The 143,402-nt window shown below is 43.5% G+C and overlaps 3 protein-coding genes and 2 long non-coding RNA genes across 10 annotated transcripts in view; 3 read left to right on the top strand and 2 right to left on the bottom strand.

Annotated features, from left to right (window-relative positions):
* The window catches only part of MRPL42 (mitochondrial ribosomal protein L42), an 8,210-nt gene extending 7,685 nt beyond the window's left edge, over window positions 1-525 (top strand). For both annotated transcript variants that reach the window (XM_075748589.1, XM_075748578.1), the window contains exon 6: window positions 410-525. In XM_075748589.1, the coding sequence (XP_075604704.1) occupies window positions 410-455 (46 nt within the window). In that variant the 3' untranslated portion in view covers window positions 456-525. The remainder of the gene's footprint in view (window positions 1-409) is intronic.
* Window positions 526-8,268: 7,743 nt separating this feature from the next.
* On the bottom strand, window positions 8,269-16,194 carry LOC142601044 (uncharacterized). Its single transcript, XR_012834600.1, has 2 exons — window positions 12,308-16,194; window positions 8,269-9,137 (listed from the first exon to the last, which is right to left on the bottom strand). It is a non-coding gene; the product is annotated as an uncharacterized LOC142601044 (long non-coding RNA).
* A 470-nt stretch (window positions 16,195-16,664) lies between these two features.
* Window positions 16,665-28,050, top strand: SOCS2 (suppressor of cytokine signaling 2). Of its 3 annotated transcripts, none has more exons than XM_075748610.1 (3): window positions 16,665-17,795; window positions 18,717-19,018; window positions 19,939-28,050. In XM_075748610.1, the coding sequence occupies exons 2-3, from the start codon at window positions 18,865-18,867 to the stop codon at window positions 20,385-20,387; spliced, it is 603 nt and encodes a 200-aa protein (XP_075604725.1). In that variant the 5' UTR covers window positions 16,665-17,795; window positions 18,717-18,864; the 3' UTR covers window positions 20,388-28,050. The 3 variants fall into 3 exon arrangements, with proteins under 3 accessions (XP_075604725.1, XP_075604734.1, XP_075604720.1); XM_075748619.1 differs by having other exon boundaries at window positions 16,910-17,161; XM_075748605.1 differs by lacking the exon at window positions 16,665-17,795 and having other exon boundaries at window positions 18,608-19,018; window positions 19,939-20,381; window positions 26,415-28,050.
* Window positions 28,051-31,818: 3,768 nt separating this feature from the next.
* CRADD (CARD and death domain containing adaptor protein) lies at window positions 31,819-113,808 on the top strand. 3 transcript variants are annotated; one of them, XM_075748551.1, is made up of 4 exons: window positions 31,819-32,403; window positions 35,897-36,202; window positions 104,310-104,666; window positions 111,667-111,804. In XM_075748551.1, the coding sequence occupies exons 1-3, from the start codon at window positions 32,226-32,228 to the stop codon at window positions 104,615-104,617; spliced, it is 792 nt and encodes a 263-aa protein (XP_075604666.1). In that variant the 5' UTR covers window positions 31,819-32,225; the 3' UTR covers window positions 104,618-104,666; window positions 111,667-111,804. The 3 variants fall into 3 exon arrangements, with proteins under 3 accessions (XP_075604666.1, XP_075604682.1, XP_075604676.1); XM_075748567.1 differs by lacking the exons at window positions 104,310-104,666; window positions 111,667-111,804 and adding an exon at window positions 36,305-37,130 and having other exon boundaries at window positions 31,821-32,403; XM_075748561.1 differs by lacking the exon at window positions 104,310-104,666 and having other exon boundaries at window positions 31,829-32,403; window positions 111,667-113,808.
* LOC142601046 (uncharacterized) lies at window positions 102,936-119,338 on the bottom strand. The gene is made up of 3 exons (XR_012834603.1): window positions 118,725-119,338; window positions 109,571-109,701; window positions 102,936-103,200 (listed from the first exon to the last, which is right to left on the bottom strand). It is a non-coding gene; the product is annotated as an uncharacterized LOC142601046 (long non-coding RNA).
* Between the last annotated feature and the right edge of the window lie 24,064 nt (window positions 119,339-143,402).

The raw sequence follows: 143,402 nt of genomic DNA on the forward strand, positions 1-143,402 counted from the left end.
TTTGTCTGCAAAATATTACACTATTTAACGTACAGTCTGGCATAACTCCTTTAAACATCAAGTCTCTTTGTTCTGTAGCAATCATTTTAGCCATAGGAAAAGCTGACCATGTAATAAAATTAACTTTACACAAAGCATTAAGAATAAACAGCAGCCTTTGTACCTATTCAGCTGTAGAACTGATTGGACTATTGCGTGCTTGTAGCAGATGTAGCAATAGAAATGAGTAGCGTTACGTAACTCCATGAACAACGGAGTTGACATCTAATGAACGGTGATGGGTTGTGGTTGTGTATCTTGTGTTTTACTTACTTGTGTAACCTCCAGACCACTCTCTGGCGGGGGGAAATATCAGAAGAATCAAAGACTGTCCAAAGCTTCCATTCACTGCAGCCTTTTTTTCTTCCAGGTATCATAGAAGACGCAAGAATCCTAATCCTCCTAAAGACAGATAATTAAGATAACTTCTTGATCATCAGTGCTTTGCTATTAATCTGTACTGGAAATAAAAATTACAGAAAGTGAGGTGTTTGGCAATTCTGTGTGAGTGCTGTAACGAAAACATGCATAACTAAATTTGACTGTTATTTCCTACTTCAGCTAGTTTGACAGAAAACCAGCAGAACTGCACCACTGAAACAAGGATCCGGTGAAGGCTTTTGTACGCGTGCGGTCAGCAAATGTGTGACTCGTAGAACTGTGCGTAGCAGGTGATGGAGCACTCCGATTAAACTCGGTCAGAGGCTTATGGTTGGTAAAGTGAATGCATATTAGAATGTCAAAATGGGAAGTTTAGAACTGGACACGTTAGGGTTCAGTGTTATTTTGAGGGGTTTTTTTTTTTGGTTTTTTTTAGAAATCTAGTAACTGAAATGCAGGTCAGCTTGAATACTGAGGTATCAGTGAAATAGTATTGATGAAAAGTATTATATGAGGTATTTATGAAAACAGTAACATAGTTTTGCTGCTTCTATTATGCTTTTAAGATATCTGATTCCATGTTTAATACTACATCAGCCAAGTGATTGTATGTAAGGCTATTTTCACGTACTGAAAACTGGCCAACTTGGTTAAATTGTGGCTTCCAAGGCATAGTAACTCACCCTTCTAAATCACCCAGCATTCCCAAATATCTGAGGTAACTTGTGTGCATTTGTGGTTCATTGGGGGGGCTCAGTTTTGTTTTTTAACCCCACCCCAGCTACCATTCAGTGAGGATGCTGTATTCATTATAAATCGGAATAACTGTAGCTGGGGTCATGGTCAGCTTTTCCTATGGCTAAAATGAGGAAGAGTTCTTGGTCTCAGCAAGAAGGTGGAGACTCCCAGCTCTTTCTAGCTTACGTAGGGGGAAGGATTGGCCCTTTATTATATAAAATGCTTTAAATAAAAGGAATGTGGATTATACTTCATAGCTTTAACATTTTGCAGTGACTCTGCTATTATAACATGCTGTGTCATCTAGCATTTTTTTCCTCAGGAAAAGGAGATTCTTTACTCCAGCCTACAGTTTTAGGCATCAGCCTTCTGATAGAAAGGGCTAGTTTGGAACATAGTGCTTCTGCAGAGATCCCAGTGACTTAATTATTAAGTCTTCTTAGCAGATCCTAATAAATAATCAGAAAATAATTATCCCATATGTGTCATACATTTTGATTGTATTTCCTTTCCAAAGCAACTTGGATAAGCTGGGAACGATCTTGTTTCTTCCGTTAGTCTAGTGTCATTTTGTCAGTGTGTGTTATCTACAGATTTTGCTAGAAGTCTCTAATCCTGGTCATCGTTAGCATAAAGAACACTTACTTTTCTAAAGTTATTACTAAATAACCTTTTTTCCTTGAATTTCCTTTAATCGTGAAAAAAGCAATGTTGGATGTGTGTAAAAAGACTGCCTTTAAATACTTCTGGATAATTTTACTCAAGTATTTATCTTGGTGTTATTGTTAAAAATGCATTTTTAAATCTGAATGCCAGTTAGCTGATAACGGTTTATCATGGCAGAGCATGAAATCGTTTTGCTTATTCTCTCTGTTATGCTTGTAAGATATCTCAGTCCATGTTTAAGCCCACAACAGCCAAGTCATTTTGGCTCCGTATTAGACGATGCGTTGCTCGTGTGATAACAAACATGCTATCATGAAGGAATGTCTATTGTGTCTAGGAAAAGGATTGCTGCTTACTCTGCAAGTTCAATCACATGAAAATAACCATTTTTTTTCTGCCTATAACTTTTAAAATAGTTTTTACTAATTTGTAGTACAAATTTTAGTATTTTCATCAATTCATGATACCTGATACTGGTCCGTAAGTGAGCAGCTTACATCTCATCTTTAGTGTTTTGTTATGTTCCGCTGCATAAAATTGAGCTCCCTTTGTTTTTTGGAGAGCCGAGACCTAATTTGTCATTGGTTGACTTTACTCCAGTGTAAGAAAAGATATCCTTGGATTAATTTAAACTTTCAATTATTTCCCCCTGTTCTTCTCCCCAATACTTTTCCTTACTGCCTAATGCCTAATACTATTAAGACATTTTGCTTTACAGAAACCTTCTGTTATCACATTTTTCCGCTCTTGCCTGTCAAACCCTGTTTATGATCAAACAGCCACGATCACTGTAGAAATGTTTGATTTCTCAATGTTTCCCAAAAATTTTTGGATGCTTTTCAGGCATTTTGAGGGCTGAGAGTCTATGATGTGCTGGACTGCTATCGTTAAAGTACTTCCTCTCCTGACCAGTTACTGGAAACTGAGTCTAAAACACATGTTCACTACATGTACCCTCTGCCATGGGTACATCAATTTACTAAATAAATTGATAAAACTGATATTTAAAAATCTTTCCCTGCCACTCTTAATCTATGTTCTCTTATATGAATTCTTTCTCCTGGGTCACCTGAAGCATAGCCTAATTAAAATCCTACTCTCACAGTAATTCCAAGCTGTCCTAATTTTCTAGGCCTTGAACAACTACATAAAGCTGTCTTTACCTGTTTCTTTTCACTTGAAAACTTGGAATTGGAAATCCATCCATTTGATTATTGTCGCACTTCTATGCAAAAGAATAATCCATTTGAAAGTTAGTTTGGGATTTCTGTTTTCTGTTGCTCTTGTTCTTCGTAATTGAAAACTTTAGTTGCATAGAATTCACTGAATGTTAAGTCTGCTCTGGTGTCTTTGTCTCCGCTTTTAGGCACTTAGCCATTTGCTTTGGATCCAGTACTTACTAAGTGTTTTCAGACCTTACTAGGCTCATTGCTGTGGATGGTATACAGTTGAGTGCATCTTACTGGGCTTTATTTACTCTCTTTTTTTTTTTCTTTTTTAATGTCTCACTAAAAGTTTTCTCAGGCTTTGCTTGCTAGCATGCCATTAGAAAACTCTGCTTCAGTCAAGTGTCAGAATGTTTGTCCTCAATTCGGACCATTTAAATCGCAGCTCAATTGATCTTGATGTCTTTGTGAAAAGAAAATTCTTTCACTTCCTCTAGTTAGACCGGAATTAAAAAAGGAAGTATGCTTTTAAAGCAGGTTTTTGCCTTTTCTCTGCAAATTATGTTGTTCTGCAGATTCTTGGTACTACCACCAGGAGGCAATCTTGCACAATAACAACTGGATTTGTCTAAAGCCATAGAGGATTTAGCTGTATCATCAAATTTAACCCTATCAACCAAATTTAACCCTGCTCTTTAATTAAATTTGTAAGTACTTAAGAAAAAGGAACTTCCTTGCGGGTCTGAAAGTGGTTGGACTCAAAGGGTCACAGGTTCTTTTGCCCGTTTGCTTTGAGTGATGCGACTTTTGTGACGTGTACCGGAGATGTACACACTTCAACAAAAAATGCCCCACCCACCCAGTTTTATAAAAAATGAGCCAACAGTGGAGCAGTAATGGGGCCCAACTGCCACAAAGCTCATGTCTTTGTGCATCTGTTCTTTGTCACTATAATGGAGGGAGCAGTTACCCACCCATCCATCCATTCATTCATCCATCTCTCCCTTCCCATGCCTCCAGTTATTCAGCCCTATAGGAAAGTTCCCTTCTGGTCCATTTACTGTCTTAATAGGCCTGAATTTCAGCTGCCATGCCTAAATTCTGTGCCGGAACAAATCGCTGCTGCTGTAGTCACAGTGATGATTGCTGTTGAAGGCCAACACTGCATTTGTCCGTTATTCCAATCTGCTCTGCTGTAACTCCTCACACACTCATTCCATCCTCAAAACCAGTAACAAGTTATATAATGAAGAGATCAAATAGATATACACTGAATTCCTCTTCTCTAATAGATGATGTATATTTTGGTTTAATGCTACTATATAATAAAATTGACCTAAGGCCCACCACTCACTAGAATAAACATCAGTCAAATAGTGTACCTACAATACATAAAAGCTGGATTCATCTCTAAGATTGAGATAGCTACTAATTAGACATCTATGCCTGAGTTAATCTTTGTGGGCTGCTCTTATGTCAACTGACACAAAAAAAAAGTACCTACACAAGGCAGTTGATCTTATTTTAAGATTTTATTGTCTAGAGTATGTCACACATTGTTCTGTGGAGGTGCTTTTTCCTTCTCGTCTGTGAAGGGAGGATGAAGCTTAGCTGAGATTCAGATTACTGTATCATAGCAAATGAAAGCACTCTTAGCTTTTTATTTATTTAAGAGAGCATAAATGTAAAAGAAAAATACTCCACTTAATTTTAAGATAAAAACATTTTTGCTGTTTCTGCTAGCCTTCAATAGCATGTAGTCCATATAAAGGAACTCTGTTTTCTATATAGAGTTATGCACACACATTTAATTTTTAATTTTGAATAAATTGTGTATAGGATTTTAATCTCACCTCCTTAATGACCCCCCACAATGCTAAAAGATAATATTTAAGCTGTTATATTTTTGTTTCATCCAGTGTATAGTCACAGGAGAAGTAAGATAGTTACTTATTTTATGTACCTTTATATGTACCTCTTCTCATGAGGTCATGATCCCAACTGTTACCTCTAGGTACTTCTAGAAAAATGAACACAAAAATGACAACTACCTGGGTAATTTGCACAGAATTCTCTGAAAAATTAAAAAACATTTACACAGAATGTTAGTCCAACTGTATTTAAGTACAGCTTTTAGGACACTGCATGTCCACAGGTGGGAGCCATGTGGAAGCTGCATGAACCAAGCAGGCCATTTGGTCAGCAATTTTGCATTGCATGGCTTCTAGAGAAGTAAAAGTTTATGGCCTGGATGGAGCACCACGTTATTAAGTGTCATGATGTAGATGAGAAATTATAATTAATGTATCAAAGTTTTTCATCACCTGGAGGCACCAGGAGGTTGGAATGGCCAACAGACCTGAGAAACTTTGCCAAGTGGTCTTTCTGAAAAATCCAGTAATAAATACAGAAAACAGTTGCGCTTACATTCAGCTTTTCTGCTTGTCAAGATGGAAAAAAGTCTTGGGTCAGAGGCAGTTTACCATATTAAATAAGGCCAGTTTTGATTGCTACTAAAGTTTACAATTCCTCAGCAAAAGAATCTCCCTACCAGCAAAATATGAGATAATCATAGAAAAAGAATTCTGGAAGAGCTGTTTTTTAGCATCTCTCCTGCCAAAACTAATGAAAGCTTAACCATATAAGTATCTCAGAAAATTCAAATGAACAGTGAAAAGTGACTGTTAAATTAGGCTACTGCCTTAAACCATTATCACGTAGAATAAAAATTAACTTAAGCAAAAGATTAAGCTATTAAAGCATGATCCTACCATACAAACGTATTTCCTCCTTGCTAATGCTAACAAAACAGAGCTTTATAGTTTCATGTAAAGATCAGTGTTTCTTAAACACTGCTAGTCTTTCTTATTATTCAATTTTACGTTGCATTTGTTCAAACAAATAATAAGCTAGTAGCGTTCCTCTGAAGTCAACACCTGTAGGAGTTACACTGGATCAGAGCTGTGCTGCAGCACTGATCTTCACCTTCTGCTTCACCCTCAGACGCACTGAGGATTTCAACGGAATAATAAACTAACACCAGGAAAATTTTTTCTTGACACCGAATTAGTTAACCATTGGTTAGAAGCGTAAGGCTTCACATCCCTTTTCATATTTTTTGTTATTTTGTAATTTTTAATCCTGACTGGTTTAAGTGTGGGTTCACTTGTTATTTTCCAAGAATACCTCCTATCTTTATACAACTCCCTTTCCCCCACACCAGTTTTCACACAGTTAAAATCCTGGCATTAGCGATAGGGAAACTGAGGGTGGCAGCAAGTTCCATAAATTTTAGAACTGTATTAAGAAAAATGATTTCCTATCCAGAGTAAAGGCAGAGTGCAAACAAAATTCATGGCAAGTTCACCATAAGCAGAGATAAGAAAAATGGCAGAGAAATTCTAGAGCATGGATTTGCATGTTCAAATCTACTAAACTAAACATGCTCTATGTTAGCTGCGTGGGTTACAACTTACTGACTTTATATTTGTTGAAGACAAAGATGTGAAATGAGCCCAAGGAGGCCACTGTTAAGGCTGAAAGGTAACAATGGGAAGAGAAGAGCAGCGGCAGGCCTGATGGAGAGCAGCTGCGGTTAGTACCTACAAGCTGCTTAGCCAGTCCTTGTCCAGACTGAGGGCAAAACCTTGAGTCGCTGGAACCCAGTGAGTGTTTTGCTTCAATACGACCAAGATTTTAACTCATGACTTTGTGGAAACGATACACGAGAAGCCTTATATTTCTTTAAGAGTGAAGCATTTATCATGCAGTCAAAATACCTTGGTCTACACTTTGCCTGAGCCAGAGGTGGTCCCCAGCAGCAGACTGATACGCTGAGTCCCTCTGAGCATGTCCTCACTGCTGCAGGCTGGGGAGCCAGCTCCAGCTGTTGATCCCCACACCTCTTCCTTACTTCCCCCCGCCGCCCCGTTCCAGCCTGCCCCCTTTAAAGCAACAGCTGCACAGCCCTGCAGGGAGAGTTCTGCTCCCAGGATCACGTCCTGGTGGACTTTACCCTACTGCTCTTCTAAACTGCTCAAGCTGACTGCGCACCCTCGAACATTACTGCTTCCCAAAACGCCTAATACATACCCTCACCTTCATGCTAGAAAAGCACCATTCTCACAGGCTGCAGTACGGTTTCACATAATTTCAGATACTCAAACTGCAAGATACACAAAAAATCAGAATTACATGTTGGGTCCGTAGGGGCATGAGAAGTTCAAGGAGTGCTGTGGGATGTGAACATAGCAGCCTGCTCTCAAGGGAACTAGCCCCAGCTAGAGTGAATATAAGCCAAACCTCTTGGCATCAGGGACTTTATTTAGCAATACAAGCATGCCCTCTGAAATCAGGTACTTGGGATGCACATCATTTTTACAGACAAACTGAGCTCAGATTGTGTTTGTCTGTTCAGACCTACCAAGTCTGAATAAGGCTTCTCCAGACATGCGTAATTACTGTTCTCTCTAAACAACCTGAGTCATCAAGATTGTCCAATCCAGTTAAGAGATGCCACAGTTGAGACTCCTGTAAAAATAAAAGGATTTTTCCTCTGGATAAACAAAATTAAATATGCAGAGGCGAAAGTGCATTTCCATAACTTCAAACAAAATCTGGATTTAGGAGCAAGCATCTTCTTCAACAGCCCACATCGGAGTAAATGAACCGTACCAAAGGTCACTAAATGTCAATGTTCTGTAACTCTCAACCTTCAGAGGATCAAAGAAATCTAAAGAAATGGTTCAAGTTGAGGCATTTGGCAGAATAATGAGGTGAAAAGCTTTCAAAGTTTTCTGGAGAAAAAAACAGTAATTGGACATAATTCTTAAAATCTTCACTTAGGCATTACTAAATAAAAATGCTGTGTTTCCATTTCATGGCTAGTGAAATGTCAACAAAAGAAAATAGTGGTATAAAAACCAAGCTGTTTTTCAGTTATTTGCAGGACATAAGGGGTTTATTTATTTAAAAATCTGTGACACTGGCAAATAAGCTATTCACTTTAAATAGCTTGCCAGGTGTTGTTTTGTTGGTTTTTTTTTTTTTCCTTTTCAGCTGTATTCATATGAGAAATTAATTTTGCTAGAAATACACTACCAGTTCAGCACAGATTTTTTTAACAATTCATCTCCTTAGCTGGCATACTCTCACCCCCTTAGCACAGCCAAAGGAACTGATCCTGAAAATGCCCAAGGAGATTAAAAGATATGCTTCAATTGATTGTTGAAGTATAACTGTCAGAAGCATAACTGATCAGTCTTGTTTGGGGAATTTCGTTGTTGCTGCATCTTTTCCATCAGCCAGTCCAAAGAGATTTCATTAACATCTCACTAGTACCTCTGACTAAGTAGGAATTTTGACTAGATTGTGAAAGCTTCTAGAAATAATCTATTTTGAAGTGTTAAGTAGATAAATGCAAATTGAGTGGAAACAGCTGTTATTTACATTCTCTGGATGCAGGATTCCACTCCCTGATGGATAGAAAAAAAAAAAAAAAGCCATTGAAAGAACATGAAGAAATTGGAAAAATATGGATATAGTAAAAATATATGCAATCGACCACATTGTCAGGTGGTATAAATTGGTATAGCTTCACAGGTTTGCCACCATAACAATATATAGCCCACTTGCCAGGACAACTTGAAGAGCTTCATGTATTTCTTGGAGGAAGGGGGCGCAGGGGTTAGAAGGAATGAACATGCTGAAAACAAAAGCATATGAACAAATTCATGTTTCAGCCTTTTATGCAATGGCTAACAGAGAGCCAGGCGTTTTCAGAAATAGTCTCACAGAACAAAGCTCCCGTTCACAACAAGATTTTGCTATGGACTTCTGTTAGTTTGAGATTATGTTCTGGAAAAATTACAAAAGGTCCTGAAAAATGTACGTAGTATATTCTAGACCAGTATGCCTGAAAGTGGAGGACTGTGCTGGAAGGAAAAGAAAGCAGAGTGTGAAAGCTCACCCCTACAATGAACCCAGGCTTTACCTTTTTACTAGCCTGGCAGAGGCCCTCCTGCATGTCCTCTCTACACGTCCCCTCTCACTTACCTGGAGCAGATCCCCACTGTCACGTTTTCCACTGCAAAGTTCACGCTCCCTCCTACCATACCTGCTTCTATCTGTAACGTCCCTGGCAACCACCTGGAGTAGAATGGACAGTAATAGACTGTCCTCAGAAAAGGTTAGGCATGTTTAAAAATGTACACAAAACGTGGCTGCTGATTTCATTTGGACCAAACCCACTCAGTCAAATCAGCATTAGGAACCTATACTGGGGAATTAAAGGTGGGATTGTTTTGCTGGGTTTTGCTTATAGAAGGGAAAAGGAGTTGATACAACCAAGGCAGCTAAAGCTCAAGTACCATGGAAACACTTGAATCTTAGAGCCTGTAGAGTGATTCCCTCCAGGATTAGTTCTATTTGACTTAGGATTGCTTTGTGCCTGCCAGCACACAAAACTGTCATAACACAGGCAAACATGGGACAGGAATTTTGTTCCTGTTCCATTTTAGATATAGACTCTTGCCTGCTGGTCTGTCGTACGCAAACGATACATCCAATGGCTAAATGCATCCTTTAATTCCTTCCCAGAACAGAGACTGATCTACAGCAGCAGGTTATGCAGCTTCCTTCCCTCTAGCATGATGTGGCCTGAAATGCTGTGGAAAAATTCTGCTGTGCCTCAAGCATCTTTCTGGATCAAATTTATTCCCAGAGGGGTAATTTATCAGAGAAGTGAGCTCTGAAGAGAATGCTAAAAATAGTGTTAAAATTTTGAAATACAGGACAATGGCACTGAAAGTCAGAAAAGATGTCTAGCCCAAACTCACACTTCATAAAAGACACTGCATATTTTGTAATAATTATGGATATTATTTCCCCTCCCCCATTCATTTACAAAGACAGAGTGATAATAACAAACTTCAGCAAATCTGAATTTGGTTACACAGAGCCATCTGTTAATTCTGGTATATGACAGTAGAGGGCATCTAAGGACTTCAAGTCACATATGGTAAGGGATTAAAATCAGATGGCTGAAGGAGTTACCACTCTCATCCCCAACCGTTCACCCCACCCCATGACAGAATCTGCCACCTCATGACCAAACAGCTCATGAAGCTGTTCCTGAGCAACTCCAGTTTTGAGCCACGCTGAAACTGGCATTGATTTTAACACACCAAACTGAAAGCTGAAGTAGTTTACGAGGAGATGCACAAGTTAATTTCTCATGCCTGCTGCAGGCAGAGCCACGGGAAGGATGGTTCAGGTACAGTATGAGGGGCAATGGTAACTGCCTTAAGCAGTCTATCCAATTTTATCTACTACTGTTTGAGCTTTAATATCCACACACCTGGCAAAACTGCTTACAGGAGGGGCAAGCAATCCTGGGAATGGACAGGCAGTGCCAAGAAAAGGCGAGCTGTGGACCAACGCTCTTTCCTTAACCAGGAAGAGTAGCCTTGTGTCTGCTTCCTCAGCTGAGCCCAAAAAAATGCCAGTCTCTGTCTGGCCTGTATTTGAGTTTACATGCCAGCCAGTTACAGGACGACGCCTTGAGCCTTCCTCACAAAAACCAAGCACTAATCATGATAAATAAAGAGAGAGAAGGTAGTTGGCAGCTAGCACTGTTTTCTTGTCATCTGTTCAGGTTTATATGACATTCAACGTCCAGCCTCTCTTTATACTGAGGCAGGGAAAGCAGCCATGCCTATCTTGAGCCAAAAGAAACCAATACATCAGGGGCAGGTTAAGTTCATTACCTGACACTAACACTCAACGCACTAATCTGAAAAAGGTATTTGATCCGAGCAGCATATACATATACCATGGGCAGCATATTTTCATTTAACTGCAAGAAGTTTAAAATCATATTAACATGTTAGTAAGTGTTGATTATCCTGTTATTCAAACTCCTAAATACAGCAACACATCAGGCCTTATGCTGAAGTCTATTACAGCCTTAGTCGGAAATTTAAAAGCGGCTCATGCCCAGGAAAAGATTCTACAACTCACTTAATGATTCACAGTACTCCTGAAATGATATTCATCTGTCTGCTTTCCATGGCAGCACTTTCAATCATAAACACTTAATTGTAGGAATTCATCCTCAAGGCCAAATAGCTCTGGGTGAATTAAACCATCTTTAATATAAGAACTAGAACAGCAATTTAAAATTAATCTTTTTCTGATCAGAGACCATTTATTCAGAGACATATAACCTGGTTTCTTCTTCATCTTCATTTTACTTTGCACTCAAAACTCTCTCCTTTGGAGAGATAGCCACTGTATCACCTGTTTTAATTTTCCTTATTAGTTTCAGAACTGACTCTTCACCGACAAAGGAATTTTAATTACTTATGGCTTGACAGAGCACAGGAGAGCTGCCTGCATGCCGTCTGTCACGAAAACTTTTTTCACAGACATTACTTGCTCTCTTTTGCTTTGAGAAGTAGGACTCGTAACTGGCAAGAAAACATCTCAAGCCTCCTCAAGCATAAAAGGCTTGTTTTTTCTGGCAGCATGTAGGACGAGAATGGAAGATTTCAGAGTGCTTTCAGCTGTGCTATCTCTAGGATTTTTCTAAAACAAAGACAAGAGTGTGTATTTCTCCAAAAAACCCGGAACTTCAAAGACCATGGTTGTGAACAAGTGTATGTATAGGTGTATGTGTATATATACACCTATAGGCTCTTTCTCAGGCATATACACATTTTCTCAGCCAACAAACAAGGTAAATAAATATTACAGTCACAGTATCTTATGCTATAACCTGAATATTACAATCTGTAGCAAATATTCTCCTAGTAGCTGTTTAAAATGACTGCTATCAAAACAATTCTTGCCAGTCATCTTTTTTTTTTCTAGCGTGTTCATAGAAAGGAAGTGTGACACAGAAGAAAATGCTGTCAAAGCATGTGCATTTACAAATTATCCTCAGGTAACTTTCAGCAATATTTAGCTAGTTCTAGTCAGAGTGAAATCGCATAGTTCACAAAATAACAGCGTGACAGAATTCTGCTCACTTAAAGAAGGTTAACGTGGTATAAGGTGAAACCTGCTGTATAAATTACCATTTTTATACTTAGTACCCTGTGTCGCCACATTCCACTTTTCCTTAACAAGTCCAGCAAAATTATGGTAAATAGTAAATTAGAGAAACTATAAAAGCACTACACTTAATGTTATTAATTAAAGATCCTAAGTATGTGTAGATAACCTCTTACTCAATGCAGTTGAGGCCTTTAGATGCTACCGTGAGCTTTGCAAAGTATAAAGCACATGATGAGATAAGAGAAGGATTTAAATGCCACCTTTTTATGGTCAGAGTTTCATGCTTGCTGATGATTATCCATCTACCTATTCAATGAACTAAAGGAAATGATCCTTCTTTTTCTCAACCGTCCCTGAAAGAAAATAATCTGGATGTTATTTCAAAGTACTCCTCTCTTAGTGCTATTTCTCGATGGTTTGCTTTTAAATTACAAGTGCTGGTTTTCTTTTAGAACACAACTGTTTCATAGAAATTATTCACTGAATTTTTGATTATTCTCCTTTACCAAATGTATTTTCTCAAGAAAGATAAAGCAACCACATCTGAATAGATTGAAATGGCAGGAAATAAGGTGGCAGCTGGTTAAGAGTAAAATTGTTTGGTATACATCGTAATTTATTTCATCAAAACATTCTGTTCCTCGGGTAGCTGGAAAGAGCAGAGTGATCCCATTTATGAAAATACTTGTCTTCTCTCTGCTGTATTTATTATGTTTTAGGAACTCTTTGTGAAATAAGCAAACCTTCCTCCTGACTGCTGAGTGAGAAAACCTCTAAGGGCTCGCATTGCGGACCCTGTTCATGGTGCGGAGCTACAATTAACTTGTTCTAATTCGCTTGGGATAAAGGCTCAATGTTCATATTTCTTTGCTCAAGAACCAGACATGCTGCCTGACCACTGTAATCATGGGGCAGGGAGGAACCATGGCAGTTATACATTGTTATTTAGGTCAGTTTGGGTAAACAGTTGTCAAAGTATGGTCAATAAACAGACATATGTGATAAGCAACAGCTGGCCTTTTAACTAAAGTGGATTTTATCTGACCAAATGGTATGTCATGGATAATGGATATACTGTGCTGCATCTTCAGGTAAAAAAGGATGCAAAGAGCAAGGAGAGGCCCCTTGTATTCTTTCAGGTAGCTAGATAAATCAGGCTAAATAAATCACAAACCTTTTCAGCAAATCAAAGCAAATTTAGCAAAACCAGCTGGGCCAAAAATGGATTACCCCCTCCTCCACTCACGTCATATTGTACGAATAAACCAGTGTGCTAGCTATCCAGTAAATTTGGCATACTTTTCAGGAACAAAGTGAAAATCATTTCTAGCAACAGGCACTTCACAGTATTGTAAAAACGTTGCTGCCTCCTTCCTTGGTCATGAAAGGGATTTTTGCCTAAAGGAAAAATAAAAAATAAATCCACTCATCACTCCCCTTCTCTTTTTGAGCACATACATTTGAAAACAAGTCAGAAACAATATATTCTGCTTGTGATTTTTGAGAGCTCTTTAATGTTCACATTTTCACTACTAATATAAATCTCGATTTAAAATACCTAATATATGGATGATATACTGTCCAAATCAAAACATTCATGCACGGTAGAAAGTATCTGGAAAAGAAATCAAAGACTCCTTAAGTTTGTGCCTTTCATCTCTAGTCGGATGATACGCCTCTAAAACTGGCTCAGAAGAATTCATAACTGTATACATCCAGGCACGATTTTTCCTAGAATTGCTACCCCAAAACATACAGACTGAAAATAAATAAAGCACTTGGCTTGAATTGTACTTACAAATTTAAAATCCCCATTTGTATAAACTAATTTTCTCTTCATATTAGTGAGTCTGTTTAGAAGAATTAGTTTGTTACATGGCAAATTAAAAAACCTTATTTTGTTTACATGATGGAAAGCTAAGTTTTCAGAGTCTGAGATCTCCATGCTGCTTCTCTTCTCATTCTCCATTTCTCATCTTTCTCCTACCCCACTCTATTTTTTATATAGTAAACCACTTAAGGCAGACCAAGTATGTATTAAACATCCTAATGCCAAAGCAGCTAAAAAGTAGCTTGAAGTAGTTTAATGCACCACATGTGGCCCATAATCCCAAAAGTAATTTAATTTAATCACCTTTTCTTACACTTAAAATTATTTTTTTTCTCCCCTGTGACTGTGTGAAAGACTCACGCACACAGAGGAGAAAAACAGCTAACTAACATTGTTGAAAGAAACAGTGAAATACTAACTTATTCCACCAAGCCTATAGTGCTTATGGAAGTCTTATACCAGAGAATAAAGGTAACTGTGAACCAAAGTACTCTTATGAGGTACCAAAGTGTCATTTACAGATCGATTTGCAGTTTTTAAGTTTGAATTTCATTACTCTTGTAAATTTATCAGATCTTTAGTACTATTTTTAAAAGACATTAACTTCTCATGAAAAAAAAATAACAGAACTCTGCTTAGGAAAGATCCTGCTGATATACTGCCTATTTTTATTCTACCTTTTTCATAACAATATCTGAAGTTTTAAGTAACAAGTATTTATTACATTATTCTGTTCTTGTTTCTCGTTCACCACATAAATCATAGTCTTCCTCTCTCTGCCTTTATAACAGCCAGCTGTGGTTTTAGAAACAAATTATTATGACTTCAAGTGACGAATAAACAGCAGAAGCAAAGGAAGTCTTGAGATACTATCCACATAAAAATGCCATTAATAAATAACATCGGGAAAGAGAACTACAGCTAAGCCGTAAAAAAAGCAGCTATCTAGACAAGATGCATTCCATTTGTCTAAGATGAATTAGTGAACTTTAAAGGAATTGCCCTAATTTGAACACTATTGTATCAAAATAAGATAATTTTGAGCAAAAGCTCTGTGCCTGCATATACATGTAAGGAATTATTTTAGTAATAAGAGTAGATCTGTATTCCTTTTTTTTTTTCCTCTTCTGAACTGAGTGAAGCCAGTGCAATTCTGAAAAAGTAAATCAGATTTTATGCAAGATCTCACATAATCGGTAGCAGAACTGTCAACTAAATTTCAAAGGGCACAGACATATTCTCCCCCCTCTTCATATCTATCCAACAAAAAGTTACTGGGGATTCCACAAGAGTCACTGGAGGCTGAATCTGAGGTTATATCAGAACTGCATGGACAAAAAGAGGAACAAGAATGACCTTCAAGACCTAAACTGTTTTAAACAATTTCTGAGAATGCTTAAGTAAAAAAGACTATGTTTGCTCCTCAGACCTAATTTTAAATCTGTGGTGCTGTCAGTGATTAAAACCACCTTTTTTCATAAACTGAATAAATTAAATTCAAAAGCACCCAGGCATTGCAAACAGATTAAACCATATTCACCAATTCACTTAACAAAGTAGATTTTTTCTCAGATGCATCTGCTTAATTACTACATATAGCACTTATTTTTAAAGAGAACTGTTAACTCTAATGCTCTTCATCCATTCCCTTATGTTTAAAAATTATAAATAACATCTATTATAAAAGCCTTCAAGAACTGTTCTCCACGGTCCTTTTTTCCTTTTTTTTTTTTTTTTTTAAGAAACGTCGAATTTTCGGAGTTCCTGGGGAGTACGACCGAAAGCAGGAGCTTCCCTGTGCAGGGGAACTGACGTGCTGGTGCTGCCCCGCTCCCTCAGGCAGACCGTCCAGCCTCATACATATTCATTTATCTCTTTGATAACAAAGGCTTCCCCCCACCTCCTGATTTTTAAAGATATTTGTATTATTTTACATTTTGTTTTCCTGAGGACTTTAAAAAGACACCCCTTAATCCTTCGCCCGTCAAACCCGAAAAATACTCCCTCCCAAACACGGCCGTGCAATTTGCAGAAAGCTCTGACCTGCTGCCAGGGGCTGGGGTGAGACTAATACGGCTACTATTGCTTTGTTTCCCCTCTTTTCTTTCCTATTTCTTTTTTTATCTTTCTAAAATCGGCTCGAGGCCGCCCAGGCAGCGGCGGAAGGTGGCTGGTTACAGAACAGCACCGTAGCGCAATCAGTCATCTTTACGCCGAAAAACAGCTTCGAGTTTATATAAAAAAAAAAATAAAAAAAAAAAATCGCGGGGGGGGGGGAGCGGCGCGCGCATCGGCGGGTAATGGCTGTTTGTAGCAACGAGGTATTTAGCGCCGGAGGGTGAAGGGGGGTGGAGATCAGGGTGGGGTGTCCCAGGAGCTTCGGCCGCCGCAAGTCCCTGGCACGGAGCTCCTGGCACCGGCTCTTGACTCGCTCCCGGCCCTGAGGGCGGGCCCCGCCGCCGCGCTCAGGTGCCCGAAGCTGACGGCGCCGGGCAGGCCGAGCGCCCCTCGCCCTTAACCCGTCGCCCCCGCTCCACCGCGGGGGAGAGGGGGGCGACACACCGCGCTCCCGCGTTCGTCCGGTTACCTCAGGAGGTACCGCGCGGCCCGCGCGCAGGCGGCCGTTGGAGCCCGCCGGCGCGCGGGCCGTGCCTCGCGGGGCGGTGCGCCGCCCCGCGAGGCACGGCCCGCGCGCCGGCGGGCTCCAACGGCCGCCCGTGCGTCGGTACCTCAGCGGCCCCGGCCACTGACCTGCTCGCCGCGCGTCTCCCGCGGCTCCGCGGGCGGAGGTTAGGGGAAAAGGGGAACACGGGCGGGGGAACCGCAGGGAGGGATTAAGCGACCGCTGCCCCGGCGTGACAAGGGGCGGCGGCTCGGTGCGTCGGCCCCGGCTGGCCGCGATCGCAGTGGAGGCGCCGGAGCGGGTCCTGTCACATGATGCGGTTCCTGGAAAGTTCCTGGAAAGCAGCCTTTGTATGTAGCCATCCCGGGAGGGGGGAGCGGCGGGGGGAGGATGCCCTCGCTTCGCAATCAAAGGCGAACAGACCGCCCGCGCCGGGGAGACGGGGAGGGGGGAAGCGGAGGGTGTTGTTTCCCCAGGAGCACCATCCTCCTCCGGCAGCGGCAGCCTGTCTGTCTGCCCGAGCACAGCCCCGACGCTTCTCCCCGGTGGCGGGTGCCGTGCCCCACCGGCCCCCAAACGCCGCCGGGAGCGAGAACAACCTGACCGCGCCACCTCCAGGCGGCGGCAGCGGCGGCCCCAGCCCCATCCCGCCGAGCCCTGGTGAGTCCCGTCGTCGTCGTGGTACCCCCCACCGCTTGCGCCCGGTGCCCTGCCGCTCCTCGAGAGCAGGGAGCCTGCCGCCCGGTTCCCGGGACGGAGCTGCCGACAGGCGGGAATGCAGGCTCTTCCCGAGGCGGGCTGCTCCGGCGCTCCTCGTCCCTGCCGGGGGACGCCCCGCTGCAGCTAGCTGCCACCGCCTCGCAAACCCTCCATCCCCGCCGAGCTCCCGCGGGCGGCGGCACTTGGCGGCCAGGCGGTCCCGGCGCTTCTCCTTCACAAGGGGTCGCGCCCGGGCCAGCTCCGGCAAGCCGACTCCCACCTGCGCTGGGGCTTTACGGCCGGCGGCCCGGCGCCCGCTCCGGCGACAGGCGCACCTGCGCCCGGTCCCCGAGCCGGCGGCGGGAGGTCCTGCGCGGGGGATAAGGGGACGGGGATGGGCTTTGCCGGGAGGCTGCCGCGTATGTGCCCGCATATGTTGCGATAGAAACCCGGCAGAGCAACCTATCAGCTGCCAGTAAAGTTTACTTTGGAAAAGTTTCTGAGCTCCGCCGCGGAGCTTGTGACGGGAGGAGCCACCCCGGCATGACCCCTCACCTGGCGGCTGCTGCGCACCTGGAGGCTGAGATTCTGCACGGTTCGCAAGCACCAGCGGGGGTCTCGGTCTTCCCCGTGAGCCCACTCCCCGCCCCCGGCCAAGCCGGCTAGGCTCCCCCTCGCTGGCGCTGCTCGACTTCGTGTCGCTCCCGGCGTGACGGTGGGCGAGCAAGAGGCTCTTTTTGTCCCTCCCGTTCGCTTCAGCGGAGCGGAAAGAGATTTTTTTATACTATCAGCATTTAATGGAACGGGAAAAGCACGTTTCCTGCCCCCCCCCCCCCCCCCCCCCCCCGCTAAATATATCGCGCCCTCCACCGCGCTGCCCCTTCCCGTACCCAACCGGCCAGCGAGCCGCGGCAGCCGGCGCTACCCGCGCACCCGCCCCGCAGCCCCTCGCGTATGCCGTTGCCTGGGAGAGGCTCGCTCCCACCCCGGCAGCACGGCCCACGGCGGGCTCCCGTTCCTAGAGATACGACTTCGTGTATGACCTTACTGAAAGGCGTACCGTGTCGTTCCTACGCACAGCAGCGTGCAACCCGGGCAGCACCGGGTCTGGGACCTGCCCCGCTCCGTGGTTACCCCTCCCCACTCGTACCTTTACGTGGTCGGCTCTCCCCCGCGACCTCCTCCCTTCCTAAACGCCCTCCCAGCGCTGCCGGCCGGGCTCGCCTACCCTGGCCGAGGGAGCGGCGCATCAGCGGGTCTGCCCTCGCAATAAAGCGAGACCACCTTCGCGGGCCGCCGCCTCCGAGTCGTCCCCGGTTCCCCTCCGCCGGGGACGGGCTGGGGGGTGGGGGGAGGAGATGTCCCTCCCCCGCTCCGCCGGGAGGTGATCTCTCGTCTCGGGTCCCTCCTCTGGATGCTGGGAAGTTCCGAAGCGGGAGCGCCAGAAGCGCACGGGCTGCGTCGGGAGCTTGTCTTGCGGGGCTCGCCGCTAACCACGCTCTCTCTACGCTCACAGGCGGCGCCCGGGCCGGGGGCCGGGGCCATGCACCCAGCGCGGCGCTGAGCACCGCGGCGGCGGTGGCGGCGAAGCGGAGTTCTCTCCCCGCGGGAAACCCCCGACCTACGTGCGAGCGGGGCCGCGCCCGCCGCCGCCGCTGCCCCCCATGACCCTGCGCTCCGCCGAGTCCCTGGAGAGCGCGGAGGGCGCCCGGGCGCGCCGAGAACATCCCGGGGCGGCGGCGGCACCCGCGGCTGTTGCCGAGGAGCCCTGTGAGGCGGCGCTACTGGCCACAGCCATGGAGGAGCTGCAGCGGGCAGGTAAGCCCGGGCGGCCAGCCGGGAAGGGGGGAGCGCCCGGGGCGGCGGCGCTCGCCTAAGGTGGCCGTCTCGCCGCCGCACCGCGGTCCCGGGAGAGGCGGAGTGCGGCGGCCGGGAGCTCCGCCGGGCCGAGAGGGGAAGCGGGCGGTGGGGCGACGCTTGCCGTCGCCGCCAGGCGCTGCGGGGTCGCGGCCCCGCGGAGGCGAGGGGCGGCGGCGGTTCCGACCTTCCCCGGGTTGCGGCGGTCGAAGCGAAAGCACCGGCAGCGCCGCGCCCCGGCGGCAGCCCAGGATGGCCGGCCGAGCGAGGGCCGGGCGCTGCCGCCGATCGGGGCGGCTGCCGCATCCCCGTGGCCCCGCGTACCTGCGCTCCGCTCGTGGGGCTTGGCCGCGGACGGAGGGAAGGGCTTTTGTCTTCATCGCCTCCCTGCCAGGACGGCAGCCGCGCTGCCGAAGTTGTTTTCTTATCCCTTTCTGCTTCCGATTGCTAGATAAAGCTCATTTCAACAACAGCCTACCTAGAGTTACCAAAAGCGGACTTTTTGCGGGTTGCCAGCGTGTGCCGGGCGGACGCAGCGCTCGCCCCGGCGTGTGCGCAGCGCGGAGCCGCGGGGCGCGTCGCTGCTACCTCACGGGCGGCCCGTGGAGTGGGAGGCTTCGGCGTTAGCCTTGCAGAACCTGCAGGGAAGTTTGTGCGTGTGTATGCATAGATACGAAAAAAAACCCAATGACCTGGAAGGCTCTGTCAAAACGGAACGCGTTGCAAAGCAAATGAATTTAAATAGCAAATAAAAATTTACAATACCTGCAGGACTTTAGCTTTCAAACAACAAAGGAAATGGGCTACTACAACAGCCACAGAGCAGCTTTTCAAACAAACAAACGCAAATAAACAAGCCCCTTCTTTCTCTCTTTTAACAGGATGGTACTGGGGCAACATGACTGTTGCTGAAGCCAAAGAGAGATTACTGGATGCCCCCGAAGGGACCTTCTTGGTTAGGGACAGTTCACATTCAGAGTATCTACTGACTATTTCAGTAAAAACATCAGCAGGACCAACCAATCTACGTATAGAATATCAAGATGGCAAATTTAGACTGGACTCTATCACTTGTGTCAGATCTAGACTTAAACAGTTCGACAGCGTTGTGCATTTGATTGAATATTATGTTCTTATGTGCAAGGACAGAACCGAAACACCTTCAAATGGAACAGTTCATCTTTACTTGAACAAACCTCTCTATACGTCCGCTCCATCTCTGCAACACCGCTGCAGAATAACTATAAACAAGTGTACAAATCAGATCTGGGAGCTGCCATTACCAACAAGACTAAAAGAGTACTTGAAAGAGTACCAATACCAGGTATAAATATCTTTTCTAAACACCTCCAATGTAGAGTAACTTTTAAATGCAGTTCTTAAAATCAGCCAAAGAACTGTAACTAGTTGTACAACTCAGCATGGAATTCACTATCAAAACAGTGGCAGTTCTAGGGGAAAGGTTTTTATTTCAGATGCCACAAAGGGAGACTTTATGTAGAATAATCCCAGTTTGCATCCTCGGGGGTTTGACAAGGTGGTATGCTATTCTTGCGAGGAGAGAGAAGCCAGGAATCTGTTCAGATTGTGTTGCTTTGTCAATGGCATAAAATATTGCACTATCAAATGCTACCTGAAGCAGTGGGACTGGGAGAGACTGCAAAAGTGGTCAGAGACGAATGAGAGTTCATAAGTATCTCAGTTGTTTGAGTCCAAGATTAATTTGGTGCTGGTGTTCGTATAATCCTGAAAGCTTAACTGGATCACATGGTGTTAATCTTGCCAAAGTTATGCAACTAATCAAATCCAGTCAAAAAAGTGATCATCTATTCAGTTTTTATTGAACTATAATTCTTGTGCTTTTCTGCAAGCGAAGGAATACTGTAAGTAATCGGTTTAAAACATTGTTTTTTGAAGTTCTCTAAAAGCTGACCATAAGGAGGAATGCCGCATCTTTTACAGGACCCCAGTATGTTGCTGATTATACCAGATTGGTATCCCAGAATCTTTGTTAACATGTTAACATCTTCCCAGTGGTGATATATCCATGTTATTACTATTAAGTCTCTTTTGGTTGAGGCTTTGGGACTGTACACTGCAGACTTGCAGTTGCTCAGTTCCAATGTCAGAACATGGATATCAGCAGTTACAGCTGTCTTCTACAGTGTAGAATGTTTTCTTCAGCTTGTTTCCCAAAATGTGGGGACATACGGATTTGGGGGGTTTTTTTTGGAGGGGGTTGGTTTGGTTTTTTCTTTGGGTTTTTTTTTTCTTTTTTCTTTTTTCTTCTAATTCACCATTGTAGCGATCAGACTATTACTCAATAAAGTAAATCAAATTGCACAATGATTTCCCAATCTTTGTATGTATGGATTTGCTACTATTCAGGAAACAGCAGTCTTAGGAACCTATATAATTTCCTAGCTAATACTCAAATAAATGCATATATATCAGCGAGGATGAATACCCCTGCTTTGCCTTTGTGATGCTGCTCAAAGGTATAGCTGGATTATGTTCAGATTAGTGGCTTAGAGGCTGCCTGCTGAATTCCCATAGTTAGGTATTAGCATAGGACATTGCTTTTTCTGTTACAACAGCCCTCCAAATGGGAAGGAGGGACTAAGACCCTCAGTACCCATTCCTCAGTCTAAATGTAAAGTATTTAATAGAATAAATATCCAGGATGAGAGTAATAGGAGAGCAGTAAAGAGAGAAACAAGGACATAGATTCATCCTCAGTCAACAATTTCATAGTTTTAACTCTTTCCCTAGCTTACTTTTTAATTAAAGCAAATAGACATGTGTTTGAACAAGGAGGGTTGTCAAGACTTGCTGTAATCTAGCCCTGCCCAGACCGAAATAAAAACGACATAAAATAATCTCCTTGTTTTCCTTGTGACTTAACTGCTCTGTAGCACTGTCAAGATGCTGTCCCTTCCCATAAACTCTGGGGCACTGACCAACTTACTGTGTTGCATCCAACAAAATATGCAGTGTTATGCATACAGTTTTGTCATTAACATGCTGGCAAAAATGAGTAGCACAGCCGTCGAGACAAGGAAGACACCAAGAACCCAACGCAGAGGGGATGGTCCCTTGCTGTGGCAAATACTTGATATGTTGTTGTTCTCTGTGGAAAAGGTGGCTTTTCTCCCTCCTTCTCCACGACTTCAATTCTCTCTCCCTTTAGTATAGAAATGGGGGGAGCTTTATCCTGAAAAACAAAAGCTTTTGTTACGTAAAATTTTTCCCCATGCCCTGCCAAAACATAGCAGATTGTTGGAAGTTTTTCACATAACACAGCAACCACTCTCTGGTTCCCATCCCAGAAGAGGTCTTCCTTCTCTTCCTTCTATTCCAGGTGTGTGCCTGGTTCTTCTGTGCTTGTCATCTGTCTTGCTAGGATCTGCCATCCTGAAGCTGAGGAGCTTTCCCTGTGATCAGTGCACGTGAAAGAACCATATCCCTGGGAATATTTTTCATTCTGATGAATCTCTTCTCTTACAGTTCTTGTCTAGCTCTACTTTCGATGAGATAGCTGCTCTTTGGAATAACTTCTTTTATAGTAAGGAAACTCTAACCTGCTGCTATGTTAACCTTCTACTACTGGGCATTTTTAGCTAAGGTGATACTTAGCCATGATATGCTTGGTGTCTCAGTGGTGAACACGTTATACTAAGGTTCTTTAAAATAAGTTTCCTCCAGGCTTGCCCCTGGCCTGGGGAATTAAAATCACGAATACTGATGCTGGAACAAGCAGACTGAGAAGATAAGACCTTTGGAGCGCAATGAGACAGTCGTGCATATCAGAAATGATTTATGGCTCCTTACTGGTAGCCTCCTGTAAGCAGACACAGGCCAGGTATCCCCCAGGGCAGAGCCAAGCTCTGAGGAATGACAGGGGGCAGATGCAGGGCAGCTCGCTGGGCTTGCTAGTGGTTCTCCAAAGCACAAGGGCAAGTGGCGGGCTGAAGACAAGGAGTGCTAGTAAAGCGAAAGGTGGTCATTCTTGTAAATAATCAAGAGTAGTTACTGTGATGTGGAATCAAGTCACTAAAAGTTGAGCATACTGACTTACACTTCGTATTATTCGTATTAATTACTGTGAGGAAAAGTAGGGTCTGTAGCTGTGGTGTGCTCGAAGCAGTGAACAATATTTTGAACAGACTGGAGGGGGAACTAGTCCTCTTTGTATGAAAGCATAGTTCTTGTGCTCATTAGGATGCCAGTCCTAGGGTTGATGCATTGCACTAGTAAAACTAAACACGCTATAGCTTGCTGAAAGCTCGGCTTCATTCTGAGGCAGCACAGAGGAATGACTTGTTCTGGTACAAAAAATCCGAGGATAGCACATGATTAGATTACAGTGGTGCAAAAATTTTGCATGTAGACCTCATGAATTTTCAGGCACGATCATGTTGTCCAAACATTTTTTAAAAAGTTCTGGTGGTGTTTTTTTTTTTTTTTTTACTTTATGGATGTTGCTGCGGCTTGTTCCCAGCACTAGCTTGTAAACTGCTGGCCTTCAGACTCCAAAAATTACTTCTAACTGATATATGTCATCTTGAATTGCTAGTATAGTGTTCAGTAAAGGCAGTTTCACAGTTTCAGTGCCCAGGAGTCAACTGAATATCATGATAAAGACTTTAATCCTAAGCTTTTGGTTTTTTTTTTTTTTACCCCATGTGAAACACCCCATGTGTTGGTTTGGTTTTTCATTTTTGAGTCTTGAGGATTCAGATTTTCCACCTTATACCTGGAATGTTAGTTGCTGAAAACCTCTTCATTTTCTTTAAAGGAAAGCTGAGAATCCCACAATCCTAAAAGGTGATGCTTGAAAAAAAAAACAATAAAAACTTGCAAGATGAATGATGAAAGTGGAATTGATGAGTGTATTTAATTTAGCACTAAACCTAGCAGAAGTGTGAACTATAGCTCCATTTTAATTGTATGAGTATTTTCCTGCTGCTAGTATTATCACCAGAGATGGAAAATGGTTCAAGTGCAAAATGGGTGGGTAGAGTGGAAATGTAACCAAGCAGCTGTGCCCATTGCATGAGAAGTAATTTTATTTTACTCTGACCTTGTCACTATTGTCCTAATTATATTTTATGTAGCCACATTCTAGGCAAACAATATATAATTATTAGCAAGAAGGAAAAATTGTTCACTAAAAATGGGAGGAGAGGGGTTTATTTTTCTATCTGAAAACAATCTGGAACTTATTCCTCACTAAAAACTGTGGAGCTCTAGAATCTGAGACTCTTATTAAAATAAGTCTCATTATGTTAAGAAAACAATCTATGTACGATACTATGGACAGGGTTCTGTAGTTGCATGAATGCCTGTGTCTTAGCCATCTCTCCTGTCTTAGCAAAGTGTTCCTGTAGGTAAATTACCATGTTAAAGATCATAAAAAAGCTTTATTTACTTACGTGTTCTATTCAAGAGGTTTTTTTCTTGTATTCCTAATAAAATTCCTATGGATTTTTCCTTTGGCTATGAGCTTAGGCTCTAGCAGAAAGTAAGTAGAGTGGTGTCAAGGCTTTGTTCTTTTTAAGCCAAAACACGTGATGGAAACAGAGAGATACCTTTAGACGTGGGTGTCATGTCTAACAGTCATTTAAAATAAAGTAAAATAAAACTTGTGCTGACTTTGCTGTCATTAAAATAAATCTAAGTATCATATTGACTGCTAGAGGAAGTAATAGCTTGAGGGATTCTAACAGTTGTATTACTGAATCTCAATAATTATAAGCAGCTTTTCTGTTGAAAGGAGAAATTTTATTTAAAAAAAAAAACAACAGAAATAAAGGAAACTTTTTGTACATAAACCATAAAATTTCCAAATAGAAGAACTAGAAATTACTTGAAAGGTCTGAGCTGGTTAGTGCTGTGTACAGAAAGCTACTTTGGTATCTCAACCTAGCTCCTGAAAACCGCTTCTTTGTTAGTGTTAACTTCAGCGGGTCTCAGTATTTTGCTAAGCCCTCAGCATGACTGAAAGTGCCTGGAAACAACATTCCACCGACACGCAACTTCAGATCACCAACGTCTGAGCTCGCTTTACAACAAATGGCGGTTCGCCACAGTATTGCTGAAATTGGGTAATTTCTACAACGGGCTGAAGATCGGTCAAAGGAAGTGGGAGGCAGCATTGACGCTGCCAGGGGCTGTGAAGGACATCGGTGCCGACCATTGCTGGTCATTATCTGTTGTCTTGGACAGAGGGCATGCTACAAGCTGGGCAAAATACCACCAGGAAACCAGATGAGAAGCTATTCTGCTTGCTGAGGAGGGAATTAGCTGTCTGGCTTTTGGTGTCTGAGAAGGGACTAAAGGGAAAGAACATGGAAAAGTCTGCAGCTCCTAGGAGAGGTGGCACTTCTCACAAGGTGTATCAAAAAACTAACCATCAGGAGCAGTATGACACCGGAAGGTGTATTAGTAGAGCTTAAAGGTCCAGGGGAGTAACTAGTATCAGCACACAATTTGAAACCACATGTAAACAAAGTCTGGCTGGGTAACTGAATTTCAGGAAAAAAACCAAGCTTATAGCAAAATCAGTCTGTCCTGGTCCCAGGGTTACCAAGGGGGGGGGGGGTAGGAGGGATTAACTGTGTTTATTAATTGGGTTATCTACAGGGCTTTGAAATAGCCAGTGCCTCTGAGAACGTCTAGGGAAATGTGAAAACATATCACCATAACTATGGTGTTTAATCTCCCTGATCAACTGTGGATTTTACTCTACTTAAATCCTATTTAAAAAAAAAAAATTGCACCTGTGGTGGTTTTTTGTTGCAGTTTTTTTTTTTTCTTCCAGAGTTGGAGTCACTAACTCTCCAGGAACAGAAGAACCAAAATAATATCATTACTTTCTATTATATTAAGAAGTAAAAACATGCAGGAGCAAAAGCTATTTACATTAGGATAAGAAACAAGCTGGCATTTAATAGGAAAAAGTTCAAACAGATTATACCCAGGAAAAGTTCAGTGCTGAGTGCTGCAAAGAACAAAATACATGTAAAAAATGCCCAAATTCAATGTGCCTGCCTAAATTTTTCTTTCACTGGCAGGCAGGGTTTATGTAAGTAAATCCTTTTGTTTTCAGTCAAACTGTTTCATAGCTGATGTTTCATAACTGAGAATTGCAATTTGGTGCACTGTTGCTGAACAAATAGGAAACGCAGAGGTACATTAAACGTGGGAAAAGATTCAAAGCCCAGTGAAAATTCTTCTTTTGCCTTTATTGAGGTTATTTGGATCTGGCTTGATAACAAGAATTATAGACTGATATCTGCAGGCTGTAAAATCTCTTTTCAAAATGCTTTCTTACAATTTAGTTGTATCCCTTTAGGTTGCAGCCCTGAAATAGTTGTTCAGCTGAATCTCTGTCCCCTCAGTTTGTCTCGGGGGGGAATCTCCAAATTTGAGGGGTTGCTCTGGACACCTGTATTACACATCGTACATTTGCTTTTTTCTTACTTAATGTGCTGCTTATTGACAGTCTGGGGAACAGAATAAGTTGTGGATCGACTGTTGCTGTCTATGGGATTTTAAGCCGGTTCATTTTCTTTTAGGTATACAATATTAAAGAAGACTGAGTCTATATTTACCTATTTGTAAAGTGGGCAGTAGACTTAACATTTTGTAATTTATCAGTGTGGGGTGAAAAGTCACTTATATTTCAATTAACATTGATATGAACCTAAGCTGCAATGATGGTAATATCTTTGAATGGCTTCATTGCTGGGAAGAGAGAAGACAGTAAGTTAGGAATGTGAGATTCTCGTCTAACTAGATTGCAGTGGAAGTGTCATCGTAGCTCCTTCATGAGCTGAAGCACTTCAGGCGCGTGTTTTCTGCGAGGGAAACTGCCTGCGAGAAGATAACTGTTTTGTGGAAATTCATCTGTCTCTTTTAACTCCCCTGATGGAGGATGCAGTCCCTGCTGCAGGCTGCTTAACTAGCCCACTGTAACCAGGCATGTAGGCAGGTTTCACTTTGAAAGGGAACAAAATAGAGTAAGTGAATTTTTAATAGAAGGGTATTTTTTTGTTTGAAAATGGGATATATGGAAAAAGTATAAGCAGTGGCAAATCTCTTGCTAGGCTACTTGTAAACACTTTCCACGAATCATTACTAGCTCCTGAAAAGCTTAACCTGAAAGTAAGAACCTTTAAAAATATAGGTACTGTATATGAGTTTGTCCAGTTCAAAGCCTGGGAAAAAACCCAGAAGATTACAAAAAGCAGTAGTTATTCTCCTCCTAAATAAAACCAACCTTCCAGTCTTTTATCTCAAATGCTAAACAACCATTTTGTATGCTGTAATTTGCAAACAAAAAAAGCTGGGTTTGTGAAAAGGTTTTAGACTTGAATCTTAAATTCCTCTTACTTATTTCTCAATGTTTGATTTTCATGCTAATTTGTGAATTTTCTTTCTTTGTTCTCATATTATTAAAATGATTGGTTTACATTTAAAAATAGTTTCATATGTCTGGAATGAATATTTAGAGGCTTGCAGTATTTCATCTGTCTCCTGAAAGCATCTTTAAATTGAACTTCAAAAACAGAGAACTACATTAATTTATATATTTAAAGAAAATGGACTAAAAATTCTGAGAAATACTGAGTCACATTTTGTAAATATTAATTGCAGGGGTTTTATTAGAATTCATTGCAGAGGTTCTTTTTCTTTTTTCCTGGAATGAATACAAAAGTTTCACATTTGATGCCTGCTTCTTTTCTTCTAACTATTCTGTATTCACCTTTGGCTAGAGATGATTTGTATCAAAGTAAACAGCATTAAGAATTAATTCATTTTAATTCATTACAGTACTGCTAATAAACACTTTTATTATTGAAATAAATGTAAACGAATAGACAATACATAGTCACTTCAAACCCTATGGTTTAAGATGTTTTGAAACTTTCTGTGCTGTATTTTACCTACATGCTGGACATGCCTTTTAATAAAATGATACTTTTAAGGAAGTTCATGACGTGTCGCCTACATTTTATATTCATTGCTTTCTTCGAACTGCATTTAATTTAAAGCCCTTATAATTCCAACGAATGGGAAGTGACAGAGTACCAGAACAATCTAAGCGGCACCCAGGGGCTGATCCCCTTCAGTGCCGCACTTCAGTCCCGCCCATCATCTTTTCTCAGGAGCGACAAGGAACCGCTTTTGGAGTAGCAAATGCCACCTGACGAGTGACACCCCCTCCCAACGCACTGTCCGGCACCCGGCGCAGCACACCTAAACTCGCTCTACAAGTTGGGCAGCCTTTCCATATCAAAACCTTCCCTGCCTTGGCATCAGCTTGGTTTTCAGTGGGTGGTGCGGGGAGGGCTGGATGTTGGCGTTGGGGAGGGCTATGCTTGGGGACCGGGGTGAGGATGAAGAGGAGAGGGAGGAAGGGAGGGGATTATTGCTTGGGGCGGCAGTGGACGGCAATGGCTTGCGAGCCCTTCATCTCTTCAGGCCACCGAGTTTGGGCCACCCTGACTTGTATTTTAAGAGTGTTTTTGAGATACATGACATTCAGAAATGTTTTCTGTGCTCTTCTTTCTAAAAATGACAGGCAACCATGTAATATATTTTTCTTTCTTTTCATCTTCATTTCAGAGGTTTTGTGGGAGATTTAACCAATTAGATGTGTTTTTAATAAACAAACCTAGAGGCTCATATTTCTTTTGTCCTTAAAGTTGGAATGCTGTCCTACAGACAATTGAAAACAGCATAGTCTTAATAGATTAAATCTGCTTGCACTAGTTCTAAAAGCACATTTTGGCTCTTGTTATCAGCAGAAACAAATTAGTCTGTAGAAAACAAAGAAAATACATACATGCTAGGCTATAGCTTGACTCTAATTAGCATAAAGAATCCTCTCAAAAGTTGTGGGTTTTATTTTTTTAGATCTCATATTTGTACAGTTTCTAAAAAGATTTGGGACTTTTAAGTGAGCTTTAAAAAAGTATATGGTAAACGTAAAAATCTGTATTCTGACCCAGAATAACCCACATGTAAAGAGAATAGCATTGTCAGAAGAGACGTCACTTAGCTTGGTTCCCACAGATTTGGAGTTGCTACCCCGAATTCAGCAGTCCTCAAGTGTGGCTTGACAACCACCAGTGATTCCCTAATCCACAGAACCAGAGAGAACAAGGTTTCAAGTCTAACAGTCTGATGATACTGATGTGTGGGATTGACCATGGTCCACTGATCTACAAAGTCTAGGAAATACTTTTTTAATCTACGTGGTTACCTTTGAGATTTGAGCAGAGTTAGCGGGGAGCTGAGCTGAACTCAAACTGGCTAAAATACACACACACACATATATACATATATATATACACACACATACATACTTGGACCAGAACTGAACTGGAAGAACTTCAGTCAGGGCTGAACCTAGACAGAACCGAAATGAAAAGTTTAAGGGCTTCTTTCCTTTGATTTACAGTATTACCTGTGTGCATCCTTATCCTGTAACTGCAGAGTACAATCAACACCTGGGGTGCATTGCTAAAGAAGAACCTAAAACACCAGTAGCACATTTACAGTTTCCGCTAGTCAATTTGCAGCACTAGTTCTACAGTAGTGGAAGGAAAAGGAAATGCCAGATTTTTCCCTTTAATCAGACTTGGACCTCTGTTGTTATCTGCTTCCTTCCCAGGCTTATCTGTTTCCTTCCACTGCTTTCCTTCTTTCCATCTCTGTTCAGACTGCAAGCAAAGATGTGACTAAACGCTGACTGTACCACTGCTACCATTTATTTGGGTGGGAACTGGAGTTGCTCTGTGCATATCCATATGTTTTGCTAACTTTCTAAGACATTCTTGGACAGTCTAAAATAAATAATCCTAATTGTCTCATCTGGCAAAAAAATATAGTAAATGCAAGTGATGCAACTGCTTGTCTTCATTTTCTATTTTAAAATGTAGGCACATTATCTGCAATTAAATGCAGCTGTCAGAATCACAATAACGTGGTATTTGAAGTCTCCAAGTTTCGTCACTCCAGTTGCAGATATAATACAGTTCCTTAGATCGTGACTGAAAGAAAAAAGCTGGCAGAAATACAAGAAGCTAAGAAAGGAAACTTTCAGTGGCTGTACAGTGCTGTGCTGAGGAATGACCATATAGATGGGTTTGTGGTGTCCTCTGCTCCCTTGTGCTGGTTTGTGTTGTTTACAAATGTATTTTCTCACAACTGGTATTACAAACTATCCATGACATGAAAATTTAAAAGCACCTCAGCTGTATTTCGGCTACAACAGCAGCATGCTTTCTGTCTTCCGGTTACCGATGATGACTTACTTATGTGGTTTCCAGTGTTGTCGAGCTCATAGTAAATATTTTAATGCATCACTCTGAACAACCTATAGGAATATTTCAATGGTTTATGTCTGTGTTCCTAGAAGACCAACATGTGTGCCTAAGACACAAAAACCATTTACCTTGGTTTGATAGATGTATTGGAATAAGATATTATTTATCAATTATGTAAGAGCAATGTATCAAATTTATTATCTGGAAATAATCCTAGATAAAAGCATTATGTCAATTAAACCAAAATATTGCTTTAAAATTGCCAAATAAGTAGCATCTCTGCAGAAGCTGGCCACATAATAAATGTATATGTATTTTTTAAACATTTCTTAAATCCAGCATACAAACTTTGCTTTTAAGATTGTGATTTATATTCTGTGTCCACAGAAATTCTCAGCTTTGCTGTCAGCCACAGGAAAAATCAAATGAAAAGGATCTAAGCTTTCTGAGCGTGACTAAGCGCCTATCTTTATGCAAAATCTTGTAGATACATATGTTGAGCATATACTGTATGTGAGCTCTACCAATAACACTGTTATATTTTTCCATGGCAAATATTTCCTGGGTACAATATCTAGGCAAGGCATGTAAAGGTTTCCATAACTTCCAAATACCCTGAAATCTTCCAAATACCAGCGTACAAATGGGATTCACACAGTGGCAACATTTCTAGCAGCAGCTGCAGCAACCACCTTTCCTGCTTTTCCAGAGGGTACGCATTAGTGAGCCGAGCAGATCACTGCCAGCTCGCTGCGGCTGCCTGCAGCTTCAAGGTAGCGCGTTCCAACTCTGCAAGATATTTTTTTTTTCCTTTCATCACTATTGTGGTCCTGACATGAAAGAAAAGGGCTGACATTGCTTAGGCCCGTGTGACACCTCACACCTACGTAAGGATGGAAAAAAGTTCAATGATACGTGATAGGAAATGACACCACCTCATTTTTATAACTCTATGAATCACAGTTTTCTCTCTTCTACCATACTTTGGTCTGAAATAATCATATAAAATGATGTGAAAGAGATGTTTTTGTATTCAATAACAGATGAATAAAACTACGAGAATGTGCATAGCACTGTGGTAGACACAAGCTGGATCGTACTTTACTAAATGGTTTTCATCTATGAATCCTTTTTCATTTTTAGGCCGTTCAGATGAAAGTAATGAAGCTAAATATGTATAGCACTTGATATAATATTGCTGTGTGTTTGATACGATGATACCAGCACCTGGATGAAGTTTGGCTTAGCATATACTCGCAAATACGAACCATCTTCCCTAGAGAGTAATGACATCAGCTGTTTCTAATGCCACAAAAACTCCTTTTTTTGTAATTTCTAACTTAATTTTAGATACAACCCCTCCACTCGCTATCCCCCTCTCTCCCCCAGATGCTGAGAGCCAGCAGGTCCTTTAAACTCCCGGAAAGGAGCCTCCTTCGCCGACACCCCCCGCCCCCGGCAGCCCCTCGGCACCGAGCAGCGGATGGGACGCGGCCGCAGGACGCGGTGGGGTTGCGTGGCGGCTTCTCTCCCTCAGGCCGTTCTCGATCTCGCGTGGGACCGGCTACACGCCTGCTGACAGTCCTGTCGGGGGTTGTTTCCCCTTGCCGGACACCCACTCGCGAAGCTCGCCGCCGCCGGGCGCTCCAGCCAGTCCCGCCGCGGACGGGGGCCGGGTCCGCGCTGTCAGCACTCCCGCACCGCAGAGCCCCGCAGCAGACCCCCCGCGTCCCCCGCCCCGAGGCTCACCTCCCCGGCCGGGAGGCGAGTGGGACGCGGCCGTGCGTCCCGACCCGCGGGGCCGCCCTGCACCGCTGCCCACAGCTGACATGGCGGCCGCGGCGCTCCCCCCCCCCCGCCCTCAGCGGCGGCCCTTCCTCGGCCGGCCCGCAGCAGGGCGGCGGCGGCCGCTTCCGGCGAAGCCCTCTTGCCTTCAACAAAGATGGTGTTCCCCGCGCAGGCTCCGCGGGCGCCAGGACGCCCTGTGTAGTTCCCCACTTCCCTCTTGTAAGTACGGGGCGAGGGTGGAGGGGGCTCTCCCCTCACAGCGCTCGCCGCCCCGACCGCTCTCCCGACCGCTCCGCCGTATGGTGCCGGCGGCACCGCTCGGCCCGATTCCCCCCGCCCGCTGTCCCGGGCGCCGCCGAGGGGGAAGCGGGAGTAAAGGCGTCAGCCCGATCGGTGCCGAGGGGCCGTTCGGCGGCGACCCCCCGCGCTGCGGGGCCGGGGTGGGGGACGGGCTTCCGCGGGGCGGGCCGGGGCGGTGAGGGCCGCGGGCCGGCGGCAGCGCCCGCCTCCGCTGCAGCAGCCGTACCCGGAGAGAGGGCGGAGGGGAGAGGGGAGGAAGGCCGGGGTGCTGCTGCCTCTCGGTCTGGAGCCGCGGCGGGAGGCTCGGGGTTTGGGTGCCAGCAGGTCGGGCAGCCGGCCCCTGACTGCGGCTGGAGCAGCAGCTTCCAGACCTCGGTTACAGGGGAGAAATTAAAAGCAAAACTTGATTTTTTTGGGGAAGATTTTTAACGTGTAGGCATGCTGTGAATAGCCAGAATCGCTCACGGATTACGCAGGGCGGACCTTACTCTTAGCTAAGCAGGCACATGGGGACATACTCGCAGTCGTAAGCAGCCCAGTGCAGTTGGTGTTTGGGAAAATGCCAAAGTGTTTCTAGCCAAGAACTAAGCGAATGTTCTTTTTAGGATCAGAAGGGGTCTTTTTAGGGTCAAGGCTTTCAAAACGTTTTATCCCCATTCATGGACAGATTCTGTGTCAGATCCAGAAAAATGCAAACCTGCCTGTGTTGGTGTGGTGGTAAGTCAAGGACTTGCTCGTTTAGCAGGATGTGGGGCTATATTTCTTAAAATTTGGCCCTGCAATGGAAAGGACACATTTTTAGAAGTATCTGGGGAAGGTTTGAGCCATGTCATCTTTTGGGTGAACGACGTCTCATCTTTTTGCTTTCCCTCTAGCACCAGCATTTCCAGAGAAAATTTATTTTAGAGCTTACTTTGGATCCTTAGATACAGACTGCAATTAATATGAATTTAAATTAATCCGGTGTTGCACTAAACTCTGTCCCTATGCTGTTACGCACCAAAATCCTGATACATTTCCCTATCTGGCTACTTAGTTCCTGACTCAGACATTTCCTTCTCATGGTAAACACATACGAAGAAATACTTAATCTTTAAAAAGACCTTAAAAATCAATATGCTTCATCCTACAAGTTTACTGGGCCGGTTGGTGTTAGGGGCCCTTTGTGTTAAGCACTTTAAAACCTCAGTTGTGCTCACTCTGCAGTCAGTGAGCCAGAGGCCTTTTTCAGCAGAAATTTCCCCTTTGGATTCATGGCTTGATAGGCATTTTTCAAGTGCATGAAGGTGCAAACTGAGATGGTTTGAAAAGGCCTTATTTTTAAAAAGTGTTGACTACTTTGGTGGTGAAGAAGGGGAACTCATCAAATGCTCTACAGTGACTGGAGAAGTCGATGTTCCTCGTCTGGCATATGAGGGAGGAGGCTCCTGGACAGGGACTCTCAGTGGCCCGTGCAGAATGTGAAGCACAAGAGCTTTGTCACATCTGAAACATTTTTCTGCCTGGGTTGAGATAACACCCTCAGAGCTGCTGCTGGGTGCCTGTCTTGAACTCTGCAGGCGCTTCATGAGGTCAGGGGGGGTCAGGGAATCCTGGAACAGAGAAATGGATCTGCTGCTTGAATTTTAGCTGATTTTGCTTTAGTCCAGTGATTGCTCCCAGTGGTGTAAAGGTAGTGCGTGTTAGAGACCAGAATCTTCAGCTTCATCTGTCCAAAATGAGCATCCTAACATCAGATGGGGAAATCCAGTTCTTTTTCCTTGCCTGTTCTTTTTCCATCTCCTTGCTTGCACTATCATCTCACTCCATGATGGAGTTTGAGGTATGCTTAGCAAACTAGTATTGTTTAAGGACATGTGCTGGGATAGCTGTTGTTTGATTCCCAAATGAGCCCTAGACAGAAGGTAGGTGCCTCAGAATTCACTTCAGTGTATGAAAAACATACTGGGTAACCCAGGAAAGCTGGAGTCCTCCTGGGAAGGTGCCATCCAGTGATGCTTTCAGCACTCAGGGGAAGCGTTTTCAGAAAGTGGCTTTATCGGAGGGTGTCACAGACAGGGTTTTCCAGTCTCTCTCGGGGTCCCAGGCCCTTGCATTCTGTGCAAGATGCCATTTACATGCCTGTATGTTCTGTTGGTTGCCTGCCCTGGATTTTAACAACCAGGTCAACTAACCAGCCATTGATGGGGCCTTGGGAGTCAGTAGGCACCTCTCACAATATAAAGATTTTAGCAGGTTTCCTACAAAAGCTTTGAAAATCTCTGTCTCCTTATATCCTCAAGCTAAATGAAGTACAGTTTCTGCAAGGTCTAGCTGTTTGAGCAGCAGCTTCTAGTTTAATTATCAGAAAGTCTCTTGGTAATCACACTCAACACCTGCTGCAGTTTTTTTACTTCATTATTTAGTCGTGAGAAAGCATTTAATTGTGTTAGTCTGACATTTTCCTTTTCAAGTGCCATTAATAGGCCTAGGGATATGTTTGTTGTTAAGGTCTAGGCTAGACATCTTGATTCGGTTCATAGGTCTGGCACAGACTCCCGGTATGATCTTGGATGAGTTGCTTGGTCTCTCTGGACCTTGATTCCTCTTCTGCAGAGTGGCTATAAAATGCATCTTTTCCAGCTTTTGTCTAGTCAGAGTGTTAGTCAAGTGAAATGGAAGCTGGCAGAGGGCATCCGATTGCTTCCTGTGAACACATTAGAAGGGTAAATACCAGGGAGGGAGAAGAGCTACTTAAGCTAAAGAACAGTTTTGGCAGAACAAATGCCTATAAATAGAAGGTGGATAAATTTGAGATGGAAATTTGAAGAAAGTTTCTCATCACCAGATCAGTTGAGTACCAGAGCAGCCTTCCAGGATGAGTCAGGGGGAAGGATGACCTGGTGCATAAGGTACATTTCCAGCCCTCCTAAAATGAAAATGCATTGCCTAGGCCAAAGCTACCTGCTGCCTCTGTCCCTGCCGCCTGGCTGTGGTGCTTCTACCAGTCCTGCTGCTGCTATTGCACTGCTGCAACAGCAATAGCATCAGAGGCATCAGTAACAGAGGTCATTTGGGACATCTCTCTCACTTTTTTTAAGGACTGGCAAATGCTGTAGCTGCCTTTAGTATGGACCTTGACCAGTTAGCGAGTGGGATTATTTGGCATGGTTTTTATTCCAGCAAAGGACTGGTCTTCACAATGCCAAAGGTTCTCTTCCCATCTAATATTTTCCAGAAGTGGCTGCATTTCAGCTTGTGAAATCTGAGTGGAAAGAAGGTGGTGGGGATCAGTAATAATTTTCCCAGGTTGGTAATTCTGAGTTTGGCATTCTTTCTAAAGGTTGCCAGGTATCAGACATCACTTCCGGATGTTAAAGGTTGAAGTATTTAATCTTCACGCGTTTCCCTACTCCTTTTTCTCATGCTTTAGGTTGCCAGATGGATGCCAGAGACAAGCAGCTTTTACGTTCCCTGCGCCTGGAGCTCTGCACAGAGGTGCTGGTGGATGGAGTTGTTATTCAGTATCTCTACCAAGAAGGGATTCTAACGGACAGTCATGTTCAAGAAATACAGTCCCAAACCACCAGTCAGAGGAAAACCATGATGCTCCTTGATATTCTCCCCACCAGAGGACCCAAGGCTTTTGATGTGTTCTTGGATTCCTTACAGGAGTTCCCATGGGTTAAAGACAAGCTGATGGTGAAGCGTGAGGAAATGACAATACAAGATCCTGCAGGTAAGGCCAGGATTTTTGTTGCTGATGTTTTGAAGCTTGCTCTCAAGATGCAATTTTGAAAGTATTGAATGTACCAGTAATTTCAAGTTATGCATGGTGTAGATATGGAGCAACATACAAACAAAAGGGGACAGCCTGAATTTCCTGGAAGCCAGCCAAATGCCAGGAAGTATTGCAAAGTTTGGGGAGCAAGCAGGGCTGAGTTTCAGGATACCAGGAGACAGCAGGAGAGGCTGCCTTGGGAGAGGCTGTGATGTAGGAGGACCTAGACTCCATTACCTCAAAGGGAACAGACTATAAAAGTGTTTTTGACTAGCTGCAGAAGAGTTTCTTCACTATTCCTTCCCTAATTATTGTTTGGCTTATGTATGTTTTACAGTGGCTTGTTTCTGGAATGTTCATACTGACAGAATTTTTACTTATTTACTTTTATTATGTTCTTAATGTCATCTTGATTTAGCACCATATGCTAATTTAGATTTATTTAGTTTATTATGTTTACTGGATTACAATTATCTAGGATCATTACTTCCAAAATTACTAGCCATTGCTTAGTTTTAAAACAAATTTAGAAGCTAACCAATTTAGTGGGTGTTACATAATCGTATTTAGTCAAATCTCTGTCTTTCTGACATTTAAATGTACTTCTCAAACTAGTTTTCTGGACTTGATGTTTGTTCGGAAGTGAGTTCTTTACCAATCCCCGCATGCAATTGTTGAGCTGTTTTGAGGTCAAGACGGCTGCGTAAAACGCACGTTTCTTGCCCTAGATTTTGGCAGCATGCACTGGCTGCTAACCTCCTGTTACCAGCGGGGTAGTGAAATAGTCCTCACTTGGGAGCATCGTTTCCAGGCAGTCTGATTAACCTTTCCCCAAGCCCTCCACCCCACCCCGCCCCATTTGAGTTTGGTCATACGTATTTTGATGTACACGATGGGTGATTTTTCCAGTGTCAGTGTGCTTTGCCTGAGACTGAAAGCCTGTGAAGATGGGTAATTAAGACCCGTTGACCATCACGTGCACCTGCCTCCCAGTTAGCTGCATGTTCAAGAATGTTTTGTCAAGATCTGCTGGACAAATCTGACGTTATCTTACCTTAGGAGATTTTCAATGGAATATCATGACAGCTTGTCTTTCTGTTGGGTCTCTGTGGAGGTTCCTTTATGCTTGCTTTGAAATGGGTAAATAATTTTCAGAATTTGGGAAATAAATGTCCTGTGCTGCCCATAGGGGAAAACACTGCAAGTTCTCGGCGCAATGCAAACTTGCGGCATTGACTGCGTTGGAAAAGACCTTGCTCGCTGTTATGACAAATCCTGTCATGCTAATACTCTTTATTTGCCTTACAAATCAGCCTGTTCATTTGCTAATTGCTGGTTAAGCTGTTGAATAATACTTACAGTTCCAGAAACGCACACACAGCCATGAGTACAGTCAGGATCGCACAGTTTGTTACTAGAAAAATTGTTTCTGATTTTTGTTCTTTTGATTGTTTTGTGGATTGCTTGTTCCCATTCTTGATCACTTGTGACTAATGTGCTGGATTTATGCATATCGGGTTCTCTGGTTTCAAGTGGGCTGCCTGTACTTGATAATCTTATTGCCAAATTTTGTGAGTAAATTAGAAAAGGTTTCCAGATTAGATCAAAGGTTACTGTGGCAATAGAGAGTGTAAGAACAGGACAAGAGGCAGATAGCCAAATTGGTTTTAATATTTAGGTATGTTCTTTAGAAGCCAAAGAAAGAGAGCAACATCTGTGCCCTGATAAATGCTGAGTGCACCCTGGAATGAATTGGAAACTACGGTGGTATCATCAGTGCTGATTACATGCAAGAAAATGTGGTTTGGGATAAAACGCCTTGCTTTGCATTCTAAACAACAAACTTGTAAGCTTTTGTCTCGGCAGAGTACTCGAGCATATGCTTGGCCTTAAGCATGGAAAAAACTATTGGCTCTAATAAACTATAAGCATACTTAAAATAAAATGTCTTCTTTAGTGCCATGCTAGATAACTTCTGCCTTATTGGAAACAGTTCTTAAAATGATGATTTGTCAGTGGCAGAGTTTTTTTGATGAATCCGTTTGTAGTGAAAAAAGCCTGACATACACACTACCTTTTTTTTAGACCCTAAAACTTTTAAAATTGAAGTTGGTTTTATGGCCCCAGATTTTTAAATCTTTTTTTCCTTTGAATCATGCATACTTATGGAAATCACATGCCTGCTGTTCACTTGTTTATGCTCAATTAAAATTCTGTTTACTCAAGCAAAATATCCTCAGTTTTTGCAGATCTTTTGCAGGACTAAGGACTGGTGGCAAGGAGGGTTTTATTTTATAGTCTTTCACTTCTCACTGACTACATGTAGGATTTTTAAAGTCAGTAAAAGTGGACTATTAGGTTTTCTCTGTCTGAATCTAAAAACTGTGGCACATGCACAGTGTTTTTTCTATGTAGGCCTTTGGATTATTGTGCATTTTGTTCAAAGAGATCAGACTTTCTTCTATCTTTGCTTCAGCTGAGAAATATAGTTTGTTGGTTCCCAGGTTAAAAAAAAAAAAATCACAACTGTAATTGTTAAGAAGCTTTTAATTTATTTTCTTCCCCTAGTAAAAAAAGCCCAAACAACAAACCAACCGAACCAAACAAGCAGAATTGCAGAAGGACAGAAATAAAAACATTTTTGGTGATGTAGTGTAAATATGATCTAGTGGACCGAGCAGCTGTGAAATGGAAGCTGAAGTCTGAGACCTAAACAAGACACTGCCACTCACTGACTCATCGGGAGCCTTTGGGAAAATTCTTCCAAGGCAATGGATTTATTGATTCCAAGTTGTGTAACTTGGTGTAATGTTCACAGAGCAACATAGAGTGTAGCTGGAAATTGGCCCAGGATTCAACCCAGAGTATGCTGTTTGGCTGCTTGCAAATAAATGAACTTTAAAACTTGTGATATCCTGAGTTTTATTGCTGAACGTCAGTTTGACTTATTAAAAAAAAAATAGTTCTGTATACTGTTATCTGCTGTAGTTCCAAGGAACACAGAAGACCCTAATCCTGCAGAGCACAATGATTAGTTTTTCCACAGAAATCAGGGGAGTGACGTGCAGGCAGGTAGGGCCACTTGCATCTATATGATTGCAGCAGAGAGACCCAAGATTCCTCCCTCTTGCTTACTTTACGCACAGAACAGCCTTTTGCTTAGGGTCACCCTTCTGCTCTCTCATATGGATCTGTCAGATGGCCACAGCTTTGGGGAAACCTTTTCTTAAGGTAGGGAAAGCATCATTGTAAACCCCCAAAATTCAAGAAGAAAATTTAGTCATATGCTTTTGGAGGTAAATATTTATGACTTTAATCGATTTCAAGATTATAGGGTGTGGTTTTTGCTTGTGTAAGAGCCTGTGATAAAACAGGTCACTCTGTGCAGAGTGGCATTGCAAGACTTAATTACTATAAACATCAACTGCAGACTGAGTTCGTGGTTTTGAAGATCAAAACTTCTGCTGTAGTAAGAGTTAACAAAAATTACGTGGGTCTGTTTCGTTAGGAAAAGACTATTTTGTTGTTTCTGCCCTAGTTTGGATAACTTTATGTCTTTGTCAGGAACATAAATCTTCAATATAGTAGTATAATTCCTACAAAGAGCTACAGCTGTTGGCAACAGAATTCCATTCTTTCTAGGAACAGCAAACAGTTACCCAATATTTTTTGCACTGAGTAAAAAAATATAAGCTTTGATGGCGTTTGTTTATCAGAAAGTTTTTCTAGTCTCTCTCAGCTTGGGAATTTCTCTGGCCAAGTACTATACTTCTCTGTATACTATATGTTGCTATAAAATGCTTTACTTCTAAAAGTGTTAGTACTGCACCTCTTTGTAGTATAGATGATTTCTCCACTCTGCAGGAAATCACAGCATATTGAGAAAGAGAAAAGTCCGGGATACAGCATTTGCCAAAGGAATTCTGCAGCAGCCGTTCCTATCTGGCAAACACTAGTGAATTTGGGGCATGGAGTTACAGAGAATTGTCCTGGGAAAGCTGTTCTCTCACAACTAAGCAAGGAATATTTTCTAATGCATGATTTTGTTGTTGTGGTACCTAGTCAGCAGTCTGCATTACAGTCCTGTTAGACTTGGGTGAGGTTTTTGATTTGTGGTTGGGGTTTTTCCCTGGATGTGTGGGAAGTGTGTGTTCTCATATAGCTATATAAAGCTTCATGTTGTGTAAGACTTTGGATGAAGCATGCAAATACAAAACAAAACTAAACATGTACTTCTGCTGAGAAAGCCACCCTGCCCTCCCGCCCCCCCCCCCCCCGCAGCTTTCCCAAAGTCCTTTTTCCACAGCTGGGGTGTAGGTTTCTAAGAATTCAGATTCAAATTCAACAGCCATTAGGACATGGGGAAGTTTAACATCTCTTCTTACCTTTCGTTGGCTGCTTCCTGCCCTCTTCCTATCCTGCTTCCTCTCACGTCTAATGCAGGGAGGAAACAGCCTGGTCTCTTTGCCTTTTCCCTTTGCATGTCAGATAGGAGAGCAGCTGATGAATTCCTTTTTTCTCTCTAAAATGGTGGACAGAAGACGGTATTTTTTTTTTTTTTCTTTCTTCTGTTTCCCTCCCCTCTCTTGTATAGTCCAGTGACAGAAGGGGGAGTTTCCTCCCGTGTATGTCTGAAGGAAAGGGATGGGCTTAGCAGCCTTGGCCGCACTGGATTGACCTGGAGATGAAGGAATGCCCTTGTGCCACATCCCAATGCCTGGAGGCTGTAGAAAATGTTCTCTGGAAAGATTCAAAGTCGTCCTCGTAGGAGAATTTCCCAAACTCTTTTCCACATTCCCATCTCCCCTGAAAATCAAGTGTTACATTTATGGCTTTGGCTTTGCTCCTGACCGCAGCGAGATCTGTGAAGTCTGGCATTAAAGGTCTGTGCACACACTCAATATTAATAGCATGCATCATGATATGGACAAGTAATCAACTTTCCCAGTTCTACAGAGCTTTCTCTGTACGTATTTCGGTTTTAATCTGTGTATGAATGTAAGATTTTCTTTTCTGGTTTTGGTGGGTTTTTTTTTGGTTGTTGGTTTTGGTTTTTTTTTACAGTTTAAGGAATATTTGGTGTATTGCTTTTTTGCTGTGTTAATAAGGAGTTGTGTTTCTGCTCCTTACATCTATGTTTTTGACTTTAAGAAGCAATGGGTAATTGGGATTGAAGACTTCCTGGTGCAGGGAATGGAGACACCCATTTGCCAACCAGACCTGATGACTTCCAAGGATTGCTGCTTCCCCAGGGACTGGATTCAGGACATCACAGGGGTTTCCAAGGCCTGGCCAGTCATCAGACTTTGCTACTCTTTCATGCGGGCACTAGTGATACTTCAGCTGATTAAGGATGACTGTGGGATTCAGTGATCCTGTGTGAAGGGATGGAGCCCAAGCGGTGTTCTCCGTCCTGCCATTCAAGGAGAAAAACCTGGGCAGGGGTGAATCCATCCTGCATATTCACACCTGTCTGTGCACCTGGTGTCGTGGCAGCACTTTGGACTCTATGACCACATGACCCTTTTCAAGAAATGGGGACTGCTAGGGACAGATGGCATCGACTCAACAGCATGGGATAAAAGTGTCTTTACCAGCAGGTGTGCCAGGAGGAAGTAGCAGTCTGCACAGTTGCAGCGCTGTGATGTCATTGGATTTGCAGAGATATGGTGGCATGGTTCACACAACTGCAGTGCAGCAGTGCATGGCCTCAGATTCTTGGATAGGGATGTGTTGCAGTCTCTTCAAAGGACTGTCTTGAATGCACAGAGCTTTGCTATTGCCTGGGCAGCAGGCTGGTCAAGAGCTTATGGTTAGGATCAGAAGGGAGCTCAGTAAGGGAGACATTGTGGTGGCATCCTTCATAGGGCTTCCCAATCAAGAGGAGAAGGTAAGGCTTCAGGGGGACCTGATAGGAGCTTTCCAATACCTACAAAGAGAATATCAGGAGAAGACAGGGATAGGCTCTACACAGCAATGCATGGTGGGAAGATGAGAGATGAAAGGTGTTAGTTGAAATGGGAGGTTTGGACCTCTGGCTATAAGGAGAGATTTTCATCGTAAGGGCAGTCAAGAAGTGGAACGGGGACCCAGAGAGGTTGAGTAGTCTTCATTCTTGGAGGTTTTCAGGACCTACCTGGATAGAATACTGAGCAACATGGTCTGATCTCAGAGCTGACCCTGCTTTGAACAGGGGGTTGGACAGGAGACCTCCTGAGGTCTCTTCCAACCTGAATTTCCCTATGAAGCCTTCTTATAAGAGTGCTTCTACTGCAAATCCTGGTTCTCAGGGAAACTTTTAACAACCCTGGTGTTTACTGGGAATGTGGCACAGTATGGCAATCCAAGAGACTGCTGGAATGAAAAAGGCACAATATCTTGATGAATAGATTAAGGGAGGTACTCTTCTGTTCTTGCTACTCACAAACAATGAACGACTGTTTAGGGATGTGTTTGTTAATGTCAGTCCTGGCTACGGTTACTATGCAGTGCTAAAGTTTAAGATACTGAGAGAAGAGAGGAAAGCAAGTAGCAGGTTAAAGATCCTGACTGAAGCTTGTTCATGAAACTGGTTGATGGGATACCGTTGGAGACAGTTCCTAAGGACAAAAGCACCCAGGAGACCTGACTGATCATCAAGGAAAACCTCTTCAAAGCACAAACATTGTCCATTCCCGTGTACAGGAAAAACAGGAGGCATGGCAGGAGGCCAGTTTGGCTGAAAGGGGAACTCCCAGCTGAGCTGAAATACAAAAAGGAATTGTCTAGGAGGTGGAAGTGAGGACACACTACCCAGGAGCAATATAAAAGTATTCCGTGGGCTTTTAGGGATAGAGTTGTGAAGGGCAAAACTCATCTGAGTTTGAAACCATTCAAGGATATGAAGGACAAGATAGGCTTCTATAGGTACATTGGCAGCAGAAGGAGGACTGAGGCAACCACTGATGAAGAGCACAGAAAAGGCTGGGTCTTCATATGCAAAGTCTGCTGCCAGTTGGCCCAGATCTCTGTGCCCAGCAGTGGAATTTGGATGAGGGAGATGTTGTCTATAGTAGGAAATTATGGAGTTAGGAACTACCTGAGTAGAGTGGACATGCACAGATCCACAGAGCTGGATGGGATGTATCTGAGAGTACTGAGGGAACCAGCCAATGTCTTTGAGAGGCAGTTTTCTGTTATGTTTGATAGGCTCTGGTAAGCCAAATGCACAAAGTGCAATAAAGTGACTGGGAACAGCCAGCGTGGGTTTACCATAGGTAAATCAAGCTTGACCAACTTGATTCTTGCCTTCATTGATAAATGGCTGCCTCTGCGGATGACAGCAGTGGATTTCATTTACTTGACTTCCCCAAGGCTTTCAGCACAGTCTCTCTGGCTAGCTGGGAAGGTATGGGCTGAATGGGTGGACTGCACAGCCGGTGGGAAAAGGGCCAGACCACCATGGTGGTGGTCCGTGATTCAACATCCATCTAACCGGAGGCTAGTTATGAGTCGTGTTCCTGAGGGCTGACAGACCAATTCTGTTTAACCTCTTTGTCAGTGACCTGAGTGATGGGAGGGACTGTATCTTCAGGAAGTTTGTAAGTGAATTAACTTTGTTTGCACACTTAACACTTTGTGTTCGGACATCTTCTAAACTGTGCCTAAAGCAGGAAGGCAGGAATGACTCCAGGCCCTGGGGATCATTTGACAAAGGAGAGCAGGGCTGCCTGTCAGAGGCATCCCAGCAAGCTGGATGAATGGGCCAGCAAGAACCTCATGAAGTTCAGCAGAAGTCAGTGTAAAGTCCTGCACCTGGGATACAAAATTCCTGCAAAATAACACAAGATAGGCACTGACTGTCTAGTTGCAACTCTGCAGAAAAGAAGCTGGATGTCTTGGTAGACAGCAAGTATGATGATGAAGACTAACCACATGCAGGATTGCATCAGTATGAGCAAAGCCAGAAGGCTGAGGGAAGTTATTATTCCCCTGTACTTGGTAATAGGAGGCTGTATTTAAAATACTGTGTCTAGCTTTGTGCCACTGATACAAGAGAGAGAATGACAAACTAGAGAGTCCTGTGGAGCACCACTAAGGTGGTTAGTTTAATATGAAGTACAGGGAAAGGCTGAGTTTGTTCTTGGAGAAGAGAAGGCCAAGTAGCCTCAGAAAAGGTGGAGTCAGACTCTTCCTACCTCTTTCCTAAGGAAAAGAAGCAGCAGCCATAAGTTGTAGCAAGGGAAATTCTGATTGGATATAAGGAGAAAAAATGTCACAGCACAGGTTAAGCACTGGCTGCCAGATATTGCAGCCCATGTAGGGTTGCCCAAAGAGGCTGTGGAATCTCCATCCTTGGAAACAGTCAACACTCAACAGGAGAAGATCCTGAGCAACCTGATCAGACTTTGAAGCTGGCCTTGCTTTGAGCAGGAGGTTGGACTAGATGACCTCCAAAGGTCCTTCCCAACCTAAATTTCTCTATGACTCTGTAAACTTGGCATCACACTCTGTGTACTCAGTATGTAGTATTTTAATCCAAATAGAACTGGTGCTGACATAGAACACTTTGGATATGTACGTATGACTTCTAGTTCAGATTAGGAATGTGCTTTTTAAGTGAGTTGGAGTGTTTGAATTAGATTTCTTTCAGGTGAATCTAAACAGGAAAATGTGCTCCAGGTGTTCACAGAGTCCATAGGAGCGGACTAGAGCCAGTTAGAAGTGAAACCTTCCAGCTGTGTGTAGTCTGAACGCCAGATCCTCAGCGTGATCTGTTTCAGTCTATAGGTCCCCTATTGCTGTGTACTGCTTGCTAATATAGAAATAGCCTTTTCTGGCCAGTGGATGAGGTGATTTTGTCCATAAACACCTGCACTCTTGGAATCCTTTCTTCCCAAAATCCTATGTTCATAGGTACATATAGATGTAGATTTGCATCATATCAGGAATGCTGCTGCATGCAAATAAATGTTGTTTTGTTGGGTTTTTTTTATTATTTAAGTATCTCTGTGTCACAGAGTACTGTTTCTCATCTTGGGGTACATCCATGTAAATGGCTTACAGAGTTCACTACCTATAGTTTATCATTAGACAAAATATCTTAATTCTCTGTCCATTTTCCTCCGCAACTTGCATCACAGTATGATAAAATCATGCCCGTGTCTTATATTTTCAAAAACATGCATAGTTGCATTCTTTTATTATCCTTGAGATCTTTTATTAATTGTTGCCAGCTTCCCACTGTTGGTCTTGTCTCAGGATGTGGCAAGGGAACCATTGAAAAAGCTTTGTGCAGACAATAATAATTGTTTTCTAGAACAGACTGGAAATTTTCTTGTAAGGACCTGATCCTGCAGCTTGATAAAGCCACTTGTAAACATGAAAAAGCAAGATGAGGTTGTTATTTTTGCATTATGTCCTCAGTATAGGCATAATTAGTGGCCCTTGTGGCCCATAGATATACACTAATACATGCTCCAGAGTAACTGAGAGAACTTCCAACTTAAGACTTTGTAGACTTCTGTGACATTTTTTGTCATTCATGTTTTCCTTCTGAGCTGGCCAGCTTTTCTTTTAGCACCTCCAGAATTGCCTCAGAGATCCATCTGAAAATGTTTGTTTAATTTTTGTAGTCCATTGCATGGGGAAAATCTATTGTCTTCCATAAACTAAGTCTGTGAATGCTGTTTTAAAAAAAAAACAGCAAGCAGGAAACACACCCACCTTAGCTTCCATGTGTAACCTTCTGAATTCAGTAAAAATGTTAACGCGTGTCTGCCAGTGAAACTCTGACTCCATGAAGTCAGACTCCGGTTGACCAGAGCGGGACGAGTGTCTTGCCACTGACGACTGAAGTGTTCTCTCTGGTGAAGGAATGGTGCTATGCTGACTTCTCTACACTGGCATGGCAGCATGTCTTGACCATTGAATAAAAATCATTTTTGCAGCTGAAAAGCTATTGCTAGTTCAGACTCTGCACTCCGTTTGCCTGTCAACTGAGAATATCAGTAGTGGTGTGACTGACTTCTCACCGGGAAATGTCACTTGTATAGCAAAGGTCAGGAAGTTCCTCCAGGATACAGCTAATTATGCATGGTTATTACATCTTGAAGCCCTCCCTGCAATGCCATATGCAACTAAGCTTTCCTTCCACATTTGTTTATGGTCATAGATATATTTATATGAATGAGAACCAGAGCACCCAAATATCACTTGTTGTTACCTGAGAGTGATGCAGCTGCAGTTTATCTTGTTAGAAGATTAACAGTTTTGTATACAAGACTTTTAAAGCCAATTTTTATCTATTTGGCAATTTTCTGTGTAAACAGAAAACCAATCTTGTTGCTTCTTTTAGCCATTGGACCATTGTTCTGGTATACTGTCAGATTTTAAGTTTTCTTCTTGCTCTTGCTTTGTCTGTGAGTAGATTTGTGTTCCCTCATACACTGATATATTGGCAAGGAGTTGTACACATGTTTTGACAAACACCTCTGCTGCCAACTGAAGTGAAGCTTCGGTGTTTCTTCCAATCTACGTTTAGAGAAGGAGTGGATTTGATTTATACTACACAGTTTGTGTGTGCAGGAAATAAGCATTAATGCATCAGGTCAAGGGGAATAAATTGCCATTAGTGCACCACTTCTTCTGACAGCCTTCTTAATCTTACTGTTTCACCACCTTGCCTGGGATTTTCGAAAGGACTCACAGTTAACCCAAGCTCACCCAACCCTCCTCCCGTCAAGGTCAAGGGTAAGCTCCCCTTGGCTTTAAAGAAGGCAATTTTAGTCCTGTGCTGATGCTTTTGAAAGTCTTACCTTTCATTTGTACTTAATAAGGTGCTGAGCTTTTTAATGAATGGCCTGTTTCAGTCTTTGGATCTTTCTAATAAAACACATGCTATGGTTGAGTGAAAGGACTTTACACAGGTAAAGTCTTGACTACCCCCCCTGCCAGCCCTGGGGGACTCTGGCCGGCTCTGGTGGGAGGTAGGCTTCCTCCGTGGGCAGCTGGTGCTGCCTTTAAGCAAGGGCATATGGATCCTCAGCGAAATAACTGTTGAGAAAGGAAAGCTGGAATGAAAAGGAAAGCCAGTACTCTAGTATTTCTATGTGAAGAAAGATATCTTTAAATATGTTTTTACTTACTGTAGGCGATGGCTGTGTTTGCTCAGCTTTTCAAAGCAACATGTTCTTTATTCTTACTCCTCTTCTGTTTTTAATTAAAAAGTCATGTATTTCTCTGTTCTCCAGTTCTGCCACATCCCAAATGAGATTAGTTTTATCTTCATACCCTTGAACAGCCATCGCTGCAGTTAGGGTTGCAAAACACTCTCATCATCCCCTCAGTTCATGTGCTAATGGTGGATCTGATGAGTTCACCTGCAAAATGCTCGTTTTAAAAGCAATGTCAGGTTATAGCTAGAAATGCTAGCCAACTGTTTGTGACATAAATTAATTTGGGATTCTTAGGACATTCCTCTTGCAGGCACCCAGATCCAAAATGGCAAGCCTTACAACTTTCCCCACCAAGCTGCTGGCTGCACCCGCAGCCAGGTCCCTGGGCACCGCAGCTTTTGCTGTTGGAGCTCGCCGGGCACCTCAAAGCCCGCTCCGGGCAGGCCCCAGGCTGCCCGCCTCTCAACAGTGCTGAGCAGCGCGGCGCCTCACTCACGCCCAGCGTCGGGACATGCGGCCAGGCGTTTCACTAGCGATCTCGCCTGTGGGGCCAAATCCTGTGGGCGTTCATGGCGCACACCTGTCAGATGGGGCTGTGTCCCTGTCAGCACCTGGCAGCGAGGTGCAGATCTTTATGTGGAATAGTTTAGTATTAATATGACCCTACAGCATAACAGGTGGGATACCGCCTTGTGACTTGATGGCTTAGACACCTCCCAAGTAAGCGTATCTATGGTTTATATGCCTCCTCAGCTGTGTTTAATAATCTTTGGTGGAGGCATCGCTCCAGAAGAGAGCTCAAATCTTGAATTTTGACTAGAATGAAGTCCTTCCCAGTAGTTGAAAAATATGTATCTAAGTCCCAGAAAGAGCTAAGATAGGGCTTGAGTTCCTCTCCTCATTGGTTCATCTGGGCTAATTGAGGCAGCTTCTCAGTTGGCGCGCTGGCCTTTGTGAATCCCCTTCTTAATGGCCCTAACTTTCCCCAGAAATTGTGCACGGATTTTAGCAAAATTATTCAGACCTGTCCTGGGGGAAGGGGATTGATGATAAACCTGTGTTTCTTCCTTGCATCTGAATCTAGGAGAATTGACCCTGTTACTGAGAGTCTCGTTTTCATTTATCCCTATTTGTTTATGTATTTCATTTATCCTAGTTCTCATATATAGCAATGTCATTGTATGTTTAAATTGTTCAACTAAGTGCATGATCTGCTTTCTCCTATGCAAAGTAAAATACATCCACTTCACTTCTCTATTTAAAGTTGTTACCTATGTTAGGGATTTTTCAGCTTCCGATATGATCAATGGGTAGAATATACGTAAGAAAAAATGTGTAATACACGCTTAGACCAAATGTCTACCCTTTTATTAGAAGGCTGTTGCCATACATCTGTTTAGATAAAATTAAGTTGGCCAGCTGCTGGCATGGCACTGCGTTGATCTGATGTCTTGCACAAGACAAAGGCCTGAAAGGAGCTCCTCAGACTTCAGAAGGCGATGTCATCTTACACGATGTCCATATCCCAGTTAGTGGAAACGTGCATTGCTGAAGTTTGTTTAATTGAAATAGCTAGTTAAGAGGCCTGAGTGAATATATTTTTATTGTCAAACTCAACCTGCAAACGTTAGTATGACTGCATGCATGTTAGCATGCTCATTGGCCTCAGTCAGATTACTTGCATCTAAATTTTCTTTAATTATCCACAGGATTGGGCCATAATGTATAAACAGAGCCTGTAGGAGTGAAAAGAACTGTGTTTCCACTGAAGGACACACAGGGAGTCCAGGGGGATATTACAGGATCGGATGTGTCTCTTTTGGGTTCTGTTAGTATTTTTCTTTTGTTTTTCAATTTGTCACCAACAGTAGTGTAAAGAATAAACATCAAGTCATTTAGAGAAAAAGTGAATCTCAGTAGTGTGGTCTTCTCTGTTCAGACTAATATCAGGAAGAATTGGAGTGTAAACCCTGCTGTTCACTTTGAGTTTCATGCTCTAGCCTGCTGCATGACAAGGTGTTTTCCTGGCTAATGCTGGTTAGAGGCATTACATGTTATGACAATATGTGTGATTATATGTCCACTGCAGTGTTCATTTTGCCTTTGGTTTGTGCACCCTCTTACAAAATTCTTGGCATACCAGGCTCTGGTTTAGACGATTTCTCCCCGTTTGTTTTATGAAGCCAGATAAGAAGTGAACTGTGATTTACAGCCATGAATTTATGATTTGGAATCATAGAATCATTTAAGTTGGAAAAGACCTTTAAGATCATGAGCTTTCACTTCCACTGCTAAGTAGCCCAAGAACTTGGTAAAATTCTTCCTGTATCACTGAGTATTTTTGTTGACAGGGGATTATATTCTGATTTAGAAAGCAGTGTGCTGGGTTTTCCTCTTCTTGTTCTGTCTGCACAAATATACTACTTCTTTGGCAAGTGTTGAAATCACTTTGGGACTTTTTTTTTAAGAAATTCAATCTTGATAATGATAGCAACAGTAATCCCATGAGATTCTCTGCAAGTCTTCTGTAATCATCTCTAAACGTTAGGAAAGGCAGAACTAGCTTTTTGGTTTTGTACATAATAAACCTTTCACATTGGTCTTAAACGTTAGATTGTGTATATTTGTTAGTGTTTAGCCCTCCTGATAGTGTCCCCTAAGATGAAGTTCACCCCTGTACACTTCTTCAGCTTCGTTTTTCATCTTCAGCATTCTTATGTTGCGTGCTATCAAATATTGCACAACTTTTGTCCATAAAGATTCAGAGGTCTAAGTCAAGGAAATATACAGGATGGCCACGTCTTGATACTGCTTTCACGCCAACTGATTCCTCCTGGTGTGAGTCAATGAAAGGTTATGAATTACTTGTGCATGGTGCAACATTACTAGTGCTTTTTGTACTAAATAACATGCTGTCCAGATAAAATTGCAAACTCTCCAGTGTATGTACAGACCGACGCTGTTTTTTGTATGTGCTGTCCTTACTTTGTAGGTTCATTCTGGGAAACTGTCATCATGTCAGCAACACTGTCTGAGGTACACATATCCAGACAAGTCTGGAGATCTTCAGACTTCATCGCTGTCTTGCATTACTGCCTGTGGGGTAATTATGAACTCTTTCTACACAAGACTGGAGAATACCAGTATTCCTGGAATTGGCGATCTAATAACTGTTAATCCTGGAGCATCAGAGCAGACACACAGTCCCAAAGCATGCCTGTTCCTGGTGGGGAGAGGGAGGCGGTAAGAGATTCTGTACTGCCAGGTGTTAATTAGCGTTCTGATTTGGCACCAGCTAACCTTTGTACGCCTCTAGGGTTTGCACTGATAAACAAAGTCCTTTCCTCCTATTCTATGCTGTAAGTGTGGCTTTTTGGGTTTTTTTATTGCTCAGTTCATATCGACTGTACAAATCGTTGCTGTAGCCCTTTTTCCTCCCATAGAGCTACCACCATTTAGTTACTCAGACTGCTAATTTAATCTTGTGCATCAAGAAACGCATTTCTATTGTCATATTATTAATGAAGAGTTACTCTCTGAATAGATTAAGTCCTTTGGTTGATTGAGTAAGCTAATACAGGAACAGGGTATAAAAACCCTGGAAAGCCACTTGTGATCCTATACCCTTTCCATGTATGCCCAGTTCTCCTTACCTGGTTCCAGTCATGTCTGAGCCACAACTTTTGAGCCTTTTCCCCGTTCTGGATAGCTTTTTCCTTCTCAGTTTACAATTTTCATATGCATAACCCTTTCACAGATCAGTTAACATTATAACATATAGTTGATTTAATTGTGAGACGCAAAGCACATTGGTCATACATACCAGAGAAGAATTTAATAGCATTTCTGTGAACAAACTGAACATCATTGTATTGATCTTCTTTAAAGCAAAGTTATTACTTGGACCTTTCTCTAGGAATGCATGTTCTGCCTTTGTCAGGATGTTTGCAGTGGGTACCTTATTATTTTATGTCCTTTCTTGTCAGCTTCTGAGTCCAATGGTATCACAAGGTTAAAAAAAATGTTGTTGGCACATAGAATATGTAAAGCATAGAGAATTGACTGCTTGGCCTTACCACAGGGAACTGCTGTGAGTTATCTACGTGATTGTTTTCTGCATGACGCTGAAATTGGATATCACGTTTGAGTTTTTGGATATAATTTCTTCCTTGTGTTAAAAACTGTCAACATCAAAATGATGCTGAAGTATCCTCCTTCTACAAAAGCTGTTCATCTTTCTTTTGCAGTGGTAACATTCATGATTGCCATCATGGTCTTTTATCTTTTCCAAGTTGTAACATATCTGATATAAACTCTAATGTACAGTTGTGATTACTGCTTTGCCCTTAAATCATTGCAGCTGTGTAGCAGACACCCACTGATTCCTGACCACAGCTGATGGGCTTACTACTCATGCTATGTCTTAGGATTTCCTCACTTTGGTTTTGAAAAAGGGGCTTTCTCAAGACTTAATCATAATCCTATCCTATCCTTGCATAACCTACATTACAAACTTACCAATGTTCTTAGCCTTGCCTTTGAGCTGTAGGGGCGTGTAGGCTTTGATGTCTTCTTTCCACCTGTGGGATCCCTTATGTTATTAGTAATATTCCTTCTCCTATAGTAGTCCTGCAGTTGCTCAGAAAACTTCCTTACCCATGAAGTCTTAGCTGTAAAAGGAGAGATGCTTGAGGTTTTGTTCAGCATTTTCGTAATACAGCCACTGGGATGAGAGATGATGAAAGGACAGCCATGCTGGGTCTGTCTTGCTCAATATACCCACCACGTCAAGGAACTCACCATTAGCCTTTGCCAGGCTCTGTCAAGCTGGACACCCACAGCACCATGAGGAGGAAGCTTGACTGGGGGAATCTCCACAGTGGGGTAGGACCTCTTTCTGCTCCCGTTTGCTGTCCTGTCTCCAGAGAGGTGCCAGGTGGCATCTGCTAGTTTCTTATTTGTCTTTGGGAAGTGGTGTCAGGGATGCCTTGTTCTTACATTTTTGACCCCCTTGAGCCTCAAGCCTTTCTCTATTTTCCTTGACTGTCACATGCAGTCATTTTCTTGGTTTCCCCACACCTAGCCCTCTGATGCCCATCCCAGGTAGGAAAGCCAGTCAGGACAGTGGTCTAGGAAAGGATAACTGAGAGTGAGCATTTAATCCCAGGGTTTTCAGTGACCGCCCTTTTAGGCATAGGTCTTAGCACTCTGTTTGTTTGGGGTTTTTAATTTGCCTGGAGGTAGCTAATCAAAGTTTTGTATTCTAACATCACAGTCATCATTATTTTCATGCGAAGTGATAATACAACACACATCTGAAGAAAGTGCACATGCCATGTCTGGAACACTGAAATGAATTACCTCAGACGTAGAGCAGAAGGCAATCATTCAAAACAAGGTATGATTTAGGATCAAGATATGGGAAATGTGCTATTAGATAATCTTCCCCCACCATTCCAGGTTTATAAAATAAGTATTGGCGTCTGCACACAAAGGTGGTTGCTGCTTTAAGAATGCCAAAGAGGATGTAGCTATTTGACGGAACTACAACCAATTCTACACTTGTTTTTGCCTACGGGTTATGAGAAAGTGTTGAGAGCTGTTCTCAGCTTTGAGTGGGTCACACATTTTTGGTAGCTTGAATTCAGAATATACATACATACCGAAGTAGTTTCTTTCCTATGGGAAACGAATGTGTTTAAGTAGCTGAAAAAAGGTTGTTCAAGAGAATTGATGCTTCTGACACCTTGTGGTGTACCCAGGCTGGTTGGTGAACCTTCAGCCTTGGGAGCAAAACCAGCTGAATCTGTTGCTATTCTTGGTGTTTTCTCATGGGGAAACCTGCAAGATTGAATTATGGTTAGTACAGAAGAAAGCTAAATGGCTTGTCTTTAGAATTGTTTAATATCACTTACTTTTTTTCCTGCATACAAGTTGGGTGTGTTATGCTCTAGGCAGCACCCAGCTGAGCTGAGTCTTCTCAGAAAAGCATCTTGCACTTTGAACAAGCAGTATGTAGCAGCTGGAGCTTTGTCCCAGTACAGAAAGTGTGTGTGTTACATTTATACTGTAAAATATACCAGAACTTAATTTCAGGGTAGTTTTCTTCATGGCTAAAGCCAGAGGAAAAGCTGAAATCTGCCTTTTGTCTACAGCTGTTTTGTAGAGTTCAAATTAATCTTCAAAGCCTGGTAATTGGTCTAGTTTCATTACGAAGTGTTGAAATAGAACTTTAAAGGATCATTCCTGTTTGGACATAAAGCCAGTCAGAACTCTTTCTGCTACAAGTTGAAGATTCAAGTTTTGGTTTGTTTTTTGTTTTTGTTCTTAACACAAATGAACTTTTCTAATATCAGGAAAGATTAAGGAAAAGGTGCTCTTGATGTATGAGTCCTGTTTTTTCTGTTTTCTCATCATGTTTCTTAGTAGTTCTTGTTTTCGTGTGGACCATGAGAAACATGAACCACAGGTAGAATATATTTTTTTATCAAAGTTTTTGATAAACTAGCAAACTTCTGGGAACTAGGCAAGGCTGTCTTCTTGTCGCTCCTTTGTCTTTCCATGATATGTTTTTCTGTTTTTTTGTTCTTACTGTGGTTGAACAGTAGGATTGTAATCTGTAAAGAAAAATATGTAGTAGGACCTTGTGGTGGGTTGATCCTGGCTAGGGGCCAGGTGCCCACCAGAGCCGCTCTATCACTCCCCTCATTCACTAGACAGGGGAGAAAAAGTATAACAAAATGCTTATGGGTCAAGATAAGGACAGGGAGAGATCACTCACTAATTATCATCACGAGCAAAACAGACTGAACTTAGAGAGGAAATTCATCTAATTTATTACTAAGCAAAACAGAGTAGATGAATGAGAAATAAAATCAAATCTTAAAACACCTCCCCCCACCCCTCCCATCTTCCCAGGCTCAACTTCACTCCCGGCTTCAACCTCCTCCCCCCTCAGCGGCACAGGGGGACGGGGAGTGGGGGTTATGGTCAGTTCATCACATGGTGTTTCTACCGCTTCTTCATCCTCAGGGGGAGGACTCCTCTCATCATTCCCCTGCTCCAGCGTGGGGTCCCTCTCATGGGAGACAGTCCTTCATGAACTTCTCCAATGTGGGTCCCTTCCCTGGGGTGCAGACCTTCAGGAGCACATTGCTCCAGCGTGGGTCCCCCACGGGGTCACAAGTCCTGCCAGCAAACCTGCTCTGGCGTGGGCTCCTCTCTCCACAGGTCCACAGGTCCTGCCAGGAACTTGCTCCAGCATGGGCTTCCCACGGGGCCACAGCCTCCTTCAGGTGCCTCCACCTGCTCCGGCGTGGGGTCCTCCATGGGCTGCAGGTGGAATCTCTACACCCCCTCATCCTCCCTCCATGGGCTGCAGGGGGACAGCCTGCCTCACCATGGTCTTCACCACGGGCTGCAGGGGGATCTCTGCTCCAGCACCTGGAGCACCTCCTCCCCCTCCTTCTTCACTGACCTTGGTGTCTGCAGAGTTTCTTACATCTTCTCACTCCTCTCTCCGGCTGCAAAAGCTCTCTCTAACTGTTTTTTTCCTTAAATATGTTATCACAGAGGCACTGATTGGCTTGGCCTTGGCCAGCGGCGGGTCTGTCTTGGAGCCGGCTGGCATTGGCTCTGTCAGACACAGGGGAAGCTTCTAGCAGCTTCTCACAGAAGCCACCCCTGTAGACACACACCCCCCCCGGCTACCAAAACCTTGCCATGCAAACCCAACACAGACCTTTAGACAGTGACATGAAAAATCATGTAATTTGCTCATAATTTATTTAAATTGCTGTAAAAACCTCGCCTATGGAGTATAAGTCACTACACCTGCTGACTTTTATTATATACATCTCAAGGTGAAGGTGCTAGATTTCAGGGCTACTCTGTGAACCGTAAGGAATACACAGGGGAAATCTGAACTTCAAACCAAGTTAGTGTTAGGTAACATCTCAGAGTAGAAACATCTCATATTGCCACCAGGCACTGGGTCTAGCGACAGAGCTCTTGTTAATAGGGACAAAGCTCCCGGGCTTATTAAAGGCTTGCAATGCTATCTTTTTTTTATTAAGAAGCACATAAATAAATAATAATAAAAAAACTTCAAAGCTTTGATCTTGCGTAGGCGCTTTACTCCTAGGCCCTGAAGCTTTTACAGTAGTTCGTGTTTAAAACTCATAAAAGAAGATGCAGCTGAGTAGTATAATACTGAAGATCCTTCGGGCCCAGGGGCCCCGTAGCATGATCTTTCAGAGGATGCACTTTCCAAAGATTTGAACTTTTCTTGCAGGGCACCTCTTGCTACTGGAGGGGAGTTTAACAGCAGGGGTGAAGCCTGGAAGCACTAGGTATTCATAACAATACTGTGAGAGACATCTTTGTTAACTACAGCACAGGTTTTTTAGAGTTTCAGCAGATTATGATCAGCACCTTGTATTGCATTTGGAAGAGAAGAGGAAACTGGTCTAAAGTACACGTTGTCATTCAACTGACCTCGTGGTTTCAGTAGCTGGCAAACCTCAATTTTCCTTTACACAACCTGTTTTGATTTGACTGTATGATATTATGCATAACCCAATGGTTTTGTCTTGCCCCACTCCCCTGGGACTGACATAAGGTTTGCTGCTGGTAACAGAGGGTGTGTTAATTGTCATGTTCTGCCTCGACCTGACTACTTTTTAAAATGCCACTGCATAATTTCAGGAATAGTTGCTCTTTTAAAGGGTTCAGTTTTCTCTATCAGCAAGCGTCATTGCTGCTTTATGCAATTTTTTTCAGAATTTCTGATCCAAGTGATTTACGGCACTTGAACTTGCCAAACTATTCTGTAATTTTCTCTGTGTGGATCTTAGTCTTTGTCCAGGACACACTGACTAGCCATAAAAATTGTTTGGAAAAGGAATTTCCCCTTTTAACTCAATAGCAAGAAATGATGTAAAAAAGTTAATGTAACTGTCTGCTCCGCTCCCATGGGTGGTTGAGACGGGCTGCAGTCACGCATGCCATCTTATTGTTTTCCTCCTAAAAACTGTTACCAAAGAAAATGTGGTTTAGATGATTGTTTACATGACAGTTGTGCCTGCGGAAGAGATATTTAAATGGGGGACTCTGGTCCTGATCTGGACCATTACTAACCTTTGTCTGGATGCCAAACCAAGATCCCAGAAATCCGGCGTCTGCCGAGGCCGCACACGAGACCACTGGCCTCTCCGCCCGGGGTATCTCGGGGGGTAGCTGGAGCATGCCACCCCCAGCCGCGGCCATGGTGAAGGGGGCAACGCATGGCTTTAATTTCTAACTCTTGAGGGCTAATGTTTTCAAGTCTTCCCACCTCCCTTCATCATGAAGAATGTAGGGTTTTTTTCTTCACAAAAACCAAGAGCAGTGGGTTTGGCAAAATGATGCCAGGAGCTGGGTGTTTAAGGAAAATGGCAAAGAGTGGTGTTCCTATGGAGAAAGAGCTGTCGGTGCTGGGTCAGTAGCGAGGGTGAGGGTGGGATGAGGACACCACGGCCAGGGACCAGCCCATCAGCTCCTGCTTCAGACTGCAGCCTCCCTGCTCGGATGGCCAGTTCAATTCACACCTTCCTTGACATGCAGATCTCCATTTAGTTGTGGTAATGAGCAGGATTTTTATTCTTTAAAGGACACTCTCATGCATTTGTAACTCTTGGCTTGCTCACCGAGGCTTAACTGTGCCTTTGTACGGGTCACAAGCCATCTCCTGACGTGCTGGTGTCAAGTCGTCTCTGAACCCCCTGTGTGGTCTCATCTGTGTTTTGGTTTACATTTTGGCCTCATCTGGTGCACTTAACCTAATGCCGTACATCTTACACTTCCAAAGACTGATCCTGTTGTAGTTTGAGGGCAGCAAGCTCCCTTCCCCCTTTAAGACTGCTGAATTTATTCGCTGCCCTTATAATCACTGTATATGGTTTCTCCAAAGACTTCCTCCTCCAGCATCAAAAAACTACCCTAAGAGCCTTTTGCTTACATTTTCAGTAGATGGCTTCTTCAAACCACTCCCAGATGTGCCATCCATCCAAATAAGATCGGGCTGATGAGTTTTAGAGCTTCTTGAGAAACATGAAAGAATCCCCGTATTATTGAGCTATGAATAAAACTTCTCCCATGAAAAATTCCTTCCCTGCCTTCTTAGGGTTAACAGTTGCATTTAAGTTGTGGAGCACAAGAAAGCTTGTTTGGATGTTTTAAACAAAAAAGAAAACGGGAAGAAAAATTGCTGTGTGTGTTGGTGCCCCCTTGGTTTCGGTTTGATGCTGTGTCAGTGCAGGACGTAGCCCGGCAGAGCGTTAAGTGGGCAGGAGGTTGTTTTTTTTAATCTTTTACATTTGCTGCCTTTTCACTCTCACTGTATATTCTCTTTTTAAATGTATTTTAAAGATCATTCTGAGCAGCATGCCAGGGTGTAGGAACAACTCCCCTGGCCTATTCCACCAGTCACTCCTGTGTATTTCTAACCTATATTTGCTGTCAAACTTGTAGCTCCGATTTTCTGTATCCTGCCGATGTCTGACTGGGGCATGCATCTGAGCCTTGAAGTCTCTGCTTGTTTCTGTAGTCACGTCAAGTGCTGTGCAGCTCCTTTTCACTTCTAACCTTACTGAGTCAGCGTGGAAAGCCGTCTTCTGTGTCTACGTGGATGTATATATATCTCTCTACAAGTATATATACAGTATATATATATACTGTAAGTGCTGTGGTGGTTACTGTTGGCAGCAGCATGTAAAAATCCTACTTTTTTCCTGAACTGTTGTGCTGATAATGCCCAGGCCTCCTAAAATTACCCACTTTTCTTTGAGCTTTATCAGCGCTCCCATTTCAGGTCAATGCTGTGATTGAGCCCAAACGCATGTCGTTCGGCTGCTGTTAGCCTAGTCACAATGCTTCTACCTTGAAATAATTTTCCCTTTACACCAAACTGTTAATTTTGTCTGTGTGCTTGTTTGGTTTTTTCTGTGCTGCGATCTACTGAATGGCGTCTGAACCAGGAAAGCAGAATGATTTGGGAATTTTATTCCCAGTTCTAGTGCTGATTTAAAGCGTGGCCTTGGGCAAGTGACTGCTGGTCTGCTTTCCCTGACGTTCACTGGAGGCAATGATATTCATTTATGCATCTCCCGGAGCTGCTCAGCTGTGGTATGAATGCACAGGGTGGATGGACCCACAGGACCTGCGGTAACTAGCTGCAGTGGGTATCGTGGAGCACTTCTTAATCACTTTCTGTATATTTTTATTGTCCCCCTCCCAGGCCAGATGGATTTGAAATTTATAGTTCTGAGAAACTGGATTCCTTTGTTCATACTGTATGGCCTTTATTTTTTTTTTCTTTTTTTTTTTTTTTTTTTCCAGCATGGGGGTATCTAATTTAATAAAAGATTCAATCAGCTGGAATGTGCACATTGGAAAGTGACAGACAGCAGAGGCTTCCAGGGGAGGCCAGGCATATGAGCCGGCCTTAGGAGAGAGAAAGAATGAGGCAACTGTAAAATAAAAGATGTCTAATGCAGTTAACATACAAATACCGTACACAAAATGAATAGTCTGCTCTCTTTCTTCATCATGCTAGAACGTGATGGTGTTTCAGACCTCATTACTTCTTTACTTCGACTGAGGTTTAAAGTTTATGACAGGTGACAGGTTTGATGGCATCTGCTTTTCTCAAATGAAAAAAAAATAAATATATCCACCTGCCTCTCCTTTCATTTGGGGCCTGCAAAGGGTTAAGGACTGCTGAATGCAGACATATATGGTGCTGTATTGATATTATGTACTTTGTAATAGAAAACAGAACTATCCAGGTCAAATATCAATAACATTCTATAAGCCTTTCTAGGAAAATATAATTAAAACCATTCAAACCTGTTTCCCATAACTGAATTTACTGTGTCTTATTGACTTCAGTCCCACATCTACAATGTGATATTATTATTGACTTTTAGAGCTCTGCCTATTTTAGAAATAAAGAAAACATAAAATCAGGTGGTGGTATTCATTTTATTAGAAATCTTGCCTTCCTTTTCTCCCTGAAGCAGGGATCATATTGAATTGTTTGAACAACAAAATGGTGGGGTAGCCCTTCAGCTGGTTTAAATTGTCATAGTCCCACTGAAAGCAGCTAAACCAGTGAACCATCAACTGAGAACCTGTCCCACCTTCTGCATTTAAGCAACTTACTCCTTTGCACCCAAGGCTGTCAGTTACAGCACTACCCCTGCTTTTATTATCAAGCTATATTGACTTGTTTTCATATTGAATATCGTGAGTAGGATTTAGAGTAGGAAGTTCACTAAATTGTTTAAATATTTCAGACAGAATGAGTTTGCTTTTCTAATTCTGTCCCTCCCTCTCCTCAAAGCAAATATTTTGTCATATCATCCACATTTAAATCAGGAGTGTATTCCTCCAAGCATATAATTTGCTTGATAAATATATTTTGTATATTCAGTAAGCTCTTAAAACCTATTTGCTAGCACAGCCTCTTAAAAAAAAGTGTATCATAGTCTTAAAAATTGAATGTTTATAAAAAATAACTGGTACTATACCATATCCATTAATTATATTTTTTCTGAAGACTTGTACCAAATATTAAGTATGTCTGTATTTTTCACACAAATCTGCTAGTGGAAGAATTTTTAGTTATCAATATTAATAATATGGAACTCTTTCTGCAAATATCACAAGTCTAAGAAAAATCTTTTCTGAGAATAGTTATGTTATTGCTGTTGGCTGTGGGTAGCTTATCACTTCATGGATATCACACAATATGTGATCAATATTTAAGATTTTTGAAGAAGTCAGATGTATGCAGATGTCTGAAACAGATATTTATACACACCCACCCACATACATATATGTATAGAAGAAATGGGTGTAGAACCTTACAAGGGGTTTAAATGTTTTATTTCCATAAAATTCAATGTGTTCATGTAACATTGGTCTGATTTTTCTGAAATCCAAAGTTTCCAGGAAGTTGGTAGGGATTGCGTTGTAGAAGAGAGGGAAGAATTCGGACTGTTTCCTTTCTACTTGAATTGCACTATATTGGGTATGTTTGTGGCTCAGAGTACCTAGATTTAACATTAACTTCCTTTAAAAACATTCAGACACGGATATTTATTGGTTGTGACAGCCTAGAATATTTTTTAGTCCACTAATGTTTTACATGCTTTTTTTATATAGTTGGGGCTTAATTGTTAAAATAAGGAGCACCCTCATGTCCCAAGGCAGACAGTAGCAGCATTTAGAAAAATCTGGTAGTCAGTGGTAAATGTGCTCCGAAGAAGATAAGGTAAAAGAAAGTAATTCTGAAAGTATTGAGAGCTGAACAGGAATATTGTGTATGGAACAAGAAAAATTAAAGTATCTTTTTCCTTCAGCAAGTACATTTTAACCTTATTATAAATTAATAGATACATGTGAAGTTGGTAGACAGAAAGGCTTCTTCTGTATAAACCTTAATTATATTCCTTGTGCTGTCAAAATTGCTATAATTCTGTGGCTGAATTTTTAAAATTACATTCTAAAGATGATATGAGCTACTGTCCTTGTTGCTGTTTGATCTGAATACTCAACTAGGAATTCATTTGGGTGAATAGTATCTTAATTTATTTTTCAAGTCAATTTAAGTCACCTGCAAATTGTAGGCAGGTCTGAGCCATAATTTTTGTATTTAACTTTTTGAAAAAAAAAACAACAACAAAACCCTCAATATTTCATTTTGAAATGCAGAATATTTTATACCTTAGGTATTTGTTTACTATTGTAATAACTGTATGTTTTGATGTCTATATTTTCTGCTCATGGTATTAGGAACTACATTACTATGTAAAAGGGAACAAGGATAAATAATTTAAAAATCTGTAAGGCTCTTGTGTCATTTTCATTAGTTCATGTCATTTATATTTTCTTCAAGTCTTAGCTTAAAAATGGCTCGACAGCCTGGTTTTGGATTGATGTATGCCTTCTCTAAATATAAAGGTGGTGGTGGTGGTAAAATATTTGCCAAGAGGAATGTATAGGGGATTTTGATGGACTGTCCTGTTGTTCTCTTACCTTTAAACAAAACTGTTTACAAACATTCAAGAACGCAAGCACACAGACTGGGCAATGGCTCTAGATTTTCACTCACACAAGTCCCTCTTTTTCAAATGTGATAGTGCTGTGCTGTGCCATTTCAAGAAGGAATACTGATTACAAGCATTATAGTATCATTAAAAGCTCATCATTAAAACTTCACTGTTTTAGCATACAGGTGGCAGTAGGAAAATTAAACCAAGCAGATGAATATTAGTAAAAGACGACAGACGACAGGAAAAACAATCTGATCTTGACCTGCATCACTCATTTTCACTGCAGCTTCCCCTTGACCCCCCATTTTTCATGTAGCCCGTGAATGCTTGGAAAAAAACATTGTTAAATCAAATTTTTACATGCATCTATAAATTTGGCAGAGTCAATTACTTGCCTGGGCCTGCCACTTTTGTATTTTTAACTCTGTTCTTACTTGCTATGTGAGAAGCATCACTGCAGTATGCAGAAAAATTGTAATTGCAGTAACATATGCAGTAGCATATTTTTTCCAGCTGCAAATTAATTATTCCCTTTATCTTTAGGATTATTGTGGAACGCTATGATTTTATGATTATTATCAGGTCTCTTGAGGTAGTTAGAATATTGTGTAATACTTTTATGAGTTCAGAGACCAGACTTTACTGTACAAGAGTGGTTAACGCATATGGATACACCCCCAAAGTTTCCAGTAACAATTACATTCCAAGAAAGGTGCTAAATATATTGCTACCAAGAATCTTCTGGTTTTTTCCTCCCTCAATCTTTGATCTCATTTGGGAGCGCCAAGAATTTTCACTTCACCTACTTAAAACATTTAAATGTGAATATAAAAATTTGCTTTAGATTTTCATCCTACCCAGGAAGCTTGATCCTGTGGCTATCACCTGGCAAAAATTTCCACTGTATTAAATGCGAGTCTTCCTTGTGTCAGGACTGCAGGAGCAGGGCTGGAGTTACAGTCAGCCCTTCGCGGTGAAATTATTCTGAGCCCACGCGAGGCTGCTGGTTGTGTTATTCTAGCTGAAAACTTAACTACTAAGGCACAAGCCCTTGAAAATAAAGTTTGCAAGATCGCTTGTTCACATTTTGTAATTCAGAGATGTAAACTGGTTGGTAGTGTTATGATCAGTGTTTGTTTTAGTTCAGAGATGTGTTAATCTTTTAAGGATTTGGGTTTGGGGTTTTTTTTTGGGGGGGGGGAACAAGTTCTTAATGTAATTTTTTTATATGCCCAAAGCAAAAGCTGTAAATGGATTTGAAATTATGATATACTTCTTTAGGTCAGCATTATACTTACTACACAGTTTCTACCCGCGATTACTTTGCAAAGTGAGAGTAGATGATAATTGGGGTAGTTTGTAGGCTATAACAACCTGCATTTTCTCACAGGAACCTTAGTAACAGTGTGACATAACGAAGGCAAAAGCAAATTGAATTAGAAAAACAGCAAACATTGTGTTTTATAACCCAAAATAAAATTCTTCAGCAGCAACTAGTCCTGTAATGTAATCCAATCTGTTTTAATACTGAGATTTTTCCAAGAAAGCAGGAAACAGTAAAGGGTAAGGCTTTCAAACCTCTGCTGTTTCGTTTACAGATCCCTTGTGTTAATTTAATGCTTCTAGGGAACTGGGGCTCTTTCTTTTTTCTCAGAATCCCTTCTCTAGGAAATACTGAGTGGTGTGGCGCAGAGAAGCAGTCATGGTTTACAACAGATAAGCCAAAGGACCTGGCTTCAAATTCCACACTTCTCAGAGAAAACAAAACACGCCAATGCGTGCTTCTCTCTAAAAGCGGATGATTTCTTGCTAACAGGCTACAGAAAATTTACCTTAGAAGGAGCTCAGCAGGCAACCTTCAGGGCCTTGACTCTCCTCCCCTTCTGTCCCTCCAGTCCATGCACCAGCATCTAGTGGTTCTGTGCAGTCAGGTTTTTTAAGCATAAAAGATAAATATTTACAGCTATTACTTTTGGAGCATTACCCTGAAAGTTTTACTGGCACAAAATTCACCCTCCCGCCGGCTTGGCCGTGCCATCTGCAACCCCGACAGATGCAACGCCTGCCCCTTCCCAAACCCTGCCAGTGCATTTTCCCCGTGCTTGAAACACCCCCTCCCTGCCCCCAAACGAGAGACACCCACCTGGACAACTAGATTTTGCTGCTAAACCTGATTTTGTCTGGAAAAAAAAATAGAACGAGTTGCTTGCAAAAACCCAGCCTGGCTGATGTCAGCTGCGTGCTTGTTAGCAGCCCTGCTGCTGCAGCTTTAGGAGATGCCTGGGCAACGCATGTTTTGGCCTCTTGCTGTTTCTTTTCCTCATTTTGCTGGTTCAAAAAAAGGCTTCGCAGTGGCATTTCTGAAATTACAACAGCCCTGGCTTCTGGGGTTTTGTTGGCTGGGAGGGTTTGGGCCATAAGTGTCGGGGTTTGGGCAGTGGGAGTCATGGCGTGCCCCACGGGGGGATGTCGGTGAGCTGCCCGCTGCCCGTCCCCGAGCAGCCCTCGCCGCCTGGCCCGCACGTGCTGGGGGGAGGAGCGGCCACCGAGACATCTGGGAGGGGGAGACATCTGGGAGGGGACCACCACTGGCGACACGGCTGGGGACCCACTCTGCTCCTCGGAGGGTCAGGGGAGAACAAGATGCGTGGAGGAGAAGGAACAAGGGAGCTGAACAGCTGCCTGACCCCAGCTGCCTGTGCCTGTGTCCTCCGGCAGACCAAGCGTGGCACGTGGGGAAAACAAGGGAAATTGAGGCTAGGAATGGGGAGAAGTTCGTGTCTTCCCCCCCCCCCCAACATCTGAATCAGTAATTACAACTTTGTGTTAATCAGCAATAAAGTGAATTAAGTAAAATTTCCGGAGTTGAGATTGTTTTGCTTGCAAGAGGAAGGGAAAAGCAAAAATTAACAGCATGCTTTATAACCAGCAAGCTCTTCTGTCTTTGGCTGTAGTTTGCCTGGCAGGGGAGGAGATTTTCAGGAAGTTTGTTCTTGTTGTGGTACAGAACATCCTGATAGACTGATACTTTTCCTCTGGTCATTGATTTTTTTCGTTACTGTGTAAAGGCAGAGAGAATCTCAAAGGCTGAGTTGTATCATCTCCCAGTCCCTGGGTGGGCCAAAAGGATCTGATTCACACACAGCGGGACCAGAGATTTGGCAGAAGGGAAGAGCGTTGCCCTGTATCATATGTTCTTGGTCCCGGCCCCACCCCTGGTGCTTCAGTAGATAAAGCACGGCCCTAACTTTCTTCCTAAACCTTCTTTCCTGGGTTTTATATAGGAGGGAGAGCTCTGCATCCGCTTCATCAACAGGTTTGGTTTATGCTTGCAATGTGCATTAGATGAGCTAATATTGAGGAGTGCTGGGAGAGCAAAAAGAACAAGGAAGGTCTGATTTTAGAAGGTATTCTGATTTTAGAGGGTATTAGCATGCTGAATGCTGTGGTGCTCAGATTTGTAGCAATTTATTGCTGCTCGTTCCATTTTCCTTTTGCAAAGGTACTTGAATCCTGCAGAGAATTCTTGATAATGTCAAAATGTTGCCCCTACTAATTATGGAAACACACTTTAAAAAACAATTTGTCTACTCGGTCAAAAATTTGCAAAATAAACTTTCTCTCCCATCCCTGCCATTTCCAGATTTTTCTTTATCTCATCCTGGTGTGTAAGCTGCTCAGGCTTAGCAATTTTGTACAAAGTATCACTGATGTCTCCTAAGCCAGGCATTAACTCTTTGAAACAGCATATTGTGAGTGTATGTTTTGCGTGAACAGACTTTGAGAAAACATGAACCCAAAAATAAGTTAAGGATGGCCACATGAAGCCAGACGCAAGGTCCATCTGTCTTAGCAACCTGTTTCCAATAAAGGTCCGTAGCCCCATGGCCGACGAAGATCTGCGAGAGCAGGACCAGCCCATAGCAGTAGGTACCTGCCGTGCTCTTCCTGCAGGCTGGGCCTTGGGCTTCATGAGCTGCAGTTCGTATCTCGGTGCTGAATAGCCCTTCAAGGATTTTTCTCTCCCTTACTTTGAGAATGTGCTTGTTGAAATCTGCTGCCTGGAGATTGTGATGGATTTAACTTTTGACCTACTTTCCCATTCGGTTGCGTTTGATGCACTTCTGTTCCCCAAACATGGTTGGCTTGCAGGAGGGCGAGCAGTCTGCTCTCACTAAAGATGTAGCCTGTGATGACCATGTAATAAAAACATCTGCCTTCAAGCACAAAGGCAAGTTCCAGTTCTACAAGGAGACGCACACAGGAAGACCCTTTCTCTTTGGCTGTCGTCTCCTCTTCATTCACCAGGACCCTTCCTAGGCTCAGGAGACCAAAGTGAGCCTTTTTTGCTTTTAGGATTGGCTCTGAAAAGTCACGTAGTGAGACTGGTTTAGTCTGACAAATGCTTCTGATAAAGAATAATGGCGCGTGGCTGCCTGAGGGTGTCAGTTTGGTGTTATTCACGTAAAGCCTCGCACAAAGATTTGAAGTGTTTCCTTTTGTCGGTGTGCAATGCATAACAGACCAGCTTCACGTGTGGAAGGGCAATGTCTGTCTGTCTGTCTCCCCACCCCCATATAAAATAGTCCCCGGCAGTGTTACTATGAGTAGCTGCCTTCTGGCTGGCACAACTTTCAGCACTGATTATTTCTTTTCTGCGTAGGATTAATCTGTGCTGGTTTTGTAGTCGTTTGGCAGTAATGCGAAATAATATGTGTCGTGATGTGGAAGTTGCTTAACACGGGCAGTCTTCCAGATGTATCGAAAGAGCCGCTCCATCTACTCTGCTGCTTCATCTTTTCACTGGATTTCTTGGCAGTCAGAAGGAAGATAATAAAACTGTGCTCTCTGCATACCAGACAGATAGAATTTGTCCTGCGTCATATTAAGTAGTGCTTATTAATTCATAGCTGCTGGGTTTTTTTTAAACAAAGATGCAAGTTTGTAGGTGTTTAATTCACAGGAGGTAAAATGGGTTTCTGTGTTGCCCTATAGGTTGTAATAATAATAATAATAATCAGAAAGAAAAATATGAAAGGCCTCCTATTACAAAATATGGATTAAAACAAGTCAACTTTTATGCAAATGTGGTAATCCTTGTTTTCACAAACACTTCTTCAGACCTGCAGTGGCATTTTCTGCTCAGACTGAGATCCTTGGGTTTCATCTCATTTCCTTCTTTATGTTGTTGGGAGGTACTGAAGTTGAATAAAACTAGCGTTTTCTGTGAGACACCTTAAAATGTAGAGTATATTCTGGGAAGAGAAAAAATATTAAAGATGAAATTAAAATGTACATTTTATTTTTACTTAAATATTAACAGTATGACTGAGTTTGACCTTTGAACTTGAAGACTAGGGGTTATTAATACCAGGGTTTGTGGTTATAATTGCATTGCCTTTCATTCAGATATAATTCATTCACAAGCCAGAGCTTTAATCTTTCAGGTTGATATAGACCTGATATGGTTGATACGTTGATTCCTGCCATGGTTGGGTTCCAGGTCATTGTGTGATTTTACTTGTAAAAAAAAGAGCAGCCTGGTGAGTCACTAGAAGCTGGCGCAGTGGGAATAAGGTGACGGAGCCGAAGTCATCCTGCGTGATCGACTCGCTGGTCACAGTAATGTGAGAAATGTAAAATGAGAACGGGCCCTGTTGTTCTTGTCAGTCACCGTCTCCAGGTGTGGAGGCCTCGATATGTGGGGCAAAGGAAAAAAAGATGATTATTTTACTTTTGGAGCTAACAAATTAAGCAGCAGAATGAATAGTTTCCCCAAAGTTTATGGCAGATTCAGGAACTGAACTATTAAGTCCCAGTCCACTGTCCTAACCACAGATGGTTTTTCCTATCATCAATTAAATGAAATAATTTTAAAGCTTTCAAGGCTGTTTTTCAGGGATACCTCAGAGCTGACGGCACCGGTCCATCTAAACCTGTGAGTGTTTTAATGTCTGGTATCTATTTTACTTAAAAATTTTCAGGAATTTAACTTCTGAGCTTAAAGTCTCCCACTAGCTCACTTTTGAATTCTTCTGTAGTCCCAAAAGAAGAGAGAAATTGCTGCTTCCTCTGTAGAGAATTACTTAAGGTAGTATTTCAAAACCATCAGTGTGTATGCTTTCTAGAAAACCTGGTAAAATAATTCTTTCAATTCCTGAAAGATTGCAACCCTATATTATCTCTAAATATCTTTTTTTCCTATCATTCTTGCTCCCTGCCTTGTAAATCCAGGGGCTTACTTCTGCTCTGGGGATTAGGCGGCACAGAGATGAATGTGTTAAAAAAAGAGAAATTCTTTTGCAGTACAGTTGTACATGTCTGAACATAAGATTCCAGTGGGCATGAAGAATAGGTATCAGATTATTTGCATTGAATTTTCACTTGGAATCTGGAATTGGATTTGGGGAATTTTACCAAAATACATAACTCCAGAATGCATGAACTTTAAGCTGTGTCAATAATTCCTTATTTTTATAGTTATCACTGTTCCTAATGAATTTGCTGCAACTTATTTTAATGACTTTCAGTGTGCTTGTTAGGATTCCAGGATACTTATTGTTTGTACATCATCAAAACACCATGCTGTCTTTCAACAGAAAGGTTTTCCTTTTAACAATCCTTTTAAGTACATTTCATGAAGTAACAAAGACAGCCATTAAAGGACAGCATTGAATAACTTCTGCCAAGTTTCAGTGAACAAATTTTTATTTAAATTAGGAATGGAAAAGATTTCCTGAACCTAGCATTCGTTCTCTTACTGTTCCAGGCAACCTCCTCCTGCTATGCCATTTGCAAACTGATCAAAATCCCGTTAAGTTCTTTGTCTTCACTACTGTCATTTAAAAATATGTTCCAAAACCTCAGTGTGGTCAGGCTAGAAGCCTTCTTCTAACTTGAGCCTGAATTTCATTGTGGCCTGTTTATATCCACTTGTTCTTGAGTGAACATTGTCATTTTGATTAAATAGCTCTTTTACTTCCTCTGCAATATATTTATAGAAACAAATCTTGCAGCCTTCTCAGCCTACATCTTCTGAGACTAACCAAGCCGAGCTCCTTAGGTCCTCTTCTTGTCTGGGAGAGGCTCGTCTGTTCCCTTGACCGCCCCAGTAACCCTGCTGTGCACCAGTTTGAGACCAGTTTCCGTCGATATGGGTGATGAAAACCTTTGCTGAGTGCTCCAGGTGAGCTCTTGCTTTGTAGAGCACGAGCACTGCAGTGATCTTTATCTAGCAGAAGCACATCTGATACACTTTAGCACTGTCTTTATCTTTTATGATCATGAGTCAGGGTGACTCTCTGTGCAATTTTATGGGTTTGTCGTCTTTGACATTTCCAGCTGATGAGTTTCCCATTTATAACAGAAATTTTGCTTTCAGTCCTTTTGTTCACGATCTTGCTTTTTCAGTTGCGTTTCTATAGCAATGCTTCATGAGCTCAGATAGTTCTTACTACTTGATAACTCCTCAGACCAGGTGATTATTTAATAAACTGGTTTCTTTTAGTTTATCAAACTTGCCCCTTTGAAGTTCTGAACTTTTATTACAGGCATTTTGCTTATATCTCTGTTTAGTTTAAACAAAAGCAAATAATGGCCTCTCAACTCATGATTATTTTCTTAATCCACCTGTATTACAGATATCTTTGCTACTCCCAAAATCAACCCTAACAATACCCACAGACCCTCTTGTTTAACCAGTATTTTGTAAAAAAATACATAGGATCTCACATCCAGAAATAACTGGGCCCCTGCTGTTACTAGATCCATTTGTTCTGCTATCTGTATCTCATAATTTAAAATCTCAGTTACTACTAGGAATTGTGTCTTTTGAGTGTCAGAAAAAAAAAAAAAAACTTCTTTGGGGAAAAATGGAAGAAATCTACTGCAAAGGAACTGAGAGTCTACTGCAGAGCATCTTTCTCCTAAATGGATTTTGTATAATCGATGCTATTCCTTCTTATCACATTGCCACTGATATTATTCATGTTCAGTTCTTGTCCATCATTTTTACTTCTGTTTTTACCTTTACTGAACACAGTTGTGTTCTAGTCCTGATTGCATTTGCTGTTATTCCTGCAACAAATTACTTCACATTTTGCACCAGCAATTAAAATTCCACTTTTTCTTTTCTGGTCTCTGGCCTAAGTATTAATACACAAACATTTTACTTGTTTCTCACTAACCACATCCATTTCCCTTACTGGATTAGGCTTAATCCCGTGTTTCCTCTCAATTACTGCACTCCTCAGTATTGAATCTGTTTTCTTTCTCATTTTTCACTCACTGACTTTCCTTTGCCCATTGTCATATCTTTTAAGTGCAAGATTTTTCAGGATCATTTTTAAACCTAACTCCGTATCCTATATCCATTTGAGACGCCAATCTGATTTGTAGATCCAGTCAGATGACAGGTTTTCAGCTCTTGTTAAGGACAGTCTCCCATTGTGTGTATATTCTTCTTCTGCCTGGTGTTGGTACGAATCTGACTCCTTTCTCTTCTATCCTTTCTCCTGTCGGTGGAGCATCCTGCTTGCTGTGTTAGCTGCAGTCTTCAGTACACTGTCAGGAACCAGTCCCTTGATGTTTCTGTTCTTTTCTCTTGTTGTAGTGCTATTTTCCTCGTGTTGCCTTTCCCTTCACTGCTCATAGGTCCCATTCTCTGCTTGCACAGTCACTCTTGTCTAGGGGATTTTTGGTTTGTTTTATTTTGGCAAATCTGTGCCAAGTCCCTGCCATGGTATTGAACTGTACTGGTTGTCTCCCTGCGTAAAAAAGCATCCATCAAGGATGCAGGACAGCTCACTTTCTATATCCATATCTATGTCTGTATCATCTCTCTTGTCTTTGTGGTTGTTTGGGTCTGCCCCACTGCTGCTGTAGTCACCATCATTATTTTCTCATCCTTGCCCTGAACTTGTAACAACAAAACCGATGAGAAAACCCATCCCCTTCCAAGCTCCTGAGCAGCCTGCCCTCTTTCCTGCTCTCTGCTCTGGGCTCCAAGGCTGCTGGATCTGGTCCACAGTTACTGGCTTCTTTCTTGAGAAAATACATACCGTAATCAGTTGATGAATTGCTTAATAGAAAGACTTACATTGAGGAGTTGCACACAGCGTAGTAAAAGTTGATGAATTTAATATTGCTTGTTATTGTATTAAAGGAACATCTGACTACAATGCATACCAAAAAAACCCCAGCATAGCAGCATTGCAGGAAAGCATTTTAATATTTGACTGTACCTATTAACAGAGATACTTTATAGCTGCAATTTCAAAGAATGTTTTCTTTTCTTGACAAATGAAGATGATTTGATAAATTAGCTTTTTCTGGTTGAAGCTGTTGAAAAGTCTAAGTAATAGACAAAAGCAACATATTTCTTTAATATGGCTGATCCCAATAAGATAAATTCTCATTGTATGTTTGAGCCTGAAAAAAGTGCAGGCAACGTTCAGAATAATTTCTTATCGTTCGTACAAATCTTTCACAGTAATTGGGAAATTATTAAAGCTTCTTTGTTGGAGTCACAGTCACAGCTTTACATTTTTATTCTTTCTCAAGACTGAGGATTTCTTTTTACTATAGAACAGCATAGTTTAAAGCTTTTGAAAAATTAGTGGTGATCCTCCCTCTCCAGCAAAATGTATGTTAAAAACATATTAACGTATAGAATATTGATGAATTATTTCATTCTGATAGTTGAATAAGAAACCAAAATTTCTGTTACAATTGCAGGTGTTTCCTGCAGCTGAGTATGAAATTAAGTACATTTTAATTAAGTTACAGTTGCTATTTGTTGAGCTTTTGCTGTTCCTAGTTTTTTTCTCAGTTACTCTTACTGTTTTCCAGGAATTCTGGAACTAAGAAATGTTCTACTTAGAATTTGAAAACATAAAGCTTTCAATTCAGTGAGTTTGGTTTTAAGTTTGGAAAGCAGCAAAATAGAGGTTTCTAATTTGTTACTCTATGTGCTATCTTCTAAACTTGTTTAATATAATTTAATTGCACTTCATGGATCAAAAAACCACAATCAGTAATTGCAGATACATTCTTGCTACCTTAAAGAAACAAACATTGCCCTCTGCAAGAGATTGATTTTAATAACAAAACAAGAAAGGAAGGAAGGGGTAAGTAACTAAATAATAAAAACTGATTTTTTTTAAAATGCAGAGATTATGTAATAGCTTGTTGCCATTCTTCTCTGCGCTTGAATTAAACATATCTGCTTTTTATTCTCACTGGCTTCTGTGAAAGCAGGAAGTTCCTTCTTTCTTATAATTTTCCTATTAATTTATTTTTCACATTAAACATGCCCAAATGTGACCTTTCTCTCATTTTATTCTTTTCCTTTTCCAGCTGCTTCTTCAGAAGTATTCTATCTTTAGTCCTTCTCTGCATTTTTCGTATTTTCTCCACCCTCATCCTTCTTTTCTCAGGGCCCAAGTCCAGTGATGCCCAGTATTCAGAGGAAGCCATGGCAGCATTTTCCTCTAGGCTTTCGGGTCCCATCCTGTTCTTAGTGAGGAAGAGTAGAAACATCCCTCCCTCAGTCACCAACACTAGAGGCTGCAAGCAGAAATCTCTTATTAATGCCTACTGTTTTTAAAATTATTTTAAATGAAAAAAAGAAGAGGAGAGGGAAGGAAGCACTAGGCTAGTAAATGTGAAACACAAGCAAGTATCACATCAGCAGAATTCAAGTTTGGTTTTTGGAACTGAAATTCACTGGCCCTGTTACCTCAGAATGTGTGTGTCAGCCACCAGACCTATCTTGTTGGGTTTTAATACCCAGTGTAGCTCTCCTCCTTCTCTTTTCAGGATCACGATAATCATTCCTGGGAAAAGATGAAATAAATAGTCTATGAAGTTAAATGCAGTTTAAGGTAAATAGACTGGTTCCCACATGATGTAAAATGATATAGCTGTGCTAATCCTCCTTGGGATTACAACAGTTTCTGCCATCCAAGAGAAGTAAATAATGTCTTTGGTGAAAGACTCTGAGCTCAGCTTAATTGAGTTGTCAATCAAGAGTACAAGTTCTCTCCCAGTAGTCAGTCAGTGCACGGCGACAAATACTTCATTTATCACAGCCCAAGTTTATTTTATGAGTAAGAATTACTGACGTGTGCAAAGAGGATCTTCTCCAACAGACTGTAAGGGGAAAGCAGGTCCAAAACAGACAATAAATGGTAGCAAAATCAGCTCTTTGTGGCTCCGCAGAGGGCTGACCATTTTCCTTCGCATCAGACCTGGGTCTCGGCGGCTTCTCCTCCAGAGGGCACGGGCCACTCATTTGAGCCCGTATCTTGCCTCCCTGAAGTGGCCTCAAAAAGCTCAGACTTGCCGCCTCCCAAAGCAACACCTTCCTCCTCCTTGTCCTGGGATACATTCCACACTTCTCCCATTGGATGGCCAATACTAGAGCATATACTGGCCGCGTGCCGCTAGCCGAGCAAATTGTGAGTAAGCAGTACATAATACCTGCGTTTCTGTGAGGTTCTCCACATAACTTCAGAACCAGGTACATGATTACCTATTTCAAGATTTAATGCTGCTCTTTTAGATTGATGGGCCAGATAATTGATCTTACTGCCATATGCCAATACTGCATATTGCCTTGCTTTTCTTTTTCTTCACTCGCATTTTCCTGGGTGAAAGCTTTAACTTTTCTCCAGCAGAGTTTCTTCTGTAGATTCTAATGATACAGGTGAGCTCCTTTCCGATAGCTGGTGTTTGCTTTATGTTGACCATAGTAAATTAAATTACAGTTTGTTTTTTTTCTCAGTGCTGAGAAAACTACATTCCTGTTGCTAAGCATGCTTTTGCTTGACACGTTGGCACTTGTAGTTGTGCGTAGAGACTGACTTGAGTCCACTCTGTAGCAGTTACAGATGACAGGAGTAACGTCCATTTTCTAACTCCATTGTAACAAGTAACTTGAGTAAAGCTCTGTATTTGCAAGGCATTTCTGCTTACTAACCTGCAATTTTCTGCCTACCGAGGAGCAGCAGAGTTGCCCTTTTAGCGAAGACTTACTTATAATGCTGATAGCAGTTGTGGGTTTTGCTTCAGGTTCCCTTTGAGTACTAAGTTTCTAATATTTCAGATTAATTATTTAAACCTTGAAAGTTTTCTCACACACCACGATTCTGTTGATCAGAAGTCTCTGGCTAGCTGAAATGTGTAAAAATAACAAGAAAAAAAAAAAAAGAAGATCCCTCCATAAAATGTCTCTGTGCTTGCACTGCTGGAGCAGGCATTGAAATTGGGTGTGGTAAATGCCTGTGCTGTCTTGGAGAGCAATTTTTCATTTGAATGGCTGAAAATAAGGTAGGAAACTGAAAATAAGAAAGGAGAGTGTATGCCCCGGTGATGAAGTGTGTTTTAAATGTGATGTAATCTGCACACCACCTTTCAAGGGAGGGCCGTGCTGGATCCCTGAAGCTGTACCACTCCCCAGGGCCTCGTGCAGGACTCGGTGCTGGCTGCCACCCCCACAGCGCTGCTGGACTCGCACATCCCTCAGGAAAAGGCAGCAAATCGCCACCCTTACAATGTCCCTGTGGGCACAGAGCCTCTGATGGCACCTACTAGGTCTGCCTTTAGCTTGTCTTCCCCTTCTTCTGCTGGAGCCTTCTTTTTCTTGGAACACACCACAACTTTTTCTCCCATTCAGCAATGTTGACCACAGAGGTGGATAAGATAAACCATCCAAAATCTCATAACCTGGAGACGCCCAGTGATTTTTTCATGCTGCCTGTCCTCCAAATGGCCACCCTGCCCCCTGAGACTGTGCCAGCAAGTTCATCTGCTAGTCCCTTCCGCTGGTGGGACTGTGGGGAAGAGCGACCTCTTTCCTCAGGAGAGAGGCTGATTCAAGGCTGTATAGTGTGGCTCACATCACACCTCAAAACAGCATTGAGAAACTGCCTTCCTCCTCCTTTGTCTTTGCCTTGTACACAGTATAAATTGCATTGATTCAGCAGAATGATAAATCTGGCTTCAGGGCTGTGGTGGCTTTTACTGGACAGTAAGACCTGTGCTGGATCCTGCTTACTCAGCAGCAGGGTCTCCCCCATCTTGGTGATATGATGTACCTGCAACCTCATCCAGGTACCCAGCATGGAGCATAGAGGAGTGATGCTAATTCCCTAGAGGGGCAGACAATGATGTGATGGAGATATATATATATGTATGTATGTATGTATGTATGTATGTTTCAGTGCCTGCTTTAGAGAGCCCTCTCCATTTTTCCTCAGTCATGACTCTCTTTGTGATTTCCCTCTTAGAGACCTCAAGCTGCTCATGCTTCCGCTCCCTGGTTTCCAAACCCTCAGTCCCTTCTATTAGACCTTCTCTGGGCCTTGAGGCCTCCGTCCTCACCCATCCCCATTTCTGGCTGCTCCCAAAAGCATCCACTTCACTTCCCAGCATGCACAGATGCTGTCACAGTCTGGTGGATTTGTTTGCTCTTCTTTCCCATTGCTTTCTGGAATGAGCTAACTGTTCTGCTCATTAATATTTTGTACATGCTTAGGGCTCTTCCCAGGCTTTAGGAAGAAACCAGCACCTGGATTATCTCAGCACTTGATGCAATCTGCAAAAGAAAAATCTGTTTCTTGTCCCCTGAATGAGGAATAGCCACTCTTCTCAAAATAAGCTTCCCAGAGCTTCCTTGTGCGTAATAAAAAATGAGCTCTCCTTTTTTCTGCTTAGCTGGAAGGCAGGCCTGGATAGTTGAGGAAAGATGTGGTCACAATCCTACATAATCCTTTCCAGCTCTTTTGAAGGAAGATCTTTGTCTTTACTTTTTCTCTTTCCTGCTGTTACTGTGCCTACCACTCAGTGTCTCATCTGGGCTTGGCTTTGCTCTGCAGCTTTTCCCTCTGAATCTTCCTACTCTCACATACCAGCTGCCTACCCTCCCATCCAAGCAGCTTTTCACACCGTATAATGTTTTGCTGTTCTCCTTTCCCAGCAATGCAGCATGGTGGCTTGCCAAGCCGGGACACACCTCTGTCTGACGGGGAATGTGGAATATACTGGGGGGGGCCGGGGCGGGTTGCACCGTGGTGTGCTTCAGGGAGCCAAGCAAAGGGAATACGTGGGAAGAAGTGGCTGGTACAGGAGTGGAGGAGTCTTCAGTTGTTTGGGGAAGATGAAGGAGTAGGGCAGACAACACAGTGAGCAGGAGAAGCAGGAGCGTGTGGTAGCTAGTGGCCAGTGCAGCATCAGTCTTTCATCATGGAGGCTGCCAGCCTACCTTCCTCTAGCTGTGGTCAGTTCTGGGTTCCTGCCTCCTGCCACACCTGCCCAGTCACTGCTAGCTGCCCTCCCCATGGTCCTCCATCCTCATAGGATGCAGTCTGCAGTTCCCCATCTCTCCCTTCCTTACTTCTCCGGGGGTCAGCAGTTCTCCGGCCGGCTGGGCAAGGCAGGAGAGGGCATAAGGAATGTATCCCAGGAGAGCAGAGAGGGAAAGATGTTGAAGAACTGCTGCTGTAGCTCACTCCTTCTCAATAGTAAGAGTGATGTGACAGTGACTTGGTGGCCTGTGTATCTGGGACCTCTGCCAGAACATCCATTTGGTGTGAGCTTTGCGTGGTGGAGTGATACAAATAGCAGAGGGGCTCGCAGAAACCAGGGACTGTTAGCCGTAGTTGCTGCTTTGCTTTTATTTTTGTTATATAGTTAGGCTTGTAAAGTGACTTGAAGTACTTTTTGTCTGTAGCAAATGAGAGCTTTCTAAAGCCGGCATTAGTAAAGAAATCCTTGAAATTTAGGGGCAGTTATTCAGGTTAGAGAGACTGGAGCAGGTGGACTGAGTGTTCAGAGCATCCCTTCCATTTCTGTTATTCTTTTCTCCCTCAGGTTTGTTTGCTCGTTTTAATAGAATCTGTGTATCAAGGCCAAAATACTGAATATCTCTGTTTTTCCTCTCTGAACTGGAGTTTGCTTTTACCAGAGTATAAGGGGAACTGGATGTGCCTTGGGGCCCTTTGATGCCTGTGGAAGGTGGGGAAGGCCGATCAGTCCTTTCTTTAGAAAATTTACTGACTACACTTTTGAATTTGTGTGTTAAATGGTAAAATTAATCTTGGGGCTGTCTTATTTTTGTATGTGAAGGAGAGAAGACAAGCAGGGGAGAAACTGATTCCTCCCATTTTTCTTTTAATCAAGATAATAAAAAACAGCTCTTCAAGTGTGTTTCAAGATAATAATAAAAAAGAGCTCTCTTATTATGGTCAGGGCATATTTGTTCACCAACCCCATAGGTAGGAAGTAGTGTTTTCTGTGCAGCATAAAAACACACAGCTCTCAGGTACTTCTCTCAAGAGTTACAAGAAAAGCAACATGCACACCCAAAAAAACCCAACAAACCCAGAACATCCAACTTTCCAAACCAAACTGCAGCCAGAGTGGGAATCCCTAGCAACACAACTACCTATTCTGAAATTTTCTATCCCCAAATTACCATTTTATTTTCCCTCGAGAATATCTAAATTAAAAGGAGGACAAGTTGCCACGCTGATATACTAGTGAGCCGTGGTGAAACTGGTTACAACTCTGTTGTCCTTCCCTCAGTCCTCTTGACCTTAAGGGCCTATTTTTTTTTAAAGCACAACGGAGATTAGAGTATCTTATGTTTGTGGTCCCCTGGTGCCCTAGTTCTGCTAAAATGTCCCTATAATGAACAAAACTACTTGTTGTACTTCCACTATGGTGTATTGTGTATGTCATACATGTATGGCTTGTTCTGTCCATCATATGACTATGGTGCACATCAGTGGATATCTCAGGATGATTTGCATTGTAAGGCATGTATGTGTGTGTTTGAGAATGACCTCAGTTTCCTGGTAGCAAAGCTACTTTGCCATTTTGGCTCTGTCTGAACATGTTCAGGAACCTTAGTGTCTTTTCCTAATCACTTGTGTTTAGGAATTTGAAATGTAAATAATTTCATAGCAGCTTTATGAATGTAGACCAAACTGATTGTGAATTGGTATCTGTGGCATAGAAACTCTGTAAGTGAATCAGATGTAACTTAAAGGGCTAATGGGTATATCCTCATTAGTAGGGACAATTAGTGAAAAGTCAGCAAGGGATATGGCTGCATTTGAGTTAGTCTGGTTTGTTTGGCTGATTTTATTGCTCTAAACTTTGTCCATATGCTGAGCAGAATTCAAGGAGCTTCCTTGTTTGATACTCTGGCCCTTATTCAATGGAGTTCTTAATCACAAGCCTCACTTCAGGCATATGGATTGTCCCACTTACCATGGGTGTTGACAAAGCGATGTCCAAGAGTCCATTTGCTGACTTCTCTAAATATAGCCTGTTGTATTTTCTGCTAGCGTATGAAGTGATATTTGACCATTCATCCTGTATTATCTTCCTCTTCCTGCTTTTTCACCCACAAAACACATTAGGCTCTTTCGGAGTGGGAGGATTTCATTCCTCTTAACAGAGTGGGTAAGGCACAGAAAAAGAAATATTTATCAAAAAAAGCCAAGAGAACAAAATTCTACAGAGCATGGAAGTTTCAAAACACATTAGTTCGCAGCGAGGAGCAAGTGACTTTTCAGAGAGGCAAAATAATATCCCTAATGAAAAGCATTTCTACTTTCACATGCACAGTCACAGCATCACAGAATGGTTGAGGCTGTCAGGGACCCTTGGACATCATCTAGTCTAACCCTCCTGCTGAGAGCAGGGTCAGCCAGGGCAGGTTGCTCAGTAGTGTGACCCATCAGATTTTCAGCATCTCCAAGGAAGGAGACCACACCCTCTCTGGGCAACCTGGTCCAGTGTTTTATCACTCTCTCAGTAAAAAATTTTCTTGTTTTTCAGTCAAGTTTCCTGTATTTGACTATGTGCCCATTGCCTGTCATCCTGTTGCTGAGCACCACTGAGAAGAGCCTGGCTGCATCTTCTTTACTTCCATGCTTGTACACATGGACAGGATCCCCCTGAGGTTCTCATCTCCAGGCCGAACACTTCCAGCTCTCTCAGCTTCCCCTCATATGTCAGATGCTCCAAGCCCTTTCATCATCTTCCTGGCCCTTTGCTGGGCTCACTCCAGTTAAGTCTGTATCTTGTACTGGGAAAGGCAGCGCTGGACCCAGCGCTGCAGCAGCATGTCCCCAGGGCTGAGGAGCGGGAAGGATCACCTCCCTGCACCTGCTGGCGATGCTCTGCCTGACGCAGCCCCGGGGGCTGCTGGCCTGCCTTGGTGCAGGGGCGCGTTGCTGGCTCAGGGTCAGCTCGTTCATCGAGGCCCCGAGGTCCTTCCCTGGGGAGCTGCTGCCCAGCCGGTGCCAGTGCCTGGGGTTATTCCTGCCCAGGCAGAGCACTGGGCATTTCCCGTTGTTGAGCTGCGTGAGGTTTCTGTTGGCCCATTTCCCCAGCCTGTCCCACTCCCGCTGGGTGACAGCACGACCCGCTGGTGTGTCAGACACTGCTCCCCGTTTTGTATCATCTGCAGACTTGCTGAGGGTCCCCGCTGTCCCGTCGTCCAGCTCATTGATGAACAGCTGAAATAGCCTTGGCCCCAGTATCTTCTGCTGGGGTATGCCGCTAGTGACTTGCCTCTAGCTGGACTTTGTGCCGCTCACTGCAACCTTTGAAGCCCAACAGCTCGTTCCATTTTCCGTCTACCTCACTGTCCGCTTAACTAGAGCAAACCACATCACTTGTCTATGAGGATATTACGGGAGACAGTGTCAAAGGCATTGCTGAAGTTGAGATAAACAACATCCACTATTCTCCCCTCATCACCAAGCAGTCATCTCATCGTAGGTGGCTATCAGGATGGGCTATCAGGTTGCCGTGAAAGGACTGAGGATAAAAGCAGCAGCTAATACACTGTTGCATTGTGTTCTCAGCCAGTGAATTTGCTAGCTAACTGTTCAAATCTCAACAGACTGTGAAACTCAGATGCAATTTTAAGCCTGAAGCTGGCTACTTTTAAGATGGAAAAATGTATTTTAATTTAATAAATATTTTCTAAAACTTTTCAAGCTGTGTGGGTTTTTTTAATTCTAATTGCAAAAAAAAGGACATAAAATCAGTGTAAAAAATTATTCTTGAACTTTGGATCAAGGAGGTTAGCAGTAATAATTTATGAGCTCTTTAGGCATTAGAGAGAAGGTGGCCACATAACGCTGCAATATTATGACTTTTCAAATGTGACTGAATTTTTTCATACTGTAAGCTAAATCAGAGTGAAATCTGCAGTTTGAGATTTTGTGTACTGTTTTGCTATTCCAGTTGGGGGTCTTTTTTTTTTCTCTTGTTGTAGTTTAACTTTTTAACTTCTGTGCTAGTTAACCATTTATACGTGTTCAATACTATACTAGATTTACAGGGAGTAAATTTGGCTCACTGCCTGCATAAGTAGTGCTTTTCCTTTTTTTTTTTTTTTAAGTTTTAACTTTAAAAAACAGAGTTGCAACTCTGTGGCCACTGTTGAGTCATGCTGTGTAACTAGGCCAAGCAGGGATGTCTTGCCTATTCCTGTCTTTCTAAGGATATTTCTAACATTTGACTCTAATTAAGAGAATGAAGAAATGAGGGAAAACAAGATCTTGGGTTTTTTTACATGACCTCCAATTACCAAAGGAGAGAGTTAAACTTAACAGTTTGAGTTCTTTGGTTAAAATGAAACTAAAGTGTTGGTCATTTGTAACATGTAAGGACTTTCATGGGGAGAAAATACTTGATGCTAAAATAGGGGTGTACTAAAAGGTCACTTTAACAGGAGCAGAAGGCATAACAGGAATCAGTGACTGGAAACTGAGGCCAGAAAATTTCAAATTAGATGCAGGGTTCATGTTTTTAATAAGAGAGGTGGCTAACCTTTGGAGGAGGGTGCTGGTTGACAAATATTTCTTTTTAGTAAAGACTAAAAGATTTTCTGGAAGATGTGCTGTAGCCACACATAAATTTGTCCTGTATTCAAACACAGTTGAACCTAGTGCAAGAGCAACAATCTGGAATAAAATGGCTTGTGCTAATGCCAAAGGTTAGACGAGGCCGCGGGGGTTCAGCATCTAACTCTAGATCATACGTGGCCCCTCATCCAGCCTGCGACTCTGTTCTGTAGTACTCATCCATCATGAGATGGGGTGAAAAGTAGCACGCCTCTGAGAAGATCGTGGCCAATAGCTACTTCTGCTAAGACACACAGTTGTCCACCCTATAGACCACTTTGCATCTGCTCCTGAGGTTTGACCAGAGAGACCTTCCTGGTGGTGGTAACCTGCCCCCAGGTCCCTCTGTCTGAGGACAGTCAAGAGTATGCGGGAGCCTAGCTGTACCAGTGCAAAATCACTCCAGCACTGGCCCTTAAGTTCAGCTAGTGTCACACATATAATGTCTGCTTGAAGTCTGGGATTAGATATGCATAAAATGTTGAAGAGGGCAGACATGGATACAGTTATTTGTAAAGACAAGGTGATCTACCCACAGTCAAAATTCAAAGACTGGAAAATCTGGGAGAAACTCGTAACAACTGCCCCAGGAAAGTTCGTGTCACCGGCATAGTGTAACCATAGAGGAATGGAGCTGAGGAACCCCATAACTCCCCTTAAGAGATAGAACTTCCTGCACTTAAGACCTAGGAAGGAAACGTAGAAAATGAGGAACATGTCAATGCAATTTTAAGACTGAGGTTGGCTGGGGAAGTGGGGAGTCCTAAGCTGCTGTTTAGCCTGCCCTCCTACATTATAGCTCACATATTCTGCAGAGTGATTCTTCTGTGAACTTCATAACTTCTGTTGACCTCAGTCAGACTTTTCTAGAAAAACAGATGCAAGGCAAGGATGGGCAAGGAGCAAAAGCACTGTAGCTCAGCACGTCCATTTATAAAATGGAGAAAACATCTGGCTAATTCACAAAGGCTCTGTGGATAGAGTATTCTCTGTGGATAGGGTACCCTCTGATCCTCAGATGGAAGGTACAACCAATACAACGTGTTGTTTTTTTCTTGTGATCCTGGGCGTGTATAAGGCCTTGAAGATGAGTCAGCTATGAATTAATAATGTGTAGAGCAATTAAGAAACCCATATAGTTTAGCAAAACAATCTTCTTATGACAGCAGAAAGTACACTGAGAGTCCTGTAGCTAGATCATACTTCTGTCACCGCTTGTGATCCTCCCACTGAAATTGGTGGCAGTGTCAGTGTTTGACATCGTGCTGAATTGTGTCCATAGTCAAATGAATCAAAAATAACAGACTGTTGTGAACCAAGTCTGAGACTTCCAAAAGCACATCAGTGCACCGGGGTTCAGCTCCCACTGAACCCCACTAGCTTCTCTAGAAATCTCAGGCATCAATTTCCAAGCAGATTACCTGCTGTTATCTGACCCACCTATAGAAACTCCAACTATGAGAAAAGTTATTTATTCAAATAACTGGCCTAAAAATAAACCCAACATTTATAATGCATTTCAGAAATCCCGGGAACTTGTGTTCAGAACACAGGAACAGCTCTGATCTTTCTGCACAGGGCTGGGAAGATGATAGGAAGTAATAAGTTGTTAGGAAATTGGTATTTGTTGCAGGATTTATTTTTTGACTGTGAAACATTGCTTTAAGTGGTGTGTTTTTGTTGTTATTTTTATTATATGCATTTTATTACGGGCTTAGGGACTAACTGGAGACCATTATGCAAATACAAAGTGTCATCTTCATTTTGCAGATGGTTCCTGCTCCAAGTCATACTTGACATAAATTGTTATAGCACAGAATAAATCATTTGATACTTAAAGGAAAGTTATTAGTTTGTGTAAGCAGAAACATTCTTTGTTAATAAAATCAAAGAGGTACTCTTAAAATGCATAACTCTACCAGCACTTTGAGATCACTTTCATACTTATATTTTGGTCATCTTGTTCTGTTGAGATAAAAAGGTAGACTCACCATTTTGGGGAAGCTCTACTCACATGGCCTTTTATAAACCATATAAATCAAACCATCAAATTTGAGTTTTATTACATGAAACTTGCTTTTATTACATTTACCCTGCTTTTGAATTTTGAATATAATCAGTGTCACAATGACCTTACAAATACCTTATCCAAACTTTTTATATCATAATATCATACCCAAATACTCTCATCATCCTGTATCACATCATCTTCCCCACTTTCTCAATACATTCCAAGCTGCCCAATTAGCGCATCACACATTTCATTGTCTCTTACCTAATTAGCAGGAAACAATTTCTTCTTCTGAGTTATGGAAAAAGAAATTATTTGTCTTTTAGGCCAGCCAACAGAGATCTTAATCTGCTGGGCCTCTCAGAAATCCCAACCTTTATTTACACCACTGCAATTAATTAGCAAACAAACAAACCAACCGCCATGGCCCACAGTACATTATAAAGCGATATTTGTCAGCAAGATGGAATGCACTGAACTCAGCACCTCCGGGCTCTCAATATCGCTGAAGTTTTGTGGGCAGCATAGCAAAGAAGAATTTTGGAGAAAGAGTTGGAAGAAGATTATCTGAAGCAAATGACAGATTTTTTTCTCCAGGTTAGGCAGCTCCTTGAGGAATGAATACTGTACGTTAGAAGATGCCGACAACCTGTTAATAGAGATACCAATTTCTAGAGGCTCTGCAAGTGCTCTTATAATTACAACAGGTGTTCAAATGATCCAGACTTGGATGTCTGGATTGATTTATTTCTTGTATCACAGTGTCTAATATCACATGTTAGCCTGGTAGGGGTATTTAGCACTCGCCTGGAGTACCGGGACAGCTGAGAAATTGGTAGAATCTTTCTGCTAGAGCTTAAGATGAAACTCTGAGGGAGTTAATGGGAAGTTTGAGGTTTTATGGGAGGCCCTATTTTTAAGCATTTCTCTTTGTTAGAGAGGCCTGTGGACTGGCTTGGAAAAGGAGCCTACCCAGCACAGCGTGGCTTCTCTGAAAGAGGCTGGTAGGAGATAGTGATGGAGATGTATAGGTCCTCAGTGTGTCCAAAGGCTGCATTTGGATCACTGTGTTTTGTAGTCACTGGAGACTGTTTATCCTCTGAATTTGTCTAATCTGTTGTGGACCCAATTTTACTTTAGCCTCTGGAACATCCTGTGAATTTGGCAAATTGTAGAGTGAGGAAAAAAGCTAATTTTATCCTTCCAGTTTTTTACTTATAAGCAGCCTGTGAAGGTAGGTATGGTAAGCACCTGTGCTTAAGGGTGGCGTGCATCTGTCTGTCTGTTCCTTTGTTTTCAGTGAGTGTTGCTGACATGGTGATAGGTACTAAACATAAAATATTATTACCAAATGGGAAGGATGAGGACAAGTAATCTTTTCAAGAAGATTATATATTCTCTGCACAGATGGTGGCTTTTTAGTGTTCACAGACTCAGTTTCAAATAAGAACATACTTTTTTTATGATCTTCTGAAACTTACTGTAGCCCACAAAGCAGTTTGGGGTATTGCTGTTGTGAAAACACTCATTTTTGCATAAGTGATGCAATCCCTTATTGTTCTGTGGTGGTATGAGGTTGGAACGGACTCCTTTAGTGGTTAATGGGTCATACTCAACCTGGAGGCCTGTGACAAGTGTAGCAGCTCAGGGTCTGTGCTGGGACATGCCCTGTTTAACATCAGTGACCTGGAGGAGGAGACCAGGTGCACATTCACCAGGTTTACAGATGACATCAAACTGGAGGAACCAGTCAGTAGGCTGAAGCACAAGATTGCCATTCAGAGGGACCTGAGTGGACTGGAGAAATGGGCCAACAGGAACCTCTGGAATTTCAGCAGGGACAAATGTGAAGTCCTGCACCTGGGAAAGAAGCAATACAGACTGGGGACCGACTGTGGGGAGCAGCTGTGCTGAAGGGATGTGATAAACAGCAAGCAAACACGAGCCAGCGCTCTGCCCTGGCAGCAAAGAGGGCCAACAGCATCCCCGGCTCTTTTAAGAGGAGCAGAGCCAGTAGACCGAGGGAAGAGATTTTCTCCCTCAGCACTCATGAGGGCACATCTAGATACTTTTTTAACGGTATTGTTTGTCAAGGTCTACTCATGTTCTGTGTGTCTGGTTGTCTTTCCAATGAAAATATGAAAGAATAAAGTAAATGTGGTCCTACTACAGCTCCCCTTTTCTTTCTTTCTGTAGTAGTGAGACGGACCTGGAAATGTATCCAACCAGTTATTTTTATCAGACTTCAATCCTTTCTAGATTTGTTTGGTGAATAAAGATTATCCTACTTTCTCCTTTCATCTGCTTATTTTTGGACATTGCAAATAAATAAGTGAAAGTACTAATCAACTTCTCCACAGTATACTTTTGTGTATGATTCCTCAACATGGTTTCAAATGTAATACAATTAAATTCCTACTGTCTTGCAATGTAGTAATTGGAAATTCTGCCCAAGAGAAAGAAAAGAAACTGCAAATAGCCTAGAATATGTTCTCTTCTTGTTTTATTGTGCTGTGTCCTAAAAAAATGCAGTAATGTCATCTCTGATGCAACCAGTGATGACGGATTTTATAGGAGCTATGATAAACACAAAAATTAAAAATTATTCTTGTTAAGGATTGTTGCTGTTAGTGCTACATGGCCTGAAATAAAAGACAGGTATGACAATCTAGATATGCTTTGTTGTGCTGTAAGATGCCTTGATGTTCATGAATGTGCTGCTGTTTGCTAGACGTTATCTGTGTTTCCTAAAGCTCTGGCTTTAGTGCACCTGTACCTTATTTTAACAGGAGATATACAGAAAAGGTTTCATGCTGGTTCACGTCCTCCCAGTTGACAGATGAGTTAAACTCCCACAGCAGGTTTTCCTTCTTAGCTCACCAGCTGCCCAGTAGAGGATTTGATCATTGATGTTTCCAGAATAATTTGGGGAGCCTAACTGAATACATAGTTTCAGACATGATATTTAGAAGACATCACGTTCTATGAATACTTTGGAACTCTGAACCATAAGTATGGTTCTGTATTCTCACTTTTATCAAAAATCTGCAGTGCAGACCCCGATGGGCATGATCTCTGTGATGCTTGACAAGAAAATCAAGTAGATGCCCATTTTCATTGTTTCTCTGGAAACAGAGGCTCTCAAACTCCCAAAATGATGCTCTCAGTATGGAGTGTCTCTGTTAGCTTGTCACTTTCAGGAGGTAAAAATAAACTTGTGAACTTGCAGACTAGAAGGGCAATTCATGAGAAGCTGATAGCTGTGGGGCTTCCTAAACATCAGGTACACATCAGGGGGGCTTCCTGTGATGGATCTCATTGCTGCCAAAGGTGTTAACAACAGGAACATTTTAATTCCAGGAGCATGAGTTCAGGGACACTGATCATTGTGTCGTTGCTTGTGGTCTTCTTTTCTTTCTCAACCAGTTCCCCCAATTTCCTTCCTTTCTAAAGGCTGAAGAGAGAAAGCCATGACCACTTTCAGAGATCCAAACTGGCTGGGATAGAGTTGGCAATACCTTCTCTCCATTGAGACTTCAGCAGCTGGGGCTTGCTTCACAGCATAGATATGTGGCAAAGAGCGTAAGCAGTTCTATGGTCTTTCCATCGAACATGTTGGTTATACACATGATCATTATTACCGGTCCAACTTAGCTGGGACTTCACACAGTTATAACCAGATAGATGATCCGAGCCCAAGGCTCCGGCAGCGCAGAGCCCGGCATGGGGCAGGAGAGTACCATGACAGGGCACCCGTTGGATCGCCCCAAGGTGTCAGCCCTCCACTGGACCTTCTCTGTCCAAGGACATGGGGGAGATTTGTCACTCAGTATCCAAGCTATGCTCTGAGGCTGCAAATCCTGGAGCACAACTCTTCGTCTTTCCATCCAGCTCTGTCGGAGTCCCTCTCTGCTGTGCAGTCCCTCTCTACCTCTGCTCGTGGTGCTGTGGTTGCTCATGGCCTTGCTGCAGAGTTACCCATCAACGTGGAACATGCCTTGCACACAACCTCTTGAAACTCACTAGTTCCTTTTTTGTTTCTTTTTTTTTTTTCAGAATGCTGGGTTGTTTGTGGTTTGTTTGTTTGTTTTTGTTTTTTTTTGCATAGCTATGAACTGTTTTCTGTTTACCAAATTAACTCTTTTCTGAGTTACCACAGTCTGCCTTTACTTCCACAGCCCTGTTCTCTTGTATTCATGTCTTGTTCTGCATACTTGTTTCTACCAGTGTTAATGACCGAATCGAAAAGAGTGCAGCTGAGTTTTCAGCTCCTGGGCAGTCAGTACAGCTGAGAGTTAGGAAAAGACACTATCAAAAAATTCCCCCAAGCCTATAGTTTGTAAATGGAATTCATTTTATCTGGAAGTGACTGAGACATAAAAGGTGTAGAATTTTAATGTCATTTTGATAAGGCACTTTTCAGAATAAATTTCCCTTTAAAACTTCAGAATGTCAATAGGTAAATATGTTTGTTAAAAGCCAGAGCAAGTACAGACATATCATTAGAATGGAACAGAAAGAAACAAACTAGTACTGGTTATTCAGAGAAAGTAATGGAATATATAAACCTCTGCTCTGCACTGAAAGAGACCTCGTGAGAATATTTGGGTTGCTGAGAGAATTATTAAAAATTAAGAAAAGTCTGAAAGCAAAATTGTCTTCACTATTTAACTCCTTGTGACTGTATAGTGCAACACTCTTGAATTACGCAGTAATATGTATGTATTTTCAGCAATAGCACCGCACCATTACAGTGAAATGAATGTTGGAATAGGTGAGGGGACTTCACTTAGGTTTTTTTTTTAAAACTTCAAACAAAGGTAGGCAGTTCTTAAGTGATACTTAGTTTCCCTGCAGGAAGTATATTCACCTTTGTTGTGCAGGCACAGTACTGTACAATGGCTTTTCAGTGGGCTGGGTTTTTCTGTTTCTTTTTTATTCTCCAGTGAGTCTTCACACTGAGCTGAGGAAGAATAGCATGTAGTTTAATATAATGAAGGTTATTGCAGAGGTAATTGTTGCATGGGTGATATTAAAGTAGCACTTTGCAGCTGATGAGCACTTCACTTCCTATTTCAAAGCTAAAAAAACTTCAACAACAAAAAAAAAAAGAGAAACCACATCATTTAGATCTCTTTATAAGAAAGCATTAGAGCATTCTGCAGTATGAAGAATATTTATCATCTGTCTTCATTTGTGATTTGCCGGCATAAGCAACAAAGAAAAATAAGGCAAACCACCAAATACTCTGATTGCAGATCCTCCAATACTGGCATTGTAACCACCTTTTGAAGTTTGGGAATAAATTAGTAGATATTCGTAGACATTGTTGCACAATGGAGACACTTATGTACCATAATAAAAATTTGCCTTTGTGTCATTAGTGTTCATAATGCTACTTGCATGCTAGCTGGCCTGTACATCCCTTTGTGGGAGTATGGTCTGATCTGGGATTAATAATCAGAATTTGGCTGTGCCCTGCTCTCCAGTTTGGACTCGGGCACGTTGTGTTCATATGTGCATTGCTTGGCTTGTAAGGCAGCTGGCTGGCTGTGATGAAGAATCGTAGGGAAGATGTGGATTGGGGAGAACAGCTTCTAGTTTCTTGGCAAAGCCTTCTAGATTTTCAGCAAACCTGCACGGCCAATTTGGTTAATGCGCAAAATATAGGAGGTGATCTCAAAGGATCTAGCTCTTCAGCAGCAGAGCAAAAGATGGCAGAACTGCTGTGATGTTCATATATGCTTTAATAGCTTTAATAAGTGGAACACAGTGCTGCCTGCTTGCAGAGCGAGATCGTGAACTCCTTATCTTGTGGATCTCTACTGAGCTCATGGTGCTGACTAAAAAGCCCACAGTATTTTCTGTAAGAAAAGATGCCTAAATTCGAAACCACGGCCAAGTCTCAAATTATTTAGGTTTTAGATCTTCAGGGGGAGTTTAGGTTATCAGAGTAGAAAAAATTGCAGTATTTCTCTTATAGCTATATACTTTTCTGTGTAAGAAGTGCCAGCTTTCAGCTGCCAAGTTATAATTCATATGAGGCTGAATTTACAGTAACAGACAAAATTGTTCTTAAACACAGCTTGTTTGTAGACCTGTTTGGGACACATCAAGGACTTGTGTAAATGTTTTCTGTGAAGGTAGAGTATTCAGGTCAGGTACATAGTATGCTCTTGGTGTCTTAAATTTAGGAATTTTCCTACACTTCAGCACTGTCTCTCTCTGTATCAGGTTTGGAAATGCAACTGATAGCCAACTGGCTTTTCTTTTAAGAAGACTCAGAATGCTTGAACAAATTAACACGTTGTGAGGGCTTCCAAAGGGAAATTGCCCAGACTGGAGCTTGTCTGAGGAGAGTTTGTCATCAAGGGGAATTCTCTGCCATCTAAGAAATCTTTCACCAGCAGTAGACATCCCTTACATAGAAAACACTGCCAAGCACTTATGGAAATATTTGAACTGGAAATGACTGACTAATTGATTGACTGGGCTTTTTCTACCACAGCGTTTTGGGTTTTTTTTCCTTCTTTTTTTTTCCTTCTCTTTTTCTTTTAAAATCAGGCAGTTTAGAAACCAAAGACATTCCTGGCCAGGACTGCTTCCTCAATTGACTCAATTTTCCCATTTCCTCCCTGGCTTCCGCTGGCTGCGCTGGGACAGGAAGTTCTGCTGCGTCCTGCTCGAGACTCATCTCCCTTCGCAGCTCAGGCCGAGAGTTTCACTAGTCATTTGCAGACCCTCAAGCAACCCCTGCATGAGAACACCGAGGCAGGAGGCTAGAAAGCCCTGCATGCTTTCGGTCCCTGAGGGCAGCCGGGAGAACAACTTCACTAAGAGGGACGAAGATGTTAGAACAGCCTTCTGGGAAGTGAGAGGTGTGGATTCAAACCTCCTGAGAAATGAACTGTGTGTGCCTAGGGATGTTGGGCAAAGTGAGTCAGTGACAGCACTAATCCTCAGATCTCATTGCGAGGACTGTGACATTGCTTGCTTTTGAAATGAAGGATTTATCTAGCTCTGGAAGAGGATTGTAGGCTTGTGTTACAATGGAGACATACATTCTTGTGGCCTTGTGTTAGACTCTCATGTTATCAAAGGAAGCATGGCTTGGCATTTCTCATTTCTTCATTTCTTGCTCAGTCTGCTAGCTATTGTGGATCATGCTCTCAGAAGTTTCACTTGCCCCATGCACAGCATAGAGGGAGCCTCAGCCTTCAGGAACACGCCTGAAGGTCCCATGAAAATCCAGTCTTTGAAATCTTGCAAGTCTGCACTTCGCACTTCTCATTTGCTCAGACCTCTGCAGAGCCCGTAGATGTTTGGAGCAGTTTTCTCTTTTTAAGCGCACAGCAGAATACCTTTCATCAGCCCTTTTCCCTGCAGTGTTGTTTATGTTTGCCTGTTCCTCTTAAGAAATGCAGAGCTTGCTTACTTCTGAAGCCTGAAGTTCTCGGCTTGCCGTATTGGAGCAGATCTCCCCCTCTGGGTCAATTCCAAAATTGAGGACTTGTCTTTTCTCAATTTTTCGCCTTTGCTCCTTTATCTGGCTGCTGCTTTTCCTGCCAGATGACATGTCAGAGCAGACAGGTGCCACCTCCCCTGCCTTCTCAGGGGGTTTCCCTTCAGCCTCATGAGCCTCAGGAAAGATTAGCTTCTCAAAGCTCTTGTGAGCATCCTCTGAGAATGTGTCAGACTATTCTCCCAAAGCTTGTATTTCTTGCTTCAGCGCTGCAAGCTGCTGGTCATTTCATCCTCGAGTAAGATCTCTTCTTTCTCAATGATGCTTGACAAGAAGTTTGGAATTGCCTTGTCTTTGACTAAGACATTTAGCTTGTTTGGGCCTCAAGTGCTCTGTCTTTCAGGCAATTTAATGCTTAACCCCCTGGTTCCCTGTTTAATGGTGCACATCTCTTTCTCAAACAGCAGCTGGAGAAGAGAAAAAAATTGCCTTACAGGCATTTTGCGATCTTGCCAATTTGAGAGGCATCAAGGGGGATTGTGGGGATTGTCTGTGAGAATCTACTAGGGATGACGTGACTGCTTTCCGTTGCCGTAATGCTCATCGCCATCCTTCTCTCTTCCCTCAGCATCTTCAACCTTGAGGCCCAGGGAAATGCTATAAAGGAGAAACGAACCTACATGAGCATCAGGATGCGAAGTCTGACTGTTATCGAACATTAAAAAGGTTACTTTCCTTCAGTTGGAAGGAACATCTAAAGTAAAGTGGGTATTGCAATGTGTGAAACTGGCTGGCAAGACTAACCTTATGGCTATAAAATGTTATAGCATGCAGTTTTTTGATCTTGGTGGCAGTTGGCCTCGTGGGAGAGCTTTGCTGAGCTTCTCCGTCTGCAGGGAGGTGGCTTGGAAGGGCTACAACAGAGGGCTGAGGACAGTTCGTATCATTTTAAACTGTCAGTTCCAACCTGAAATATTTCAAAGTATGCTTCTAAGCAGTAGTACCAGCTTGGATTGCTAAGTCTGGAAGAATTTTAGAAGCCGGACCTATATTTTTCTGTTGGATTTCCCATGTGTAGGTTCAGTATTTACTGACCCTCGATGATGGTACCAGAGCCCAAATTTGGTTTTCATCACAGGATGTGCATTTCATGGTCACAAAAGGTGAAACCAGACTGGCCACTTTCACTTTCCTTTTTAAGGGCTATTTTTAAAGTGTTTTACTTTCTGGCTCCCCTCCATTTGACCTGTGGTGTAATGTTTGGACTAGAGATGCTTCTGGGGAAACACTAAATCCAAACAAACTCCCTTCCACCCTGTTTTTCATGAAATCTTTCTTGGATGGTCACTAATGCTCTATTTTTTTTTCCCATTACATTCTCTATTAAACACAGACATGCACTAGAGATCTCATGATTAGTAATTTCCCCAAACTAAAGTAATTTTAAATGCTTTTTTGTTTGTTGTATTTTAGAAGGCAATTAGAAACACTATGGTACTTACTTGTTTGTTTTGTTTTATTTTTCTTTGCTTTGGGATTTTGGGGATTTTTGGGGGATGGTGTTTTGGGTTTGGTTTTTTTTTTTTTTTTGCTTTGTTTGTCCTGAAGATGGGCTGGGGAAAGTGAGGAATTGGAAACCCTGGAAATCCTTGGCACTAAAATCAAAATAATTTTTTCCCCTTGGTAGTATGTCTGGAAATGAGGAGAGATGAGTTGTTAAAGAGTTGGTCCATTACGCTCTGACTTATGGAAACCTTCTGTAGTGATAATGCCTTCAGCCATAGCTAGGGACATACGAGGTCCTTCTTTCACATCATGCTGACGTGTTAGGTCTTCCCAAAGCTGTGCAGACCATGCAGATGTAACGCGGGCAAGCTTGGGGATTGTTTTGAAGAGAGATCTTTCCTTTTTGCAGGGAGTGTGGCAGAAGCAGAATGAAATATTCAAAGGTTACTATTAGGAAATTAATAAATGGGTCCTCCTTGGCTGATTCTCCACTAGATATGTCCCAGTAAAGAAAGAAATGAAGGTCAGTAAACGGAAGGGAAGAGGGGACCAAATGATCAGGGTAGAATTGATGTGAAGGTTTGCTGTGGCTGTGGTCTGTCTGAACCTTTGCCGAAGCCTGGCTTCCCAGGAATTGCAGTATTTCTCTATCTTGCTTTATCCGTGCTTTATTATTTTACTTCAAGTCTCGTAAAATCATCAACTCACAATGTAATAAAATCTCTGCTTGCTTTGTTTATGTCTAACATATATATCTATCTTCCCCCACATGCCCCACACCTGGGATAACATGACAAGGGGTCTCCTTCTCCTGTCTTCACAGACTGCCTTTGTTTCAGGGATTTTAAATCAAATCACTTACTTTATATCCTATTGTTGGATAAAATATGTATTTCATATGCTGCTTTGGTAGCCCAAGTATCTTATGAGACTTACATTCTTCCTGCTGGAGTGTTTTTTCAAAAATATCTGGTTTGAGTTGATGAATCTGAGAACTATAATCTGTACTTTTATTATGAGCTTCTTGGCACTGATGTGTAATAAATTCACTTCGTTACCCCATCCAAGAGAAATACTGCTAAGTTGAGGGTCATGAATGTTTCATATCAATATCCTGTCTTTAATAAATCCTGGTCACTTCTGCAAAAAAATCTGTCTGCTTTCTGTTTTGGGATATTCAGGAAGAAAAATATGGAAAAATGAAATATTTTAATCTGGGACTTCCTTCCTTTTCCCTGCCTCTGTCTCCTTTGTCCTCCTGGTAGATATCTCCAGGACGCGCTAACTCATCCGGGCTGCAGCTGAGCCCAGGAGCCAGAATGGAGTTGATCCATCCATGCTTCTTGTGGCTGACTTTCTAAAATGTTCTAACCTCTAGCATTTTAAAGCTTCTGCCCTCTGAATCCTAAATTAGTTGTATATAAGAGCTTCCTCCCAAGCCAAATATTTTCTCTCCATGGCAGTGGCAAGCAAAAGGCAGTATGAGACCGGTAGGCTTGTGGAGTAGTAGAATAAACCAAGAAAACCTAAGTGATGGAAACCATGTGCTGTGCCTGGCACATGGCACGTGGCTGGGTCTCGCGGGCACTGCTGGGTTTAGTAGTAAGAAGGCTTTCTCAGGATAACATTGCCTGGTCCTTGTGCTCTGCCAGTGTCCCGGTCTTCCCAACAGACCAGCATCTACACTGGCAGCTTGTTCTGATCTTCTTCGATTACTTTGTCTATTGGGGACAGACAGAAAACCTGAGGGGTGAGCTGATGACTTTGGAAAGGAGTCACCTAAAGTGAAAGAAAGTAGATGAAATGAGAATAAATTAAGACTATATGTTTTTATTCTGCTTAGAGTTTTAGGAGATGATCCATGGGGCCCTTGTCCGGTACAGGGGAAGATTAAACACGTCATTAGGTGTAGCACCACCTGTTATCTACAACAAAAGCTCAGTTATGTTCTCATAACAAATGAAAGCTATGGCATAGTAGTTTCCCAAATACCAAGACTTCAGTTTATTTTGGAAGATGCTACCAGGATGTAATTTCATAGGTGGGTTTTCTGGGCTGTTATAACTTGTCAAAACACACTTCAATTAGTCCAGTTACTGGAATTCCCTGGAGGAAAGCAGCCTTCAAAGGAATGAAAACCACAGTGTACCAGCACAAATAGTTTTGCCGTCTGTTGCGTAATAGGGTGACTTGCTTGGTTATTGCATGGTTGGTTCTTTGCACGCTGAAAGAAGTATTTGGAATGCAAAAGTCCAGACTGCGTTCAATGGCCTGATCTTTTTTTGAAGTTAGGTCCTGAAATGATGGAAGAAACCGATATAAGGGAAGCTTAGGGAATTTCCTAATCATCTCATCCCCTCCAGGATGAAGGCAGAAAAAAGATTTACTTTGTACGTGCAAGACAGGAAGCATGATTTTGCAATTACAGCGTATGACAGAGACTCCAGAAATCCTGAGTTTTTAGCTCTGCCACAGATCTGTCTACCATTCCCCTCTCTCCCTGCCACAGGCAATATTAAAATCATTCTGGGAGGACCCTGGAGCCTTGTGAGGAAGGACCCGGGTTGTCTTTTCTGCCTGATGTTGTTGCAGAATACCAGGACCCGCTGGCTTTGCAACACACCTAGATTTCCTCCCACAAACAACAGCAGGGTGGATCTAGATTTAGGCCATCGTGTGGGTGGGGGTGCAGGACACTTTGTGTGCAGTGTAAATAAAGAGATAATGTGTTAGCATTGCTCCAGAAAGAAAATGTCTACAGTATGCATAAACTATCCTTTATTTTCAGAAACGGGACTGACACCAAATATTAAAACCGTTGGCCTGAAGTTCCGCACTTTATCGCTTGTTATTTGGTTTGCTTTTCAGCTCACAAAGCAATACTTTCCCACTCTAAATACAGTTTATCCCACCAAAAATGCACGGTGCTATTGCAGTTGCCGCGGCAAACACTGCTCTTAATGAGACGTTCCATGTGGAAAGCAGCAATTCCACACAGCGCAGCCCAAGGCTCACTGAAGCTAGGGAGAACAGCTGGCTTGGCCAATGCGTGCTCCATGATACTGAATTTGGGCTGAAACCATAAAATCTGACCCATCGGTGCTTTATCGCTGGTGCAGGGTTGCTGTGTTCCAGCTGCAGTTGCTGGATCAACAGTTTCTGGTGGTCTGCTGAGAAGTTGCGGTTGGGGTGTTTCTTCCACTCCTATTTCCAGGTGCAAGCAGACTCAGAGTCGCGGAGGAAAGAGGATGATGGTTGTTTGTCCCCAGAACTCGTCGTGTTTCCAACAGCTGTTATTTGTGTTGGTTTGTGTGGAACTTACTTGTGCCAACGGTGGTGGCTGGACTTTCACTTATTTCATGTTTTGTAGATAGTTGTTGAGTTTTAGGAGGCCAACGCCCTGCTGCTGGGTCAGGGCGGCATTGAGTTACATCTCGCTGTGCCGGTGAGCCCTGCCGTGCCGTCGGAAGGAGGGATACCCGAAGGAAGCCGTGCTGCCTTGTGGTCACAGCACGCCCTTGGAGGCTCTGCGGGAAAGGGCCCAATCAGTTAACAGCCAAGCCTTATAGGAGGTTCCTGGCCAAAAGTAAATGAAAAAGCTGCCGTAGGAATAAACTAAATCAGGATGTGTTTCTGTCACTGTCTTTTCTGGTACAGTCCTGCCTTATGTATTTGCTATTGCAAATGAGGTTTGGGCTTGTCCCTGTGTCACAAGCATTTTTTTTTTTTTCATGGGAGACATGGTATAGCCAGAGCAACAGGTCGCCTTCTGCACCTGGTGGTGCAGGCTTTGCTCTGAACCGTGTGAATTTCTAGCTGGGAATTCAGATTTTCCTAGTAGCCTGAAAAAAACCCAACCCTCCAACACCACCACCAGTTAAAGCAGGATGATTGTTGTAGGTAGTTAATTAAAAATTGTGTAATGTTAATTATATAGTCTGGCTAGATATCTGCTCCTGTAATACATAAAATAATAGTTTGAAGGAGGGAATTGGAGAGACAGCTATTTTTGCATTGGTAAAGAGAGCATCAGTCTTTATTTTTGAAAACAGCCGGGGGCTGGTTTGGCAGCAAAATCTTAACCCAGCAGCCGTCGTGCTTTGCCATCTGCTCAGACAAAGCACGCCTTAAACAAGGTTGACTCCTGAGCAGAAACAGAGACAGCGTATGATGTATACACGCGCTCTGTTCTCATCAGTAGGGTCCCAAACCTGCTCAGCCCCCTGCCCATCAGTGCCATTGGAAAATCAATAGCCTCAGTGCCTTTTTCTTTTCCTTTACCGGCCGCGCCACTCTCTGCCGCTCTCTCCGTGCATGGGAAGGCTGCCCCGGCTTTTGGCCGCTCCGGTCCTCTCCTTGCTTACCAGTGCTTTCCTCCCTCCTTCCCAAACATGTGGGGATTAACACCGGGGGTGTGCAAAGCCAACTGGCAGAAAGCAAGCATCACAAGCTGTGCATCCACGCTGGGCTATAGGGTTTGATTTATACAGCCGAAACCTGAAAAGCGGTTTGCAAAGATACAATTCAAGAGAAAAATTGCCACACTTAAGGCTGGGATCTGTGTTAAACGAAACAGAGGTACCAGCTCCCTGCTACCTTTCGCACCAAATGTCAGTATTAACTGGACACTTATTTAGCAAATTTTAAATTAAAAAATGGGTTCTGAACTTCACTGGAGGGAAAAAAAAAATCTGTCTTGGTGGAAAAGTTTTGTGTTTTTTTTTCCAACAGAAGCTGAGGAAATGATTATTTTCCCTGTCACTCTCCTTCCTGCTTGAAAAAGTGGGCGGGGAAGGAGAGAAAAAGCTGGAGAAGGAAGAAGAAGAAGAAAAAAACAAATTCATTATTTAAAAGTAGGAGGGGATTTTTGTTACGGAAAAACTTGCAACATACCTTTGACACAGCCGAGTCCACCCATCCGGTGGAAGGACTGCGTGCCTGCCCGGCATGGGTAGGAGACAGACCAGTTGCCTTTCTGCGATGGAGGGAGACGGTGGTAGCACCCTGCCCCAGCTCCAGGGTCCTCCAGCAGGGGCAGCACAAGGCAGGGAAGAGAAAAGAGATGGAGGAGATGGCAGATGGTGGCAACAGGCTAAGTCAGTGCTAAGAGTGGGAGACCAGAAGGAATCCACACTGTGGACTGTCTGAGAAAATCTATCACTTTGTGTAAATGCAGACATCAGAATTTGACTCAAAGGTGGGTTTTTTCCAGATTAAATCCAATGCCTTAAATTCCACATGAAGCAACTGACAGAATAGAGGCGAGGTGCAAATGTTGGAGGATGCTTTGGTAAGCAGTGACAGTGGATCAGCCATGGTCTTGGTATAGCTTTTCATGAATTTTCGAGAAACTGTCATGACAGCACCTGCATGCACAAAGAGCACAGATAGGAGATACTTTCAGATACTTTCAGGAGTTACCTGTGGTCACTGGGTGACTGAAAACAGAACGGGGCAGAACTTCACTGTCTCCATCTTAAATGCATGGGAACTCCTCTGTGCAGAGCCCTCCTGGCTCCGGGGGTCAAAAGCTTCAGGAGGATCCACTCTGTACAGAGCCAGGAGGTCAGAGCCCCAGCCTCGTCCCGAGCACGTGTGTGCGTATTTGTCTCCGTAACATTTCAGCCTTTCTAGCTCAAATAGCTACCGACCCCTTTGGCTGTCTACTCCCTTTGGTTATCAGTACCTCAGTGGATTTCCAAATTCCAGTACACTCAATTCTGTACTTGAGATTATTTGGGACAATTTATTATTTACATTTCTGGGACCTGGTAAATTAGGTTCTCTGATTAAAACTGCAGAGGTGTAGCAGGGCTCCACCGGCACCTTTCAAAGCAGTGGTCATCAGTAGGAAATCCAGCATGGATGAGCTGCTGGCCTGTTGGCTGCTCTGGTGCTTTTCCTTTTTTACCTGCGTAGGCCCAGCTCTTTGGAGTTATTTGAACGCAATCGTGGCAATTTCTGTGTACATAAACTAATGCATGCAAAGCCTTTTTCACAACCCACACCTGAGATTGCAAACTCTCCGGCGCAGAGTCTCTACTCCCTATGTGTTTGTATTTAACACAACAAGGCCAGTCTCCTGGGGAGTTTTCAGACAGTACAGTGTGGAAGCCATAAAATACAGTAGTTCAGATATAAGAAGGGCTAGGAGGCTGTTGGTTCAGAGTTCCTGGAAAGCCTGGGATGGTGTACAAATGAGGTAATATCTAAAACATCTTCAAATATGTTTCAAAAGCAAATATTGCACAATTAAGTTAAGGCTTCAGAGGAATAAAAAGTAGAGACAGATTTGTTTTGCTGTTGAACAGGACAAGTGTGTCATATTTAATGTTTCCCATAGAAAAATGTGGATTTCAAAATTGAAGCCACAGCCATGTTGTCAGTCTAACAAAGTGTATCGGTTTGGGACGTGCAGAGCTGTAGACAGTTGCACAAAACCCAAGGTGTTCTCACCATCTCTTTCTAGTAGAGTTTTGTCTTTTCCTGGGCTTTCTCTCTTGTTCTAATACGTGTATTCATGCAGTAATTATATTTTTTCTCAGGGTCAGAGACTGATGAGCACCAGAGCTGTGCTGCAGATTGCTTCAGCTGCGTCCTGCTGTCCCCGCATGTAGCTCTGATCTTATTTGATAGATACTCTCAAGCTGTGTTTCTTAATGAAACTGTCTTTAAAATAGCAATCCGTGGGTTTACAGAGCTACAAATTTTTTACAGTTGTGTATCTGAGACAATTTTATATGTTGTTTGAAATTACTCCATTAAGCTTGTGTTCAGCTGTTCCGAATATACTTCTGTTCCCTGTAAAAGGTGTGCTCCTGCTGCACTTACAGACACAGACAGCTTCGGTTGACCGAGTTTCTCTACTTGCATGTGGAAATAATTGCATGACACAAAGAACAGTATTAAAAATTGCTTTCCTGGCGTGGTTTACAGAAGGGATCTGTTGAGTCTCTTTGTCGAATGCTTTGCACCCGCTTTGGACCTGGGTTGTTTAAAAAGGACTAGTGGTTTCTTGTGGTGATCCAGGGATTCTTGTCCTGAGTTTCACAATCCGCCCGCACAGAGGTTCCGGAAAACATTGAGGCTCCTCCTCACAATTTTCAGCTTGACTGTCCTCATTCACTTGGCAATTTTGGAAGTGAAAACCTTCATAAAACTCTAAATTCCAAGATGCCTTGAGCTAGGACTTTTCATGGGGTGCCTGAAGTTCTGAAACGATGCAAATACAGTATAAATATCACTAAATAATGTCTAGTAAATATCATGTGTTGAAAAGCCTGAGTTGTAGCAGTACTTTCATATTCTTGACAACCTCTTTCGAGTAGACAAGAAGCCCTTGTTTTCAATCTACAAACGTGAATAAAGATATTTAAATAGGTCAGTTTTGTGGCTTTAGGATGCAACACCTAGGCTGTATGACAGACTTAGAAAGCTGGAATCTCCCCAAATGAGGGAAAACCAAAGCACTGCAACCAAATTTTCATCTATCATCTTCTGCACTTGAACTTGTAAACTTGCACATGAACCCTCGGTGCCTGTCATTAGCATATTTACACACACTAAAGTGCAAGTGGAAGGTCAGATTAGGTAGCTGAGCACTGTTTGTGTGGTTTGTGCGCAGCAAAGTTGGGTTTGCGTACGCTGATGTGGTATAGCGCATTTCCACAAATGGAAATTTGAGGCTGCTTTCACAGAATGTGTGAACCTCGCATTGCCAGATCGTTCAGCTCTTCTCCGAGGATCGCACATTCAAAATTAGGTAACATGTTAAATGTGAAGCTCAAACTTCTTAGCCCCATCTAACATCAAAATCAATTATAAGGTTCACTGCAGGATGAGTTTGATTTCTTTAATAAAGTCAACCAACTTATAGCAATTACATCTGAAGAAGGAAGGAAGAGAAAGATGTTGATGTTTACAGTTCTGGCACTAAAATTTTCAGCATTATAAAAAACCCCTGATCCCTTTGTTTCTGAGTTTGTAGAACTAAAACGATACTTGCTTAAGGGAAAAAAAATAATCCTTTTTTAAGATTGCTTTTCAATTGTTATCTCTAGGAGGTAGCTGTGATGGCAGGAACACTTGTCGGAGAAATAACAGCCCTTCTCTCTTGTTCATAGCAGGATTTCAGCTTTGGGTCCCCTAGGGACACAAGCATCGTTTGTATTTCTGCATCTCTGGGACAGAACAGATTTGTCTAGTTTTTTGTTTTGCCCTTTTGTTTTGTTTCAGTCTTAACTTAGCTTAGGCATAGCTGTGTAAAAATCCCAAACCAAGTAAAACAAATCTTTTATGGTCTGTCTGATTTTCCAGCCTTTTCTGATGTTAAAACATTTTGATTTCTGATTTGCTATGTACGGAAGCCAAAATGACTTGAAATTTCAATTCTGGATCAAAATCTGGCAGCTAGTAGACTACAAAACTATGAGGAGAAATATTGTTCTGTATGCATGAGACATGAAAATTAATTAAGCAAAAGATTTTTTCAGCTCTTTAGGTTTTGCGTATGAATTGTCCCACTAGCATAAATCTTCTACAAATACCGTAAGTACTACAAATGTTTGCTAATAGCTTGTTTGATTCTGAACTTGCTTCAGTTGCTTTGACAAAATACTATTCCTGAGTGAGTAGAAGAGTAATTGGGTCCGCAGCCTTCAAGTGCATGTCTGCAGCTGTGAGTCACCTCATTACTTTCAGTACTGTCTTGGGATCTCTAATGACTGCAGCTGGTCAGCGTGCTGTGTCACCCGGTACGAGCCGTGTCACAGGGCAGCCACGAGCCACGCCGGAGAGCACGTCACACGGGCTATTAGGTCAGCACTGACTCAGAGGGGAAAGGAGTACTCATCAAACCCCTGGTAGTGTAAAGCGCTGTGTGAATTAGGACTTCTGTTTATGAAATGACTTCACCCACGCTCCCATTTTCATCCCTTTTCTCACAGGGTGGTGTGGCAGTTCCCTAACCTGAATTTGTGGAAATGAAATCAAAACAGAAATGAATTTGACTTGCAGATACCTAAGACTTTTATATTTTTTTATTAAGAATTTCAAAATGTGTATATAAACAAATATGTATATATTTATACACACGCAAATACAGTCTCATATTTGCTTTATGGATAATTAAAAGTCCTGTGACTGGGACCTTCTAAAATTACTGCCCTATCAGTCAACTAAAATTGCTTTTGGACAGTACCGATCTGTCAAACTAGCCATGAGATTCCAAACTGGTTTCTTTTAGATCTTCAAGTGACTTGGCATTTGAGGGGGCTGGTCGTGATGCTAAGCCTCCCACTAGTCTGGAAATGCAGAGAAGCCGATGATACCACCTGAAGCTTTCCTTCCCGACACGTATGGAAAGCCCTGCCTTCTGACTCAGGCTGTTTAGCCAGGCGTAGCGATCGGCTGTAGCTGAGCAGTGTATTTCAGTACCAGTACCTGGTTTTTCCTGTGGATTTTGAAATGTCGAAAAGTCTACTAAAGTTCATAAGCCTTTAAGACACTGACACAAGAAAAGGAGGAAAAAAAAGAAACCAGGAGTGGTCTAAGTCCGTGTTCCTCATGGCACTTTGTGAAGCCTTTTACACCTGAGCAAATGTAAAGAGGCACTAACATAACCCGTTGCATTTTGTTTACTTGGTTTGCATGGGTGTACATGATGAAATAAAATGCCAGGCAGCGGAGGATTCAGCATAATGATAGTACTGTTTTAGCTTGCTCTGCATGGCTTGTTCTATTAATATATGTTTGTGGTCAGGAAGGAACGCAGTCTCACTTCACTAAAATCTGAAACTCGGTAAAGCATAATATGTGCAGTATTAATTTTGGTTTGACACCTGCCAGGCAAAGATCCTCACCAGCCAAAGGCATTCTTCTCAACCAAGCTCCATCTGTTGCGCAGATCTTTGGTTCTGATATTTCTAACTACTTGAGCCAAAGCAAAAAGAAGAGCCAACTTGAAGGAAAAAAAAAATCTCTAGGAGGAATGAACAGTTCTGTCAAGGCTAAATATAATGGCTTGTTGTCATACTTGGTTTAAGTCCTGTAAGGCAAACATATACGATTAGTTGTGTTATATAAGAAAACAGTCCTTCATACTGGCAGTATGATTTTTGTTGTGGCGTGAAAGGAACATCAATAACTAAAGTCCGAGCACATAATTTTATTGTTGAAATGCTGCAGCCTTTAGAAAGATTTCTCAGTAGGAAAGTTGCTAGTAAAAAATTTACTCACTTATTGTACTCGGCAGATAAAAAGCCCAAGGAGTCTGCCGAGATTCCTGCACGCAAAGGAGCAGCAGGATTAACACTTGCCTCAGCTCTTTGAAAGACAGCTCTGGTATTTGAAATAAGCATTCGAGTAGGGTCTGTTGAAAGAAGTTAACTTCCAATCCCCTGACAAAAGTGGCGTGATGAATTTGTCACCTAGCTGACAAAATAATCATTAATTGCTCCAGTTGTCTTTGGTTTGCATTTAGAGTGGGTGAATTACTCTTGTCAGAGCTGCCCGGTCCACCCAGGTAAACATTTGCCTCCTGTGAAACCGTGAGAAGTCTACTGCAAATATTAATGTGCTTTATGATCATCATGACTTCCACCTGCTGATGGTTAATTGTTATTTGTGATAGCATGGAGAAGAAACTTGACTGAGGGAAGTGACGGCTGTCCGTGCTTCAGGCCAATAATTAATGGTTGAAAGTGCTGTATGAGCAAACTCCATTGAATTCACTAAGAACTGCAGAGCATTCAAAAGTATATAGAAATCCACTGGCATACTTCAGAATTTGACTTTTTCAGCATTATTTCTAGAGTTATTATTTCAGCATTATTTCTAGAGTTGACTCTCGCTGTGACTGCTGGCATGGAAACCAGACTCTTGTCTCTGCTCTGCCAGGCTGTCGGGTAGCTTTGTGCTACCAACTAGTTGCATCTGGCATCCAAAAATGCATGCTGGTCATGCATCTTCTTTCCATATAACTTTTCAAGTCATATTTGTTCATCTGGAGAAAAAATCTTTGGCCAAGGTCTGAATGCTTGGTATCTGTATTTAAGCAGTTCTTCCAAATAATTCCTAAAATCTCAGGTATTCCTCAGAACTTCCCAACTGAGTAGATATTTCTTCTTTCCTTAGTGTAATGCTGCATGCTGAACCTGTACCAAAGGTGTCACTGCAAGGATGCCATCGTTAGCTGTGGCTTCAGTGCTGATGCATATAGCTTATTTACGTATAACAATACAGAAATTCATAGGAAATATCAAGAAAATTTTACTTCCACTTCAGTATCTACAGCAGCATCAAATGCTGCTAAAAATAAAAAAGTAAAAAACCACAGAATGATTAAGTCCAATCCTGTCTGTAATGCTCACATAATCCTGCTTGAAAATAGAGCAGATATATGTTGTGTTTGTGTTTTCTTTGCATAGGTATTCTTTTCCTTGCATGCATCTGCAGTCGCCATTTTATTTATGAAATTAATTATTTGATTTCATGATATGCAAGAGCAGAGAACCACGAGGTAGGGTTGTAATTCATTTTTTTGCACAGGAAACAGAACAACATCCACACTATTAACTGCTGAAACTTCCTCCCTACTCTTCCCAATAAAAAGCAAACGAAGAAGTGAAAACCCAATCTCTTTCAACTCATTAAACCTCGGGGACTGTTCCCTGTGGCTTGCAAAGAATGAAAATTTAAGGCACCATGAATTTATTTAAGGACTTCTCTGTCAATCTGTTTAACATGGATTAGTACTGAAGGCCATGAGCATAGCAGAGATCTGTGGAGGTACAAAACCTGTAAAACAGCTTAAAAAAAAAAGTTCAGGAATGCTGCGTAGCTACTGGGTCTGAGTAGTGGGAATGCAATTGAAAACTTTTGTCATGAAATCTGAATGTTTATGTTTCAGGTCTTAGCAGTCTGCTGCCATATCCACAGCTACTAGGCAGTCATTAGCAAGTGATAAAGAATATACGAATTAGCTGCTGGTATTGAGCCAAAGTAGAAACATCTGCGTTCTTGAATTGCCTGTAGATTTTCAAAATTTTATGCTGTCTTTTTTTCCTACCCTAATACCCAGAATGTATTAAATGTCACAAAGCGTGATGCTTTAGAACTCACACAGGGGAAGAGATCGCCAACGAATGAAGATAGATGCACTTTTTAATTACACCAGTAATGCTGAGTCCCAGCAAGCTTTTGGCAGGAAGGAGTTGGTACCATGGGTGGATTCTGCTTCACTTGAGGGAGACTGTTTAAAGTTGCCATAGATTTGATTATCACGGGATCATGGCCACAATTTATTCTGCAAGTTGGCTGTCAGAGTATGAGATTCCAATTTATTTAAAATAAGACAGAGAACTTCCTGTCTTTTGATACAAGTCTTAAAAAAACAGCATGATGTGGCGGAATGCAGCCGGTCTTAAAAATTTATTTCATATTTGCTTTCATTTTGATTAGTGCCTTTCATAATTTAATTACAAGACATGGAAATGTAAATTACCATGATAGAAGTACGCTTACGAGTAAGTGTTTTATGATAACTAACTGACAGAGGTTGGTTTTATTCATACACATTCTGTATATTAATGACTGCTTGCATTCATCAGTTCAGAAATTATCAAGATACAGAAACTTTCCAGTCCTGCATTTGTGAAGCATAACTGCAGCATATACTCAGACAAACATAAAATTCTCTGTCAAATTTGTTTGACTATATAAAATGAAAAAAATATGCCGCTTTCTAAACCCTTGATTTAGGTGCTTTTCTTTTAATGTGCTTATGGTACCGATTCCATTCTGTAGTTTAGTTTGGGTATTTAACTGACCAAGATTTTGTTTTGATTGTATTACAGAAGATAGTATTTATTCTTAGGAAGGTAACTGAGCCTGTTGTTCCTACAAAGGTGTAGGTTTTCCATCACCAGGATTTCCCTGTGCTCAGTCAGCTCTATGGGAGGAAGAAGCAGCAGTTCCCAAGTGGAGAACAGAGATCAGCACGTGCTTGGCAGTCGTCGTTAAATGGTGTCCTCTGATAGCCTCAGATGGGATGAAGGAGGAGGACATCTCTTTGGTAGTGAGCAGAAGCCTACAGAGGAGGCAGCCAGCGCAGAGGAGTGGAGCGGCTACCACAGTCTTCCACCTCGCAGCTACCCGTGTAACTCGCCATGCACGTTTGGCAGGAGAGGCAGCGGAACAGCTATGCATGTGCTAAAAGCAGGAGAAGGCTATGCATCTTCTCCAAGTTATCTTAATCTTCTTCCGTAAGTTATTTTAATCTGAGAGCATTAACTTTCTACATGCAAAGATATATATAATGGGATCAGCTATCTGTCTTCAAATAGTATGGGATTTACAGTTCAATTTTTCTCAATCCTTGGTCAGACATTTTTTAAAACTCACTGACACCAGGAGGCGAACCTAGTGGTTCGCAGATGTATAGAAAGGTATGTCTATGGTGATACGTAGAAGAGAAATACTTTTCCACGTTTCCTGGAACGCGATTATTTGGAGCTGTTGCAAAACACTAATGTTCCCTTCCCAGCCTTTGAATCAGTCTGGTGTTTAATTAGAAACAACAACAAGAAAAAAAACCAACACCCAAATTATATAGTAGGAGTTGGTTTCTAGATAGTCTGTTCTACTTTCTTCACTGATCAGTGTTTTGAGCTTATTTCTTGTATTTAAACAGGTCCTGAATGAGACCCTCCTAAAGTCCACCACAACAAAATAACCGTATAATGCTCCATGATCATTTTTAACTTGCACAGGAGGAGTAAGCGCTGCATTCTGCACGCAGGCCTGCCAAGCGTCATATATCCAGCGTGATACTTTCCCATCTGGCACACCAGTCATTCATTGCCGCAGGTTGGCTTAGAGCTGATGAATTTGGATGTGCTGTAGGAAGAGGGCAGGTGTTTGCCTGCAGTTCTGCCGGTTAGTATAAGGCTGGGAGAGAACAGCTGAACAAGCAAGCAGAAGAGCAGCCGTACAAGTGGAGGCCCACTGTCATCTCCCATCCCCTTTTCTAACAAATTGAGCTTAGCCACCCCCTGCAGTTTCCCAGCACCTTCTGTTTATTCCACCCTTCTTACCAGGACCTCCCCCATGATCTGGTCATTGACTTCAGAGATCTACACCACCCCCTGGGATCCCTCAAAATGCTTACTCTCTGCTTTCCCTTTCATCCAGAATCTCTGGCGGCTCAAGGGGGGGCTGCAGCTCTCAGAAGTCTCCGATCTCTCCATTAGTGGGAGCGTTACGTGCTTACCTTCCAATTCAGGTTCTCCAACCCCACCTCACTGCTCTTGAAAGCCTGTCCCAGCCTGATCCGCCAAGTGTTGTTCTACTTCATGACCCACTTCTACCATTGTGCTCAGGCCAAGGGGATTTCACTTTAAAGCAAATATACCTGGTTATGTGCAAGTTGTTTGCTGTTGTGACATTCAGTCATTAAATAATTTCTGGAACCTAACACGGCTGCCAAAACACACAGCACACAGTCTGGCAACCATGACCATGCCCATTCAGTACGCGCTGCTGAGTCTGTGACTCAGGCTAGTTGAACAAGTGCACTGTGCTCCGAGGGGGCTGGAGAGAAGCAGAGCCTGGTACTAGATTCTTTACTATATATGTTTCCCTTCAGCTGAAGTGTCCCAAATGTCACCGGCTGCTGGCACGTTAGCCACAATGGTTCTGTGGCACTTCAAAGTCCCTTTTAGCATAATTTCCTATAGAAACCAAGGCTGTGCGCTCCTCCACTGTCAGCCGTTGTGCGTATGCATCTACCTATAGTAGCCTCTGAACCTGTTGGCCAACTTCAAGAAGCCTGCCTAGTTGTTGTTGTGGAGATGAGCAATTTCATGAGTGTCTTGAGAATTGGTAAGCAGCTGGAGGAGAGAAGTCCTGAAGCATGAGTCAGCTGTAGGACTCACACCTGGGGGAAACAAGGCTTCTTTGGTTTGCTGCTTGTGGAACTGCTTGATCTAAGTTTAGCACTTCTCAGGGAAGAACTGTATTCCAGATGCCAGGAAAGACAACAATTAAAGAGGACTCTGAAATGCTTGCTTTGAACTCTTCAGAAATGATGAGCAGGATCTTGTAAGAGGGTCAAGTGAACAACAGTTAGTTGTCCAGATCACTGAAGGAATCAACACCCATCAGTAGATGTTGAGGCCAGATGCATGCCTAAGCAATTACTCCTTTCTACAGTCCTGTTCCAACTCTGCAGGGTCTGAAGTGCAGAATCATCTACCTGTTTCTGATGTGATTATATAAAAATTAGAGTATTTGCCTAGCACTGCTTCTGCCAAGGGCCCTTGCATTCCCTTTTGTTCTGTTTCAGCATAGCCCTTGATTCCCAAGGGAGCCTTTTCTCCACCAGTCTCCATTCTAGAGGCTGGGAAGCATGCTTGACCCTTCCCAGGGAAATCTTTATAATTTTTTGGTGGAATAATTTATCAGGAGAAAGGGAATGAAGACTAGCATGACTGTGCACCTCAGCATTAGGATATGCAGCTCAGAGAGACCTGGATTCCCATCTCCTCTCCCAGAGCTGCTTCTGTCTTCTTATCTGATGAATATGTACATGGCAATTTAAATGGATAAAATACAGAGGCAGCACTGGAAGCAGAGACCAGTCACCAGAAAATCCTCTCCCAAAGGACAGATTTATTAGATAGTTATTAGATGAGAGGTGGGCCATTGTATCACTGGCTACCAAACTGACTCCTGAACTGCCTGTGGCGTTGTCCTTGCAGGATTAGGCAACAGCTGATTGAGACTTTATCAGCGCTTTGCATTTAGGTACATAATTTCCATCAAAGTCCCTTTCACGCAGCAAAGAGCAAAAGCCAGAAAGTTGGTTTTGTGTTGCATCATGTAAAAATCTATTGGCTGCATAAGGGAGAAGGCTCCCTGAAACTCCAACAGATGCTTTTGGTTGTGCACAGAGAAGTCCCACTTACATGGAAAAGGGTCCTTTAGACAGAACCATAAGGCACTTTGGGCTGCCAGCAGTTCTGAGGAATCAGCTGAATACTTTGCAGATCACCCAAAAATGCCTCAGCACTTTTCGCTGCTGTGTCCTGTGTTGGAGCAAAGCTCGCTTGCTCCCCGCTGTGTTCCAGCAGCATAGAGGTCAGTTCCTCAATGCAGATAAAGATTTTTCCCATGGCACAAGACAGCTTAAGAGATGATCTCAGCTTTTTTCATGCAAAAAAGAGATGGTGATGAGAAAGCAAAAAAAAGAAGAAAAAGAAAAAGTCTTTAAGTGATTCAAAGCCCATTTCCTCTGGACTTTATCTTGCATCCTCCCACTTGTGCCAAGCGGGACAAAGCTGGGGTGAGTTTATTTTCCATCCCCCTGATTGTTGCAACATCTTCTTGGAGTCTCCTCTTAAAGCTGGAGAGATCCTGAAGAAAAAGAAATGCAAAAGTGGTGACTGGCTGCCTTTGCCCCATATATAGCTTTGGTATCTGGGTTACTCTGTTTTGTCTGGTGCGTATCTGTGATACTGTCTATTTATATCCAATTCTGTTTCCTGTCCACACTCAAGCAGCACCATTGTATCTCCCGGACCTGTACAGTGGTCTGGAAGCGACACATGTACACACAGGCCAGAAGTTGTCAATATCTCCCATTTTTTTTAACTGGGACAGCTAGGAGAGAGGCTTAGGGTGGATGAGCTTCCTTGACCAGTGAGAGCTGGAGACTGGGAGAAGTGCATTCCTTCGTGCTGCAGCTTCAAATAGAAGGATCTGCAGGTCTTTGGGTTGGTTTCAGCTCCAAAACCAGGGTGGAGAGTGTCCTCCTCAACTCCAGCCCAGAGAAAGGGAATTTTCTTGGTCCCAAGCCCTGCGCCAGCGAGCTGGCCGGCAGTCCCAGGAGAGCAGCTCTGCACCAGGCTGGCTCACTCCCCAGCACAAAGCCGTCAGCTCCCCATTCCTCAGGGATTTAATGGCTTCAGTGTGAGCAGCAAGACTTTAGCCTCTAAACCTCCACAGCGTGTGGCCCTGGCACTTAGTGGCGCAGACCTAAGAGCTGGACGCAGACCTAAGAGCTGGACGCAGTGTTTCACTCAGTGCACTCGCTGGAGGTGATTGCACCACAAATTGCCTTCTCCAGGGAAACCCTCGGCACCCTCCGGTGGTGCCCCAAGCTCCGCTTCGTCCCGTTTCTAACAGTGCAGTCCTCGTTTTGCTTTTTTTTGCAAAATTGAGGTCTCGGTATCCTAAACGTAACTTTCAAATGCAACTGCAGGATCTGCATAATTGAAACTTTTGCTCTAATCTCATTACTTCCCTCAGGCAATTCCTGACAAATGGAGATTATAAGTGAGGGTCTGTAGTGAACATAACTAAAAAAAGGCATCTTTAATGTTTTTGCAGTGTGTTCAAAGCAGCTTGGGTGCTGAAGCACAGAAAACTCATTTCCCTTTTACCTGAAATGCCATTACGTTTATTGAATTAAGAGTGGCATTCATGCTAGAACATATCCATATCTTTTTGTGATTTTGCATTTGTCATAACTAAAAGATCTCACTAAATATTTCTCTATACTTCTAAATAATATTGCCTGTCATGTAATACTTGTCTCAGATTTTCCTCAGTGACTGTATCACAGCTGAAAAAGAGCTATCACAGAAAATAAAATGGGACTAAAATAACAGTCCTTTGTATTAAATTTAACATTTGGCTTCTGTCCCAGAATATTCCACATCCATATTAGAATCAGATGGTAGTGTAAGATGAAAAGATTTCCTGGATGGGTTTTATTCTTATTCTTATTAAACGGCTGATAACAGGCTAAAGGCAAGATACTTGTTGTAGTAAAAAAGTCTGCCTAATATCGAAGGCTGGATGGACAAGCTGACATGTATTATTGTTAGGCCTCCCTGCTTGATCACATTTCAGTATCATAAAAATCATTCTGCTAGTGAACATGAAATATAAAAATTCCAGCGTGAAAGCAAAAAGCCCAGGCTGGCAGGTAACGCTTCTTTGGGCACACTGCTTTATGCTTAGTAGCTGACCATAATAAGACAATACAAGGGTTTAATAGCAAAAAGTAATGTTGGTGACAGCACAGTGTAGCTATATTTATTTTAAATTTTAGTTATTCTCAAATATTTGCATTCATGAAAGGCACTCCCTCATCCTGACTTACCTGTGGAGCTGGTATCTCGTGTGATGTGACAGCGTAGGGCAGCCCCATCAGTATTGCTCAGCCTTCTTCAGAAGCTGTGCGTCCTCTGCCCTGTCCCTGAACCAGCGCTTGCCCTGGGTTCCTTTGGCAATCTGGAGACAGGAAGATCAAAGGGACCTAAATACTCTTCAGAAAGCAATTTTCCCTTTACTCAAAGCAGCTTTGTATAGTACTTATGTATGATTGGGCTTAAATTGTACAAACGTTTGCAGGCTCTGGGTATTCTATGCAAAAACAATTACTTTTGATAAAATGAAGGAGTGGTGCTTTCTAGTGTTGCTCTTCTACTGTAGTGGAGACTGTGAGCATGATATTGGAGCTATAAATTAGATTTTGCAAAGCAGCTCTTCTGCAGGGAGTCTGCTGCTTCAGACTGACAGGCTATAATTAGCATTTTCTTGGGGATATTTTTGCTCTGGTTTGACGCAGTATCTTCAGCAACAAGAGCAAAGCAGCAGTTGCAGGCTGCATTGACCCTTCATTTCAGCTTGTGATCACAAAGGGTATTGAAGAGCAAATATGCTTTATAGATATCTTATGCTGCTTTTCTAAATGTACCTTTTTAAAGCAACTGGTACGTGGTTTGAGTTTCCAGGCAGAGAATTGTTTCACCAGCACTGGGTGTTTACAGTGTCGACGTCAACATCTGAGCTTATACCCAGTGCTTCTTTTACAGTCAATGGAGAGAAACATGCATGTTTAGAGGAGTAATTAATCTGATTATTTTAGACATCTTCTTTCCAGTGAGATAGATTGTATTCTGGAAGAGCCTATTTCTCTCCTTCGCACTAATTAATCCTAGTATAATTAGTTCAGGAGGGGCTATCTGTAGTTAGGTGAGATGGATCTCATACAGCATGTTTCTGAACAGCACTGTATTATCACTCTGCTATTAATGCTTTTTTGTTTGTTTTTAAATGATCAGATTACCATAGGGAATACGCAAAGAGATCACTTGTGTTTGTAAGAAATACTTGTTTCAGTCCCTAAGAGATTTTTTACCACTGATAATTACAGCTACCCTAATGCTTCCTGTGAAAGCTGTTTTGGTAGTTGTATTGATCCTGTCCTCCGTGACTCGGGTACCAGTTGGATGCTAAACATCATTTCGGATGGCGAGTGCATTCTGGGGCATGTCGGGTACTTGGGCTGTACTAAGGGACATAGGGCAGAAATCCCTGAGAGATCATGGGACTTCCTTGCACTCTCCTGTAAACAGCTTCAAGGAGGCCAGGTGAATGGGGCTGTAGCACAGACATGCCTGTTCTCAGGAGCGTTACTACAGCTGGGATGAGGAACAAGGAAGCACAGTTTGTATTGGAGGACAGTGTTGATGCCCTGTTCATTTGGGTTCACCTGAACCATGCTTATGGGTTCATTCAAATAGAAAAGCCCTCAAAGCTGGTCTCCTCAAGATGAGTTTGCCATATATGACAGGGCGCAAAGGGTAAGTAGCATCTTAGGAGGCAGAAGAATTTCCTGTGAACAGCCCTCAGCAAAAAAATAGAGTAATACCTAGTAACAAAGGAATCAAAGTTATTTCTGAAGTGTATAAACAGAGTCACAGAACAGGAGTACTAAGGTGTTATTGGTCCCATGTTTGTCATTTGTCACTATATCATACTGGTGCAAGCAGATTAATTTTCAGAGGATGATGGCTGCTGGAAAAGTGTTCCTTGAAAACCCTTCTTGTTCACTACCCCAAAACCTGTAATTACTTTTGGAAGTCTTGGCTTTGTAATAGAATTCTGATAACTGGATTATTGACACCCAAAACCTCAAGACACCCTAGTATGGTCCACCGAGCATTAGTTTTCCTCTAATTAATCTTACAGTTGATTATGTGAGTAATTTTTATAAGTGAGTATGTATTCTGTTTAATTAATGAATTCTTTCACCTCAGCTTTGCTTATTCCCTCTTTGTCAAGGTCTTACATTAATATTTGCAGCATTGTGTAGTGACATGTGTTTTCTTCTTCTTTTTTCATTTTTCCTTTTTCTCTTTTTCTTTTTTTCTTTTTCTTCTTTTTCTTTTTCTTCTTTTTTTTCTTTTACAGATATAACTGAAATTGCACCATGTATTTTGAAGACTTCACCAACAGATCAGCAGCTGAACAAGCTTGCAAGGAGACTGGGACCCGAATGGGAGCATATAGTTCTTTGCTTGGGTTTGTCCCATACTGACATCTATCGATGTAAAGTCAATCACCCTCACAACCTGCAGTCACAGATCGTAGCTGCGTTCGTTCTGTGGAGACAGCGTTTGGGGAAAAAAGCAACAATCCAAAGTCTGCATGCCAGTTTGATGGCAGAAGAAGTGGATCCTTCGGTGATACAGTACATGCTTGAGTGAAGCTTTGCTATTGATTGGGAGCTTTCAAGTACTTTGTTAAATTAAATAAAGAGGATTCACTGAAATGTATGTTGAAGATCTGACACCTCAAACTGGAAAAAATGGGGTTGGGAACTGTGTTTTAACTAAGTTTAAACATTCCAGTTTTCTGTGGCATCTTGTGACTTGTAATTCTTTTCATGCCAGATTAATTTTTAGCAGGCATTAAAAAATGGATCACTCTTTCCTGTTTGCTTTTGTACTATTCCAGTGGGGATATAGGGTGACACTTAAAGTCCTTGCAAGCAGGAGGCCCTGCAGTGAGTTCAGCAAGGTTTCTGGTTTCATTGCGGGAGCAACACTTGGTTTAACCTATTTTCTGGACTATGTAGGAGCCTTTTTTACTGCTGTTCCGTGCTAGTTCCCTGATATCCCAGCAAGAAATGAGAATAATCACTGTTACTAATTTAACAATTTTACAACAGTTATTGCAGGTGGCTAATTTCACATTTATAAAAGTTTTAGCACATACAGTTTCTTGCTAGGATAGATGGCTGCCACCTTAGCCTGCCTTTGAAACTGGCCCTAAGTGGAAGTAACAGGAACCTAGTGTGCCTGTGAGGGTTTTTCCTCTTATTATTTCACGGGTGTAGGTTTCTACCAGGAGACAGGCACCGTGCGCGTATGCCATCTCTTAGCGTAGCACGGGTGGGGAGTTCTCAGGGAAGACAGGCGGTAGAAAAGTGATCAGAAGATAGGCAGGAACAGGCAAACAGAGTGAGAAGGGGCCTAACAAATGAGACAACTTCTAAGTTGTCTGTGTTTGCCTCCGCTAATAAACTGGGAGACAACCTGGTGCCTGCATAGCCTTTGTATTGTGCTCTGGATCCAGGCAGTCATGTTGCACAGAAGTTTTACTCTTAGGTCAAGTGTCCGTAGGCACCTTTCTCTGACCACTGCATGCCCAACAGGCTACTGAAGCTTGCAGGTCCTTTTTGGTCAAGATGAACTCCCCACTGCTCTCCTTTCAGCTTGTGCCATCCATGAGGCTCGTTTGCTTTCTGCCAGCTTTTCTGCACCCAATGGAGGCAGCTTTGACACTCCTGTCCCTGGTTCTTTGCCAGCTGTAGTTGCACCACCAGTGATTATTAGATTTTATCCAGAAGAACAGTAAAGCTTGGACTTTTCTCCTGCTTCCCTCCTGTCAAGGAGATTTTCTTCCTGCTGGAAGAAACCACAGAGGTTTTTGCCGACCAGGTAGGCGGGCATCAGTCCACAGGGTATGTATCCAAAGATGATAGAGGTGCCCAGCTGCACTCTCAGGCCTGATGGTAAGAGGCAGAATACGCTTTAATTCTCCCTGAGCAGTTTGCTGTACAGTAAATGAAGAACAAAGTTGCGATGCAGGTTTTCCAGGTCTATTTATGAGCAAGTTACAGTAGATTGTTTCATCTAGAGAGTCATTGCCAAGTAACTTCCCATCTTACAAGATCTGCCCTATATAATTTAACAGCTTAACAGCCTTGTCAGAAGTCTTTATTGGGGCAAGAATGAACTTTACTGCCTTTTTTTTTTTTTAATTCTTCCTATACCCAGATTTTGGAAGACATCTGGGAAATTAGGAAAGACAAAGCGACTTTAAGGAAATCCTGCCTGCCTTGATTTTCAGAAGCATGGAAACAGAAAACATATCCTGGCAGGACCAGGTCTGGTGGTATTTTGGTTTTAATCTTCTGTATATAGTTCTGACCTTCAGTAAATCGTGATCCTGTTGTACCTCGCTCAGATCTTAACTAATCATATCCTACTATGGCTGCTTACAGAGTTTAAGTCTATCAACAAATCCCAAATAAACAATGTAAATCATTTTAGGTCTTGGGATTTATTTTTCTGTTTCATGATGCTTTAACGCCAACATGTTCTCTTTTTGATTGAAAACCACCCTAGAGCAGGCGTACAGACATTTGGCAAATTCACATGAGCATGGCCCAGCGTAGGGAGCAAGTGTGATGAGGACTCTGAAGCAATTCTGCCGGTGAGGTGGGCAGCAGCGTGGTCTGCATGTCAGGGAAGAGGAGCAAAGCAGTGTCCCTGGCAGCAGTTGGGAAGAACAGAAGCTGGAGATGGGGAGTAAGAGAAACTACTGAAAACATGGTTTAGAGGAAGAAGGTGTTTCCTGATAAGATAAATGCAAGTACCTTATCTTGTTCTGAGCCAGCACGGACCAAGTCTTAACAGAGACTGGTCTCCAAGGGAGCCATCCCCAGTTAACCCAGCATGAGCGCAGTGCTCCGGGAAGGCAACCAGTCCAGGGGATAAAGCAGTGTAATGGGCACACCCACGGGGGGACCCTGGTACCATCTCCTTTGGGTGAACTTTGCATTCCATGCTCTTCATTTGTAAGACCAATGACAGGTTATCCCTAACTAATATATTTAGAGTCTTTTTAATGGTTAAGAAAACGGCCTGGAGTAGGTATGAAGTGTCGTGCCAAAGAAGCCTTCTTACAAGGCAGGTGTCCTGCTGTGTATCTACTATGGGCCCCTGGAAACCTGATGGGTGAGTATCATATCAGGTAATTTCTCCATTTCAACTGGTCTTTAAGTGGGCTAAATTCTGCATCCCAGTGGTGGTACTGAAATTACAGGAGCCACAGCTAGACAAGGAATTTAAAACCTGGCCTCTCCTATTGTAGAACAAAGCGGTTAATTCATAATTTATAGTTACTTTCACATTCCCAGGCCCTACATTAATGCTGTAATACTTGAGTTGCAAATATTGAAGGGAGAGGTTTACTTATTTTATGAGATTGTTTCCATTGCTGTTATTTTTAAATTCATGGAAATGTTCCTATTAGACTCTTCAGTTTTATTAAAGCTTGTTTTTGCACCACACAAATGCAAGGACACATTTAACTTGACAGTAGTATTCCTTTAACCCAGTGGATTTTTCCATCCACTTAAAAATACTTTTCTTCTGTTTGTAATGCTTGCTTTTGCACAAGGATGCAATTAAGACAATTTAATTCTTCAGATGTATAGCAAGGCGCCTTATTCTCTCTTAGGACAGCCAAAAGGTCTTAAAATGTTTATTCTTCTCTGACTAATTTGGAGGCAAATGTTATTTATTTAAATCTCACTTGTAGACAAGCCTGTGACTTGAGTATTGTTCAGAAGTGAGGCAACTCAGTGAGCAAATTTCCCCATCTCTCCCTTTGCCTCGACTCCCTTGCACCACCAGTTTGGGTGACCACAGGGGGCTTGCGCAGGGGCTCCTGTCCTCCCTTCCCGCCATGCCCCCAGGACTGGTGCGCGGGGCAGGCTGACAGCCAGGGCAGTCCCCCGCAAGGGCTCGTCCCTCTTCCGCTGCTCATCGCTTGCGTTGGGGCGCGTGGCCCTCCAGGCTTCGGGCTAGCGCGTGGGCTCGGGGGCAAAGGTCAGCCAGCAGCAACTGCTCTCCGATGTATTTGAGTTTCTTAATCGATGTTGAAAAAGCCTTTCTAGTGAAAACGGTATTATTGCTATCTACTTATTTGTGGCAGTGTTTAGGAGCCCTGAGAGAGGAAAGCATAAAGGTGGCCCCTGCTGGACCTTCCGCTGAAATGGATGGCTTAGCTTCTAGTCCTTGGAAAAAGTAGTCATTGATTTTTTTTCCTTGGTGTGGGCTTTATAAAAACTGTTTTGTACTCTGCAAGTACAGGTGGGCTCTTAGCATAGCAACAGGCAAGGTCTAAGAGCACTACTTCCCAGCTGTGTAAAGCAGCACAGATGATCACAAAGGAGGGATCTCCTCAGGGCAGAACCATGTCAAGGAGGCTTTACGCCGCCTTGAACAGTGGCTGGAGTGTAGACTAAAATAAAATGCAGTCATCTTTGAGCCGCTTCTCCCAGATGATGCGGGGGAAATTTCCATCTTGAGTCATATGTTATGACAGTCATTGATCTATGGAATAAAACATTTTGCAAAAGGCTGGAAAAATAAACAAAGTCGTATTATATTCAAAGAACATAGAAGGCATGCTCATCTGATGCTAAATGTGGTTATGCTGCCAATTTTGTTTCTTACTGGAAGTAGAAACAGTCTCTGAGAGCTAATCTGTTTATAAGCTTCCCTATTCTCCATAGCCATAGATTAATGTCAAAGTATAGTAAAAGTAGAGCTGAAAAGGCAGTTCCTAAAAGCTTTGTGTATTTACAATGAATATTCCAAAGCTTTGTCCAGATTTTACCAAATGAAAAGGAGTTTGACTTTTTCAAGGTTTCTTTCTATCACCTGATAAATAGACCTAAGAATAAAACCAGTGATTGGGCTTTTTTTGGCCTGAATACAGTGTCTTTTTTAACTGATTGCCTGAGAAAAAGGAACATTTGCCGGAAACAGAACTAATCTTTGAAAATATCATTCCAGATTCAAAAAAGGAGTATGTGTTTTAGCAGAATTCACTTCTGAACCTAGCATTTTATTTGTGAAAAAAAGATGAATTAGCAATTTCCCTTTGAAGCTGCTGTGGAGAGCTGAGCGATCGGTATAGCCGATAATGGCGCAGGAAGACTCCCGGCACTCCTGCAGCAGTGACTGCATTTAAAATGTCTGCACGTGTTCCAGATACCATTTCTGACACTGATGTCTGGTCCAAGCCCCAACAGCAGAGAGACAAAAAGTCTCTTAGTAACGTCAATGCGCTTTGGATTAGGCCTTCTTTAATTGGAACCTGCTGAAGCGTGGTACTTTTACTACCTCCCTTTGAAAAGCAGTCTTTATGGATTTGGGGCAATAAAAAGGGAAGGGGTTTTGTGGGTGTAGTAAGCACTCTAGGTTATGGGGTCCTCTTTTCACTGCCTCAAGTGCTACTTTGCACTATTCACTTCAAAGTAAGCATCATGAGAAAGGAAAAAGAACAGAGAGTGGAGCCATTCAGCAAAGGATATCAGTATGTTTCCAAAACCAAGATCATTTTGAGTTCTGGAACGTGAATAATCCCCTAAGAGGTGGGATTTGATGGCTCAGGAGACTGTTAATAGATTCGTGGAGTTTTCCACCTCGAGATCAAGGATCCAAACCCACATTGACCCAAAACAAACGCAACCTAGTGGCAGTCTGTGCAAAATGAACTACACATTTTCTTTCTTCTATCTTTAGGACTTTCATTTCTGACCTGTGGAGCGCCAGCCCTTGCTATCAGCCTTAGAAAAGGGCATAGAGGATTGAACGAGCCAAGTACTTGAACTGCCCTCTGCCCAGGAGAGGGACAAACTCACTCGACCCTGGGAGGGCAAAGTAGGCAGCGTGAATTGCCACAGCCAGTGTTAATGTTCACGTGGTGTGTGCAGAGACCATCAGCTTCCCGGGATGTCACCCAGACCTCCTCCACACCGGCAGCAAGCCCATTCACAGAGAGAGGACACACAGAGACCTCCTTAGCAACTCCTCGCAGCATACGCTCAGAGGCTGTTTTCACTTGCTAGCTAGTTATAGTACTCTCCTGCGAGTGCTGTCATAGCCCTTCCTGAGGAATGTGTGCCTAGGCATAATATTTAACTGCCCAAAGTCCTGTTTCTGCATGACAGAATCTCTTCCATGAACAGGCTCAGGGCAGGGTAGGACACCACCTTAGCTGGGAGCACTGCTCAAGTGCATGTCCCATCAGCAGTGTTTCTAGTTGAGGATACATTTCCAGAGCCCGAGTTATTTTCCCATGAACAATGCCTTTTTTTTTTTCTTTTTTTCTTAAATTCAGAGCTGATCCAGCACTTGATTTCTGTGCTGGTAGAGTGCGTTTTACCCCGTGATCAGGCTGCTTGCACTTGGCCATTCCACAGCTGTAAGTCAGCCTGCCCCATGGCATGCAGCTCAAGCACGGGCCTCAGAATGCGTCCTTCTGACTTTCAAAATAGGCAGATTCTTCTAGCACCCGGGACATCTGCATGTTGCTGTTCACTGTGATTTCAATCATTACCTATTTTATTTGTGTTGACTCCAGTCTTCCGTCTTTGCACCATTAATTTTGGATTATGCTGAAGGGAATCATTGCAAACTAGAGCGGGGGTATTTTTTTGCATGCACGCTGAACACCCTTCCCTAGGAAGCAGACATGCGGAGACTGTTACACTCCTTTGATGTTCATTTTGATTCTTTAGTGATACTTTCTCCACCAGGAGAGTGATGCTTCCCAGCTCACAACCCTGTGAACTGCAGGAAGAGGAGTGTTCCCACTCGGCTGAGGCCAGTCGGGACGAGCCCACAACAACATTTGCCTTCGTGGGACCTTAACACACGAAAGGCGCTGGGGATGCTTGGCGCAGTCATTGCCCTTGAAAGCCCAGTGGGCACCCAACAGCCCTGTAAAAAACAAGGATATAAAGACATACTAACAGGAAAATATAACTTTCAATTATCTGAGCAGGCAGACCTCAGTGATACCACCTTTTATGAGGTAATTTTATTTTTATGGACACATTTGCTGGGCTTTATTTAAATAAGAAAGCAATTGAATAACTAGAGCATGTGGAGACTCCTGATAAGGATCCGTCTTTCAGGTTATTAAACAAACTGCATAGCAAGTGCTCAATTATTCTTCAAAATGCTTAAGCAACACCTTTTGTTCAGATTCCCATCCAGAATTACCTCCCAGTAAGTTGCCTCCCAGTAATTTCCAAGAAGCAGCATGCGATCAGCTCACACCCCTGTTCTGGATAATAAAGACTTCTGAGAAAAGTCTCAGGATTAACAAACAAGCCACGTAGGAACCTGGGAAATCAAGCCTTCTGAAGGAATTTTACTTGCCTCGCACTGGGCTCGCTGTGCCATCGGGTCTGATGTCTCCATGGGAAATGAGCCTCAACAATTACATATTCTTCCTCTCCATTGCTGGTCCTGACTTTGCAACATTTGAGAAACCACTTCAGGCTGCAACTTGTAGAGCAATGCAGACTTCTGATGAGCAGAGTTCGAAGAAGGCGTAGCGAGCCTGAGATTATTTACTTATTGCGTGCTTGGGGTTTGCTGTGTGAACCAGTGGCCATCACACGGCGGGCAGGGTGGGGCACTGAAACCTCTGCAGAGCAGCGAGATCTCTGAGGAGCACGGGCGTGCTTCTCAGCAATGGTGCAAAGCGTGTCAACACGGGCCTTGAAGACACGAGCAGAGGTTTTCCTCCTTGTGATACACATAGGTTTTTCTCACCCAGCACCAAGTATTTGGGTCCCACAGAACTCTGTAGAAAAAAACCAAAAACCCCCCCTGAAACTAACTATCTAAAGCAAAAGCCACATCATAAAAGCAGGCAGGAGTAATAGCAAAGATCTGAAGAAAACCAGACTGGAAACAAAGCCCTGAGTCTGGCTGCCCAGCCTGTTGTGAATTTGAGGACTGTGATTTTTCTGTTTCAGCTGCAGTCCGGGCTCTGTGTCATGGGTTGTCAGCTTCTCTGCTTCCATGTCAGCTCAGGGCTCTGGTGAGTCAGCCTCCAGGGTGCCTGGTAATGACAGGGAACAGCAAACAGGTCAGAGGGGGACACGTGTGCGTGAGCATGTAGACGACAAGAATAAAGGGATCGGGAGAGGAGGGAATGAGCTCCGGAGCTCCCAGAGGGCTCGCTCCCAGCACTGCCCCGTCCTTGGCAGTGCCCCAGGTCCCTGCCTGCTGGCTCCCCATCCCTGCCACGAGGCCGTGCGCCGCAAGACGTGTCCTCTGATGCCAGCAGATGCCACAGCAGGTAGGATTTTTCTTTCTCTTTTTTTTCTTTTTTTTTTCTTTTCCCAGGCAGACACAACCAACACATCAGATTTCACCCTGAAATCCAGCTGACGGGCTGGCTCCAGGTTTAACATGCTTTCCTAGAAGGGACATTGCTCACAGGACACGCAGCTGTGATTTCCAAAAGCTAATTCCCATGAGGCTTGCATCCTGGCGAGGTGACAACCCATGAGTGACTGAAGCAAAGTCGTCACCCAAAAGAAGCACCAGCAGGCGCCTGGCCAAGCATGGCCAGCAGCAAACGCCTCTGGCCATGGCTGCTGCCCACCCAGCGCTGCCTGAGGGGCATGTGGCCACCACCACCTCCGTGCACATGGTCATGAGCGCCGGGCCAACGTCAGGACATGTGCCATGCAAAGCTGGATGATGAGCCCCGGCCACCCCATCCAAGGTCTCCTGCTGGCTTTTGGGCCCCAGTTTTGGGACATGTTTAAGCGCCTGAGCCATTGGGTGCAGCTTTGGTGGAGATGGAGAGCATCACAAGAAGGTCAGGCTCCATCGGCTGGAGAAACCTGCCTGCTGCTCTGAGGCTGGAAGGAGCTTGCCCGACTCTGGTGCGGGGCTGTGAGTCAACACGTAGCCTGGCTTCAACAAACTGACGACAAAAATAGCTGGTTCCTTGGGAACTAAAATAAGTCAACAGAAGCACCAGCTGCTTCAAAACCTCTCTTGAGTGTCTTGTCTTATAAATGCAGGTTTGTTCTTATAAATAAATGTTATAGTGTTATAAATAAAGCACCCTGAGCATGGAGAAGAGGAAAGGGTGAGCATTGTGCCCAACGCGGAGGCCTGTGCTCCTGCTCGCTCCTCAGGGCACCCCTTTGCTGTACGCCCGAGATGGGCCCGACCCACGCTCGCAGCCCGTCCTCCTCTGCCTCCCCCACCACAGATGTTCTCAGTGTGGGCCTGCATGGACCCTCAGGATGGGCCACAGTGGCACTTTTCAGTCCATCTTGCTCCTTCTCACCATGCCCCCGTGCAGAGACCTCCCTGTCGGAGGGCAAAGGCGTGCACAGTGCCATTGGCGTGCACAGTGCCATCGGCGTGCCCGCTCCCATTTCCCGTCCACCCCACAGCGGTACCACATGGCCGCACTGGGCACGGGAGTCATCCAGGGGCCTTCCTAGCAGGACTCGAAGCCGTCCAGCTGCCAGGCCAGACTGATTGCTGTGCAGGCAGCCTGAGCTTCACTGATCTTAACAACGTGGAAGCTGGTGGCTGGTGCACCATGCAAGTGCCCCAGAGCATGCAGGAGCTCTGCTCCATACCCGGATCGTGCTATGGACATGGCCAGAGTAGCCGCCCCGCGGTGTACTGCTGCTGAGCCCAGAAATCCTGCAACGATGAGCATGGCCCGTTGACTTAGAGCTATCCATGCAGTGGTGAATGCTGCTTGCCCTGGCAAATAGCAGTGTTTTTCATTAAAAAGCCAGCATTTCTCAAATAGAGCCATTGTGTTGTCCTGTACTTGAGCATGTTGGCAAACGCTTATGTTTTTTAAGGGCCATTACAGCAACAAAGTAGGAGTGCTGCACAGAAGTGCAGCTGATCAGAAGCAGCATCGAAGGGTTGCCATGTTCGCTGCTGTGAACACTCCTGGGAACATAAGCTTTGTAAGAGAAAGAGGAAAAGATGAGCAGCACCATTTGACAGTGGCTATAACGGACATGGTAGGAAAAATCCAGATTTAGTGTATATGAGATGATCATATGGCATAACAGAAACGCTCATCTGTTAAGCATTATTAAATGCTTACTATACTAAGCATTGCCGATCTCCAGGAAATGTACCTAGGTGAAGCTGAAGATTTTTAAATCTAAAACTGATGGCATAAATCAAACCCTTCTTAGGTTGCTGCAATAAGAGGAGAAAAGGAAATTGCTTTTCAGCCCAGAAAGCATGCTCCTGGTAGCTGATAAACTGGCTGTGACTCCCCACAGAAGGCACGATGAATAGCAAGAGCGCAAATATCAGAACTATAATGAGCCTCCAAAGGGACACAGGGAGCGACAGCAGTTGCTGCGGAGGAATTTGGGGCTGCAGGAGATCCCCATGGGAGGGAGGGCAGTGGGTGGGAGGGGGAACGGCACCCTAAGGGTAAAGGCCTGTAGGGTGCCCAGCATGGAGCTGCTTAGCATCCAGAGGCTTTCCTGTGTCACTGCTTTCCTGTTTAACTGCTTATCCCTGGAGCCAGAAAAGATATGCAAGGAAACGTGAAAGCACCGATGCATTTGCACCGTGCCAGCCAAAAGACAAGCTGAGGCCTTACTGAGGTCGTGGGTGAGGGTGTGATCCTGAGCAAAGTAACCCTACGAGATGGAGACCTGACTTCATCCCTTCTAGCTTTCACCTGGCCAACCCATTTAGCGCTAGAAAGCCAGAGAAGGCTCCATCTAACTGTAGATATCTACCATAGAGATCCCTACCTCAGAGCTGATACCTGTCACATCCTTTTACAGTCGAGAGAAGCAGGCACCTTTTGGGTGCAATTCATCTACCTTTCCATATGTTTTTGCTAGGATGAGTTGAACTCACACCCCACTATAACTGATGCCTAGCTCAGCTGTAGGTATGTATGTTAATTGAGATGAATCCCATCCCTCATGTCAGATTAAATGAATCCCACCCCAAAGTCCTGATTTTTTGAGACAATGTGCTCCATCAGGAGCTTGATGGCTCTGGCTGCCAACGCGGACAGCCGCTGCGGTAGCGCTGCCACCTTGCCAGCTGTGGAGGTCCTGACAACCTGAGTTTCAGGGAGGCCTTTTGGGGGGTAATAAATGGCTCATGTATCCAATAAAAGGAAATTGAAACTCGGTAGACAAGCTTCCCTGGAAAAAGACCTACTCGGTTTGTATAAACAGTTCACACACAGCAAGAGGGATTCTGGAACAAAACACATCCTTGTAATCCAGTTCGAGTCCTAGCTGTGTATAAACATAGAGCGGATCTCTGCTACAAAAATAGATGTATCAGAGGAAGCCAGTAAAGACAAGGGTGCCTAAGAAAGGTGATAAACTACGAAGCAGTAGATGGTATATGTTACCTTTACCGAGATAATTCACTGTCTGTTTTGTGAAGCACTAGAGCAAAAATGTTCCATTTTGCGTCTTGTGAGAGGTTTGGTGGTTTGGCGCTTTTTTTTCCCCCCCTCTTTGTTGCTAGAATTTTAAAAGCTTGAATTTGGAATAGTCTTGCATTTCCTCATGTCTGTGTGTCTCACCTCAGTGCCATTAAAAGTCATGACACGTAATAGAGAAACAGCTGTGCAGGAAACGTCAGGCATCTGTTTAATATTAATTGCATGTATTCCTAAAAAGTCATAGCATGTTTTTAAAATTTCACTGCACATCTGGTGCGTCACTGCTTAGGTTTTTTTTTTTTAATAGTTTTTATCTGTGAGTCACTGAGAATTATCAGCCACAAGCTGGCCAGACAGTGGGGAGATACACAGGCAAGTAAAATGGAAGAGACATTTCTAAATAGCTTCCAAAAAACCACAGCTCTGAGCAAAAATGACAAAGCAACACTGACTGTTAGCTGCCTGTCAGAAGACACCGAGCTATAGGGAATCTAGGTTTTGGGAAGGAGAGCATAGTCTATTAATAAACACTGTGTGATTTAAAAGATATCTCTTTCATGTGAATCCTGTCCCAAACGGTAAGATAGGATTTCTTTCTCAGAGGAGGAGTTCTCCTTCAGCTACTCAAAAAAACACAACTTGACCCCCTTTTGCTATACTGCTTCCCCACTTTTACCCCAACCTATTTGCATTTAGCCATAAACTGCTTTTCTTGCAGACTTGGCAGGTCTCACGTTAAGGAAAGCGGCCTCTTGAAGATCAGGTGAAAGGTGTGTTCTTCAGCCTGACCCAGCCCACCGCTCTGCCCTGCGCTAGCCCCAGGGGATCACAGAGCCGCAGCCACCCGTGCCCCGGGGGGAGACCCAGACCCCAGGGAAGGCACGGCATCTGGTCCCACTGGCATCCATGAGCTCCTGAAAATTACGCAAAGCCTCTGAGAAGCTTTTTCTGAATGAACGAATGAATGAATGCTGGATAAAGGATTTTTGCACATTTTTCTGTATGTCCACCTGCTAAGAGGCAAGGACCCCAAAAAGCATCACTATGAACCACTTCTTTTTTATTTGAGAGATCTTTTTTCAAGAGCTCGTCTTATATACCGCGCATGACAGGGTGTTTCCCACTTTCAGCTGTTTGAAATACTTGCTAAGTGGTGACAACCAGTAATTAGGTCAGTAACAAATGATGATTTTAGATGTTTATTAATGCACACAAAAAAAGGACTAGAAGGCACAGATTTGGAAAAATACAGCTTTGCCAATGTTACAGAGCAGGTGCATCCCACAGCAAGCTCAATTTAGAGAACTATTGGCAGTCAGTCTATGATGAGTGCGTGCGTGCATCTTCAGCAGATGAGAAGACGCACAGTGGCAGGGGCAAGGGAAGGAGGGAGGGAACCCACGGGCACAGCTCTCATCCCAACATGCTGCAGCAGGCACCCACACCCACATGTAAGAGTGCCCATGGGAGAAGAGTTCCTCAGTCCCACGCTTTGGAGGTAGAGAGGAAAGCCTGAAGAGCAAAGGCTTGTTCCTGTTCACTACTCAGAAGGGTTACAACTTTCTCCCTTTGAAAGAATTTCTCTAAAATGAACCTTTTGTCACCAAAACCCAGGAATAAACCTTGTAACACCAATGTAGTGTTAAAAGGCAGGCATTCTTTATTGCAGCGCTGGATGCACGGGGGATAGCTCCACCTAACCTGCATGCCAGCTGATCACCAACACACAGGTTACGTAGGATCAAAATATACATATTCATCATTTTTCTCAGAAAAGGCAGTCCTATGATAATCATTTCTTGGAATTCATTTCCATATTCTCCTCCCCATCACACACGCTTAGTGATTTGAGTCGGTGGTCTTCAAGGGGTCTCTGGTGGTTGTCAGTGGTCGCGCACCCGTGTCCGCTGGGTGACCCTCTTCTTGCAGGCATGTGCAGTATCCTTGCCATGGGTGCACCTGTCCATAACAACTTACTTCATAAGATTAATATCTCCAAACCTATTGTTCGGTTTAGTAGGGACTGTACATGGAACATAGCAGCATTGTACCTTGCCACGGTCAGTTAGCTTCATTAACTATTACCTTGGTTACAAACTAATTATCTCAACCTGATTCTATAGTTTCTGTCTCACGGCCCCTATCCCACGGTTACACTTTAATTTCATACCTTCCCTCAGTTCTGGGGAAAGTCCTTGTTCTGGGCTAAACTTCGCGGTTGGTTCCTGTGTTTGTAATGGGCTGAACAGCCATGAGTGCCATGGTCCCTCCCTGGGGGGCTTCTAGTTTGGACTCAGCAGCCTGGGTGCCCTGGAGTGTAGCCCCCCCCTTCAGACCCTTCTGCTCACTGCTAAACAGGGAAAGTGATTTTACTTTCTCCTTGAAAACATGGTTTGAATTTTTCAAATGGGGAGGACTTGCAACGTCTAAGAGTGAGTGGGAAGATGTGAAGTGGGTAAACTCCAGAGGTGCAAGGACCAAGTGCCCATTGCGCGTTCACCCCATTTGCATTGCTAGCACAAGGAGTACCTTCCAGTCCTTATTCTTCCTGTCTTAAAATACCGCTGCAGTTGTATGGTAAACTAGCTTTAGGAACCCACAGCCTAGAGAAGATGAGCTCTGGGCCACAGGGAATCAAGGCAAGGGCAATAAGGGGGAAATCAAGCAAGAGTGCAATGCATCCATGATGTGAGAGGGGAAAAGGAACAGCTTCTCTGAGCCTCTGCCTGGGGACCCAGCAGGTCTGGTGCCAGCTCTGGCAACTGTTTGAGCCGAGTGTGTTTTGTCTTGGTGTTTTTACAGATATGGCTGAAATTTAATTCCTGGCAGACAGCAAGTCCATTATTTGTGGATAGAGTTGAAGGGGGACAACACAGAACCTGCAGACCATTATTTAAAAATCATTTTAGTGAACAGCTTCATTGACAGGCTGCAGAATAGAAAGAAAAAAACTCGTGGGACTCAGGACAGAGACAGTATTTAACCTGCAGAATCACCACAGCCCAAATGCAGAGGCAAGGGCAGCTCTTTGCACCACATCTCAGCTAAGCACCTCGCTTGTCCCTCCTGGCCCTAATCCACCTCACACTGCTGGGGAGGGACATGAAGACAAATCCTTCTCTCCCTCCTGGAGAGGGCCAGGGACCATTACGTGGCTGCTGGTGGTCGTATCAGCATGTACCTGCTGAGCTGTGCTGATACAGAAGCAGAGATCCTTTAACGTGATAATGAGCTATCTAGGCCAGAATTAAACCCAGCCAGCCATGCTAAATCTCTCTGAACATGGGGAGAAAATACCCATCGTGGGCAGAAGGGCAAGCCTGACCCTGGAGCTAAGATGCAGGGGGGGACCTGAGTTCTGCAGCCAAGCTGGGTCAGGATGCCACAGAGCCAGGCTATGGCACTTTGCGGGGAGCAAACTTGCGTGCTTTTATAAATGGAGCAACTTTCCTCCCTGGCTGGTGCCCTGAGGGCACAACCCCTGGCACTTTCTACATGCCGAGGCCGGTAAACAGATGCTGGGGAGGCTGGATGCGTGCTGCTGCTCGCAGACCCTCCCCGCTGCAGCCACCCGGGCTGTCGCAGCACACGGCAGCAATTCCTCGCCCTGGGCGGGAGTGCCAGCGAGGCATCCTGACCTGCCCTGGCTCAGGCTGGGCCGTGATCACTGTCCAAGACCTTTTCCTCTGTTAGTAAGAGGTGCCAGGATCCGCCCCAAAATCAGCGAAGGAAATAGATCTTGCCAGGGCCATTACAACCAGGAACAGGTTAAAGGCAGGAGAAACGCTGAAGAAACCACCCACCATGGATCTTTGGGTTTTTTCCTTGCCGGCGTGCCTCACCTTAAGCAACTTTCTTCTAGCATGACTTCACCCCGCGCTTCCTCGCTGCTGGCAAACAGCAACATGCTGCAAAAGCTAAAAGCCTGTCTCTGGCGTATACCTCAGCTCAGAGGGACGGCCAGGGACAAGTGGGGACAGCACAGTCAGACAGCCTGTGTCGCCAGGCTCCTGGCCTCCACGTGCATGTGTGTGTGTATATGCACAGGATTTTCACTGCACCAGTGTGCGTGTGCAAAGGGGCAGCGCTGTAATTTATAATCTGGGGCTGTTCGCCTTCACGCAGAAATTGTTTTGGCAGTGCAGGACAACCACGGTGGTGCTGCCAGGGGGGAAATGCGGCTCGCAGCACACAGAATCCTGCGGGCCACTTCGGTGCAGAGCGGGCTGGGTGCAGGGCTGGTGCACCGCTGAAGCTGGGGTGGGGCGGATGCCAAGGCAGTGGGGAGGGGGGGCCCGGGCACAGTCGTCTCGCCGTCGCAAGAGAGGGAGCGAGCGAGCAGCGCGCGGCACGCAGAACAAGATCTGTTCAATTCCATCAGTCAGCACTCTCTTCCAGAAGATGACCTATTGAACATTTCCAGGAATAGCTGTGCCAAGCCTGTCAACTGTTTCTTGGAAATACACTCAAGAAAAATGGCTTCCTTCCAGTAGGGATCTGCAGAAAGCCTGGACTGGATCAAGGCTGCAATCAGACGCTGAGGTGGTGATGCTGTTGCAGCAGTGCTTTCGGGAGCGGGGGGGTGCAGGAGGCCAGGGCGGCGGTGGGGGCTGCATTTTCTCCCCTTTCTCTTCCTCCTTTCACATCAGATGGGAACAACGGGGAGGGAAAGGGTGATTTATTTATTTTTTTGCGGATCGTCTCAGCTCACTGGTATGGTTATCCTTACTTGCAGTCTCCTGCAGTAAGCAGATAGGAAAACCTGCAGCACTGCACATGACTGGGCTGTCAGCCCAGCGCACAACCTACCTGGGCTATTCCATAGGCAATCACTACCATCAGCTGCCAAGACCGGCACAGGCCCCCACAATCATAACTCGCTCCCAGCGTGGTATTCTTGGTATTCCCTTATCGCTTTATTGCTGGAATTAACACGATAACCTGAAGTTATCGCTGCGGTACCCAGGTTTCACTCCCTGCACCGACAGTTGCGTGGGTGGTAGGGTAGGGAGCGGGGTTGAAATGTGCCCTGGGAAGGTCCAGTCGCAGTGGCCCTGTGCCACCTGGAAGGTCCCACCGGCTCCAATCGACCGGCAGGGAGAGGGGTTGCAAGTCGCAGGCGACTGGGAGTACCTGCTGGGGCCTGTCCCCACAGCGCACGCCGTGACCTGCACCTCTGCCATTGCCAAAACCACCCCTCTTTCGCCAGCTGGAACCAGTGAAGTACAAACCAGGGTCACGCGCCAACCGGAGCTGAAATTTAAGGTAATTGTCTTGCATTTACATGTCACAAGGTGGTACTGGTGCAGCAGATGGCTTTTGCAAAGTGGGGGTCTGAGTTCCTCTTCACGTCTCACCGGTCCCTTTCCGCCATCGTCCTCTGATGTGTCTGGGTGAACAAAACTCCACAGAAATGAACATTTCCCCACTGTGGGGTGAAACCGGGAGACGCTGCTCTGCCATGTGAGAGAGATTGTAGATGTGCCTTTTGGAGTTGCTCTGGATCAACTCCAGATCTGGATTTTCATTGGGTCCTTCCTGACAGGTTACAAATAAACCCAAGTAATGGGCTCTGGCATGGCTTGGCGGACTGTTAATAGGATATAGAGTCTTTCATTTCTGGGTCATTAATTCAAACCAGCCCAGATCAGTAGTGGCCACATTTTGTTGCAGTCTAATAGCTGTATAATAACCTCTCTGAACAGAATTAGGGAGTCCATCACCACAATTTATATTAATTATAATAACTTTTGTTGGCTGTCTCAGCAAAGAAACCCAGGACTGATTATGCCCCGAAGTGGGGGCTCCCTGGAGAAGCAGGGGCAGGTGGCAGCTCTTTCTGCAGCCCCTGAGGCCGTTCTTCCGTCGCTGTTTACAAGGCGAAGCTCCCCGGCATGCAGGGAGACCACCTGAGCAGTAGTCATCTCTGCGGCTATTAAAAACTGGGCTCCAGATGTAGTCTCCAGCTTAGAAAGTCCCCACAGCGCCTGCTTGACTGTTGGAAGTGTAGGATCACTATATTGGCTTGCTTGCTTATATTCTTTCCAAAGCATCTGTTACTGGCGACTCTCCGAGTCAGGACACTGGGCTGGCCAGGTCTGTGTTTGACCTAACAGGCATCCTTTTTCTTTTTTACATTCTTATAGTCTGAAAGCCTCGAAGGGGACATTAATGATATGTAGTGCACTTGTCTAGGATCTATGCACACTTTTACTCCTAAATTCACTTGCGCACTTGTATATGCTTACACCCATCCAGCATTTGTCTGCATTTTTGTAATGGCCCAGTAATTAAAAAAACATTTGAATGATTTATAATTCCTTTGTGAGGAAGGAGGGCTGCTCTGCCTGGTTTTTTTCTCTTCTGTGTCAAATCCAGTTAGCTGGCCACCATCTCATTTCAAAAATTAACTAAAATAAGCTTTCTGTTTCCTGGGAGGAATATTTTCATGTTTCTTTCTGGGTGTGGTCAGAATTTTTGGCAGCACTTTGCTGAACCAAAGCGTGTGTCTGACTAATGCAGCAAACAGGCTAGTACACCATGCCATTTGCACAGATTATTCATTTCATACCATCAGATCGCATCATTTCTAATTTGTTGTAGCTATTCCAAAGAGCCCCAGAGCTTGATGCTAAGTACGCTTTACATGTAGGCACTTTCAATGCAAGGCAGAGGAGACTGGGATGCAGGAATGCTATGAAACTCATGTATAAAATGGGGGGGTGGGAAGGGGTCTATAAAGGAGTTTATCTGCAAGGACAGCTTTTCATCAATGGATTGCCTGCAGTAGAGTCATTTGTCACAGCTGACAGTTTTCACTTCATTGCATCACTAGCTATGCCACTCCAGTTCTGGGGTTTTTAAAATATTATTATTATTAAATTTATTGTTCTTTTAAAAGAGGGGCTGAGGTCCTTTCTTTAATAAATGAACGAACAGAACCGTGAGCATCTGCTGGCTGACTTGCGAGCGTCTCCTTCTGGGCAACTCTAAGTCACCCATCATGGTGTCTGCTAGCAAGCGTTGCATTTAGAATTTGTTCTTCTAGTTTTCCTGGTAAGGAGGCTTCGTTGTGGGTATCAGTTTGCACCATTTTATCTGAGTGGTTTCCAAGTCTTTCCTCCACCCCTTTCCCCTGTGTTGCACAGTTGTTGGACATCCATTGTGGATAAAGCCTTGAGCTTTAGCACTTGCAAATGAGAATCAGAGAGCTGAAATGTGGTGTCAGAGCTGGAGTTAGACCCTGGGGACCCTCTTTTGAAGACAGGGAGACTTTAGAGCCCTCTCGTTCCCCACAGGTCTCCATTCTCATTGCATTAGCAATGCAATGGTGTTAATGAACAGCCTCACGGCACAGGGGACTGTAGTTCTGAAGGCCAACTTTCCCAGACATACAGAAACACTCGGAAACTCTTTTAGTTGCTATGGGCAAGCAGTTTAAGCTGGACACAGAATAAAGCAGATCACTTGCAAGCACTTCAAGCGCTGAGTGCTCGAGGTGCCATTGGAGTAGAAACTGCAGATATCATTTGTATAATACAGAGGTTTACATGTGGCACTATGAATTGGCATAAATTTTGGAAGGGCATAATCAGGAGCTTATGGAGGAGTTGTTTGAAAAACAGTGGTAGTAAATAAACAACTGAAAACCTAAGTGCCTATCAAAGTATGAATGCTGCAAGGTATATAGATAGATCTCAGCTCTGTTAAGACAATCATCAACATGCCTGTGCCAGTGACAAAGGGAAATAAGCCCTTCGATGGACAAAAAGCTTAATGGGGTTTGCAAAGCTATTGCTATTTATTGTGGAGGCTGGCATTCATGTGCCACAGTCGTGAGCATGAAATTAAGCTATTACACGAAACTTTCCTGAACAATAGCAGCACAATTCTCTTGCAAAAGTGTGATCAAAGTAGCCCAGTAGCTTAACCCATGACTATATGAAGAGTCGTGTGCTCATTTTTGGGAAGACCTTGGTGGTTAAAACTGCCCACAACCCCTTTCACTACCACTGAAAGGAGCTGTAGACCGCTGTCGGGTGCACATGATGTACTGGATCATGTAGGGCAGGAACGCTGGTACTTAAAGGCTGAGGCCAGGGATTGTGCTGGAGCATGAGCCTCACCTCAGGGCAGTCCCGCTCCATATCTCTCTGCAGTTCTCTGGGGCAGGTGGGGTGGAGGAGGCTGTGTCTGGCCCCAGCGTAGGTCCAAGCCGGCAGAACGGCAGCCCTGCACTGGCTGTGTATGAGGGGTCTCTGAGCAGGGCAGTGTGAGGCAGAAGGGAGCTGTGAGTCACACACAGAGATCATGAGACGTGACCACTCAGGTATAGCAGGAGTGATACCTCAGCAGCCATTTCCTAAGCGTACAGGAAGATCTGCCCTCCAGGACTCACCAGGTTTTGGTCTGGCTTAGATTTAAGCCAATGAGATTGTAAGTGGGAAAAGGCTCGAGACAACCCTTGGGCTAATTTCTGAAGCAACCAGCAAGAAAGCTAATTATACTGACCTTGATGACAGCGTTGGTAATTTGATCACTTATTCTTTGAGAACTGCACTGGCATCAGCAACTCATGCCCCATGGGTGATGAAACAGCCATCCTGGGAGACAAACTTTTGGTCACCACCAACAAATCCTGGCTTTCAGTCCACAATTCTGCCATGTAGTGACATGACATTGCCAAATCCTCAGGGGTGCCATGGGATTGCTCTGTACGCAGTCTAAATGATGCGTAGGCGTATCTAGCTAGGTCAAAAGAGGCAACCCACAAAGTGTAACACCCATGTCCAAAGCCTTTCTCTTGACTGTACAACACATTACCCTTAGCATATTGATCAATCCCCATTTAGGAAAGATGTAATATGGATGTTTTCCATGTTTCCTGCCAGCTCTTGTGCAAAACAGCTATTGCATATCTCTCAAAAGATGGTGTACTTTAAGTGGAGGTAGGAGTGCTCAATGAGCTCTGAGGCACTTTGAGATCCTCGACTGATGTATACTACAAAAATGGACTTATTGTTATCTGAGCACAGCTGTGAAAGTTGTTTCCTTGGACAAGTCTGCTGGGTTAGCCAGTTTGATTTTTCCCATCATGTAAAGGAGGAGACTAATTCTTTTACTCTGCCTACACCCCTGATTGGAATTTAAACCTTTATCAGTCTTCCCCTCAGAAACCCACAAATGCCAGATTGTAAATTCTTTGCAAATGAAACCAAGCTTTTTATTTTATTTCATTTTATGTCTAGCAGTGAGCTCTTTTGTAGATTGATTTCCTAAGGTAATTTCACTTATGCAACTGTGCTGTCCCTAGGTGTCTGTAAACCCCTTCATAGATTTGACCAGCATGACTAGATTCCACCACATTTGACAGTGAGGTAGAAATCTCAAAGATCCTGCAAGTCTGGGGATAACAGGCAGATGTGGAGAGGAAGGAGAGCCAAACTCATGGCCTTTCTAAGAGGAAAGCTTCGATACAGCAGAGCAATTATTTTATCTAACTTCTATAGCTCTATACAGCATACATAGTATGTACTGCCTTCTGTCCAGGTTGCAGCTGAGGGACATTGAAAGCAGTTGATACAGAGAGGGGATAAGGGTATAAGGGGAGCAAGGAATCTAGGACATGTCAGAGGAATTGAAATTCTTGTAGCAGGGGTAGTCATTGGAGCTCAAAGATGGGAACTAGATTTTCTGTGGCACAAGGGGACAAAAGCGGGGGAAGGAAGGGATAGAGAACTGAAATCCTCAAGGAAGTGGCATGTCCTCCACTCTGCTGCACCTGGAACAACGCGTGCCTCTAACACTCTTCATGCTAATCTTCCACTCCTCATCTCCTCCCCACCAAGCACCAAGCAGCACCTGCCCACAGGCTCTGCTGTTGAGTCAGAGGACTATCTATTCACCTCCTGTCAGCACAGTTTGCTATTTTCCAGACACCTCTGCCTAGCTACAGTTGACAGCAAATCACCTGCACACCCTATCCTGTAGACCACGGATATAATTTTTTACCCTTCTTCATGCAGACTGTGACATTCATGAAGTCCTCTAGGTCCACATGCCTGAAAGAGGTCCTCTTCATGCACGCCAGTAGTTTTCCTTCCTTCTTTCTGTGGAAGAGGACCCTTCTCTCTGAACTACTGCTCCTTTCTGGGCCCTCACGGTTATGTCTATGCTGGCTGGTACGAGCTGCTGTAGGGTTGCTCTCAAAACCAGACTTGTCTATGTTGCATGCGAGCCAGCAAGAAGAGCAGCAGGTGTGGCCAGGACTCCTTCTGCGAAACACTCCTGCCCGCATCGCGGTGCAGCATGGCAGTGCAGCCAGGCAGGCTTGTGCAGCCCATGGGGACAAGACCAGGGGACCTCCAACCGATGCCCCTTCAGAGACCTGGCTCTCACCTAGGAGATGATCCACTAAACAGCTGCTGTTCCCAGTGCTCTGTACCGTTCCTCGTAAGGAAGTGCCTTAATTAAAATCCTATAGTTCAGTCTGGTAGGCTACGTTTTAAGTAGTAGCCACTTAATTCAAGCTTCCTAATCAAATATCGCTTGGGTCAAAGGCACTGCTGGAACATACTGGGCTTACGTAAGAGCCAAGAACTGCTATGTAAATGGCAACCTCGTGCCTGTTGGTGTAACAAGGGCTCATTTTTTGTCTTCCTGATTTCCTTTCTCTTTCTGCTTTTTTTTTTTTTTTTTTGTGGTTGGCTTGAAGGGTAATTTTGAAACTCAGTTGTTTTCTGGTACACTCACATAAGAATTTCTGTTTGAAGTCTGTTAGAAAGAACTGCAGAGATGTGCTAATAATAAAAAGGTGTTTTTTTTAAAAAAAAAACCAAACTTGGCCTAAACCCAGAAAGATGTGAGTGCTGTCAATGAGAAAAAGAAGTGCTTCAGACCTGAGGCTCATTTCATTGTTTGTCAGCTCACATCTGACTAGGTCTGAGTCTGGAATGAGAGCATGATCTCACAGGAGGCTTCAGGGATAAAACCCTGGGCAATGGCTTCAAGCTTTCCCTGCACTTTAGGGCCCTTGGTGTTTTGGAGCAGCGTAAGGGCTCGAGCAGATCCCATGATGCGATGTCTCAACCCAGCCACCCAGCCACCCACTACACAAGGTGGCCATGGGCAGTGCTGGAGCAAGGCGAGCAGCACGGGGAGCACGCGTCCTGCCTGGGGCCCCAGCACTGAGCACCCATCCAGGTGCACTGCCGGGGGCTGGAGCCTCTCTGCCTGCCTCAACCATCTCCTGCCTGACATGGGAGATGCTGTGCTGAGATGGCTGCTGGAGGCAACTCCTGAGCCTCCTGAGGCCGTTGCTGCCTGCTTTTTGGAGGAACACAATACCAGAGTGATTTGCTTGTGAAATTATATACTTGAGAGTGGTGTGCATATGCACACGTTGTACCACAAATGGGCACAGAAGATCATAGAGACCCTATCTGAAAAATACGTGTTTTTTTCCTCTGGTTTTCCACCCCTTCAGATTTTCATGTTTTGTGACCCAAGAAGATGGCATCTTCCCATTTCAAACTATTGACAGCCAGAATACCTGTTCCTCCCCCCTCTTACGCTCATGTCCCCATCAAAAGATTTCTTGTGTTTTTCTCTTCCATTCTCAACACTGGTTGAGTTGCTGCTTACTTATCCTGGAATTACAAAATCCGTACACTTACTGAAGCAGGTACCTAGCACAGTAAATACAGCACAATCAAGTCTTTCTTTGCTTTGTTATGGATAAAGAGAAATTAAAACAAGATAGAGACCACACACAAGGCAAAGGCAATAACTGCTCCCTTAGCAAACAGGACACTCATATGGAGGAGGGAGGAAATTTTTGCAAACTCTCTGCTCAGACAGCTCTTTGTGTCTTGCTTGCTCACAGTCCTTCCTCCTTCTGAGCAAGGGGGGGCACCTTCTCTCCCCACAGCCCTATGTATGGACAGCCCCTACAGATCCACGCAGACCGTGCGGGGTAACACACTGGGCTGTAGCTGCCTGGTCGCTTCCACCTGCAGTGGCTGACCCTTTGTCTGGGTAAGCTGTAGGCTGCAGCAACTTTGTAAAGCCAAAGCACTTGTCCAGAGGTCTTTCCACTTTCAAGAGTCCAGTACCAACTTTGCAGATACCTGTATGACCAATAATTTAGGACAGCGTTATACATGCCAGTGAAGACGTGAAGCTGCCATGCACAAAGGCTTTTTATAGCACTTACTGCCCGTTCCCACACATGCTTGGCAAGGAACCTGCCCGTGCTCCTCGTCACCAGGAAGGGAACACAGCAGTTTTGATTGACTTATCAAGCAAGAAGCCAAAAGTTCGCGCTCCCATCCAGCTTTTGCAATGGTACAAGGAAAAAAGGTAGCTTGTGGAAAAAATAACAACCAGGTGAGCCAGCCTGGCAAGCCAGCTACACCTGCCTGAGGCCACAGGGAGCAGAGGTAAAGCCACAGTGATTCTTTGAAAGCCATCGGAACACAACGACGAGAGAACAGGAAACCTTAGAAAAGCAAAATTTACCCCCCAGAGTGGCCCCCCCCAGAGCATGTCTTCGCAGTCAGGAGCAAACAGATCAAGCGAGTCCTCATCCCAAAGCCCTGCTACCATAATAGCATGTCGCTGTGCTCCCACCAGCTTAATATGTTGCGGTCAGTGCTGTGCTAACACAGGACTGATCCTGAACTGGCTCGCACCCGTGGCACACTGGCAGAGGAGCAGGAGTCTGTCTGCACCTGCTCATCTGAGACACTTGGGCTGGAGCAGGCGTGCAACCTAATACATGCCAGGACTGCTAGTGCATAGGCCTGTTCTCTTGCTCCACCACTGCCTTTTTATTTACCTTCCTTCCTGACTCTGCTTTCACCCAGACCGTGCTGGTTTGGGTCTCAGCGTGGTGGTAGCAAAGTGCCACCCCTTGGTTGTGCCTACGGAGGTAGCAAGGGCCAAGAGAGGGCTCAAAGAGCCTCCTGAGTCTTTGGAGAAAAAGCCCACGTTGACTGTCTTGTAGTTCACTTGTGAGGCAGTCTCAGGCCTTTGTCCTGCCTAGCTCACAGGCAGGCTGTTGGCCATGGTGGGCAGCAGGAGCATCCCATCCCTCTCAGGAAGCCTGAGCCCCAGCCTCTTTCAGGGTTCCAACAGCTCCAACCCCACCTGCGCCAACAGGGATGCTCAGGAATCCCCCACCCATTTCTTAATAGCTGAAGCTCCTTCCACCTCCCGTACACAATATAATTTATAAGCTCTGCCCATTAGTCAGTGAGGCTGTCCATCTCTTACAGTTGTGCATGTGGTTTTCCAGCGAGCACGTTGCAGCTCTGACTGCCCTCCACAGCAGATCTGCATGCCAGAAGCACTAAGAAGTTTTTGATGCTATAAACTTGCCATGTGTACTCATTCAGAGATCATCTTTACAGTCTATTCCCATCTCATACAATATGATGAGAAGTGTTTAACTGCCTCCCAGTCCAGCTGCAGCCTTAAGTCTGGACAGCTGTGGTACGAAGAGTGGTGAGGTGATATTTCTAGGACTGGTCTCACTCGAAGCATGGAGCCCTGCCTGCACAGGGGCTGTTTGGAGGAGTATGGGAGCTGCCATAAACACACTTTCCAAAAACCCACGCTCAGCCCTGCCCTGTGGGGTGCAGAGGAGGCAGCAGCCCCCACCGGGTAGAAGAAAGGTCCCTGCAAATGGTGGAAGGTGCTTGGGGTGGTTGTCCCTGTGTGGAGCCATGCTCCATGGCATGGGGCATTGTTCTGTGCAGAGGGGTCACCCCGAGCATGGCCATCCTGCAAGGCTCATGCACCATGGGCCAGCTGGAGAGCCTGGGTGTAGGCATGTGGACGTGATGGAATGCTTCACCCCTTTTCCTCCTGGGCATCTGCCCTCCTGGAGGGATGGGGAATGGCACCAAATGTGTCCTCTGGTATGGTCTCAGTGCTGATAATTCAGCAAAAACTGAATGGTGTCGAAATTGCATCTGTTCATGAAGTTTTCCCTTTTTTAATTCATACTGACTGTGAACATTATTCAGTTTTTGGCAACCCAGTGAACTAGGCAGCACTGATGACAGTGACCCCAACAATGGTTTCATTGCAAAAGGGCCAGATATTGGGCAGCCAATGCCAAAAATGGCATGCAGATTTTCACCATGCGGCAGAGGTTACAGTGAAATCCTCAGCACCATTTCAGTCCCATTGGCTTTAAATGAAAGCACAAGAGATCAAAAATAATCCTAAATCAGCTCTTTAAAGGTGTGCAAGTGTCTAATAGGCTTTAAAATCTCTAAGTGGTGGGCATCTAAATTTCAAATTTGTTTCTAAAGAGATTACATGCCTGAAATCCTTAAGAAATGCAGGCTTTCCTGATATAATTGCATCTCCTATGGTTTTGATTTTTCTTTCCTCGTGTAAGTTTATGTCAGTAAAAGCTTTTGCAGGGGCAGAATTCAGTCGGGAAACCTCAATGTAGCTGGTCCTACAGCAAAACAGTCCAATTTTAGCACTTAGATATCAGTATAATTATACAGAGTCTTTAGGGGTTTTGCTGCAATTACCGGCTTAAGATTGGTTATTGAAAATCTCTGCTTCTGAGATGCAACTCTGACTCTCAAGCTTGGACATTCCTCCCGTCTTAACAGGTGGGTGCAAAACTTAAAAATTCATCAAGAGTATGCAGACATAAAAACAGTAAGAGCACGAGTAGAGACAAGTTCTTGGGTTCCCAGGTGCTCAAGTGATTTTTGAAAATGGCCCTTAAGCTCAGCAATGGATTTGAAGCTAAACTGAAAGGTCTGATACAACCGGAAAGGGGAAACGCTGCAGCCTGCAGAGGTAAAGCTGTAAGGCTGTAATATTGATGGCCCGAAGCTGGTGTGGGTCAGGAAGGGCAGTTCACCCTGAGTTATGACAAATCACTAAGACAAGTGTTCTAGTAAAAAATTGCCCTTAAGTCATAACTTATTTACAGTGCTGTTACTGCACGGCCGTATCTAAGCCTGTTACAAAAGATTCTGCAAAACACAGTAAGAGATTTTGAACCTGATTATGCACGAGGTAAATTAAAATAAAGGCTCTTAATTTTTTGTTGTAAGAACAACATGCGATAACGCCTCTGGCAGGAGCCTGTGAAGGAGGGAACCAGAGGAGGACGAATAATTGCAAGGGGAGGTGGAAGCTGGGAGCTGGGCAGCACGGGCATCGTCCATTCCTGCTGCCCCACTGCCTGGCAGGTGGGGCAAGCACCATATAACTCCAACATGGGCTTTTAAAACAAACTTAGTGAAAAATAACCCAGGAGGCCCATCACACATTAGCCAAAGTAGTAAAAACCTTTGTAACTTACTGCTGCCTTCAGGTTATCAGCTCAGCCAAGCCTGGAAGAGGGTTGAGTAACACTAATGGCTTCTCGTCGTTAAGCCCTCTGACCATCTGAACTACAGAACCATTTCCAGAGCCGCAAGGCAGGGAAGAGATGGCCAAAGGGGATGTTTTGGTCATCCAGGGACAGCTAACCTGAGGCAGAAAGACAAACCACTGCCTGGAGGACCTTGTGATGAATTAATGAAAGCAAGCCTAAAATAACGCCAGTTCTTAGTCTCACATGCAGATTGCAGGAGCGTGGCTGGAGTGCTGGATATCTGAAGAGGATTTCTTCCCTTACCAGGTAGGTTTGGGCTGGTCAGATGCCCCCACTGCCCTCACATCACCTGACATCTCCAACCCACTGGTGCTGCTCTGGCTGACAGCTTCTCCCGAGCTGCGGAGAGCAGAGACCACGTTACCAACCTGTGGCTTGTTCAATCGCTGTCGACGGTGACCCTGTTTCCAGCAGGCTGGGGCATTGCCAGCAAGGCAAAAATCCTGGTCCCCAGGGCCCGTTGCTGAGCATGGCATTGGGGAGTAATGACTTGGAACCTGATAAACTGTGTGTCAAGTTTTATTTCTAACCACAGAGTCAAAGGGTCTTTAACATCCAAGGATTTGGTCTATGTATCAAACAATTTAGACCATGCTGGGGAGGCAGAGGGCATTGCTTCATGATTGGATTTCACATTAAGCCAAAGGCAAATGGAAATGCAAAATTTGATGGACTGAAACAAGTGTGAACGTGTTTCTGCATGAAGAAAAGGAGAGGTTTGTAGGGGGGGTGGAAAAAGTGATGTGAAGTCACTTTACAAGGCAAGAAACCCTAAATATGTCCCAACAGGTACTGTTGTGAAGAGCAGCCAGGTAACCCTTCCCCCAGCAGCACCTCCTAATCCTCACCCCTGGGCTCGTGGGCCAGGTCTGTCCCCTCTGGCACGGCAGCCCCTCTTCTGAGGCTGCAGTGAGCTCTGCCAGGCAGTTTTACAATAGTCTGGGAGAGTCTTTTCCTGTGTAAAATCACGCGGAGATCCTTCATTTCCTTCAGATAAAGAAGCCTTAGGATAGAGAATGATTTCTGCCATTAGTTGTTTGGACACTTTTTGATTATTTGATTACGTGTGCTCTTCCCAGTCCTCTGCGGTGCGGAGTTCATTATTTCACTTCCTTGCGCTGAGGTACAGCCTTGTGCAGTAAACACTCTGTGAATATCAATTACATTCTAGTAGGAGTAAGCTTCCTTGATGGTAAAATTAATGGCCACATTATGGAGCAAATGTGAAACAACTGCATGTAATAGAATTATTTTGGATTAGTGCTGCTAACTGGCAACAGATAGCCAAATGCGTTCAGGACTCAAAATTATGAAGCTTAGCTATCTTCTTTGATTACAAAGTGCAGGGTATGCAAAACAATACCTAATATTACTAGCATTCGGCGTATGAGTATGTTGGGGGGGTACCATCAGGTTGATCTTAATTTTTCTCGCATAAAAAGTTTATAGAATTCCTATCAGCATTCACAAGGGCTCAAGGAAACGCAAATGAAACTATTTAACAGAAATTTGACTCCTCAGTTTCCTAATTCTGTGTGCGTGTTTGTATGTATGTAGGGGACAGAGGACATGCGAGTGCCCATTTTCTGCTCACAGTTACATTTCATTTATATTCATTTGGAGCAAACATTTTTCGAATGCAGTGAAGTGCACAAATCAGGTTTTGTTAAAAGCAGCTGTGGATAAATGTTTCGGGTTTGGGGAGACAGAGAAATTAACTGCGCTTTTCAAAATGCATGATAATAAGGTTTTAATAATCTCTGGTCTGTGTACAACGGAAAGGTTACAAACACTCAGCTGTGTCTGCCTGCAGTGCTTGAGAGAAAATGAAAATTATTAGTGCTGAGCATTTACGTGAAAATGCGTTTAGCAAAACTGAATGATACAAAGATCGGGAAGAGCGAATGCAGATCCTGAGCTGCTTCAGAAGCTGTCTTATAACTCTTGCAAGAAACACTGGGGGGGGGGGGGTCATTAATGTTTTAATTGTTAGAATAAAGCTAAAGAAAAATCTGCTCAGAGGTATCCAAAGTGATATGTTTGGGTTTTTTTTAACTGTGGCAAGGCTCACGTCCAGCACGTTTAGGCCAGGACCAGACCTGTCCTGGATGGCTGGCCCTGCCGAGGGAAGGGTCCCGTCAATGCTTATGCCCGGGGAAGGGACTTACTTGCTTTTAGGGATGGGGGGCAATAGTACTGCTGTGCAGGGTGGGATACGGGACTGGGGGCAAAGCCTGGTTCTAACAGGGAACAGTCTGACCACTTTAAATTGCCCCGATTGGGGGACAAGAGAGTGAAGCACACATCACACGGAAAATCTCAGTGCTAATTTTAGCCTGGACACTGTACGTGGCCACTGTCACTGGTTATGTCAGGCAGCGTTGGAACATTAGATTTTGGGGTAACCTTGCTCATCACCACCCCCATGGGCTCCAGGGCTGCTGGCGGGGGAGCCAGAGCAGCCCCCTCGCCCCGGCAGGCTGGGTTTGTGCAGAAGTACGAGTTGGCCCACGTGTCCAGAGGAAAGGCTTGTGAGCTTTGCAAGACTCGAAGAAGGTGTTGGGTTTATAGTTGCGAAATCTTTCCAGTGAACTAAGGAAGTTTCCTAAATGTTGGAATAATCCCTCATTTCCTTTTGAATCCTTGGGAACTGGTATTTTCTGTCTTTCACTCGGAGTGGAAATGTCTTCTATTAGACAAATAAGTCTGCCGCAGACCCTCTTCCCCTCCATTAGGTGCCAGCAATTACATAGCACTCATTGCATGTGCATCAGGAAGCCAGAGTTGCAAAGCAAAAGTTGGGAACAAGCATATCTGTATTCATTTCTCATTCGTTTGCCTGGTTCCTGCAGGAAAATACAGTCTGGAAGCTGCACGCACAGCTTCCTTTCCCTGTTCCTGTGTCAGCCCCAGCAAACCACATGGCCCCTGTATGTTATCTCTGGTCTGTAGGACAAGTACTAGAATAATTCTTTGTCTTGTGTGTTTAGACTATGTATAAATAACAGCCTTTAGCCTGAAACCCATGCCCAAGTATAGGCTTCTTCACTTCAAAGTTTCTGCTTTTCCTGTGGCGGCATCATATTAGATTTTTAACCCACTGACTAGATTGAAGTCTTCCTCCACGCAGCCTGGAAGAGAGGCAGCTAACGACATATGTCATGGCCCATGTTAAATGAAAGAGAAATCAGGATATACAGCTCCAAACCTAATTCCAGCTTCTGTTAAAGCAGAATGGCCCCACTGTGCGATTACTAATACTTGATGATATTTGACTACAGCACTTCAACATAGCTTCCCCGTGTCATCTGTTACAGTTATAACACTCACGCAATTTTTGAACAATAGCGATTGGGTGTGATTTGGCAGTTTGAACCTCAGGAAGCCATATATTTCCCTGTGACACAATATTATCTAATATACTGGCTATCTCAGATTGCAGCAGCTCTGAAAGCTAGCATAGGGCTTATGATTTAAGGCAAATAATAAAATCCATTTATTGCTTATTAGACATGAAGCAATAACATTTTTGGCATTCCACCTCCCTGCTCATACCACGGTCTCTCCTGAAACAGAGGGAACATACCGTTTGAATTTAAGGCTCCTTGCTGGCGTTTTTAGAAGAGCACTTTATGGGGGTGGCTGTGCTCCGTGTAGCTGGGTCCCCACACACCATGGCTCGGCATGCAGGCTTCTGCCCAAACATCTCCTGCGCTCTCCTGCTTTGTCTGCTGGGGTAAAGGGAGGTGCTACACGCTGCTCCCAAAACTCGGCCGTGCAGGAGGCAGCGGGGAGGGGGCCATGGGGCTGAGCAGAGCCCGGCCAGGGATGCAGCCCACGCTGGGGGGCTGTGGGGCAGGAGAGGCGGGTGGTAGGCAGCTCACGGCTCGCGGGCTGGCATGCCTGCAAGAAAACATCCTCTGGGATGTGCCGTTTGGGGCACGATGTGGTTGTTAGGACTGGCGTAGGCAGCAGCTAGAGTCTGGTCTGGAAGGCACCACCACTTCTGGTAGAAAGCCCATTTTAGGGACAGATGCAGTCTGTGGTGTTGATAGCCTTTCTGTCCTCAGTAATTGAATTACAGTTGTTATTTACTGCAGAAATCCTTCAGGCATGCCCTCTGACTGATATTAGAAATTAGCTGAAGGTTTTAAAATCCTGTCTTCGAAGCTATTTCTTTCTCATTGCCCATTTTTCTTCCTGCATTTTTGAAGAACTCTTTCCATTTCATTTCCCCTCATTTCATCCCCATTTATTTAATGGATACTATGTACCTGTTACACAAAGTCATATTATTTCCACGCATTTGGCATTTGATTGTTTCATATGTTGAGAAAGAATCTGAGCGTGAGACAACCAGCGAGCTAACACACTCCACCATGTGGGTGCTGCTGTGGGACAGATTCTGCTTTCATTTACACTGACATGAAACAAGTTGGTTTATGACATTTAGTCACGGTATTCAGTATTTACATCAGATGTGAGGTCTGCTATCCTCTGAACTCGATCATAATGTCAAATAAATAAGCTTTTGAAGAAAATACTCATTTTTTAAAATAAAAAAGTATTTTGAAAATCATATCAGAATGAAAAAATATTTTATGGGTATTTAACAGTACTTTAACTTGATGTTAACTTCTTACTCAATATTCACAGTGCCCATGTGTTAGCTGCCAGCCCTGCCTATTGCCTGTTACCATGATCTTCTCCCAGCACATAAACTGTTCAGGATCTGATTTTCCTTTGAGTTTAACCCCTCAGATTTCCACTCACGGTGCCACACACAGTGTATGTTTAAAATGCTATAAAGGGTATTAATAATGCCTGAATCTACAAAGCAGAGCATAGAAAGAGAAAGGATACAAAAGCAAAATATAATTCTCCCTGCTGAAACTTAAGCAGCACAACGAGATTAATTCTCCAGCTCTTGCGAGAAGCGTCATGGGATCTTTAAAGACCACAGACAAACTGGGCCAAGATCTTTAAGTCCCTTCAAGAGTAATGCTCCCTTCACACCATATAAACCATATAAAAGAACCACCAAGGGAAAGCCTCCCAACAATTTAAACAGCTGTGTAACACGTAACCTGACGCCGGCGGGGTTTATGCGTCCATGCACCCAGCGCATCCTCCTGATTAGTGCCGAATGTTGTGCAACGTGTTCCTGCCAAAGACAGACGGACGTGTGTCGCCGACGGTGCGTAACGGA

This window comes from Balearica regulorum, chromosome 1 (genome assembly GCF_011004875.1).
Source record: "Balearica regulorum gibbericeps isolate bBalReg1 chromosome 1, bBalReg1.pri, whole genome shotgun sequence".
Classification (NCBI taxonomy): Eukaryota; Metazoa; Chordata; class Aves; order Gruiformes; family Gruidae; genus Balearica; species Balearica regulorum.

What these genes read in the sequence shown, in the direction of transcription:
- SOCS2 (XM_075748605.1), top strand. Translation starts at nt 18,865, where the DNA reads ATGACCCTGCGCTCCGCCGAGTCCCTGGAGAGCGCGGAGGGCGCCCGG. An exon ending in GGAGGAGCTGCAGCGGGCAG is followed by an intron (nt 19,019 to 19,938) that starts GTAAGCCCGGGC and finishes CTCTTTTAACAG; the next exon opens with GATGGTACTGGGGCAACATG.
- CRADD (XM_075748551.1), top strand. Translation starts at nt 32,226, where the DNA reads ATGGCGGCCGCGGCGCTCCCCCCCCCCCGCCCTCAGCGGCGGCCCTTC. An exon ending in TAGTTCCCCACTTCCCTCTT is followed by an intron (nt 32,404 to 35,896) that starts GTAAGTACGGGG and finishes CTCATGCTTTAG; the next exon opens with GTTGCCAGATGGATGCCAGA. An exon ending in GACAATACAAGATCCTGCAG is followed by an intron (nt 36,203 to 104,309) that starts GTAAGGCCAGGA and finishes GTTCCTACAAAG; the next exon opens with GTGTAGGTTTTCCATCACCA.